Here is a 143,127-nt window from a genome sequence, read left to right on the forward strand (position 1 = left end):
GGAGGGATGGGGAGAAGGGCTGTGGGTGGGGAAGGATGGGAAGAAAGGCTGGGTGGGGGGATGGGGAGAAGGGCTGTGGGCCGGGGAAGGATAGGGGGAAAGGCTGGGTGGGGGGACGGGGAGAAGGGTTGTGGGTGCGGGAAGGGCTGTGGGGAGGGAAGAATGGGGGGGTGGGGAGAAGGGTTGTGGGTGCGGGAAGGGCTGTGGGGAGGGAAGAATGGGGGGGTGGGGAGAAGGGCTGGGGGGGGAGGGATGGGAAGAAAGGCTGGGTGGGGGGGAAGGATGGGGAGAAGGGCTGTGGGTGGGGGGAAGGATGGGGGAAAGGCTGGGTGGGGGGACAGGGAGAAGGGTTGTGGGTGCGGGAAGGGCTGTGGGGGGAAAGGGTGGGAGGGATGGGGAGAAGGGCTGTGGGCGGGGGAAGGATAGGGGGAAAGGCTGGGTGGGGGGACAGGGAGAAGGGTTGTGGGTGCGGGAAGGGCTGTGGGGGGAAAGGGTGGGAGGGATGGGGAGAAGGGCTGTGGGCGGGGGAAGGATGGGGGAAAGGCTGGGTGGGGGGACAGGGAGAAGGGTTGTGGGTGCGGGAAGGGCTGTGGGTGGGGGAAGGATGGGAAGAAAGGCTGGGTGGGGGGATGGGGAGAAGGGCTGTGGGCCGGGGAAGGATAGGGGGAAAGGCTGGGTGGGGGGACGGGGAGAAGGGTTGTGGGTGCGGGAAGGGCTGTGGGGAGGGAAGAATGGGGGGGTGGGGAGAAGGGTTGTGGGTGCGGGAAGGGCTGTGGGGAGGGAAGAATGGGGGGGTGGGGAGAAGGGCTGGGGGGGGAGGGATGGGAAGAAAGGCTGGGTGGGGGGGAAGGATGGGGAGAAGGGCTGTGGGTGGGGGGAAGGATGGGGGAAAGGCTGGGTGGGGGGACAGGGAGAAGGGTTGTGGGTGCGGGAAGGGCTGTGGGGGGAAAGGGTGGGAGGGATGGGGAGAAGGGCTGTGGGCGGGGGAAGGATAAGGGGAAAGGCTGGGTGGGGGGATGGGGAGAAGGGCTGTGGGCGGGGGAAGGATAGGGGGAAAGGCTGGGTGGGGGGACGGGGAGAAGGGCTGTGGGCGGGGGAAGGATAGGGGGAAAGGCTGGGTGGGGGGACGGGGAGAAGGGCTGTGGGCGGGGGAAGGATAGGGGGAAAGGCTGGGTGGGGGCACGGGGAGAAGGGCTGTGGGCGGGGGAAGGATAGGGGGAAAGGCTGGGTGGGGGGACGGGGAGAAGGGTTGTGGGTGCGGGAAGGGCTGTGGGGAGGGAAGAATGGGGGGTGAGGAGAAGGGTTGGGGGGGGGGGGAAGGGCGGTCGGTGGGCGGGAAGAGAGGGATATGTGTCCCCGCCCCCTCGCCTAGCCGCTCTGGCTCCAACGTCAGCTCCGGCCTCTCCACCCGAGAACGCCCGGGGCCCTGCGAACCAGTGAGGGGCCGCGGCCGGAAGGGCTGCGTGCGGCTCTCGCGCCCTGCCTGCCGGAAGAGGAAGTAGCAATTCCGCCTTCGTCTCCGGGTGGGGGTGGAGCTCGAGCTCGTCCTCGCTGGGCCAGTGGTCCCGTCCGCTCGACGGCACCGGTGAGTGCGGGGCGGGAATTTCCCAGCACGGGCACAGGGGAGACTCCCGCCAGGCGCCAAGAAAGTACCCCCCGTTCCGACGGGCTCCTCTGGCGCCCCCCCCCCCCCCGGGAGAGGGGCACAACCGCCCATCCCCGTTCCAACGGGCTCCTCTGGCGCCCCCCCCCCCCCGGGAGAGGGGCACAACCGCCCATCCCCGTTCCGACGGGCTCCTCTGGCGCCCCCCCCCCGGGAGAGGGGCATAACCTCCCACACCCCCCCGTTCCAACGGGCTCCTCTGGCGCCCCCCCCCCCCGGGAGAGGGGCACAACCGCCCATCCCCGTTCCGACGGGCTCCTCTGGCGCCCCCCCCCCGGGAGAGGGGCACAACCGCCCATCCCCGTTCCGACGGGCTCCTCTGGCGCCCCCCCCCCCGGGAGAGGGGCATAACCTCCCACACCCCCCCGTTCCAACGGGCTCCTCTGGCGCCCCCCCTCCCCTCGGGAGAGGGGCACAACCTCCCACACACCCCCCCCCGTTCCGACGGGCTCCTCTGGCGCCCCCCCCCCCCCGGGAGAGGGGCACAACCGCCCATCCCCGTTCCGACGGGCTCCTCTGGCGCCCCCCCCCCGGGAGAGGGGCATAACCTCCCACACCCCCCCGTTCCAACGGGCTCCTCTGGCGCCCCCCCCCCCCCCCGGGAGAGGGGCACAACCGCCCATCCCCGTTCCGACGGGCTCCTCTGGCGCCCCCCCCCCCCCCGGGAGAGGGGCATAACCTCCCACACCCCCCCGTTCCAACGGGCTCCTCTGGCGCCCCCCCTCCCCTCGGGAGAGGGGCATAACCTCCCACACACACCCCCCCGTTCCGACGGGCTCCTCTGGCGCCCCCCCCCCCCCCCCCGGAGAGGGGCATAACCTCCCACACACCCCCGTTCCGACGGGCTCCTCTGGCGCCCCCCCTCTCTCGAGAGAGGGGCATAACCGCCCCGCTCCCCCTGTTCCGACGGGTGGTCCTCACCGCCCACCCTAGGGTGAGGGGAATAACCTCCCCTTCCAGTTGGCTGCTTTGGTGGGCCTCACCCTCCTTTTTCAGAACATAGATGATTCTCCTTTCCTTTCCCATTACCCCTGCCTCAGGAGAACAGATTAGGGTAACCAGATGTCCAGATTTTATAGGGACAGTCCCGATATTCTGGGCTTTGTCTTATATACCTGTTCTTCCCCTACGTCCCCACCCCGATTTTTCTTACTAGCTGTCTGGTCATCCTATATCAGGTGCTAACAAGAGTAAACATCCCTTATGCTCCTAGGGACCTGCCCCTAAACCACTTGCCTTCTGCTTAAGTCTCTCTTCCTTCCACATACCATGTTTGTGCAGCAGTCACACCTGTCTCAGCAGTTACTGTCATTAGAAGAGAGTGTCATGCTCCAGCTCAGACAGGCCAAGTAAAGCCCAAGAGATCCGCTTTGTTCCTGTGCCCTTTCGTAGGACAAGGTTGTTAATAAATTGAAGACTCAAAATAGTGCACAACACTAAATAATAGTGACTGTTCCTGCCACCCACACCTTGGAAGGGGAATGATTTGTGCTTCTATGCTAGGTAGCACTTTCCTGCCTACTATGGGGAGACCCACACTAGCACTCCCCTGACTTTGCTGCCGTTACCTAAAAGGAAGGAAACCTTATACAGTACTTACCTTTCTGTAGGTTATATACTTTCTCCTACTCTTAACACCTCCACCTGTAACTCCCAGTTTTAAAGGCCCAAACTCTGTAACAGATTAATTGAAATGTATCTGTGCACCCACTGCCCTGTTACAAGGACCGCTATGCTGGTCTTCTGTATAAAGGCACTAAACTCTCAAACCCTTTCCCACAGCTCAATTAATAAATCTGATTAGGAAATAATCCAGATTATTGTTTCCCAGGACGGACAGCTGAGACCATTCTGCAGTTTAGTTGTTAAGGAGAGAGCCCACAGAAAGAGCATGCACCTTACTATACATGTGGCAAGACTCAAGTTTAGCCTGATCTCCAGTGATAAATTCCCCAGCCAAGGAAACGCAGTCAGTCTGTGTGGAATGAGAGGAGAAGCAGGATTGTGAATCATACTTGGTTATGGCAAGGCTTTGTCCTTCAAAATAGCTTTACTTGATTAAAGTTTTGGATTGAATTACAGTGAAAACCAGGTTTCAGAGAGGTAGCCGTGTTAGTCTGTATCAGCAAAAAGAACGAGGTGTACTTGTGGCACCTTAGAGACTAACAAATTTATTTGGGCATAAGCTTTTGTGGGCTAAAACCCACTTCATCAGATGCATGCAGTGGAAAATACAGTGGGAAGATGTATACAGAGAACATGAAAAAATGGGTGGTGGTATACCAACTGTAACTAGACTAATCAATTAAAGTGCGCTATTATCAGCAGGAGGAAAAAAAACTTTTGTAGTGATAATCAGGATGGCCCATTTCAAAGAGTTGACAAGAAGTTCTTTTGCTGATGTTTCGGCTGACAGCTGCCTGTCGCAGCAATGATTACTTACCTGCAACTCTGCTTCTCTGAAGATACCTGGATTTCTATGCTAGGGTTCTCAGCTCCCTGGCATGAGACAGGCTGGAGCTTCCTTAGGTCTCCAAAATTTTGAGCCCATGGGGCATAGGCAGCTAGTACTCATTCTGATAACAACTGCCAGTTTCCACTTCCTTTGTTAGAGTAAAGGTAAGCTGTTCCATCCAGTGCACAGACAAGAAATTGAACACAGATTTCTGAGGATAAAGACCTTGTGGGAATACTTTTACAGAATTAATATGGAAACATCTTTATCCTGTAACTTTACCATAATAATTAGGATTGGTAAAAGCATTATAATTCTTGCTGCTCCTCTCATGACAATGTACAGTGGCTTAACAATTTAAACTACAGAAGAAAGTTAAAGGAACTATAATTGCAATTTAAAATTTAGGAACTTCTTTTAAACTATGAACAGAAAAAAATTATGTTGAGATAAAATTGAATCTTTACAAATAATTATTTCCATAACCTCTCAAAAGGTGTTTTTTCTTTCTAGGAAAAAATGGTTTCTGAAAGCAGTTCTTTTGTGAAAGGTATGATGTTAGGAGGACTCTTCTGTGTGTTTGTTACACTCGTAGGACATATTAAAATGGGCCATGGGACTAAAACACATCACCATGAGCATCATCATATTCAAGCACCTAACAAGGAAGATGTCTCAAATTTGTCAGAAGGTGAGCGCATGGAGCTCAGCCATAGTATCCGTGTTTATTGTATCATCCTTGTAAAACCTAAAGATCTTGGAAATTGGGCTGCTGTGAAAGAAACATGGAGCAAACACTGTGACAAGGCAGAATTCTACAGTTCTGAAAGCGTTAAGGTGTTTGATTCTATTGTTCTCAACACAAATGACATGTGGGTGATGATGAGAAAAGCTTATAAATTAGCATATGAACGCTATAAAGATGAGTACAACTGGTTCTTTCTAGCACATCCAACTACATTTGCTGTTATAGAAAATCTCAAATATTTCTTGCTTAAAAAAGACGCATCGCAGCCTTTTTATATAGGTCATACTGTAAAATCAGGAGAGCTTGAGTATGTGGATGGTGATGGAGGAATTGTCTTAAGTATAGAGTCCCTAAAAAGACTCTGTCAAGTTTTTGAAGACTCTGATAAGTGTCCAGAACAGGGAGGCTTGATCTGGAAACTCTCTGAGGATAAACAACTAGCAGTCTGCCTGAAATATACTGGAGTATTAGCTGAAAATGCAGAAGATTCTGAAGGAAAAGATGTCTTTAACACCAAATCAGTTGGTTCTCTTATTAAAGAAGCAATGGCTAATCACCCTCAAAAAGTAGTAGAGGGATGCTGTTCTGACATGGCCATCACTTTCAGTGGACTGGCTTCTAACCACATGCATGTAATGATGTATGGTGTTTATAGGCTCAGAGCATATGGGCACAATTTCAAAGATGCTCTGGTTTTCTTACCTCCCGCAGGTTCAGAGAATGACTGATATCTGTTCAAAGAAGGCATATGTATTGTGTAGAACATGCAGTCAGCTGTTAATGCATAATGTGACTTGCATGTATACAAGCTGGTGCAATTTTTGTATTTGATGGTTTCTGTGTATTTTTTGCACATCAGGGTTTGGTCATTTTAGTTTTAAAAGGGGGAATCTTTTTTTCTAAAACTTTTATACAAAAACGTTTCTGGCGCTTGACTGTGTTGGAATGAAAAATGTTAACGGTAATGCTAAAATCTGTGATAAAGGAAATGAATTTATAGGGATGTTTGTATGGCTAAATATTTATAAGTGAAAACAAATGAATCTTAATCTATTGTAATTTAAATATATTTTTGCAAGATTTTTTGATTTTGAACTCTTCCATGCACTTCTTGAAAATCTTTATCTTTCTAAGATGTACAAATAAAAGTGAAAATACAGATTTAGTATTAAAGTACAACTTTAAGCAGTTTTCTTTACCCTAGTGCATAGAGCAATTTTTTTCAGTTTGTTGTAATCTAGAATAGAAATGTCAGTGGCCTGAATTTTCACACTTTCAGGAAAAGGTAGCAGCATTAATATGAAGAAACCTAATCAACTTCATAACCTGCTGAAGGCTGCTGTACCTACTGATTGACTAAGCAGCACTAACGTCTATGAGAAAAACATGCATTTCCTCTGTTTTACTTTGTACACTTGCTAGCACTCTGCACAGTTCAGGGACAAAAGCATATCCACTGTCTTCACTACCTTCTGCAAAAACACCAGTGAAGCTGAAAGTAAGAGGCAGCATACAGATGGGTGCAGGAGACAGGCATCGAGACAGAGGATATGATGAAGCATGTTTGATATTGCTGTTGGGGCCCATCTAAAAGGTCCTTCTAACCATCAGTGGGGGCTGGGAATCTTCATGTAAAACAAGTTTGTATGGTAACTCAGGACATGGTCTATTAAACAGAATTTTCTAGCAGTTAGCAATTTCAAAAAATCAAGATGGCAGCGTACCTTTAATGGATTCTGGCTCAAACCACTGAAGGTGACAATATTGAAATGCTGCATCTAAAACAAATATTGTTTGCTCTAAATCCTAGTCACAAACTTTTCCTGCTTTCCATGCCATAGTAGACATTACATACACTACTACATAGACATTATGTACACTGGTTTTATATATTTACATCCCATCCTCAAGATGACTAGTTAACGGTCTACATATATCACTACTTGCATGGAAATAGCACAAGGGTGGGTGTTTTTGTTTGTTTTTAGAGAAAATACCAACCCTATGATTGTGGAAGCTGCTGTACTAAAATTTCACCTTTACAACTGAAAGTAGTATTAGTTAGCCAATTGCAAGTGTCACAGAAAGGTAGATACTGACCCTCAGCTTCACTAAATGTGTAGTACAGACAGATAGGGAGCAGCTTTGTAATTGGGAATGACCAGTTAAAAATTAAGATGAAAGGGTTTTTTCATTCTTTACTATTTCTATAGTTAGAGTATCCCTTTAACTCATTCATTTTTTCAAAAGTTGTTACTGTGACATTAAAATCTGTTAAGCTGTGGCAAAGTACAGGAAACTTCAACCAAAGGTAGTTTTATCAAATGTGGATTTATGTTATCAGACGTCTTATAGAAGAACCAACCAAAACTTGTAGAAGTTAAACATTTGAAATACATATATTTAAAACAAACTGATGCAGCTGTTGGCAGATTTCATTCACTTCATCTAGTGAGCTGTCCTTTTTTTAAAATACCTGGCTTGCTCTTATACTGTACTTTGCACCCAGAGATCTGCTTTGTACGTTAAGGATTGGCTGGTTCATGTAATTGTATGCACAACAGAGATTCTCAAAATAGTTGGATGTGTTAATATGCTTAAGTACAAATAGTTAAAAATAAATTTTAATAATCCATTCAATTAAGTCAAAGAAAGTGCTTATATATTTTCTAAATTCCATATTCATAAAATAATCTTCAAGATGCTTTTGAACTGCACTTATGGTCAGCAAAGAGACTAAAAATAGGCATCTCCTGACTCAGATCTCCTGCTGTGTAATTCCCAGTTCACATGGTGACAAGTTTTCACTCCTGTTAGGAATCTAGTGTCATGTGTTAGGGGAAAGGGAGCTAAAACGTATTTAAATCCATACACAAAATTAACTAAATTCTAATTAGAGAAGTTATGGCTGATGTGAGAACCAGGGAGAGCACAGCTTGAATTTACAATCCTGGATATTAGAAAATGCTAGTTTAGAAATGGAGCAGGGCTGAGCTGGAAGTCAGTGAAGCAATAAATGTGGAATACTACACTCTCTTTAGAGAATAACTACATTTTAAATCATTACAGTCTCTATAAGTCACCAGCCTCAGTCCCCCAAAGTCACAGTATCCCAGTAACAGCAGTATGAATGCTTCAGCCCCACCCTTGAGTTTCAAGAGACATGGAAGGAGGAGCTATAGTTGTCATGTAATGTTGGTACTAGACTGTTTTCAGTTATAGATCCTCTTGTCTACCTCCACATTTCCAACATTTTCTTTGTGGAAAGGGCTATGATTTTTACTACACTCTTTCCCCAGCAGAAGGGAATGGGCAATTTTAGCAGGTTACTGAGTTTCCAACAGTCTTTTTGGCAGGGGGAGGGTCAATAGGCATTTTCTTCACACTTTCTTTGTTGATGCAGATAGGCTAAAACTGCAGCATTGGCTGAGGCCTGGCCTACACTCAAAGCTGCAGCAGTTCAACTAAAAAATGTAATTTTCATTAACTTGCTCTGCGACTGGACATTCTTAAATCAATGTAAACTTACCCATCTATAGTTACAGCAGGTTAAAATGATAAGTGTGTCCATATCAGGATCTGCCCTGATGTTACTATTCCTTTCCAAGAAATGACAAGGTAGACAGTGTTAGAGCTATTTTTTTATATGAAAGCAACTTTAAAACTATGCAGATCTTAGCTAGAAGTTGTTAGAGATAAGTTACTCCCTTCCCCTATTCTGTGAACTGGAACCCGTTCACTTCCATTTCTTGTTATCAGCTTTCCTTGTTACCCAAGGGAAGTTTAGTTGACAGTATTTCATCATTTAACATCAACAAGAAAGTTAAAGGGAAAGTAGAATCAATTTCCTGTGCAACCCCTCCCAGGACAGGCCTAGCTTACTGTATTGTGTCAGATGCTTCGTAAAATAAAGGAAAAAATTCTGAATTTACTTAAGTAGTACAAATAAAAGCATGTAATGTAATCCCACATCTGGTTAACGGTGAGTTCAGAGAAGTTTTATTACCAGGTTTAAAAACTGACATGTAACTTTTTTAGAATAAAGTGTGAGCACTGTATAGCTTTCTTTGTTCAACAATGATAGCGTAGTAGCTACCAAACTGGTTAAGTTAGTTTTCATTCCTTGGTTACTAGAATAAGTAGGTGGAGCATTAGAATTCTGTCACTTTCAAAACTGACACCTTTTAACTTAGTGTTAGGTGAAGAGGAGAAATCTTCAAGCTAGCACTACCTATTGTTAGATAAAACACATTTCATATCCCATAGTTGTAATAAAACTTTAGGATAAGGGAAGAGTATTTCTCTAAGTCAATGGTTCTTGAATTAGAGTATCCAAAAATGTTGAAACAAAACACACAGAATGAGACAGAAGCCATTTGATACAAAATTAAAAACTGCAAATACAAATAAAAAGATTTACAATATTAATAAATCTTTCCAACAATGAGTCAGGTAGAGTTATTACTCTGGTCATTCCAGATCTTTCCGCACGACAACATTCTTTCTGCAGGCACAATCACTTTAATGCTGAGGAGTCTATGCATGCAGTCCCCATTTATAAGTAGTAACAGCACATGTGCAGGTGATAGGGTGCACAAATGGAGGCCTAGTTGATATTTCTTTTAAAATGTGGCCCAGAAATACTAACTTCTGGTTACAGAACCTGTTAGCAATTACCACGGTGGCCATTTAAAGTTTCCCCACTGTTACTATAGATTTTCAATGCAGGGAAAAACTGATCTCAAATATGGTGTGGTAACTGATCATTTGAATAGCGTATCCTGGTCATGTCATCTGTCTCACAATCCAATGTTTATATTATAGTCCATAAAACTAATTGCATCTTAAAAAGTGGCCACTCAGCTGAGTAAAACATTCAGACCACTACTGTTGGACAATAAGTTAAATTAGAATTTGACACAAAGCATATGGAACATAGAAACATCCAGTTTGTGTGTTGAAAAGTCAGAAACTAACATCCTTCTTGACTTCCTGTTATCAAAAGCAAATGCATTAACACATTTTAGGAATTTTATATACAACAGCATTAAATATATCCTAAATCCAATTTAAATTACTGTGCTAGGAGAGAGCACAACATTTTAAACTGTTAGCTTTCTCTCTTCTTCGCAGGAAGTGTTCTACTCACTGTTCACATATGACCTTTTCATCAGATATATCTTCAAGCATTCTGACAACATGGATTTAGGATAAAAGCCTAAGAACTGTAATAGAGTCTAGAAAACTATTGCCGCTAACAGGACTTTAGCATTCACTTGATTTATTTAGCGTAGCCACTGAACAAAATAAATTTGTACATTCAGTCACATTAAAAACAAAAGGAATTACAAAGCAGTCCATTTACTCTAAGTGCATTCCTTTGGGGGGTCACACCATTTCTTTTGCTTCACTTATATGTCTTCATATGCCAGAGGCCATCATTTAAATAATGGATATTTTCAATGCCAATCCCTTTGTTGACTTTCTCACTGTGAAAGGAAAAATTAAATGTAAAAAGGTATAATGGTTCATTACCATATATTTCCAATTCAACCCAACTAACGTTTTGGGCTCATCTACATTAACGTAAGTTAACTAACATGACTACAAACTGTAAAATACATGGAAAGCTGTAGAAAAGCCTCTTTATGTAAGCTGACTGTGACTTTATACCTTAGTTTTTAATTTGAACTTTGTTATTTTGTAAAGATGCTGTTTAAAGTACATAATAAAAAAATAATCCCTGAAGTAGGAATCAAACTTTACTGCTCAGCTGCACCTCACATCACAACCAGAAATATCTGACAAAGCAGTATGAAACTAGAAAACAAACATCTACCAGAAAAAGACTGTCCAGTGCTAAGAAACACCAATAAAAACAGTCACACTGAAATGAAATTATAACATTTGTCATCGGGTGGACTTCCACTCACTCAACCAAATACATCATCTATCTGCCTGCTGATTCTCCTTTCTCACGCATGGAGCCCTGCAAATCCACAGGTATCCACTTTATATCTGAGGATAGCACTGTGGCTGCGGATACAAATTTTGTATCCAAGCAGGGCTCTGACGGTAAGAGCCAGGCAGGCAGCTGTGAGGAACCATGGCATGGATCCTTCACCTGCCCTGGGTGGAAGGTTGCTTGGGTCCCATGCACAGGGCAGGTGGAGGGTCTGCCACAGCTGGCCACCTGGCTCTTACCATGGCCAGGCTGCAGCTCCGAGCAGCCCCCTTCCGCCCCCCCCACCCACCCCCTCAGCCAAAGCTGGGAGAGCCGCACTGGCAGCTGTGAGGAGCCTGGGTCTCTACATCTGCCCTGGGTGGGGGGGCTGGGAGGCAGGGATACTGGGTAGGGGTGCAGGGCTCAGGTCCCCTGCCCAGGGCAGGTGGAGGGTCTGCCGCAGCTCCACACAGCTGCCCATCCAGCTCTTATTGTGGCCAAGCTGCGGTGCTAAGCCGACCCCCCAGCTGGAGCTGGGTCCAAGAGAGCTTTGCTGGCAGCTGTAGGGAGCTTGGGTCCCTCCACCTGCCCTGCGCTGAGGGGCAGGGACACTGAGCTGGGGGACTGCTCTGGTCCCCTGCCCAGTGCAGGTTGAGGGTTCGTCACGGCTCCCCCCGACCCAACTCCGGCCGGGGAAGGGAGCACTTGGATCCACAGCACAGCCACTGTAAAAGCCAGATGGGCAGCTGTGGGGAGCCGCAGTGGACCCTCCACCTGCCCGTAGTGCGGGGGGGAGGAGGAGAGCAGCCCCTGGCTGTGTCCCCGACCCCAGGCTCCACACCCAGATGAGGGTAGGTGGAGGGTCCGGGACTCCACCCGGGCTCCCCACGGCTCTCCCTGACCAGGCTCCCACAGGGAGGATGCCTCAGAGCCTCAGCCTGGCCCTCAGTGTAGAGCCCTGCAAACCTGCCGATATCCACAGATAATTTTTGCGGATAGTAGATTGGATGCGGATACACATTTGTGTATCCGCGCAGGGCTGTACTCATGCAAACTTCAATGGCATCATAATTTTTTCTCCTGCTGGTAGGCTGTGCAGTCTCCTCCAAAGCTAATGTTCTTATAGTCTCATCAATGAAGCAGCAAGAGGTACTAATGACCTATGATCAGCCCTCTCCCTCTGGATAGTAGTTCTCTACCGATGTAACACTCCATTTTTAATGGCCTATATTTACTTATTTATTTCTTAATTTAGGGCCCCTGCTCAACATGATCATGTACTGATCCAGGCCCTTTCATCTCAGAGTGCTAGGGACATCACACAGAACTGAACCTCAGCCATCTTCATGACAGTGCAATGTACTACCACCACCAGGCCACTGCTAGATGTGTTTTAGGCATATTTTAACTCCAAGCCACATTTGTGCTTCCCTTCCACTCATTTATGGTAATTAACAACACAGGCTGTTTCTATACATTGGAATCCTTCAATTCAAATCATTTCCTAATGCCTGCTAAGATGACAAAAGTCATTCAAGCAGCAGGAATCTCCCAGTTGTCATCCTACCAATTTGTAATTGCACCCTTTTGACAGAACCCTCAGTTATTCAACCAACCCTTCTATTACTCGAGAAAACTTCACTGTCTTCAAAGTTCCATTACAAAAATTATCACCAATCCCCTGGCATACATCCTGGTAAGGTGTCAGAGACTGAACACATTGCTGGAATCCAGAATTTGAGAGTTCTAATTCCAACTCTGCCACCAGCTCCGGTTGCAGGCAAGTCACTTAGTGGCTCAGTTTCCCCATCTATAAAATGAGAATACCTACTTCCTTCAGGAGAGTTGAGAATTGCAAAAAGTAACTGAAGTGCTCTGAAAACTGCAAAGTGCTTTAGAAGTGATATTCTTCTCATAGCCTTTTGTTTCTAAATTATGCTTTTTGTGTGTATCCCCTTAATACAAACACCATGTGGAATTTAATTGCAGGAAAAGAACTGCAATCATTCTAGGTTTAAGAACTGGAATAAATGTTATATACGTCTGGATATATTTATTTATTTAAAAACAACAACTGCCCCATTAATCTAATGACTAGCCCAATTGTAAGCAGCAATTTGACTTGTTACTTTATCAACCTTCTGTCATTATTTTCTGCAGCTTCAATCAAAGTGTTAGGTGAGCTCACGAAGTACATTAAAAAGCAGAAGATTATGAAACTATATATTGTAGTAACCTAGGCACTATATGGCTTCTCTCTATTCTCATTTTCCTTTGTCATTTGTTTTCTCCTCTCTATTCCCTTTTCTTTCTCCCCTTCTGTTTGCCTCTCTTTCAGAGTCAAGATATTCAGTGGTTAGACGGCAAGACTGGACATTTGGATACCTATGTTCTAGCCCACATCTACAATGACCTTGGGCAAGTTATTGCAGACCTGAGACAAGAGTACATGTATCCACACTTCCCTCTATGTCCTCATCTGTAAAATGTGGAGAGTGCTACAATAATAATATTTATCTACTTCTCAGGGAGAGTTTCTGCTTATTTGATGTTTCACATGTTTACACTGCCATATAAAGAGCCTCAAAGTGCAGAAATTTCAAAAGCCTCTCACTGATTTTAGGAACCTACATAACATTTTCAGAAGTCACTTAGGCATGGTCTACACCTCAAACTTAGGTTGACCTAGCTACGTCTCTCAGGGGTGTGAAAAATTTCAAACCCTGAGACACACAGTTAAGCCCACTTAATGCACAGTATAGATATCACTACATCGATGGAAGAATTCTTAGCTGCAGCGCTACAACTGTGCCACTGTAGCACTTAAGTGTGGACAGTGCCTTAGATACTTAGACCAACCCTCAGGCTTCTACACTGAAAAAAACTTACGTCATCATAGCTACATCTCTATGGAGTGTGAAAAATCCACACCCCAAAAGACATAGCTATGCCAACCTAACCCTCCAGTGTAGCCAGCACTTGGTCAACTAAAGAGTTCTTCCATTGACCTAGCTACCGCCTCTGACTGAGTTGGATTACCTACAGCAATGGGAGAACCCCTCCATGCTGTAGTGAGAGTGTCTACACTGAAGTGCTACAGCAGTGCAGCTGTAGCATTTTAAGTGTAGACACTGCCTAAGCCAGTTAGGTGCTTTTGGGGAAAAAAAAAACAAAACAAAAACTTACATTAATAATAGTTAGGAGATAAAGGTTTCCACCTCCTTCCTTTTGCAGCTAAAGAAACATCCCTTTCTGTTAATAGAATATCAGGGCTGGAAAGGACCTCAGGAGGTCATCTAGTCCAACCCCCTGCTCAAAGCAGGGCCAATCCCCATTTTTTGCCCAAGATCCCTAAATGGCCCCCTCAAGGATTGAACTCACAACCCTGGGTTTAGCAAGCCAAAGCTCAAACCACTGAGCTATCCCTCCCCCAAAACCATTCTCTACTGCCTCCTCTAGTAGTTTTTCATTTCGCTTCTCTCCCATGAATGGGCCTCTAAGTTCCAGAAGAAACTTAGCCAAGCTATCTAACCTCAGCAAGCACGAATTCTATGCATGGGAGATGGACTAGGGTTAGGACAAGAGAACAACATGAAGAAAAAGGGCAAGTGGCAGAAATAAAGACTGCCAGTAAGACTTCTAATCTCTACTGTCCTGGCAAACATGAAAAGTTCACTGCATCACTGTGATGGACTCAAGCCTCCTAAACCTCAAACTACAACTCTCTCCGGACACTGAGTCCCATCAGTTAGCAAGTATTTTATATAGAGATAATTTTTGTTTGCTGTTTTATGTTCATAAAGGCCTCAAACAAAAGTAACAAGCTGACACTGTCCATATTTCAGAACATGATCCCTCTTCCCTTTCTCTCATGCAAAAAAATAAAATAATGGTTTGTAGTTCTGCAGGGGGGAAAGGAGAAAAGACCTAAATAGATTTTTCTGTGCTTCTTAGAATGATTCAGCAGGAAACACGCCTGAATGAGTTCTGCACTTGGAAGGAACAGCAGTACAGCCACTCTGAGAAACTCTGACTTAGGTCACTGTCTTCTAAATGTAATTAAGAATTATCACAAGGGGTAGGTTATACTGTATAATCAGTTTTAAAAATGAGACTCACATGTCCTCAGCTGACATCTTCATGACTCCGACACACAGTGCATGTTGTTTTCCTTCTGCCATTATTGCCTACAACGTAGAGCTAAGGAATACGAGTTTGTTTGTTTTTTAAAAAAGCATATTGCAGAAAAAAATAAAAGCAGCAGAACATTAGGAAACACCTTTTCAGAAGTATCATAGTCACTAGGATAAGTGTTACCCTTTTACTACTCTCAAGAGCTTAGTTTTTAGAGATAATTGTAAGCACTAAAGCACTGTATTCTTGTACAATGGCTCACTGAACAAACACTGTGCAGAATATTAACAAACTAGTGCTCTAGATTTGTTAAGCAGAAAAAATATAGTGCGTTAAACTGCTGAGTCAATGTGGGAAGAAACACAGCCACAGTTTGTATGGCCTTTAAACAGCTGTGAAATAGAAAAAGCCATGCAAAGTCAGTACTGTATTGCTGTTAGTTTAACTGCTTCCTTTGTGCCTAATAGGGAAAGGTGATGGCCCTGCTCTACTTAAAAGAATGATACACTGATTAAAGTTGTACATCTGGGATGCTGTTTTCAACTACTCGGAAGCCAAAATCCTGAGGAACGTAACCAATGACACAACTGAAACAATAAAGTTGTGACACAAACTCTGAGCCAAAGCGTATTCTGAACTTCACAAATAAGTTCCCACCTCAGACCTGACAAACTCATTACACTGAACACATTTTGCAGGGTATTATCCATAAATAGTAACATGTAAGGTATCTACAGAAAGCTCGTAACTTGTGAATATTAATAATCATTGTGAGATGTACGTACAGGTAATATTTAAGGCATAATGTATCTATATTGAAAGTATGCTTTATGGACTTGAAGTAAAAAAGGTCTTGAAGTCACTAGGATGTCTCGGTAATGTCCCACTTGGGCAACGGTGGGGTTGTCATCCTGCCCTGTTTGGCCAGTGATGCAATTTTCAAGGCTCAATTGTTTAGCCTTGCGCATTACTGAGACTTTGAATAGGAAACCATCAGAGATAAAGAGACACAGTCAAAACCACTTAAAGGTGAAAAAAGAACATTATAACAGAAAGAGCTTCACCCTGGCTGTGACTAGAAACCAAAACCTGTTTTCAGTATAACTGTGTTGAGAAGGACACACTGCTTCCAATCCATTCACTGACTGGGGTGCTTTCACAAAAAATTTGGATTCTGATTATTGAGGAGCCATCACCCTGCTCTGCAACAGACTGAACTTGGAGGTGCAGGAATCTATTTTATTGAATAGGAAAGGTAACTATTGTAAGTATAAATAGAGATTTTCAATTTATATCGTAAGCACTTGTTTCCACACACTCTTTCTAGTTAAATCATTATTCTTTCTTAGGAAAATAAACCTGTTTTTGTTTCTAAGCGCTCACAGGTGCTGTGTACTTTACAGAGTAAAACGAGTAAACTAGGGAATGCTACACAGGATCTGAAAATTCTGTGAATAGCCAGTGTCAGGGGCTGGGTATCACAAGGGGATGTTTCAAAGGGATTCATGAGCTGGGGTGCACCTATTGTTAGCCTGCAGGCAAAGGAAGGGCTGACATAAGCCCAGAGAGGGCATGAGCAGGTGAAGGGCTCACAGTGTCAGGGAGTTGCCACCCAGCTACCAGACTCCCCCCTCGCTGGAGGCAGGGGGTAACAAAGTGACTCACAGTCCTGGGTACATCAAAAACCACCAGAGAAGTCAGATGTATGCTCTTTCATTACTAAGGGCACGTCTTCACTAGCAACGTTAAAGCACTGCCGCAGCAGCATTTTAACGTGACTTGTGTAGTCGCAGCATAGCACTGGGAGAAAAAAACCCACCTCCACGAGGGGAACGGCTCCCAGCGCTGACTACACGGACACTTTATAGCCCTGAAACTTGCAGCGTTCAGGAGTGTGTTTTTTCGCACCCGAGTGAGAAAGTTGCAGTGCTGTAAAGTGCCAGTGTAGACAAGCCCTAAGGCTAACAATGACACATGCTAACTAACAGTAGTAGCACAGTAGAAGCATTTTACATCACCCAGCTTGGATCTGCCGATTGTTCCAGTCTCAGTCAGTGGAGAGGCGAGACCAGAGATTGGAATGCTTGCCCCCTTCACACTCAATGGAGTCCATCACAGGCATAGAGTAAAATCTTGCCTCCGATCAATTGCAAGGGTCCCTTTGACATCAGTAGGACCAATATTTCATCAATATACAGTTGAGCAAAGCTCTCAACAGATTTATTTTTATTTACTTTTGTGTGGTGAATTACATCTCTCCTCTCCAGTCTCCTTTTATACTAGTTTGAATGATTTAATGATAGTTATGCAATAAAATAATTATGTTTAGATTAACGAAACACCATCCTGACCCTCAATGAGCCCTTAAATAAGAACTACAGACAAAACTGTAATCATTAGTGACTATGCACCAATACCAACATAAGTAAGAACTATGGAACAATCTTCACTCTGCAGAAGGATCTGAATGCCTCTGTCCCTTATCAGGCTATTAGAGTTAGGGCCCTGGAAAAGCTAGGATAATTCAGGACAGACTATGACTAACTTGTAAAATACAGTGATAGACAATTCACTCATCTTGTGGCACACATGAATATAACTGACCAAGAAGGATACAACAACTGTATCAACAGCAGCAGGGTAAAGTTTTGCTCCAGGAGAGGTCAGGCCAGGACACATTATATTCGCTCCACTGAGTACAAATTTAATGGCTCCTTTATCAACCTGCTGATGTGGTAAAATAAATGGATCTGGGGTGGCGGGGGGGGGAAAAATGAAGAATTATGATTTACCCCACTGTAGGAGGGATGACGACAGACATCAGTAATCCATGCCATTGGGTGGACTCAGTAATACACCCGCATGTTCTAAATCAGGTTAAAAAGGACAAAACAAGTTACAGGTATCACAAATTTAGTTTATTATGGTAGTAGATTTTTTGGGAGATTTATCATCACTCTGTCAGTTATCTGGAGGTCATGCTGTTTGGCAACACCCTCTCCAAAGGATATGAGCACTGTCTCCACAGTGTTCATCCACTACTGATCCAAAGAAGACGACTAAGATAGTTGAACCTAAAGCTCCCACGCATCTAGTAACAATTTCAGTAAGCGTTCTCACAATGACAATGTTATTGTTTTAAAGTATCCAAATCTCCAAATCTGTATGCCCCAAAACAAGTAAAGATGCAGCCCTTCGCCAGAAAGCTTTCAGTCTAGATGTGATGGGGCAGAAGTAGTGAGGATTACAGACACACAGAAAAGAGAAAGGGATCAGAACATACAAGTGTCAGGGGGAGAGAGAGAGAGAGAGAGAGAGAGAGAAGCTCTGCAAAACTACATTTACAATACTGATATTAGTTCTGGACGTCAGGTAATATTTTCAAAAACACCTATGGCACTCAGAAGCCCAAGTCCCATTAATTTTCAGTGGGATTTAGGAGCTTTTACAAACGTTATCCTTTGGTACCAGAATAATGTAAACAAACAGGAAGAATTCAGAGAAGAGAAACAAAACAAAACCCAGAGGGATAGATTTTATCAAATATATGTTTTAGAGCAGGAGGGGGTGGGGTTGAGGAGCAAAATACATATTACAAGGACATTTACATGATAACCACATACAATTATTTTAAAAAAAAATAGAACCAAAAGAAATATTGGGTGGAACCGGGGGATATAACATGAGGAAATAGGATAAAACAACAATTTAGACTGAATGTCAGGGAAAAGTCTCCCAGAGGAACTGGGGGAAGCTTCGCACATTTAAGAACAAGATTTCACAAAGTATCACAAAAAATGCTGTAGGGTACAATCCCACATTGGCAGCAAAAAGAACTAAGTGACTTAGCTTTCTTCCACCTGCAGCTTACTGATTGGATCTATTTTGTTTTATCTATGACAGAGATATGCAAGTGGTAAGTTTTGTTTGATACAGTAATTACAGAAACCTATTTGAATTCCACTCATCCCTTATTATGCCCAGCTCCCAAGAGACTTACATTTGTGAAGTAACCTTAGCGTTGGGTAAAATGTCCCTTCTCTTTGCCTGAAGAACAGTAACTCTCCATTTACTGTGAGGATTTCTATATGTTCATGACTGCAAGATAAAAGAGTTATTCTAAGAGCCAATTATTTTTTTGGGTTACTGCATCATACTACTCAGTTTCTCCTGCATCTCACCATTTGTTTGATGCAGAAATGGGGCATTCAAGCAGTAACATTTTAGTCACAAGTTTCCTTACTAAGCTCATATACCTAGTTCCTCAACATTTCCCCCTTAGCAGCAATACAAAAAAGAGGCACAGCCCTTCAGTCACTATGGGTCTGCTTTTTTTTTTTTTAATTTAACATTTGACAGTGAAGTTCAGTACAAGTGCACTGTCTATAAAAAAAAACTGAATTAGTCAAGTCAGACTTGGAAGGCCAGATATGGTGAAAAAATGCTCTTCAGGTTTCCACCTCCTCATAATACACTCTTCTCAACCCCACTTACTTAACCATAAGCAAATAAGATTTGAAGAAGATTTATATTTTATTTATTTTATTTTATTTTCTCTGTGTGTGTTGAAAAAGATATATTCTGAGGGATAAAAATTCCCAGTAACACCAGCCATGCACCAGGTGATGGTTCAGTTATTCGAATGAGTTCTTACATAGCTTTCCAAAAGCATAGTGAACATGGATTCTTTTGAACTAGTCATAATTTATAAGCTCCTACATGCACTCTCATCTATGATACCCAAGAGAAAAAATATTTCTCAAAAAAGACTTAATTTTGCTCAGACACAGAAAAGTATGTAATAAGTAAACATCAAGGCAATTTGGGAGCAGAGGTTACAAGAAGAGAAACTTACCATCTTACTATTTTGACAGGATCTTTCTTTGGCATAATTTGGTTTAGCCATGGTTCAATACCAGGAAACTGATCTATCAGTTGGTTCTTAATGCCTTTAATAACTGATGTCTTCAGCTGGATGCAGTTGGATACGTTCTCCTTTTCATCAAACCTGCCAAGTCACAAAACAGACTTCACTGTCTGCAATATGCCAGTATGATCACTATTTTAAGTTTTAAAAAGTACATGTAATTTAGCTATCAAATGTCTGGCAGTACTGAAGTTGTACATCTTTCACAAAAGGTTACAATTTAATGCCCACATGTACTGCTCACAAAAACATTTTGTAACTTTAATCTAGGCAATATGCAACTCATTTGTTAAAGGAAATACATAATCAGATAATTGTAATACAACACAATTTACAACTTTTCAGTGACAATTAAATGGCATTTAGATGCCGAATACTTGCTTTCGCAGCAAGTAAAGCTCAATATTCTCCCAGTTTGGGTCAGTCCCACTGAAGTCAACAATACTCTCCCCAGACAGAGGGGTCTTCCCTAAAGGCTGGATCCTGCTCCATCAAAATTAATGGGAGTGTTTTCATTAACTTCTAGTTTTAGGGCTTGATTCTGCTTCCACTGAACAACTTGCATAATCGGAGCCTAAATTTGTCCCATTTGGTTCCATTAATACAAGTTGTTATGTGTTTCTGGGTTTATCTTAGCTTTGAGTGTGTACACGACAAAAGCATGTTCTCTCATTCCTTTGGTAGATGTATGTTACCAAGCTGATTGTTATTTCAGTACATAAAAAAATATATTTTAATAATTCTAAAACCTATTTATACAGCCTATTTAATATATTTATTTAGAACCAGGATACATGTGAAGGGAACAATTAAAAAAATGAATTATGTAGGTTATCCCAGATATTACATGCTTTAACAATGCCACAGATCTACTTTATCACCAAACTATTTAGATATGAAGTTACAAACTGAATCTACCACTTGAATGTATTCTCTGAAATCCACTAGATAGCAGTACAAAAACCTAGGAAAGAGCACTTACACGTAGGGACAGGCCTAACATCCGAAAGAAAGGTTAAGGGAGAAGAGTGTTAAGAACTGCATTATATCAGTGTTTGAGACACCTCTTATTTGTATCAGTTACTGAACATTTATTTACACTTTCAGAGACCTCAAGAGGCATCTAGTGAAGTCCAGTCCCCTGCATTAATGACTGGCTTAAGGATTACCTCGACTTAAGTATTATCTTTAGGTATAATGTGAACCTATTAAAAATCTTGACAGGCTAATTGTTTAATAACATTCACTTTGTGATTAGAGACCACTAGAGAAGATCAGAAAGACAGCATTATAAAGAGAGCATCAAGCCTACAGCATTGAATGAAATGGTGAAATATCAGTGGGCATTTTTCCCCTGCGTTACTTAAAACGCACCCAACGAATAAAGACCAGCCAGGCCCAGGAGCTGAGCGATGGTAACACCGAGGTACCCACCCGGCATGCCTATATAGGGCTCCACCTCACAGCACGGGATCTCTACGACTGATGCCCTTCGTGTCACCGTTGGCTACCCCCAGGCTCTCTCAGCCCCACCGGGGCGCGCGGTGGCTGCGAGGGCGATGGGGCGGCCCTGGGGCGGGTGGGGGGAGAGGAAAATGCCCACCCCGCCCCCAGGGGGGTGAACCCAAGCCTGGCCGCAGGGAACGTTCACGTTCAGAGCCCCCGCCCCTCTGTGCTGCCGAGAGACGGTGCCAACGACCAGCAGCAGGGGGCGCCGCTACGCCCACGGAGGGGATCAGCGGGGCCCCGCCCGCCAGCACGGGACCCCAGCTCCGCCGAGGAGGGCGGGGCCCGGCTCCACGAGGGGCGCCCATTACATCCCGCTGCGGCGGCAGCGGGCCCCCCACTTACTTTTTGAACATCTTGGGGACGCTGGGTGCCGGCCAGATGAGGCGGGCGGGTCCCTGGGGGGCCGGGCGGACGGAGGAGCTGGCGGTGAAACTGGCATCCACAGGCTCCGAGTCCTAGATGCTTCACACGAGGCCCCAACTCTCCCGTCAGCCCCAGCCGGAAGCGGGCCCGCTTTACGGCATGTCGCACCTCACCATAACAACGGAAGCTCGACTGCCAGCCGCGGGCACTACAACTCCCGGCGGCCAACGCGCGGCACCGCCTCCTTGCGCATGCGTGCAAGGACTGGCGGCGGACGGTTTGCGTGGTTCTGCCCGCCCATTCCACCTTGCGGCTTTGACGGGGTGAAGTGTCCCGCCCCTCCCCCCCACAAGCCCTCCTTGCCTTCGCTCAAGCACAGAGCCCAGCTAGGGGGCCCAGACAGCAAATCTGAGAAACCAGAACAAGGGGTGGGTGGTAACATGAGCTTATATAAGAAAAAGACCTAAAAATTGGGACTGTCCCTATAAAATCAGGACATCTCATCACCCTAAGCCCAACCCACCCTACCCGAGCCACAGTGTCCGAACACAGCACCCTGCCCTCAGTTACACATGCCTCCCCCACATCCCCATCCTGGTCTTGTTTCTTGACCCTCCTCGTTAACCCATACGCAGGCCTGCAGCCCCATGCACCGCTGAACCCTTGCACGCCTGCTGCCCCCCCATGCAGCCTTTGTGAAATCATAGCCTATGGTTCTGCTCACCTTCACCCTGCCTGGCTGTGCAACATCCTTAAAAGTCTTGCTAAGGATTTACTAACTGAACTGCTTGAACTAAGGTTGAGGTGGTTAGGTCAGCAGTGCAGACCGATTGTGAGAGATGGAAGAGTGCCAAGAAAGCCCACAACCTATGGAGGTTGAAAAGTGTGTGGTTAATAACTCAAAGGCCCCAGTGCTGTCCTCTAGCAAGCTCACCTCGCAGAAGAAAGGATAGGTTGTGGGGGTAGCTGAAGAGGAAAGGAGGCTATGACACCTCTCTGTGCTCCACACTGTTGTGCAGGGGATATGCAGGGGCCAGGGCCACTAGTGAGCATTATTCCATGCCCCACTCAAAACTTTGAGAATACAGTAAATCATACTAATATGGAGAGGAAATTGGTAGTATCACTATACCATAACACAAAGAGCCCTAGCCCTCCATGCTTGTACTGAGATCCACAGTAGATTCAAAGACACCTGTGGCTTTGGAATGTCCCTGTGAAAGCTAATCACACCTCCCCATTCCCATGGGTTGATGCAGATGAAGCTGAATGAATTGTAACTCAGGCCTTGTCTACACTACAAAGTTTTGTCAGCAAAAGCGATGCCGCTTTAATTAAAAGCGCTGTTGCATGTCCACACTAGCTCCTTGTGTTGGCAGAGTGCATCCACAACTAGCAGCTCTTGCATCAAGGCTGAGAGTAGCTACCCTACCATGCAACTGGATGCAAAGGGTGCTTTGGGAAGGGTTTGAAATACCTTATGGGGCAGGTACAGCATCACATGATGCAGGTTTCTCAATCCCATTGTTCCAGAGATATCCTAGTAGATTGTCAGTTGCTTTTTCAACTTGGGGGGGGGGGGGGGAGAGAAAGGAGACAGAGAAATGACCGACCTATCCTGAGGAATGGGGACACCCCCACACATCAGCCTCGCCCTCCCCAGTTCTGCTTAGCACAGCAGTCTCTCCCAAAGCAGCCCACTCTGCCTATGGTTCTGTGATTCCCTCGAGTTCTCCCAGCCTAAGCAGCATCCCAAGCAGCTCTGTGAGCTCTCTGTGCTGAGGAATGTCAAAGCAGCACAGCTGTTGTCCCCCTCCCAGCCCTGCACTCCCCACAGCAAGCAGCTATGTTCATCGGGGATGGCAGAACAGGAGCATTCCAGATTAATACTTTACTCTTTGTTCCAGAAGCAGAGCAGCACACTAATCTGTCATACTTCCCAGTTCCCAGAGCTTTGAAACGGGAGGGGCGCATGCTTGCAGGGCAACAGAGACCAAAACAGTGAGCAGAGCAGTTACAGCAGGCATTGTGGGATAGTGGTAGATGCCAGTTACGTCAACAAAACAAACAGCAATGTCTACACTGATGCTTTGTCGCTTTAAGTTTGCCGCAAAAAGCTTTAAAATTATGCCTCTCATTGAGGTAGTGTTGTTTTGCCACCAAAAGTAGCTTTGTAGTGTGTACACTTCCTGTTTTGTCAGCAAAAGGCAGCTTTTGCAGACAAAACTTTGCAGTATAGACAAGGTCTCAGTTTTCTGACTCCACTGCCTGGGAACACCCTTCAAAATTAACTCAATAGGAACTAGTTTTCACTGAAAACAGATGAAATGACCTAACAGTTTCTCAGATAAACTGTTCTTGAGCAATGACATTCCCAAATACAATAACAAGTTTGAATTATTTTCAAAAAGTGAAAAACCTCTTCTCACTTCCATTCCTCTAAAACAGTCTGATTCACTTCAAATTGGGAAAATTTAAAACACAAATACTAATAAGACCACAGGTGAGAAATGTCATGCAGATTGGTTTTGAGAAAAATTTTATTGGAGAAGACCAACTCTGGTCTTATAAAAAGTAAATTACAACCATTAAGTTGGAGCTGCAACAAGGGCTGCAACATAATCACAGCTATAAGAGGAGACTTGGGAGGGTGGACTTGTAGTTGGTACCACCCAGGCATGAAGGAAATCTCAGTTCATTTCCTGGCTCTCCTGATTTAATAGGTGATCATAGCCAAATCACTTAGTCCCAGATCCTCAAAAGTTATTTAGGTTCTTAACTTCCATTAATCTGGGCCTTAATCTCTTTGGATGAAATCCTGGCTCCAGTGAAGTCAATGTGAGTTTTGTCACCAACTTCAGGTCCACTGAGGATTTCTCAATTCATCCCTTCAAGCAGGGATAATACTTCCATACCTCATGGCTGCTGCAAAGGTAAATTCATTACTTTTTGTGAGGTGCTCAGATAGTATAGTGATGGGGGACATAGAAGTATTGTGTTGTCATCACAGAAAAAAAACAAAAAAGAGAATGAGATTCCAGAAAAGTGTCAGCAATTGTAAGATACGGATTGTTAAATAGAGCCGGCATGGAGTTATGCTGTTTTAAATTACCAGGGTAGAAGATGGAATCCTATGGAAATACAGTACACTCCCTGCATACTGTAAAGGAAACACATATGTCATCTATTCTGGTGGGAAATATCTGAACAGGCTTCGCACAAACAATTAAAAGCTGGAAGTGGATATGAAGGGCAGAAGAATGAATACCACATGGGGAAAAGAGCTATGGGAGGGGTGAATTCATTAACACCAGCATAAATAAGAAAACTTGCAGCAATAATGGACATATGGTAACTAAGTGACTAAGTCCACATATGGACATATGTGGACTTAAGTAACTAAGTAATTAAGTAATGGACATATGGTAACTTAAGTAACTAAGTCCACAAGATTTTGAGAACTTTTGTACATATAATGGAACCAAACAAGACACCAAGAGATGAGTTATAATTACCATAGCCACTTGCATGAAATATGGGAATAGGAAACATCCTATTTAAAATTTGGATATTCCATGAGAAAATGAAAAAAAGACAGAACTAGTTTAAAATGTTTCATTAACCAAATCTGCAAATGAAGAGATTGTGTTTGCATGTGTGTAATGGGAATTCATTCAAGATTTGACAAAGGAGTGATCAGGAAGTGAAAATGTGCAAACAAAAATCAACAGCAATAGCAAGATTGAGAGAGAATGTTAAGAAAGTGACTCATTTTGATTCTGTAGGTTTATATACTTTAAATGCATTATGACAACAGATGTGGGACCAGTTATAACTGAAGGTTACTACTACAAGTCTCACGATGTAAACCAAAGGCCATATCCTTATGTCAAATACCAAACTACACTATTCTCCTTCTACAAACACTTATCAATGTGTATTTTGACAATGAATGCTATTTTGTGTGTGAATCTAGAGCATGTGTACCAGTGAGGTTTCCCTTTCTGTAAATTTACCACAATGGGTTAATTCATCTCCCAAACTGTAAAATCCTTCCTTATATTGTGAATCACTGATCCGGTTTATAAAAACAACAAAATACATACAGAATTTTAGCAGAGCAAATTCAAGGTCATGAAAGCCATAGCTGACAAAGTATTAGACCAGGGTGAGAAAAATTTTATTAAAGCTAATGTTACATTTATACAGATTGAGAAAAGTGTGTCTGTACATCCGGTTATAGTGCTTAGATTATCCACAAATACAAAGTTTGTTTAAAAACCTCATAAGAAACATATAATACATAATCTGCAATAACCCAAATTTAGATTAAATTTAATGACAGTTTAAATCAGGGATCGGCAACCTTTGGCATATGGCCCATCAGGGAAATCCGCTGACGGGCCAGGACAGTTTGTTTACCTGCAGCGTCCGCAGGTTTAGCCGTTTGCAGCTCCCACTGGCCATGGTTCGCCATTCCAGGCCAATGGGGGCTGCGGGAAGCGGCACAGGCCGAGGGACGTGCTGGCTACTGCTTCCCGCAGCCCCCATTGGCCTGGAGCGGTGAACCGCAGTCAGTGGGAGCTGCAAACAGCCGAACCTGTGGACGCTGCAGGTAAACAAATCGTCCCAGCCCGTCAGCGGATTTCCCTGACGGGCCGTGTGCCAAAGATTGCCGATCCTTGGTTTAGATATTAGAATCCAAATACTCGGGTACATCACTCATGAAAAGTTATAGAGAGTTGGTTGTAGAAAGCAAATATAGGAATGAGTGTAGATTGTCTCTCAGTATTTGAGCATTTAGGATGGGTTTGTCCCTTTTGTAGATATAATCCATCAGAGAAGTACCTCTGTTACTAAAGCAAGATAGTATGGAGCCTCCTGGTGCAAACAATCTGCATTTATCCATCACATCTCCTTACCCGAAAAGCCTGTCAGTACGGTTTTTATTTGCATGACAAAGCCAAGAGAGGCCAAAGTGAAAAGTTTTGTTGTACTTTCTACTTGCCAATAAGTGCAATAATTAAAGGATTTAAATTTGCCACTAAACTGCATAGTCCATGCAATCACATTAAAATGGGAAAGACCTATTTGATCTAGTCCTTGTCCCTGCCAATATGGGATTATTCCCAAGGTACATTTATATTGTTTTCTTCAGTTTAAATAACTTAAGTGCTAGGGTTTCCACTTCTTCCATTAACAGTCTGTTCTGAAGCCTCTTATCACCTGGACATTTTTCCTAATATTCAGCCTAAATTTTCCCTTTCTTAATTTCATCCCAATCACTCCTAGTTGTCAGAGGACATCACCCTCAGTAATTCCTCTCCCTCCTTAGTGTTCATAATCTTCAAATATTGTAGAAAATGAATGGTTACATCCCACCTTCTCAGTTGTCACTTACCCTCCTTAGGCCATGTCTACACTACCACTTATAACGCTCAGGGGTGTGAAAACATAGAGACATAATTTGACCAGCATAAGCGGTAGTGCACACAACGCAATGTCAGCGGGAGAAGCTCTAAGGTCTCTAGTGTAGACATAGCCTAAGTTGTATTTCACGGTGTTAGGGCCTGATTCTGGGAGGCTTAAACCTTTAATTTTCCCTCATAAATCAGTCCTTCTAGCTCCTGGTTACTTTTATTGATTCCCCTCTGAACTCCTTCCATTTTGTCTATATTTTTGAAGTGCTAAAGTATTGTTCTCAATGTGGCTGCACAAGTCTAACTGATTGGAATTTAGTAAACGATTATATAGATGATGCACAAGAAGGAATAGAATCCAACCCATTCCCTACAAGCTGTATGGCTAACAGGAATAAAAGCAACAATGTTATTTTTGTCCCTGAAGTCAACAGGATACAACCTGCAACTCACACAGTGAGCATCTGACTCAATAGAGGTTCTATTTTTACCTAGTCATTTTTCAGAGTAATACTGTGCCTTAAAATAGCATATAGTGATTATTTTTCAAATAAGACGCTCTCTGCAGCTCCAGTATTTGTTATACAACCCCCCCCCCCACACACACACACACACACACCACTTGAAAAGATTAAGGCTGTTTACTTTAGAGAGGAGACAAATTAGAGGGGACGGGCAAAGGCATACTAAATAATAATCTAGAGATGATAGGGTGAATCAAAGAGCTTAATTTTTCTCATAATAAAAGAACAGAGACATTCCGTGAACTCCAGAGTCAGCACTTAACACTGATAAAAAAAAATTAGACATACAATTATCCTGTGCAACTCATTGCCACAATATATCATTGAAGCCAAAAGGATAGATATTTATATAGATATAATGAGAACACCCAGAGGTAAAATAGTACAGATTCTAAAAAACCCTAAAGTTTGGAAAAGATATAAATCATCATGCTTCAGGGCATAAGCCAACCGCTACATGAGAGGTATTACGAAGAAACTTTCTCTGTGAGAAGGTTATTCCATAATTCTTCTAAAATATTTCATACACCTTCCTCTGAAGCATTTGGTAATAGCCACTATCAAAAACTGGATACTGGATTAAAAGGACCATGGGTCTGATCAAGTATAGCAATTCTTATGTTCCTCTGATGCTAGGGGTGAGATTTTGCTGTAAACTACACTAGACAAACTGAGACCTGAAGCTCTCATACAGGAAGTCTTCTATTTTACATTTTTAAATAATTTCTTAAAATTAGCAGGTAGTTTAAATATATTTTAAATTGATCACAAACCTATTGCACTGTAATAGGTCCACATTGATTATTTTTCCTTGTAACCTTTTAACATCTGACTACAGATTAATCACTTTGATACATGGATTGAAATGTTTTCTTTAGTACCACTATCAAAATGTTATTAACTATTGCTAGGGCCCTACCAAATTCCCAGCCATGAAAAATGCGTCACAGACCTTGAAATCTGGTCTCCTCCTGTCAAATCTGTTTTTTTGGTTTTTTTTGGTGGGCTTTTACGCTATACTATGCAGATTTCACAGGGGAGACCAGTGTTTCTCAAATTGGGGGTCCTGACCCAAAAGGGATTTATTGGAGAGGTCACAAGGTTATTTTAGGGGGGGTCATGGTATTACCACTCTTACTTCTGCACTGCCTTCAGATCTGGATGGCCAGAGAGCAGCGGCTGTGGTCCAGGTGCCCTGCTCTGAAGCCGGCGCCCCACCAGCAGCAGCAGAGAAGTGAGGGTGGCAATACCATACCATGACATCCTTACTTCTGCATTGCTGCTGGGGGTGGTGGCTCTGCCTTCAGAGCTGGGCTCCCAGCCAGCAGCCGCCGCTCTCCAGCTCTGAAGGCAGCTGCCACCAGCAGCAGAACAGAAGTAAGGATAGCAGTACACAACCCCCCCCCCCTCAACTCCTTTTTGGGTCAGGGCCCCTACAATTACAACACTGTGAAATTTCAGATTTAAATAGCCCAAATCATTAAATTTACAGTTTTAAAAATCCTATGACCACAAAATTGACCAAAATGAACCATGAATTTGGTAGGGCCCTAGCTATTGCACAACAGAGCTTTTATTATGCTTTCAGAAGCATTGCTTGTTTGTTACTTGTAGCCTTAACACTGCTTTCCTGGGTGTTATTCCACTCTTTCAAAAAAATAGTCCTTCAAAAAGAAACCGGAAGTAATTATTAACATTATTCAACACAGAATATTTTTAAACAAACAAAATCTTAAAATTAACCGGAACAAAATCTATCCTTCCCCACCCTCTAAATCCCAAACAAGGCCCCATCTTTTGCAGGGTGGAAAAAGGTCCGACTCTTGAAGACTGAACCTTGGTGCTGGTCAGGGAGACTGTCACCGGAGGAGATCCTGGTGCCACAGGTGAGGACAGGGAAAGAGACATCCCTGAAGATGGAGGGGGAACGGAACAACAGTGGCTTCGCATGAAGATCCCAGCTGCCGGAAAGGGGAATGGGTTCTGGTGAAGACAGTTATGTTTTATATCGCTGATTAGGACCAAATTATATTTTGTCTGCTGATGGTTGTGATAATGGATGTACAATCACCACCATGGTGATTAGCACAGTAAAAGCCATAGATTAGATAGTTAAAATAGATTAGAGAAAGTATCCATCAATCTTTTTCTAGTCTGACTAGACATAAGTGCTTTGGTTCTTTATATAGCTAACAGAAAAGGAAAAAGGACATATAGGCTCCAATCCTGCTCTTGTTGAAGCCAATGGCAGTTTTGCCATATACTTCAGTGAGAACAGGATTGAACCCAGAGTGTATGGAAACCGTGAGGTTCTTTTCCCAGGCAAAGTGAACTGGCCAACCTTGATACTGTACATTTAACTAGGGCCTAATGCTTAATGAAATTATAGCTGTGGTACACAGGGTAAAATGGTACCTGCATAAATAGCAACATTTATTCAAGCAGTAAAATAAATATACACAAGGAAAATGATTAATATACAAAATACAAAGAGATGAAAGAACTCCAACATTATATAAATACTCAAGTGTATAAGTAATTTTAAAAGCAATTATCTTTCATTTCATTTAAAAAAATAATCAGGTGCCTCATTTTATCTTTAGCACAAATAGTCTTGTTATTCCTTCACTGGACTATGAACAAGAGGGAAAATTTGTCACAATGACAAACTATTCCAAGAGGATTTTCTTGAGCTCTTTGGAAGACATATTAATTTTCTGTAATACAGCTACACCTTAGTAATCATAGGCTGGCTAGACACGGTAACCCTTTTTAGAGGACTACAGTTAAGAAACTACTATATTCACACAATATACAGATAGTATTAAGAATATAAGGCCAAATGCTGCCTTCAGTAACACTGGAGTAAACCTGGAGTAATTTCAACGTAGCCAAATAAGTCAGTGGTTTTACACCAGTATAACTGAGGGCATAATTTGGCCCCAGGGTTCATATAGAGGTTTTTTTCAATGGGAAGCTAGCATCTCCCTTCTTGAACTCTTTCGGTCTCACTGGGTCCCATGGCAGGACATCACTATCTATTTTCCAATTCCCCCAGGTTCTCTTCCACACACAACTGTCTTTGGAGGCATATCTGCAAACAAAGACTTCAAGGCTACTTGAATTTTTGCATGATCTGATTTTGTTTGCATAGAGCCTCTTTGAATAAACCTCAAAGCATTTAAACCGAAGTTTTGTAATACAACTGTCCATCATTCTTAATCTCACCAAGACTTACACAGAAGCCTGTTTCTTAGGTTGCATAATACCTTTATTAGTAGCAACATTTCTATGCAGAGGATCTCATGCAAGCTGCTTTGCATGCTCAACTTCCAGTGAAATCACCTTTCAGCATCAGGTTCTAAATATACAGCATTTAAAATCCTTGAATAATTTAAGGAGAAGTGAGCAAGTGGACAGTGAAAAACAAACTGATAAAGACTAGCTAAACTAACTAGGCTAAAAAATTAAGTGATAATAAAAGCAACACTGTTATATTTTATCTTTCTTATTACACTACAGACGCTCCTCGACCTAAGCAATCATTCCGTTTCGGAAAGCCTTGCATAACCCCAATTTTACATAAGACGGAAACATATATTGTGCCAGCATAAAAAAACCAAACAATTACAACAAAAAATATTGCATGTACCTTAATCCTATTGTTATCCTGGCACACTGAAGGCTGCATTTTGGTGGTGGATGACAATGGGCTTAATTTGTAAATGAGGAAAAAGGCATTATATTATCAGAGTCGTCAGAGGGGGTTTTGGAGGTGGAAGGCTGTGGAGATGTGGACGTTGCAGATCTCTCAACCTTCCTTACAAATTTATAGAGAGATGACTGGATAGTGGCCTTTTTCTTCTCTTCATACATCTGTCTATAACAGGCCAGCGTTTCATCAATGCCTCTGTTAACTTTCAAGAATCGTGAGGAATTGGGGTCCATCTTCTCAAATCTTGCCATTGCAGAGTCAATCTCACGAAATGCAAGTGCCATCTCCTTGGTATTGAAGTGTCGTGGTTCTTCTACTTCTTCAACTTCATCCTCAGCTTCAGTCTGCTCTTTTACTTTTGCTGCTTCTAATTCCATGAGATCCTCATTTGATAATTCAGCTCCATGGGATTCGATAAGCTCATCCACATCACCAACATCAACCTCCAGCTCAAGCTGCTCGGCAAGCTTCACAATTTCATCTGCCACCTCCTCATATGTTTCGTCTTTTTCAAAACCTTTAAAGCTGCGTACGAACTGTGGGCACGCTTTCTTCCATACGGCATTCAAACAAACTTGGGTAACCTCTGCCCAGGCCCTAGCAATGTTTATGATGGCTTGGTAAATGTTATACGATTTCCAAAAATCGCGTAAAGTCTTGCCAGTCTCTCTGCCAGTTGCTTCTACTGCCTGTGCAAATGTTCTTCGTAGATAATAGGCTTTAAAATTAGCAATGACCCCCTTATCCATGGGCTGTAGGAGTGACGTCGTGTTAGGAGGCAGAAACACGACTTTTACATTAGGGTGAAAGTCGTCTAAATTTGCGGGATGTCCAGGAGCATTATCAACGATAAGCATAATCTTGAATGGGATGTTGTTTTCTCTGCAGAATTTTTCCACTTCAGGGATAAACAAATTTATAAACCAATCTTTGAAAAGTGCCATTGTGATCCAAGCCTTTTGATTTGAACGGAAATGAACTGGAAGGGTAGCCTTGCTAATGCCTTTAAATGCACAGGGATTTTCTGAATGATAAACAAGCAACGGTTTCAATTTGCAATCTCCAGCTGCATTACCCCCAAGCAAAAGTGTTAGCCTATCCTTCGAAGCCTTAAACCCTGGCATCATCTTTTCCTCTTTTGAAATGTTTGCTCTGTCTGGCATTTTTTTCCAAAACAATCCAGTTTCGTCGACGTTAAAGATTTGCTGGGCTGTATAACCATATTCTTCTATAAGTTTTCGTAACACTTCGGGATACTTTTCAGCTGCTTTTGTATCCGCACTAGCAATCTCACTACTCACTTTTACATTGTGAAAATTTGCACGTTGTTTAAATCTATTAAACCACCCATGACTAGCCACAAACTTTGCGTTAGGATCACTGTATTTTCCCTTTACGTCTTCAAAAATACTTTTAGCCTTCGCTTGAATAATCATTAGACTAAGCGGCACACGTTTTTGAATCTGATCTTCCATCCACATTGTTAATAACTTTTCCATTTCATAGATAGCACCAGAACGTTGCTTCGTTATGACTGTTGATTTTAAAAGAGCAGACCCTTTCATATGCTCTTTTATGCGTGCACTATCATTCAAAATACTTTTCACTGTTGAGGTAGCCAAATCGAGTTCACGAGCAATTGATGACAGGCTTTGTCCGCCTTCATACTTTTTCACTATTTTCATTTTCTGCTCTAAATCAATCTTCTTTCGCTTACGAACTGGTCTTGCACTCTTGCTATCACTTGGTTGCTTTCCAGGCATGATTTGAATGAAATAATAGGGTGAATCAACAGAAATACAGTATCACTGAAATAACACAAGACTGAGAGGCTGTGAGAGCACAAAGCCTTCCCTTGTGGGAAATGCTACTGCTGTATTCCTCTGCACACCGCACTACAGACGCTCCCCAACTTACACAATTGTTCCGTTCTGGAACGCCTTGCGTAACTTGAATTTTGCATGAGTCAGAAACGTATACCCATTACGCAAAAAAAAACAAAAAAAAAACCTATTTCTAGCTTAAGGAACTTTTTCCATAAGTGCAGATTTGCGTAAATTGGGTCTTGCGTAACCCAGGGAGCGTCTGTACAGTACTTTGCATTTCCATACACTACGCAATATTTTCGCAACTCAAAAATTTTATTTATGCCTTATGGAACTTTTTGCATAAGGTCGAATTTGCGCAAGTCGGGTCTTGCATAACCCGGGGAGCATCTGTATTAGTAACCATGAAATTACACACTTATTCTATTATGCATCCACTCAAAAGCAAGTTCAAAACATCTTGAATCTAGAGAAAACACTCCTGAGTTATTTTTCCATCCATCATTGCAATTAGGTTTTAGGACTCAGGAGTTCTTTTTCTACTATTCAGACCAAACAAAGTTTTTCCAGCAAAACTCAGTAAAATTACTTCTGTCTCTGTGAACCATACTTTCTGTCAAGACAAGTTAGCATAAACTTTTTCTATCATAACATAGCTGCCAACAGTCTCTCTTTGAGGACCTCTTCTGCCCAAAAAAAGCAGGCGTGAGCTCCTGTGAGTTGTCTTTTGACACTGTCTGCAGCAACAGGGTCTGACAGCTTGTTTTGTTACTTTCACAAATATACCTCAGTCCTCAGTGACTCACAACAGTACACTCGGTGGATTATTTTTTCTTCTGATGAAAACACACCAGTACCACAAAAGGCTGTTAAGAAAGCGATCTAATTATCTCCATCCTGATGCCAATGGTTCTGACTCTTAAACTATAAAAAAGCCAAAAACTTATTTTGATTAAAGTTTGCTAAATTTTGATCTAATGCAAATTTTCACAAGAGTTATAATTTTCTCAAAAATAACCCACCTGATGTTTGCAGAATTAGCTGTGGGGGGAAAATCCTCCTTTTCCACTCTAAGCCAACCATTGACTAAAGTCTGAAATTGGAGAACAAGATCAAAGATACCATCATTTAAATAAGTCTAGCCCAACTTTCTAATTCAGTTCTTGTTTGCATATTACTCTTTGCCATTGTGTGAGTGAGTGGTACCTAGTGGTTAAAGAACCAGGATTTCTGAAATCTGGAATCTTTCTAGCACTACCACAGCTTTGGGCAAGTCGCTGCACTTCAGCTGTTTCAGTCCCCCCGTTTGTCAAACACGTACCTGCTTCTCCAAGGGCTGGTGACGCCTAGTTAATATTGGGAGAGCATCCTCACATGGAAGGCACTAGAAAAGTGCAAGAGTTCCAGAATACTTCCCCAGCTGTAAAGTAGGGAGCTTACAGTATGTCTGCATAGGCATAAGGCCAGGGTGACAATGCAGCTACGTTATCCTGACTGTGAGTTTTTGCAGTACACGCACTGCATGGGGGAGCAGCCAAGCATACCTGGGTGTCTGCCCCACAACCGTTCAGGGCCCGGGCCAGTCATTTCTGCGAAACCACAAGAGGGGCAGGCAGGAAGACAACACAATCTGCAGCCCGAGGGACACAAAGCAGCTGAAGGTGTGTGCAGGGGCCAGGTTCTGGGCCTGCACTGGGCAGGACAGAGGCCAGACTAGATGGTCCCTTCTAGCCTTAACGTCGGCGGTCTCAGCGCGCAGGAGGACACGCCCTACGCAGCCAGACACGTCCGCTGGAACGGCCTAGAGCCAGGGCACAGACGTCCGGCGGCCGAGAGGGGATTCCACCCAGCTGCCCCCGGATCACCGAGGGAGGCAGGGCCGTGAGACTACAGGCACCCCCCCCGCCCCCCCCCGCGCACACACAGCCCAGAGGAGGCAGGCCCGGAGCGGCCCGGCCGCAGGGCGGGGAGCGGCCGCCTCCCCCCAGGCCGGCTCTGTCCGCGCCCGCAGGGCGGGCAGCGGCTAAGGGGGAGGGAGCAGTCCCAGGGAGCAGCACCAGGGGGCCTGAGCGAGCGAGGGAGGAAGGGAGAAGCCGGGCCCCAGCCGCGAGCTGGACAAGCGGGAGTGGCCCAGGCACCACGCGGGCCTGTACGTACTTCTCTCGACAGGGCAGAGGTACGGGAGCCGACAAGGATCAAACCCACCCTATCCCAGGGCTGAGGTGGGCGGGCGTTACCCAGGCACGGGACCCTACAGGGAACCAGCCCAACCCCTCCCCCTGCTCCCGCCACGCGGAGTCGTGCTGTAGCCACGCCTCCTGGCGTTACGACGTATCTCACGCTCCGGAGCGCGAGGGGATAACGAACCGTCCCGTCACCCGGCGCGAGCAGCCGGCACCATGATCACTTCCGGTAGGTCAGAGGGTAGCGGAAGGGGTAGTAGAAGGTGGCAGGTTAAGACAGACGGCGAGTGGGGAGAAGTCCCTGCAGGGAGGCTGTTCCCCCGCCCCATACTTCGGTCTGGCGGTGGCGAGAGACCCTCTCCTCCGACCTCCACCGCTCTGGGGCCTTCGGCAGAGTTTCCGGGCGGGTGCCTCCCAGAATGCCTGGCGGCCGGATGTGCCGCCATCTTTAGGCTCCCTCTCTCCCTTGTATTGACAATAACAAGCCCCGATCCGTCCCGTCCCCCCCTCCCGGGAGAGAGAGAAGGAGGCAGAGAGGGGGGAGGAGGGAGAGCGGGGGGAGCTAAAGCGAGAGGAGAGGAAAAGGAGAGGGGGCTGAGGAGAAGAAGAGGAAGGAAGGAAACGGGAAAGGGAGGAGGTGGAGAAAGGAGTCTATAGACAAGAGGGAGCGAGAGAGACTCACCCATCCACCCTTTTATTTCCTCTTGAAGGAAGCGGGTAGGAGCAAAACAAGGAGAGAGACCCCAGTGGGAGCAGAAAAGGTAGAATACAGGTGTAGCGAGGAGGACTGGGAGAGGCCAGTGGGTGGAGAGAAGAAGGAAGAGAGACGCTGCTGAGAGGCGTAGAAGCAAGAGAGGCATGAGAAACCACTGAGAAGAAACAAAGGAGCAGTGAAAAGACGAAATAAGTGATTCTACCGAGAGAAGAAAGTGAAGGGGGGGGGGACTGAAGGACTCTGCTAGCAAAAAGGAGGAGTTGAGAGACTCCTCTGAGAGAAGACAAACCAGAGACTGACTCTAACTCTCTTTTTGTCTGTCACACCAAAAGAATTTGATGCCCCTCAGTCTGTTCACCTCTGTGTGTTCATGTTTCCCACAGGTTTCTCTTCCCCCAACCCCCCAGCAGCAGCTCAGGAGGTCAGACCTGCCACTGATGGTAATAGCAGCAGCAGCTCCTCCTCCTGCAAGAAGAGAAAGTTAAACAACAGCAGCAACAACTCTGAAAGAGAAGAGTTTGATTCCATTTCCTCCTGCTCCTCTTCTCCTTCCAAAAACAACTCATCATCATCTTCCTCCATCATCACCACCTCCTCAGGGGGCCCCTCATCCAACCATCATCTGCAGAAGAAGCTGCGCTTTGAGGACTCCTTGGATTTTATTGGACTCGATGTGAAGATGGCTGAAGAGTCTTCCTCATCCTCTTCTCCTGCTCCCTCTTTTCAGCAGCAGCACCAGCAACAGCTCAAAAATAAAAGCCTTTTAATTTCATCAGTGGCTGTGGGGCACCATGCAAATGGCTTGACCAAAGCTGCCTCCTCCACGGTCTCCAGTTTCGCCAACAGTAAACCTGGCTCTGCCAAGAAGTTAGTGATCAAGAACTTTAAAGGTAATAACAAGCCATAATTTGTCCTCACCTTTGATGAGTTGACACTCAACTCATGTGCTATTTCAACATGACAAGCTATCCAGTTAGCTTGTAAATAGGTTTTATTGGAAATACTCTTCTGTGATGAACGCCTGAATCTGTATGTAAAAGGGAAACATAATATGGTGTAGACTTGCCAAATCTAATATGCACTTGGAGGCAAACTCCATCATTTGGGATTACTTTTAAGGTACTTTTCATTGCCTCTTTTGAGAGGAAGGATTTGAGACCTCATACTCCTGATTTTTGCTTTTAAATCACCCTTATTCAGAATGATACCATTTGATATCCCTAATGTAGTAATTCCAACTCCAGAAACAACAAATAGTTTAGTCCAGCGTGTTTGACAGGTCTCTGCAGAAAATATCTTATTAAAAATAGCTAATTGTCCATCTCATTTTGTCCATCACAGTATGGTCTCTGCCTATTTTATTTCATTTTTAAATAACTTACATTTTTAGGTGATTACTAAGCTTTTATGATTTGAGATGCTCTTCCCTTCCCCAGGTCTCTTAATGCATTGGCATACTTTTTTTTTTTTTTTTTGGCCTTTTCCTCTCCTTGTTGCCCCACTTCTCTATCCACCCTCTCACCAGAAGGATGTGTGCTGCTCTTGTTGCTTGAGTTTTGGAGTGCCACGTGAGGCCAGGCAGCGTTGTGGCAGAGCTGAGTGCTGCAGAAGCAAAGAAGCAAAGCTTGGGCTGATGTGATGCTGCCTGAGAGCTATTTCAGCTGTATTATGGGCCACTATAGGAGCAGGCAGGGAATGTGCATAGCTTTCAAGGAGCTGCTTGTTGCTTTACCTGAAAACCATGGGCAAAATCCAAGCTTCATACAGCTTTCCTTGTTTCTTTCCTCTACACCACCTCATGTTAGTCTGACAACTTATTTCGCTACTCCTGTTCTCCTCCATCACATTGAACAAACGGTGGTTTATACAACATTTGCATCCCAAAAGATACTAAGGTGCTTCATATGCTTTAAAGATATACAAGAGGAGAGGGGCTTTTTATCTTATTCAGGACAGTAAGTTTTTAGTGAATCTATATCTAGTGTTAATTTATGGTGCTCAAATTAGATTATAACTTTGCTCTGTGGTATTCATGATAGCATTTATGAAAAGTTCTTCCATCCTACTGCGGAATGCACTAACCTCATCTAGTTTGACTCAGTTCTGGAATTTTAGGATGGTGATGCATGATAGCGAGAACTGAAGTCTAGTCTTCGTTTATGGCTTCTCTTACAGGTTATAGGTGAACGGAATATGGGCAGTAGCGTTTCACAACTTTTTTATTGTTTTTGTTTAATGTTGTAGCTTACACATTCTTGTGAGACTTGTTGCATATTATGAACTGTTGTTTTGTCTGACACTTCAAAAATGTACCAGCTCTGTGACTGCTATTTATTGAGTCAGTATTAAATGACAGATTGAAAATATTTTTTAATTCTGCCCTTATCTGTGTTATTAAGAACACCTTATTAAAATTAGAATACGTTTTTAAAACAGGAATTTTTCACTGTTTTATTTATGTATAAATTCACTCAGCTTTGACAGTGAAAGTGGGCTAATCGCATTTCTACTTAGTGCATAAGAACCTGAATGGGAAACTAACATAATGCTGGAATATTGCCGACACTGTGTGGAAATAGGTATTTTGTTTTAAATATACGTCTCTATTATGACTTCCTCTCCCCCCCCCCCCCAAAAAAAATCACAAATTTCTGTTGTCTTAATTTTGTTTAAAAACTGGGTTTGCAAAACCTAAACTGTGGGCCAAACGTGACCTGAAAGCATACATGTCTTTCTCCTTAAACTCCCTACCCTCCCTTCGCCATATCCCAATATTCCTCCTGGAACAATGATCACTTGACTTAAGTATTTTGTTTTTAGAATTCTAAGTTTGCTCTGTCCTGAAACCCCTTATACTTTCTGATGCCTTGAGATGTGGCTATGATCCTGGCTAAAAGAGAGTGAGAACCAATCATTTAGGCATCTCATCCATTTTTGTTAATTGTTCAGAAGGGTTCCTGTTGAACACTGTAAGAGACTCCATCTCGTAGGTGTTAAGGTCTCTACTTCTGCACTTCCAGCCCTTGCCAGAAGCTAGTGTTACTCACAGGATCCTGTTACTGAGCTAATTAATATTAAAAAAAAAAGTCATTAAAAAATCCCCAAATATTTCCATAAACTTGCTTTAGGCAATCATTTTGTGATTAGATTTATGATTTAAAAATTAAACTTACCACAGCACGGAGGATTTGACTTAGGAAATTTTTGTTAACCTCTTTTACATACTTTTTTATTGAAGGTAATGTACAGTGGGGAGGAGCTATGGAAAGAAGGCTGTACTAAATGATAGTGGAGTTGAATCTTTCCAAGTCTGACATACTTGAACATAAAGAACAGGGCTTGAAAAACATAACAAACACCTACTGCCCAGAACCTGCAGACCTAAGAAAACACGACTGCATTGGTTCAGATTGGAAGATTTTCTTTGCAAACAAAGGTCTATAATCTATAATGTTTATAATGTTTCCTGTGTAAATATAGCTTAAAACCTGCATAAATTGATGGGATGGGTCTCCTTCACCAGTTTTCCACTTGGTACAGTTATCTGTCTTGGAACATCTGTCACACATCTCTAAAAAGGGCTGGCTTCATTTTACCAACACATGATGATCAATCTGTATGTCACTTTCTAATTATTTTGTCCTGTGCTGCCAGCTTAATAAAAAATCAGTATTAATGAAAGTATAGACTGACGATATTTTTTTCACTTGAACTGTTAAGACATTAGGTATTGCAGAGTTTATAGACCGGTGTATCGTATCTGCTACAAGTGCTGTGATGTGCAGGCACAACAGGGTGACTTGAACACTGTGAGTCAAGTTGAAACTTAGAATTTCATTGCTATCTAACAGTGAAAGCAGAATCTGATGTATGCCTAAATAGACTTTCTTTATGTTTTAGTGGAAGCTAGAGTGTTTTTTCAAATTTGTCATCTTCACATTTATAAAACAACTAGAATTTTCTGCTCTCCTTAAACAGGATCTCAACCTTTGTTTATATCCTAGATAAACCTAAATTGCCTGAAAACTACACAGATGAAACCTGGCAAAAATTGAAAGAAGCTGTGGAAGCTATCCAAAACAGTACTTCAATTAAGTACAATTTAGAAGAGCTCTATCAGGTAAGTGGTCCCAATCTATATTTAAAGCCATTCAGTCTAAATAAAATCTGGATATGCTCTGTTCATTTTTCATTTCTCAAAATTATTTTTGTGATTTTAAAAAAAAAGGAAATGACACTTTGTAGCTACTTTCCTACTGAACAAACTATTTACTTAGAACAGTTTCTCAAAGTGACTTTAAAAATCCAGAATAAAGGATTTGCAAGAGCTAAAGTTGAACTGAGAACCTTTTTACCTGCCAAGAGCATAATCTAAGGTGTGGTTTCCCTTGCAACAGTTGACACGAATTAAATAAGGCAAGGAGCTGTATTCCCTTTACTACTGCTTTTGAGTTTGTGCTGTGTAGCTGCTCAAGGAGAAACATGAAATCCTAAAACGTTTGGTGTTTAGGTAAGAAAAGGACAACTTGGATTAAAATGTAATCTATTTGTGTCTGTCTAAACACAATCTCTGTTCATAATTTGGGATCATAAACAACCATTTTTTTAAAAAAATCATTTAACTTCTAAAGTAGGTGTAAAATGTGTCACCATATTTCCTCATGAAAATCATATTCGTTTAGTTGTCATTGCTTGTCATTAGAAATTATGTATATTTGACAGTGAAAACATTTAAACACCCCCCCCATCATTAGTAATGATTATTTTGCCCTGATTATTATTATTTTTAAAGAATGCTGTCAGGTCTAAATTGAGTATTAGACCTTTTTTATAAGCTCTTCAGTCTTTATATAATTACATTTCTGTTTCTGCATTCTTTATGTACAGTTACTTAACTAAATTTGTTTAGTCAAAATAACTGGGACTTCCTAAACTTGGGGGGGGGGGGGTTGTACCACCTAGTGCTGCACGCAGTTATAAAGAAGTACTTCTATTTTGTTCTATTTTTAAGCTTTTATCGTTTGATAGGTTTTCATGGTTTTTTTTCTCGAAAAGGTGAATTTTGAATGTGGTTTTGGCTCCAGCAAATATACGATGACATTCTGTTTTTAAGTCTTATTGAAGTTTGGGATGGGTTGAATTGCCTGAATATGGGCTGAATATTTTTTTTTCTTTTTTGCCGTCCTCGTGTCCCCCCCACTCAGCGCATGTTACATGCGCTTTAGATTCTTGTTTTGAACTTTTAAATCAAAACCAGCAAGGTTGAGAAACTTCATGTTTGGCATGTGCATGGTTCCACAATAAAGAGCGCCTTCTTTGCAGCATTTGGAGGAATTAATGGCAAATTAGATACCCTGAAATCAACAACTGCATGTGTATTTAAGCTCCGGACAAATAGGCTTATACTGTATTGAATAATGCAGAACTGCAAATAAATGTGTTTTTAAAAAATACAGTGAATCATGGGCTTATCTACCACTCAAAGGACAAACAAATCAATTAACTAGTAGAGATGGCCTTTATCTACAAAGTCATACTGAAAACCTTGCCACTACTTCAAAGTAGTAGTTTAAAATGAATTTGCCCTCTTAGAGGTTGATATCAAACCAGGTTTCACTGTGCTACTTATGCTCAAGGAGAGTGAGTTACAACTACTTTGAGAATCATGACTTTGAATATCCTGACATATGTGTTGAAAATTTCAGCCATAACGTTACAATTATTTAAATATATTTAAGTGAATAGGAACATTTCATACTTGACTGCCCTCTAAGTTGAATCTAAAAATAAATGTCTTAATTTAAAAATAGTAATAGCAATTGCTAGTATTTTAAATGCTAAATAAACTAGTGCTGCTTGTGAACAGCTGCTTGGTAAATGGATCTGATTCCAAATATGCTTTGGCAGACATCATTATCTAAGCAGAGAGAGGAATGGCCCAAAAAAAGCCTGTTGAAGTTCCTTCCCACACTCTTCAAAAGGATTTATTCATATTTTGTGTTTGAACAGAGTTAAGCTTCTTGGTTTTAGTTTGACACATCTGTGTGCCAGTAAAATCCCACTGAGTGAACATTTCTTTTGAGCCTTTAATTTTTTAGACCACGAACCATTAGCGCTGTGTTACTACTTCTACTTCTTAGGTTGAGGTTGGGGAAGAGCGCACATAGATAAGCAGCTAAATAATCATGGAGAACTGAAAGCTTTATACAAATGGTTTATTTGCCAGAATAATTTTCTTCAGTACATCAACACTAAAAAGTAGAGGCCTAGACTTCCGTGTTTAAATGGATGATTATAAATAAGAAAGGTCAGCTTTTTAAACATTTCTCAAAGTACCCATTGCTATGGCCTCAGAAAATCTTCCAATCTGAACCAATGCAGTGGTGTTTTCATGTGTGATTCCACCCCAACCCCTGCCTTCTCCTCTTCCTTATCCTCCCCCAAAACAAATGTAAATTTCACAATACCCAGATGTGTCTGGGGAGCCTTGGTCCCATGTCCTGAGTATGGCTAATACATCTGAGAGTGCAGAATCCCAAGGCAGGGCATCTTATTCTGAACAGCCCACTTCTGTGAACCGCAAGTAGGTAGTGTGATTATTTGCAGTGTTAGCAACAGCAAAACATCTTGTACGGTATCATTTTAAATATTGATCTAGTACAACAATGTTGCAGTAGCAATTGTACAGTATCAGTGGAGATACTTCCATTTAAAAGGACAGTGTTTTCAGCAGAAATTCCCAGTATCTGCCTGTTTTTTTAAAAAAAAACAAAGAAAAACAACTTGTCTGTTTTTTTTCTGAAATTTCATAGTTGGTGTGGAATTTTTTCTCCATTAAAGTGCATGTATTTTGTATTTGATTTCTTGTGTCAACAAAAGGTTTGAAAATCCTATTTGACACAAGCGTGTTGTGAATTTTCCACTACTTATTACTGTGTAGAACTCCAGATATCATGTGCTCATGCATGTATATGTGTGAAGTTTCATACATTAAAATAAATTCATCTGAGTTTTATTTAACTTATTACACATTGAAATAAATGCACATGGATGAAATCCATCCATTCATAATGGGCCTATAGAAGGTCCTCCAAAGTGCATAAGTCCTTGCAGCCATGCAAAGAGTTGGAAATGGAGTGGGTACTTATGCAACCCCTGTTTTCTAAGGTGGGAGGGGGACTCTGTAACACCTCAAAATAGACTGGCAAAGAGGGGTGCAGATCAGGAGCAGATGATTGGCCAGAAATGATTGCCTAGGGAGTATGGAGAGCCAGCCATTGTTAACCCTGCTTATTAACTAGAAGAACGGCCGCAGAGGGGTTGGGCATCTGGCTCAAAGGTTACATTCCATCTTTTCAGCCCCCAGTAGTCATCTTCCCCCCACCCCAAAGCCCATTTGGGTGGAAGAGGGGTTACATTTTGTGTCCTATGTTTACTTGAAAGTTTGATATGACTTCTCACATTTTAATGGTATGTAAGTTAGAAGCTGACCACATAGGCTATAGAGCAGTAGAGAAAGGGAGAAGACTCCAACCCATGTGCCATCAAACTGAACAAAGAAGTGTACTGTAGTTAATAACGCAGAACTGCAAATAAATGTGTTTTTAAAAAATATAGTGAATCATGGGCTTATCTACCACTCAAAGGACAAACAAATCAGTTAACTAGTAGAGATGGCCTTTATCTACAAAGTCATACTGAAAACCTTGCCACTACTTCAAAGTAGTAGTTTTTCTGTTAGATCAGTGGTTTTCGACTTGTGGTCCATGGAACCCTGGGGGTCCACAGTCTATGCCTAAGATTTCCAAAGGGGTCTGCACCTCTATTCAAAAATTTTTAGGGTCAGCAAATAAAAAATGGTTGAAAACCATTGTGTTAGATTAATACCATTTTTTTAAAAAACCAAACTCAAGACTGAGAATTTAAACTCTCAAATATCAGGAAATTCAGTTCTGGCTTTCCCGGCAGCCGGAACTCAACCATCTTGTGCTTATGTAGCATTTTGTGTTATATGTGGTGTTTATACATCTTGCTTTCATGACTAAAACTACCTTGAAAAAATGATGAATTCTAACTCGGTGAATTTGCGTCCCATATATATTCAAAGTTAACTGCTTGTTTTTGACAAAAGAAGTTTGTACTAATTTTTACTCCCTGTTCATCCTTTGGAGCGAATATAATTATGGGTGAGTGAGCAGCATTTATTTCACGGAATTGCTATCTTCGGACTGTAGAGTCTTTACTGCTGGTGTTTGTTGCAGAAGCTAGAAAGAACCCAACTTAACTGTCAGATCCCATGCTGAGTTAGCTGTTGGAATGCATTTTTACTTGTGAACTGAGCAAATACAGTCTGAAAATCATGGAGACATTACATGTGGAACTAAAGACTGGTTCTTCTACAGATACCCACATATTCTTACACAAACACCTTAGTTAACCTAACCTTTAAAGCTGTTCATGTGCATTCCATGTAAACACAATCAATACAAATTAGGAAAACACCAGGTAAGGGTCCATCCACATAAAAAGCAGTGTGACTTCACATTGCCATTATGCCTACAGACTTTATCTTCACAGCCTTTTACTCCCCCCCTCCCCACCCCTCGCCCCAAACATCCATCATGCATGCATCCTTTTTTTCTAAACCACAACCAAATGCTCTTAGTTAACTATGCCCTCAGGTAGTTTAAGATATTTTATTGAGAAAGTATGGAATACAGAGCACTACCAAAAAAATCTGAGGTTATAATTAGGCTTGTGTGACCTGGAGAGATGTTGCAGGATTTAGAGGGAACTTGAGGTGGGGAGTGTGAAAGGGCGACACTGGAAATCATGCTCTCTTGCAATAAGGCTTCCCTGTCTCTTCCAGTGGAACTGCAAATGGCTTGGTAAGTTTAGTAGCTCATAAAATAAAACCTTAAGTGTCTGTGTTTCAGAGTAATAAAACCCATAAATTGCTGGAAAATTGAACTACCTCTGTTTCTGCGTTTCTCACTTGGGCACTTAATGTATGTCTACACAGCAAGTAAGCACCTGCAGCCGGTGTTGGTCAGCTGACTTGCAGGCTCCGGCTGCAGGGCTGTAAAATTGCTGTGCAGACATTCAGGCTGAAACCCAAACCACAGGGCCTCTCAAGTGGGGAGGTTCCCAGGCTCTAGCATGAGCCTGAACATCTACACAGCCGTTTTTAGCCCGGCAGCCCAAGCCTGGTGAGCCTGAGTCAGCTGACTCAGACCAGCTGTAGCTGTGCTACTACAGGTCTCTTATGCCAGTGTAGACATATGCTAAGACTCCCACTGAAGTCTGTAAACCTGTGGGTTGTGAACTGTTTAAGGGCGGGCCCTCGTAGTGTCATTTTACTGCTGTAAAGTGCTTCGTACATCTACTGTGCTGTGAAAGCAGCAGTATGTAATGTAAAGTTCCAGAGAGGGTAGATCTGCTCAAGGATCAAAACCAAACATGTCATTTTTTTTGTTTTGTTATTTTTCTTTAAATGGAAGCCACATGGAGAAATTCATTTTTATCTTGCTATATCTGTGTCATTATTTACTTTAGGCTGTCGAAAATCTCTGCTCCTACAAGATTTCTGCAAACTTGTATAAACAATTGAGACAGATTTGTGAAGACCACATCAAAGCACAAATTCACCAATTCAGAGAATATCCTTTAACTGAAAGTCTTTTCATGCCAATCTCAGGAGTCATGTTTCTTGTGCGTCAGTTGATGGCTTTGGGGAGGTACCATTATCTTATAGTTTGGCATTGTGGCTGGCAGAAGTAGAAAGAACAAAGTATAAGATAAATGTAAAGCTATTTAAGATCTTCACAGAACAAAATGAATGAACTGTTTTAGTTGTAACACCTTGTAAGTATTAGCAATGGCATCAACTGTTGTAAAGCACAGGAAGATACCTGAAACTGCTTTATGTGCAGGTAAAGAGAATTAATTTCAACAACTTTAGTTTTGAATTGTATTAAGAGTCTAGAAATATCAAGTACTCATTTACTGGTTTGGAATCTTTAAAGCTTTCTTGCTGAAATGGAAAATGGATTATTGCTAGTACTTTACTAAGAGGCAGACATTCAATAATCCAATGATTTTACACCTACATATTTTGTGCCCACAGTAAAATGTGGGTGCAAATATTACGTTTAGACTTATCTATAAGATTTGGGGTCACATGTCTGGTATTAGACACCTTAATTCTGGCATTTGTGCTTGGAAATGATCTCCTGTGCAAACTTTTGTAAGTTTGAGTCCCTCTGAAAACGTGGCCTGAAACATTCTGTATGTTTACACTTCAGTCAATCATTGTGTCTGAGTAAAACAACATATAATTGTAGTTTTTCCATATGCTAGCAAAGTATTATTGTTAACGTAGATTAGTCTTCAGAGTCCAAACGTGTTTTTGTTTTTGATAATGGGACTTAGGCTCCTGAGTGATTTTTAGGTGCTTTTGATAATTTTACCCTGGTCTTGAACTACTGTTAATAACCATGACACTAATATAAACTAAAAATAGCATCTGAAAAAAAATTCTGATCCTTTCCAAAAGGTAGCTAGTGAATTTATGATGCACTCTGAAAGTATTGTGGAAAAGCAAACAAGTACTGTTGAGCTTTTTAGGTGGCTAATGTAAACTATGGGATTTTTGTCATAATTTTCTTAACTGCCTTTTCATGGATTCGCTGGACAGTGTTCTTTTTCTAAAGAAAATAGACAAATGTTGGCAAGATCATTGCAGACAAATGGTAAGGTTTTTTTTTTCCTTTTAAAAACAAACCTGTCTATTCCTGACTGTTTACTTATCTCTCTCTCATTTTTTTACAAATGTTATCTGATTTCTAAAGTAAAGGCTTCCGTTATAGGAGGAAATGACATCTAACTTGTTAGAAATGAAGCTTTGAAAGCACTTCCCTGAGATGTACTTCTGAACATATGGCTTTGGTCCTGAATAAACATTTGAAATGCACGTTGCGTGTGTATATGCTAGCCCTTCCCCTCGTGTTTGTAACTCAGAGACTAATTCTGATTTTACCCTTGGTTCATGTCTAAATGCTATTTTGCATTCTTTCCCACCCTAAATCAAATGCTAAATGTCATGTTGATCATACTTAAAACATCCCACTGCATGCTAGTAAATGCAGAATACTCCAGAAATTGTTGGTAATTTTGGCACATACACATATACAGGTATATGACATTTCAATTTCAACTGATATAAAAATGCTGGTGACTTTTTTCCCCTCCTCCCCAACAGATCATGATTAGGAGTATCTTTTTGTTCCTGGATCGAACTTACGTTCTTCAAAATTCAATGCTGCCATCTATTTGGTAAGGATGCAAAGAATAAAACTGATTTTTTTTTAAAAAAAATTTCTTACTATTTGAAATATAGGGATTGCAGCTAGCTACAATTTTTTTTGCTGTTCTAGAAGAGAGAAATGTTTTGAATTTAATTTCCATGAAATGTGAGCATTTTGCAGTGACTAATACCAAATTTTAACTGAACTGATACCATCTAACTCCAGTTTGCATAATACAAGAAAGCCTTTTCAGTAATTGAAAAGCCAGGATTTAGGGTCAAAGGGTCATTGGCCACACATCTGGTTATCAAAGGTAGTGAGGATATTTAGTACATGTGTAACATTCTAAAGATACAATGCTTTAAATATATTGGATAACGAATATGTACAACTCCTAATTTTATAAAGGGGTAAACTAAGGTTATGTCTACAGTACCAGCTTGGGCTGTGATTCCCAGGTCATCTACACGTACTCCCATTAGTTTGGTGAGAACTAGTGCAAGTATAAACATGCACTGCAATAGTGTGGCTTACCCATGCCGAGTCCATACCTACAGGGAGGTTGTATTCAATCATGCCACTGCCTTTGCTACCATGGCCACACTGCTATTTATAGTCTCAATAGCTGTCATCGAGCTAGCACAAGTAATTGTATGTGAGCTGGGAAATCACACCCCTTGCTCATAGGGAAGACATGATCAATGAGAGGTTACGGTCAGTTTTGGGGTGTCCAACTTGATACACCCCTTAAAGGTCTAACTTTTTCGGAAAGTACTGAGCATCCACTCTCAAATCAGACCCACTTAACGCATCAGGTTGGACACCCAAACCTGAGATCCCGCCTCCAAATCACCTTTCATCATTTAAAATCTTTGCCTAAGGACACCAGTGATAGAGCTGAGATTAGAACCCTGGCTTCCATTCCATGCTTAATTCTTTTGAGAAAACTGCTTTATCTTTGAAGATATGCTAGTCTTCCTATTAAATTGAGGAAACACTTTTAAGCCTCATCAATTTTTAATCTTTCTAAATCCAGCTAATCCAAGCTAAGAATGGTTAATGTCCTAAAACAAAGTAATGATCAAAAATAAATCTCATTTGTATCTGCAGATGTGAGAATGTGTACAAGAGTATTACTTTAGATAGTTGCCTATTGTTGTATATGTGTGCGTTTACACACCTCTGAAATGGCTTAGGAAACTCTGAGAGAGTAAATGTTTGAGCATCAGAATCAAGAACGTGTGCTGCTGTTTTTATTGTGATGGTTAAAAATAAAAAATTCAGAGATGGTTCTGCTTCAAATTATTTAAGAGGCTTTTTTATCTTTTTAGGGATATGGGTTTAGAGTTGTTTAGGACTCATATAATTAGCGATCAGAAAGTTCAGAACAAGACCATTGACGGCATTCTTCTCCTGATTGAGAGGGAAAGAAATGGTGAGGCTATTGATAGGAGTTTGCTCCGAAGCCTTCTAAGTATGCTTTCTGATTTGCAGGTGAGTACATTTTCTTCAGTTAGCAGAAAACTGAAAAATGTACCACACTTGTATTCCAGGACACACTATATGCTTTACTGAATTATTCTTCTTTATTCCTAGATTTATCAAGATTCTTTTGAACATAGATTCTTGGAAGAGACTAATCGTCTGTATGCAGCAGAGGGACAGAGACTTATGCAAGAACGAGAGGTATTTTATGTTTTAATCTTTTTCCTCTTGTTTGCAGCCACTGATGAAACATCTTAGCTAAGAGAGAGCAGAATAATGTGTTCCTGTAGTGCATTCTCCTCATGCATAGGGTAGCAGGAAATATTCCCAGCAATAGTGTGACTTGCTCGTTTACCTTTTTAAAAACTGTACTCGTGGCAAATGTACTCAAGCACCATCACTCTAGGGCCTGGTGTTCTTGGTCCCAAAATTAGTCTGTAGCTGTTGCTGTCAGACTTTGGTCCCAGCATCTCTTCAACATTTCTTCATTATGTAAACAGTAAAATAACTTTCTTTAATCTTTTCAGGTTCCAGAGTATCTTCATCATGTCAACAAGCGATTAGAAGAAGAAGCAGACAGAATTATCACATACTTGGATCAGAGTACACAGTAAGTGTGTGATCTGCCTTGCCTTGGTATCTTTAGCCATTCAGTTCTAATCCTGTTGAAGGCTTTTGCCACACAAAATAACTAATGTATTATTTGTTATTGACTAATGTGTTATTGACTAATGTATTATTTGTATTCAGATGTAATGTAAGTTGCCAAATGCTTCTCCTCTTCCCCAAAACTGCTTCAAGCCAATCAGTCATTGTCTTATTTTGCACAGCTAACTGGAGTGGTTCAGATTAGAGGCTGATTTGACTTTTGGGCAATTAATTTGATTTGTAGGCCATTTTAGGGGGAGAGCCTGTGTTCCTACTAGCTGTGGCAACTACCTGTATGAGCAAATACTCTGTTACCTTCTTAACGAAAGTAGAGAGAGGCCAGCAATAGTTACGGGGTATTCTCAGTGGGAAAACTCTAAACTAGTTAAGGCTATAAATACCATTCAAGGAAGAAAACTTCTTGAATGTCAGTTTCTTAGATAACGCAGTCATCACCCTGGAAACTTAAAATGAAGATGACCTTTCGGGGTGGACTCAGATGCAGAAGGTGGCTGGTGGGGATGCTGGAATTCCCCTAGAGAGAGATACTCTGAGGCCACTGCTGTGGTTACTGGGAGGAAGAGGAGACCTGCAACAGGATGCTCTTTGAGGACATGGGCAGCAGGTCTTACCTTGGAGTTGGGAGGGAGCAGGCCACTGAATGATAGAGGCCTCTTACTATAGTGCAGGGGTTCTCCCAACAAATATTTTGGTGGCCTCAGTGTGTGGCCACCAGCTCTTGCTGCTGGCCACTCTGACAAACCAGTCTCTCTGTCCCTGCCCACCATAGTCCTTCAGCAAGGGCCCACCCCTGGGAAGGTGTGTCAGGAACTCACTGGCCACCTGTGGAGTCCCGGACACCCCATGCCCCAGCCTGGCGGGAGTGGAGGAGTTTCCCAGTGACTGAACACAATAGTCGCCTCCAGCGCTGTGCACACCAGCCCCACGTGTCTCCAGAAGTGCTGCTTGGAGCCCCTGAGGAGGCCGCGTGGTACAGGATGCTGATCCCTGCTGGCGGTGCCAAAACAAACACCAAGGCAGCGCCTCTCGCTGCCCTTGGTAACAGTGATTCAGCAACAACAGCTGGGTGCTGCAGGGAGAGGCTGCTGCTCCCCCCTCCTCCTTCCCCCCGAATCTCCACCCATGCTTTGGAGGCTGTCGTGGCTGCAAAAAAATCTGCTGGTGGCTGCATTTGAGAAACGCTGCTCTAGTGGATGAGGAGGCAGCACCAGAGATGAACTCTGAGGGAGGGGATTTGGGACTGCTGTTACGCTGTTTCTCCAGTCCTGCTGTCCCCACTCTCCACCCCCTCAGCCATTAAAGTAAGAGTCTGCTAGGTCCTTCAGTGGATCCCTTCTTCCTTAGTCCATTATTAGCAAAGTCCCCATTCTAATTTAGGAGCTATTGGTTCAAATACCTGTTGTCTTTGCACCTTCCTGGTCACTGTCTCCTTGCTTTATGGTCTCTTGCAAGGCCTGAATGCCCTCTTGCATGAGGTTGAAGGAAGCATATTCCCTGAGGAGCTGCTTCCCTAACTTTCTGCCCTGATGAGATCCATCTTGTGCATCACCTTGAGGCACTCAGTTATCATAGTGATGAGTTTACTATAAATCCCTCCTCAGCAAGTAGTTACCTACTGGGGGAAACAGGTTAAATATATTTATATAGTGTTTTGTTAAACACACAGCCCCAAGTTACTGGGCAGGATCCTGCCAAGTGTAGATTTAAGTCAGGTTAGTCTGTTCTTCAAATGGGATTTAAAACTGTTAGTGATAGAAAAAGGAAAAGTAATTCTAAACATTTCTTCTATAGGAAGCCACTAATTGCTACTGTAGAAAAGCAACTGCTAGGTGAACATTTAACAGCCATTCTTCAGAAAGGTAATCTTTCTTCTTTATAGAAATGTTTCTAGTTACTGCTTCGGGGCTTTCATTCCTGTGCTGAAAAGAAAGTGACACATTCAGGTGCTGGGGGAGGACACAAGCCACATCATTCTTTAACACTCCTTGCTATTCAGTTCATGAAATAGCACTGAACATTTTGCAGGAGGGCAAGTCCCATTCTCCTTTTCAGAGGTAAGGAGCCACAATGGTGTCTTCAAATACATTGCAGAGCAGAAGGAAAACTAGAATTAAAATACAGATGTTGGGTTGGGGATTCAAGTAACATTTTTAAGATCACGAGTGGGGGGGTAGCCTTTGCGTTAGAGCCAGATGTAGCAAGGGGGACCATTCAGGATTAGCAAGCAAACATGCTACTCTACTCTAAAGTAGGCAAAAACAGTTAAGATACACTGCTTTAGCCATGTAATAATCTCTCCTCATGGTCATGAGACCATGTGTGCTCCAAGGGAGGTGGATAATGAATACATGAGTGCAACCTGCACAAATTGTTCATCTAATATGCTTTAGTAATTTTCAAGTCAAAAGAAAAATATTAGACACCTGATAGCTGAATGGTGTGTGGGTATTGGTGAGGGAGGGTGTTCTGGTAAGAAGCCCTTCACCCACCTATTCCCTCTTCCCAGCTACTAGAAGTGAGGGTATTCTTACTTATGTGATGTCCCTGGACTCTGCTGTGGTTTTTCAGACATCTGCTATCAAGAGGTTAATATGAAAAATGAAGATGCTACTTGGCTGCATGTAGAGACTTGCATTTTTTATAGTGTTATAAAACTTAATTTTCTGCAAAAATTGAGATTTAGGACTTCTGAGCTTCCAAGCAAAGCTTCCCCAGGGGCTAATGGAACGTAAACTTTTTTTATTACTGAATTTAAAGGAGCAATGAAGTATGAGTGAGCAAAGCTTATGGATGAGACAGTTATGTATAGTACAATAGTCCAAGATACAAGGACTTTCAGATACAGGGTTAATTCAGTTTGGCTAGACAACAAAAAACAGAATGGCAGTTGACAGCAAAAAGAAAAAAAAAAAAGAAAATTGACAAGCAAAACCATTGGAGAAGAAACTGATATATTGAACAATAATATGGCTGGGTTAACATGAGATTTGAAGTTCTTTACATTCAAGTAGCATGCATGGATCACTTTCAGTGATTATACCTTTTTTAGATGTTTAAACTTTCAAATCCACAGGTTTAAACCACCTTCTTGATGAAAACAGAATTCAAGACTTGTCTCTTCTATATCAGTTGTTCAGTCGGGTCAGAGGTGGAGTGCAAGTTCTCTTACAGCATTGGATTGAATACATAAAGGTACTGATATATATCAAGGATCTTGTACTGACCTTTTATAATCACTGAGGATTGTCCACAAAATATTTCTTTCATAAACAAGTATTACATCTTAGAAAGATGCAACATAGTTTTAACAGATGACTTGGAATCTTTTAAACAGCATGCTTATATTTAACCGAATGACCTGTGAAATTGCACTGGGAATGCAATTGTTTTAGAATAATTGAATATTGTCTTGAAGTGTCTATCATTCCAAAATCTGGATTTTTGTTTTTGGTTTATACAGAAAAGCATGTGTTGGTTGAGGAAAGACCCATTCCTGGTATCTTCCTGTCACTTTAGGATAACGTTGGCTGTAATTTATACCCTTATTTCCAGGTCAAGTTTACCTTGTCTACACTTACAGTGCTGTAGCGCTTAGTGATGACTCTACCTATGCCAACGGAAGACCTCCCGTCGGCATAGGTAGTCCACCTCCAAGAAGTGATAACTATGTCAATGGGAGAAGCCCTTCCACCGACATGGTGCTGTCTGCATCGGGGGGTAGGCTGTTAGAACTCTGTCACTCAGGTGTGGATTTTCCACACCCCGAACAACATAGTTATATTGGCATAGGCTTGGTCTACGCCACCACCTTAAGTGATACTGCTAATTATCTCTTTTCTAGTTAACCCTTTGGGTTTACACTCATTTGTTCAGAAAAGTCCACGTAGAAATTTGGAATTTAAAATGTTAATTCATATGGATTATGTGTACCAAAGGAAAAACACTTCTCTGTTTCTAACAATGAACCCTACATGATTGTATTTTGATTACTTTTGTCTGCACCAGCGTCATGGATATTGCCAGGCTAGGATCTTGTCTGAAAGAGCAGTTTGCTACCAACAGCACATGTGGGGTTTTGTTAGTTTGCTGTTGCCTTGTGTTGCAAATTGAAAAAAATCCAAAAGCACTAACTTTTAGCTACAAATGTAAAGTTTTTGCTTATTAAATGGAATACACTTTCATACATGTAGTATTTGTATTCCTGAGTGTGTGAGTGGAATATCGCCACAGTCTGTATTGCTCCATCCTACATTTAAATTCTCTGCTTTCATTGAGTGGCGGATTAGGCGGGGGGAAAGCTACTTAAAAAGCAAAGGACATACATACTAGATTACAACACTAAAGACCTTTATTATCCTTCATGTATTCATAGGAAAACTCCCATTGACTTCACTGTTCAGTGGGCAGATGATTCTGTAACTTTAATAATATTGTCACACAGGCATCCTAATTTTGGTAGGAGAGTGCTTTGTATTACTGTTGTGGTGAAATTGACTTCACTGGGAGTCTTGCCCATGTAAGTCTCTGCAGGAATGAGTCCTTACAGCATGTAATATTTTGGTTGTATATAGTTTTGACTATCATCTTTAAGTGTTTGTACCATAAAGTTGGCTTACCATTGTGTTTGCATCTCTTCTGAAATGCAAGTTCTGCTATATACTGACTTCAGCAATTTGATTTTTTTTTTTAATTGTTGTCTATCTTGGTATAGTGATTCAAAATATAGAATGCTATCTGTGTGTAGCAAGTACATTCTACCTTTTAATTATTGTTGTGTTAGCGAAGCAAACATTTTTCATTGTAAAATCTGAACTTTTACATCATCCAACTTTTGGTTTGAAGATTTCATTCAGATTTGGTATATAGAATTTTGATTGAAGGGTGAATTTTTGTTTTTCAGGCATTTGGTAGCACTATAGTAATTAACCCGGAAAAAGACAAAACTATGGTCCAAGAGCTGCTAGATTTTAAGGATAAAGTTGACCATATTATTGATGTCTGCTTTCTGAAGAATGAGAAATTTGTCAATGCTATGAAAGAAGCATTTGAAACCTTCATTAACAAGAGACCAAATAAACCAGCTGAACTGATAGGTATCATTTTCAGTCTCTCTTTCTACATATGTTTATGTTTTGTTTTTTGTTTTGGGTTTTTTGATTATGCAATTTGAACAGATGATTAGGAGAATGATGGGATTTTATTTATGAAAGGAGGCTTAACAGAAAGCATAACTAAACTAAATAGTGTATATTTCTGCAAATAGCTTAATAGGAGTCCAGAAGCATTAGATATTGTTATGATGAATGACCACCATTTCACTGGCTAGTTGTTTCGTGAGCTGTAGCTCACGAAAGCTCATGCTCAAATAAATTGGTTAGTCTCTAAGGTGCCACAAGTCCTCCTTTTCTTTTTGCAATACAGACTAGCACGGCTGTTACTCTGAAACCTGTTGGGCTGTATACATTCTTGGGCTGGTGGGACTACCCTTTTAGTGGAAATTTGCTTCAGAGTGCCCTATTTTTCAGTGATCTCTGTTTCCATAATTTTAGCAGATATTATCGCACCATTTGAAACTGGCTATTGAAATCAGCTAGCATGCACAATTTTTCTTCCCCAAGTTAAATTTCTAGAACGATTTTAACAATATATTTTACTCTGGAACCTAATGCCTTCTATTGCTGCTACTTTAGCTACATCAAGCTTGGTTCTTCAGTCAGGGACCTTTATGTGGATTATGGTTTATTATGTTTAAAAACCTTGCTTTTAAAGTAACAGATACAGGCCTGTGGAGCAGTCACGAGTGTGTGATTTTTCGTCATCTTCTATTTAAGCTGGTACTCTCACTCATATGAGAAGAGGTCCTTGAACTATTGCAATGTAATGATGTTCTAAAGGCATAAATGAAAATGCAGTATCAAAATGGTAGTGCTAAATTTGTTCATGGTAATGTCTAATTGTTTTGGCTTTCCAAAAGGACCATAGTTTTTGGTTTATTTTTTTAAACGTCTCTAGAATGAGCTAAATGTCAAAATTTAAATGTAGGTTCATTCTGATGCTCGGCAGAGTCAGGTTTTCAATTCCTTTTACTTGTTTTGCTTTTTAGCTAAGTATGTGGATTCAAAGCTTCGTGCAGGCAACAAAGAAGCTACTGATGAAGAACTTGAAAAAATGCTGGATAAAATTATGATTATATTTAGGTTCATTTATGGTAAGGGTTACAATTTTGTTTGTGTACAGTTTTTTATCTGTAACGTAATGTTTCCTTGCAAGTTGATTCTAATCTATCTTCCCTCCTTACCCCCCCCCCAAAAAAAAAAAAGTGTACAGTATCTCTGTGGATTTAGTTTGTCTTCCAATCATTTAACTGGAGAGACTGCCCTAAATGCTCACGTGGTGCCTGATTCAGAGCTAACTGAAGTTAACTGAAAAGCTCTCGTGGACTTTATATGGGGCCTATTGAGTAACCTTTCATTAAAATGTTGCAGTTTGCACAAACAAGTTTTATCTGATCACCAACAAATCATGTCCTTTACATGACAGGAAAAGATGTCTTTGAGGCCTTCTATAAGAAAGATCTAGCAAAGCGGCTATTAGTTGGGAAAAGTGCATCAGTAGATGCAGAAAAATCTATGCTTTCCAAACTGAAACATGGTGAGTATCTTGCCCTCCCTCCTGCTTTTCTCTGTTAGAAATAATAGTCTAAATTAATATCTGTGTTTTCCCCTATGAGAGATTTTTTTCGTCTTCCTTTTTTGAAGTAAGTGAAAGGGAAAATGTAGTGGGTGTGTAAATCTTTTTCTACAGTGTTATGTTCATCTTTAACAATGTTGTTCTGCTTTAAGAAAACAATTTCATATAAACAAATACATAAGTAGCAGGCAGAAGTCAGGAATTTAAAGTTCAAGCTGACCATCTAGTTTGTACCATCCCAGTCTTTGGGGGTAAATCTGAGGGATTCTGGCACAAAATACTTGTGCTATGATAGGATAATGTGCTTTTTCCTCTTGGGTCATGTTTTTTATTCAGTGTAAGGACTCGCAGCCCCGTGTAACTGCCAATCAGCTCTTACCAATGGACCTTCACTATTTCATAATACAAAATCTTGTGCCTGGTCAGACAGGATTTCTAAAGTTTAATCCAGGTCCAGACTTCAAGGAGATAAAGATCACCATGCAGGAGGTCAAAGTTTAAATCAGTGTGCAGGTACTAGGTCAATGGGCTGGCCCTAGGACAGTTCTTAAATTAGGAATAATTTTCTGAATTTGTATTTGTGTGCTAGATTTGAATGGCTCTCTGACATATGGTATAACCATTTTAAATATGTTGCTTCTTAGTTTTTGACTGTGTTTATTTTTTTTTTTTTTTAATTATAAAAACGTCTCTTCTAGAATGTGGTGCTGCTTTCACCAGCAAGCTTGAAGGAATGTTTAAAGACATGGAACTTTCAAAAGATATCATGATACAGTTTAAACAGGTATAGCAGTAAAGCCTGCCATGGTTTGTTCTTTAGTATTTTATTACTTTCCTTGTGGGTATGTCTGATGCACCCCCCGGGTACTCAGGGTTGTGAGGCACCTCACTACTACCTCCGCTTAGCTTGAAGGAATCTTGGCTGTGCCTGCTATGGATCAACTCCTTGAAACCACCAACCTCTGGCAGCACAGCACAGCCTCGCTCACTCCGTAGAGTAGCAATACACGAATCCTGGAGTCTTCAGAACATTCCCTGCAATGTCCAACCTCTTATCCACTGAACGCTCTCAGAATTACCGGGCCTTGCTGTTTCCAGAGGATTAGTACACACCAACTTGTAAGATTCAACTCAGGATCACCAATTTACTGACAACCGCAGCATTTAGATAGATTTATAGTGAAAACAATAAGTTTGTTATCAAAGAACAGAGATTGAAGTGCTAGTGAATAAGAATATTGGAAACAAATGGTTACATATAAAAGAAAATCATAACACGCTTTCTACTGACTAAACTTAACTAACAATTTACATCCTTGTCTTAAAAAAATCTTATTTCAGCCAAAGTTCTCTCCAGCATATTCAACAAAGCCTGGTTGAGACCTGTTTTTCATAAAGCAAGCTCAGACCATTTACTTCCTCAGTGAAGGATGTCAGGGTGTCGTCTTTGCCCCCCAAATACAATAGGGCAAACCCTTAGAGTGCACCTCAATATAAGGTTCTCCCCAGCTCTCCTGTCCTCATCCTATTCTGGTATTTTTTCTCTTCTTGTTAGTGTCTCTGAAGTTCCCACAATCTTTCCTTAATGTTCAGTTCTGACAGGTGATAGGAGATCCAATGTGAACTATACAGTATTTAATTTATATGTAAACAGCCAGCTAGATAAACATTTTTGCCAGAAAACCTGTTGTTCACATTTGCTGGTGACCAGTCCCTAGACACAGACCTTCAAGAACATAATTTTCAGTGGAGATACATAACTTCTTACACAATATCCATACATGCATTTTGCAATGATGTTGATAACTAGCATGACACTGGCTTTTATTTGAGATCTCTCATGACACCTCTGGTGAACTAGAATATACATACCAAACCCAAGAAATTCCTGTAACCCCTCTGCACCTCCTTGCCAGATGGCACTGAGGTTCTTGGGTCACAGTGTGTTATGGCCAAAATGTTTGTTGTAAATATTTCCTTATCATTTGAAGTAACTTTCTCTCCTTCAGAAGACACAGAGAATAACTTGCTCTTACAGGATGCACTTTTTTAACTTGTTTCTTTTTTGTACAAAAATCCTTGGGAGGGGATGATTTTTCAAAGAAAAAAAGCAATTAGAAGCACAACTCCTACTGAAAAGTCAATGGGTATTGAATACTCAAATCCTATTTGTGCCTTTTGAGAATCTTCCACCTTAGTTCACTAATTGATTTAACTAATAACGGAGCAAAAATCAGCAGAACAAGTACCTGGTGGGATTTAACAGGAAATATATTGAAATAAATATGCAGACTTGTTGAATGTCTAGCTTAACAGCATTACAAGCTGATGAGACTAGATCACTGATCTAGTGGAGAGAGTAGAGCACATGGTGTCAACACAACTCAGTTGTGTTCCGGGATCTGCCACTGATTTAGGTTGACTTTCATCAAGTTATTTAACCTCTTGGCTTCAGTTTCTCTGTCTTTTAAATAGTCTTGTACTTCACAATGGCAGTGTATGGGTTTCTTTACAAACAAACATCAAAAAGTGTTTTGAGAGCCTCTGAAAGGTGCTATCATACTCATTCTACTACTCATGTAGTTAACTTGCATTCTGTGCAGAGACTATATCATGAGGTCACTTGCATTCTGTGCATGCATGGCACTGACAATGCCTGTTTAACTTGCTTGTAAGAATAAGGGAACAGCACCACTTTTTCAATATGCTTTTGTTTCTCCTTGCAGTATATGCAAAATCAGAATGTACCTGGTAACATTGAACTAACAGTGAACATCCTGACTATGGGTTATTGGCCAACCTATGTGCCTATGGAAGTCCACTTACCACCAGAGGTAAGGATAACTATGTTGGACTTTGCATACAGAAGTAGAACACTTCTTTCTTAGGCTTGCCATTAGTTAACGTTTAATGTTTAACTGCCTTTTGAATAACGGGTTAAGGATTATAACCATTTTTAAAAATAGACTAACCTTTAGAACATAAATACATGGTTAACATCTCTTTAAAAAACAAAACCTTAACATTGTTTTTCCTATCTAAACTCGCTCCTCCCTTAAACTGTTTTGTTTTCATTTAATTTATTTGTTTAAATAAATGCAATTGGAAGTGAAGTGGAGTTTTTCTTTCTTTCCTGTTCTCTAGATGGTAAAACTGCAGGAGATCTTCAAGACCTTCTACCTGGGAAAACACAGTGGTAGGAAACTTCAGTGGCAATCAACACTAGGTCACTGTGTACTAAAAGCGGAATTTAAAGAGGCAAGTATGAGTCTCTGGGTTATTTTCTGCTGGTGTATTCCTGCAGTCTGGATTTTGTCAGTTTTGAGGTACTTTGTGATATGACCATGAATACCTCTAGGAAAGATTCTTGCAGTATGATTAATATTTAGCATTGGCAATAACCTTCTTGAATTTCTCTTAATATAATGACTGTGTGGTACCATCCAGATGGGGTAGCTCCTGCAAGGGCACCAAAGTATTTTGTGTTTAATGCATCAGAGACTCTGGTCTTGGATAAAGAAAAGGAGTACTTGTGGCATCTTACAGCATGAAGTGAGCTGAAGCTCATGAAAGCTTATGCTCAAATAAATTTGTTAGTCTCTAAGGTGCCACAAGTACTCCTTTTCCTTTTGCAAATACAGACTAACACGGCTGCTACTCTGAAAACTGGTCTTGGATAGTATAATTCTGTCGTGTGTCATAGATAAATGACACACATTTGGGTGTGGGAGGGAGCAGGGGATGGGGTGAGGTGGGCTCCCTGCAGCGACATCCCCCGTCGCTCAGCTGCTAGGCGGAGGTCTTGGATGGTATCATTCTGTCTTGTCATAGGTATGACACACATTTTACTTAATTTATTGGTCTGACAGTAGAGATAAGTACTGCACACCATGTTTGTGATGGTGGGGAGCAAATAGTAACTGAACATCTCATGTCTAAGATTGGTGCTGTATTTCACAGTTACCACATGGTGGCTAGTAATATGCCTTTTCAGATTCCTGAGCTGAATGAAATGGATAGCTTTCCTTCAAGCCAAGTTTTCATTTCAATTAATGTAAAATACATGAATGATTTTTGACTTTCTTTCCAAGAAGACTTAGTAACATCTGGTCTCTTCATTCTTGACAGGGCAAAAAAGAGCTTCAAGTCTCTTTGTTCCAGACGCTGGTGCTGCTTATGTTTAATGAAGGAGAGGAGTTCAGTTTAGAGGAGATAAAGCAAGCTACTGGGATAGGTCAGTATTAAATGCAGTTGATGGTGTCTGAATGCTGTTGTCTAAAATACTAAACAGCTTGTTTTTGCTTTAGAGGATGGAGAGTTAAGGAGAACACTCCAGTCATTAGCCTGTGGCAAAGCTAGAGTACTGACTAAAAGTCCCAAAGGCAAAGATGTGGAAGATGGTGATAAATTTACATGCAATGATGATTTCAGACACAAGCTCTTCAGGATAAAAATCAACCAAATCCAGATGAAAGAAACGGTATGGGTTGGGTTTTTTTCCCAGTTGCTGCCCTCTCTTCTGATTCTTAGTTCCATTATTTTTGCATGTCTTAAAAATACAGTAAGCTTTCTTTTGTCCAATGTTGAATTTGTATATTTGATTAACTACATGAAGTATGCAGGTGTACTTTGTGTGGCAAGTGAACCATAGGTCTTAAATCTGAATTAGCAAACTAATCCAGATTCCCTATTAATCAGATCTGATAATCTACCCAGATTTCTAGGAATCTGAAAGATTTTAAGTAGTACCTGTTGTTGTGTATGCCATTGACCTTTGTATTCTGAAGCTTTACTAAATAAAAACTTTGCAAACTGCCGTGGATTAATCTGGCTAGATTACATGGGAATAAGAGAATTCAGAATTCAGAGTCTTAATTGGCATTCTGTTCTCTATATTATGGCTAGGCATTAACGTATCATTGGGTTCCTGCTGATATCTGAAACAAACTATTTTAATCTCCTGTGTGAGTATGTTTCTCTTTGTAGACAATAGCCTTTCAAAAAGGACTTTGGAAGGAAATCAGGAGACAAATATCTGACACCAAAAATGCTGGGATTAATGTGTAGCTGTCTGCAGGTCAGACAACCAGAAAAGGATCATTTTGACTGTTTTCGTGTTGTTGTTTTTTTTAACTTTTGGGTTTTTTTTAAATTGCTCATCCAGGTAGAGGAACAGGCAAGCACTACAGAGAGAGTATTTCAGGACCGGCAGTACCAGATTGATGCCGCAATTGTGCGAATCATGAAGATGCGTAAGACTCTGAGCCACAATTTGCTTGTGTCAGAGGTGTACAACCAGCTTAAATTCCCAGTAAAGGTAGAGTTCTGATTCTTTCTTTTGTTTGAGAAGATCTTGTTCCTTGCTATACTTTCCCCTCATCGGTGGTGTAGAGATCGTTCAAATAAATAATACAGTCAGTAAAGCACTTTTATTTGATAGGCAAAGTATTCCCTTCTAGGAATTTTGTTTGATGTGCCAGTTATATTCATTTGTTCACTTGAATGAACAGACATAGTAAGACTTTTTTTAAGTAAAGCTAGAAGATAAAGCATATTATTCTAGAGCTGGGCAAACTACTGGTTGTGAATAATATTTAAAAACTTAGCTCCCTTTTTGTTTGTAAGTCATTCTCAGGCTGATTTTTTTGCAGGTATTTATAAGTAAGGCTGCAAGTTTGTCACAGCAAGTCACGGATTCCATGACTTTCCGTGACTTCTGCAGAAGCTGGTGTGCCTGGTTCAGGGCAGCTCAGGCAGCCCCTGCGCCAGGTACACTGGCTGCTGCTGGAGCAGTCTCAGGCCCCCACGCACACACATGCCCCCCCCAGCCATGAATTTTTGTTTACTGCCCATGCCCTGTCTGTGACTTTTACTAAAAAATATCAGTGACTACAGCACAGTATTGGTGCTGCTTCCAAGCTGCCTAGTTCAAACTTCTTTATAAAGAAGAGAATAACAAATACCTAATACAACTTTTCAGACAAATAGTTGTGGCTAAACTTTATGTAAACTGAGATTTACAAACACTTGTATCTGATGGCTGTCTCAAACAGTGAATGAGATACCAGTATCTATAGGGAGAGATCCATTCAAGTTCATGTTGAACTTGGAGCTTAGTTTGCAAATAAACATGTGAATCACTTGTTTCATTTTTCAGCCAGCTGTAACTTCTGGTGTTCTCCAGTGCGAGAAATGCAAAATAGAAAGTATTGCCACTTTCTTCTGTAGCTTTCTTGAAAAACACCAATTTTTGAATTTTCTCTGCAGATAAGTAAGCATTTGTATTGCATAAAATTGGCAGCCAGGCATTCATACGTATAGTAGCTGACATAAATGCTTTCTCCCTTGTTCATGGGGAGCACAACAGCAATCTAGGTCACTAACTTATATGCTTCCAAATGTACAAAGTACATCTGTTACTGGATGAAAGCCTCACACAAACAGGAGATAAGCATTTTTATATGTATAATTGTGTTACAAAATACCCTTTGTGACCTGATCCAGAAGATACACAAGTGTTACATTATGGGCAGTATGTCTGCCTGAATTCCAGTTTATGGGGCATTCATGTTTGACAGACCCCAAAATTGACAATCACACACTTTTTGCTTTCTATTTCTGTGAAAGACATTTTAGGTCTGTCATGCTCTTGTACTTAAACGATTTTCTCTGGCATTTCCGTAATTGATCCATAGGATATTTAGCTATTCAGATGGTAATTTGAAAAGTGTATTAATGTAATATTGTTAAAGTAGGAGGAACTGAGTGATCAGAAACTTCGTAGAGATGGCTGCAAAAAAAAAATAGTAGTACTGATGATCTGCATTATTTTACAGCCTGCTGACCTTAAGAAGAGAATAGAATCCTTAATTGACAGGGACTACATGGAAAGAGACAAAGAGAACCCAAACCAGTACAACTATATTGCATAAACATATGTTGGCCTTTGTTTTTCTGCCCATTTGGTGTCCTACTAAATTGCCGGTGGATAAACTAGCCTGTTGATCCCATTATTTGACTTTTTATACTACCGATGAATGAATGAAAGCAGTGTAATGGAAAAGTATAGTAGAGTGGACTTTTTTCAGTGGTTAACATGCCCATTTAAAGAGTACTATTTACATTTTAAGAAGAATGCTGTTGAACTCTTTGCATGTTATTAAGTATGATGTGCAGAAAACTGTAAGAAAGTACCTGGTCTTCGTGATTCCATTTGTCTCAGAGTCTGAAGAGGAGTCCCTTGGTATATGACAAATGTTCTTTTACACCTTTAAACTATGAAGCAGAAGCATAATTAACATACAGAAAATAGCCTTTAAAATGCTTAAACTGCATGCAAACTTTTATTTACTGTACAGAATATTGGACGTATTTATCAAGTAACATAATGACCAATGATTTGATTCACTCATATTTGGATTTCACCCTTTGGGGGTCTGGGGGGGAATAATTACCAAGTCAAGTTATACTTATTGATGTAGAAAACATTCTCTGTTGCAATTAGGAGGAAATGTAAAAGAAATGGTACCAATATAAAATGATTTGTAAGGTTACAGAATATGTACCATTCCTTAAATAACTGTGCCACAGTAAAACTTTAATTAACAAGCTTAGACTTGTATTTATATGGCTTACCCCAAAATGTAAAGTATTTACCCTATTCTTAACATAAAACAGCAGAAACAATTTTTACTAGTCTTGGGCAGGAGAGTCCAACTCTTTCAATAATACTCAGCAAAAGAGAATGTATTATAAAATGAGGCAAAAAGCAACACAGTTCTTGCACGCACACACCACAAAGCTACATGAACAAAAATTACAAATGGATTTTAATACTATTTTTCTTTGAAACAATCAAATGGCTTGAACTTCACCGTAGGTTTAAATGGGGTGAGAATCTTACAGATATGTCCTGCGTTGGATTGCTTTTAGGAGTTAACTCAAGCCAACCTAAAGCTTTAAGAACTCAGTCCTAGACAGTAGCAAGCTTTGCCTCCTAGAAACCTAAGCCTACCTCTCGTACAGAAAGATACTTATTTGCTTCAAGGCATCTAGATCCTGTTTTCCTAGTTGATAAGAGCATTATTTGGATCTTCGTGAAACCTGGGAGGAAAAAATAGCTTGAATACAGAGGTTCCCCAAACAGTGAGGTTATTGCTTGAAGTTTTTGCAACCGGAAACTTTTTTTGCTGTAGCAGAATATGCCAGGAATATAAAGTGGCAGCAGAAGAGTTAATTTTTCCAGTTTTCCTAGACATGTGACAGCTCCCCTACCCCTCCTCACCTGGTCAATCATCTGACTCAGTTTCAGCCATGCAGCATAGCAAGATGAAGAATCTAATTCACTTTCAGGCATCTACAGCCCTGAGAAATGCCAGAGAACCCTCGAAGGCAAGAAAATTTTACTTTAGTTAAAAATAATAATAATAGTCTTAACTTAACCCGCCTGATGACTAGCACTCATATATTCTTGATGATCGATTATTTCATCACCTTATACCTGTGAAATACATAAACCCTGTATATTTGTGTGTGTGCGTATGTTATATCTAGAACTTTCCCTTCCTGAATGTTGCTTTTCTTAAACAACTGTATGGTGTGAATTGCCTCCATTTTTTTCCCTCAAGCTCCTTACATAAAGTGCTCACTTGACAAAACACAGAAGCTGGGTTCCCCCCAAGTAAAGAGCACTCCTCATTTCATATCCTTCCTTCAATGCTGACTTCCTATAAAATTTGCACAGGTCTCCACATGAGCCGCAGTAAGAAACCTATCCGTTTTTTGCATAGTAGTTATCAGTCTAATCCAGTGGCAGACATTCAGGGTCACTACCTTTGAGAGGCGTAATATTTCCAGTAGGGGTGTTTCTTTGCGGACGCTGCTCCTGTAGAGAATCAGGCAAGCCTATAACTATTAGCTCAGAAACAAAGAGCCACCAGGGAGAAGACAACAATGAAATTGAGATCATGGCTTTTCTATCTTCATTATTTTTAAACTTCTTTCTGTATCAGTTGCATTATGTGTCTCTTCTCCATGTATAAGGTGGTTCTGTTTTCTCAAATACAAGATTTATTTAAAAAAAGATACTGTTTATGGAGGAAAAGCTTCAAAATATTCACTTTTAGGGGAAGGATGGAAACTAAAACATTTGACTGCCCATGCTCCAATCTGTTGCAACAGTTTAAATACAACCAACGCCACATATTTAAAAATGAGACTCTATTAGAATCTCTAATTAGATGGGTGTTGAATTTCAACTATAACCAAGCAGAAGGTTTTGTTTTGTTTTTGTTTTTTATCCCATTTATTTCAACCAGTAAATGCAGAGACTATTGTGTAGAAAACTCATGTCCTGAATTGTCGTCCTACTTCAAGATTTGACACTGAAACGGAGTTAACCTTTTCACTGGCAGTCCAGCTATTAAAGTAACCCAATGAAGGGCCTATGAGAACACTGGCTTGACCAGGAACTGAAGAAAAGCAGGGAAAAGCATGCCCTCATATCCCTTTATTTACCCCACTGGCCTATCCCCAACAAATTGTTCATTTCTTCTGCTAATGGTTTCTGCTTCTGGTTAGTGACAAAGCTGCAGCCAAGATTAGCATCCAGCCATACTTCTTGCTGGGATCACGTGCCTGCCTACTGAGCCATATATTAATTTTGTTTTAGTGGGCTTGGACCACAACTCATTTGGCTATAAAACAGCTTGTCTGTTCAGCCACATATTTTTAATCCTGACTCTTGCATGCAGTTTATAGCGGACTTGTTCATAAGAAATTGCAGTTTATTCTTAGAAGTATATATTTTAGGTTTTTTAATCTTTATACCCATAAATGGACTATTTTTTGGTCTTGGCTGGTTTAAAAAAAGTGACCATTTTGTTTAAATGCTGTAATTGCGAAAGTGTTGTAAACATTGTTTTGTTCTATAGTTCACACAAGGGTGCCAAAGTAAATAGAGTTAATAAGAGACCTAACAAATTTGTTAAGTTGCTTTAGCCGTGGTTTATATTTTGATCTAATGCTCATCTTTCAGTCACAGTATTTTTCGTTTCCCTAAACATATCATTTGCCCTAATGCTTACTTTTAAACAATGTTTTATTTGTGCATCTAAAAAAATGTTCAAATACCACTGTTTTTTAGTGATTTCATATAATAGGAAGAGTATTTTCTTTGAAAAGTTACAGTAAAGTTGTAAGAGTACAGCAGCATTCAAAAAATGTAATATACTTTTTCTATAACAATTCTTCAGAAGTATCTCTGGAGTGAAAAGAACTAACCCTGTTACTTTTAAGAAGCCTCTTCACTCGGCTACTAGAATATAAAATTGTGCTTGTTTAACTGCATCAAATGTTATAGTTATGCAGATTTGCAAATGGGGCATGTGTCACCATTGCGTCCTTTAATGCAAAAAGCAAAACCTTTTTAATGTTTCATAACAAGTCTAAAATGGGTACAGAGAGTCTTTGTTAAGTTGGTAAATAATGTAAATACGTGTCCTTTCAAAGAGTGAGTCTGTTATCTAGGTATTTTGTGTCATTTAATAAATATTAAACAGTTTTGTGTTGATAAACTCTTGTGTGTGTGTGTGTGTGTGTAGTGTCTTTTTAATCAGACTTGTATATATTGTGCTAAAGTGTCTTTGGCACTCTCCTTAATATCTTTGGGATGTATTTTGATAACAAGATTTTTGCTTTCTTCCTGGTTTCATCTGATGAAGTTACCTTTGTTGAGGTATCACACTTACTTAGGTTTTCCAAGTGGTTTCCATTCTTCAATTCACCTTGTTTGTTTTTATTTTTATATTTTTAAGATCTGACACACTGTTTTCTAAGAGAGAATTTTTAAACCATCTTTACCAGCCAAAGGGCCTGATCCAAGCCCCATTAAATTCAGTGACTTCACCGAGCTTTGAACCAGGCCCAGAATGCACGGGAGTACTAAAACCTGCACTAAAGTACTAAATAGGGCTTGCTGCCTGTTTCCGTAGTACAGAACCCAAATACAGAGTTCCCAGGCCAGTTACTCCTTGAGAAAGCAGGACCGGGTGCAGTTAGCCCTGAATCAGTGTTTCTCATAGCTACTGGTGCTGCTGTCAAGTCCGAGCTTGCTCAGAATCGTATTATATACCAATCTGAAATACGAAGAACACTTCTGAAAAAACACATCTGTACAATGCTGGGCCACCTTTTTGGTGGGTTGTGCCATCTGACACTTGGTGCTTTTGGGAAAACTTGTTACAAGCATAGGACTTGTCCATGCAGTATTCACTGACAGAGAGGCTTTCCTCTCACAAAGCAAGACCCACGGATGTCAGTGGGACTGCTCTCATGAGTAAGCCTTTGCCAGATCAGTTGCTTTTACAATGCTTTTACAACACAATGGCAGGCTTGAAGAGTTTGGTGGCCCGAAGCAAAGCAAGTCATTCATTCTCCATGCAATGTCCTCTGCTGAAGACTAGGGTGTACTGCAGGGAACAATGAGCTTTAATGATACCTCTGAGACCCTGTCTAAGAAATTAATTCTTGTTACACTGTGCATTCTCTATATGGATATAATCTGTATCTTCTTCTTCCTGTGCATCTAACATTTTTTTTAGCTTAAATAATTCCCTAAAGAGAAGTGAATGGAGGAGGGCAGGGGGATGAAGGCTAATTGGTCTCTTAATCTCTTCTTTCTGGAAAAATAGAAGATATGTAACAAATGAGGTTGCTGATAATGCCTCCTAAAATATGGTTTTATTGTATAAGGCCATTTGCAATAAGATCAGGGGTGCGTGTGTGTGTGTAAAAACCATCTGCAGGGCAAGGTATGCCAGTATATCAGTTTTTATTTCTAGGCAGAAAACACCACTAAGCTAGTGAACGTTGTACCTAGGTAATTAATCAAAATACATTTGCTGGGCTAGGTACTTAGAACTCTACTATACAAAGATGTCTTCCAGTCTGGCAATACTTAGAGTTCTAGAGTAGCACTGGGGGAGAGGAATAAGAATCAATGCACAGGAAGTGTGAGGATAATGGGCAGAGAAGGGAGGCAGATGCTGATCATTCCGGGGCAGAGGGAGTGGTATTCCTCCTGGCCTTTTTTTAAAGTTGCCCACTTATGAACAGCAAGTCTGGAATTCCTGTTGGAGGTACCTTGCTACCACACCTGCAGGATAAGGATTTAAGGTATACAGCATAGAAGGGAGGAAGGGACAATCTTTAGCCAAGACCTCACTGCTCCTTCTGAGCCATTTGCCTGCTTTGGGTTTCCAGCCACGTGAAGGACATCCATATAGTTTCTTAATGGTCAGAACTTTGCAAAGAGGGTTGCAAAAATATAAACAGGGTCCTTCCATCTAAAATGCAGTAAAGGTCCAATATGTCTCCACTAGCATTTGCAAAGGAAAGTACTGGATTTCCAAGTCACTATACCTCCTGTTCACAAGGCCATGTGAGTCATCAGATTTAAAGGACACACCTGAGCCTGTCTTGAAAAGAACTCCAGATTTTGCTTGTTTTAATAGAACTGTGTGTGTGTGTGTGTTGTTGCTGCACGATACTACAATGGGGGGGTGCTATGCAATAGACTGTGAATAAGACTATGAAGCCTTTCTCTCCTTTTGGAAAGGTAAATCTAAAGCTAGAAGTTCCATGCAGTGCCCCCACACACATCCACCTTCTTCCTCCCCTATGACCTCCTGAGGTCCCTTCCAACCCTGATATTCTATACTGTAAGACACCTGGTACCCAATATACTATTTTATCCTGAAACTATCTTAATGCAATAGAAACCTTTGGAATAAAATGACAGTTCTTCAGGATTTATGCAGCACTAAGTTGGTCCTGAATTGTACTAAAGTTCTAGACTGCAAAGCCAAGGTTGGTGGCTCCTGTGCTGTGGTGCTAAACTGTGTTTGAAACAAAGTCTAGTCCTTCCAGATCCAATCAGGCCCCAGATACCAAGGCTACGAGGCCAGCCTCTGCTCCTGTGACTACCAGCAATCAGGCTTCCAAGAAGCCCGGATCAGACTCCGTTCCTACAGTTCTCTCAGTCGAGCCCCCAAGGCGACAGATGCCTGAACCGAGGGCCATGTGGTTGGATCTGACTGCCACAGTTCCAGAAGAACAGGCAAGAGACAACTCAGCCACACACACACACCCCGCCCCAGTACTGTACCTTGTGCCTTCTAGTTATCGGAACCACTGCAGGATCAGGGTCAGTTCCAACTTCCGCTTCCAGATTCAGAAAGATGAAATTGATCAGTGTGCCAGACTCTGGGCTGTCAGCCCCTCCAGTTCCATCTGTCACAGCACCAAAGAAGAGGCACAGAGACAAAACGGCTACTGTTACCAATGCCGGCTTCCGTGAACAACGGTCGGATCTGTCCGATTCTGACAGGACTGACATGGAGACAAAGTGGACATCTGTTCCACCCCCGGCTTTGATAACAAAGGAGATGAAGTTGTGGAAAACATTAGATCTGAGGTTGTCCATGTCTTTGAGTCCTCGGTTCTAGCTACATCTTCTGTTCTGGAGAGTTCTAGCCCAGTAACAGCTCAGGTTCACCTTCCAGCTCCACTTGATTCATCAGTTCCGAGTGGAGGAGACGGTTTCCGAAAGGAGGCTTGTTTCCCCATTTCCATAATCTTCTTCCTCGTCCCCTGTTAGGAAGAAGAGGCCAAAGGTTGCTACTGATCTTCCTCCAGAACACACTGTCCTTCCTCCTCTGGACCTCTACGGTAGGGTGACCAGATGTCCCAGTTTTATAGGGACACTCACAATATTTGGGGCTTTTTCTTATTTAGGCTCCTATTAACACCCCCCCACACACACACACACGCACACACCCCTTCTGTCCCGATTTTTCATACTTGCTATCTTGTCACCCTACTCTACGGAGTCTCCAAGACCTGGATCTCATACTTCCATTCAGATCCACTGCTAACCCCGGTACATTCTATCTCAGATCCAGATCCAGACCCAGATCTTTTACCAGGAAGAAGAGAGAACAAGAATATGGAGACCAGTGGCTTGTTTTGTAACACCATATGGTCTGCCTCCTGCAGGCGTGTTCCCGCACCCTAGTTGCTGGGGAGATTGGCAATCCTGGGGTTCATGGCTGTACTGGGGGCCACCTCAAGGATTTTTCAATTACACTCCAACCAGATGGAGAGGTAACGCTTCGTTTATTAAAGATGTGACAGTCCACAAATCCATGGGTCCAGCTCCTCCAGATCCATCAGCTTTACTGATAGGCTATCTGAGGGAGACAGGGAAGGGGTAGCTCCTCCTTTTGAAAAAGAGCATTCCAAAATGGATTATGAGCCCAACTTAACGCCAGATGAACATGTAGGGGTGGCTTTGGTCTCCTCCCCTCCTGAGGATTCTGCGCAGTTCCACAATTTTGGTGGATCTTATGCTATCCAATTTAAATCTTCCTCCAGTGCCTGCAGAACAGACGTCTCACCCGGTGTTTGATATCCTCGATGCTACTTCAAGGAGTAGACTATCCCTACCACTTCTGGATGCTCTGCTTCATCTGGCTAAGTCCGTGTGGGCCATGCCTGCTTCTTGTCAACCTGTTTCTAAGAAATCTGACAAGCTGTTGTCTCAGACGCTCTCTGAGGTTTCTGAATTCCTGAGGAGTCAGCGATTTTATTCCTGATGCTTTCTGGTGTGGAAAAAGGATAATGGGGGGGGGGAGGGGCTAGCTAATAGTAGACTTTAAAGAATGTGAACAAATATGCTTGAAAGATTCAATTTCAAATGGTGACTCTGGCCTTCATAACCCTTTCGCTGTTCACCATTGACTGGTTTGGTCTCCAACTAAAGAAGGCCTATTTTCATATTTCACTTCATCACACACTTTGATTTGTGGTTGCTGGGTGTCATTTCCATTACAAGGTGCTTCCATTTGGCCTCTCCACAGTGCCCAGAGTTTGTACAAAATGCCTCTCTATGGCAACGGTTCACCCGAGGAATCGGGGTGTTTTCATTTATCCTTATTTGGATGACTGGCTACTGAAGACCACTGTGCACGAGGATCTGTACACAACATGGCTTCACAAAACCAATCTCTTTAGATCTTGGGCTTCCTCTCAACTGCTCAAAGTCAAAAGATCCCCTTTTATAGACTCCATACCAGACTCTGTGGAAGGCAGAGCTTTTCTCCCAGAAGACATGTTTTTCAAAAGGAGCCAGGTATTAAAGATCCAACAATGTCCCACTTAGTGAAATTCTTTTTGGGTTTTATGGGTGTCATGCTGCCTGGTATGAGACACAGCTAAAAGCACCAATGTCAGGTCAGACTGCCAGGAAACAGGGCACGGATCTCAAACTGGTGGTATACTCTATCATAAGATTTCACCAAGCCAATAACAAATGTTAGCTTCCAAAATACTATATTAGTATGGAGCCACAGACAGTCCCATTTAGGCCCTCTAGCCCCTAATATTCCACCCAGACAAGCCAGACTTCTGTGATAAATGATTTTTAAAACCAAGAATCCCTGTTCAAAAAATGGTCATACATGGCTGATGAATTCACCAATGCAAATAGGCATCAAGTATCAAGTCATTGCATATGTTATCTTGATGTCCATGATAAGCCAGTAGATGCATTCTAGATGTTCAGGTTATAAAAGACACATCAGCTGCATCTGTGACATCTTAGGAGACTTAAATGCTTGTAAATTGATCCCCAAACAGATGGCTGCTTGTGCATGATGGAGCTGCAAACTTCTCTGGAAGACATGACGGAGCACAAGCTTTGCTCAGAGAAAAGCGTAACCCTAATCTCTCCTGTAGACACTGCAGAGGCCATCTACTCCAGCTAGCACTAGTATGAACTGCAGAATCTTCAAAATATATTAAAAAGCTATAAATGTAATGGCTTTGTTATATTTTTTTTTTTCAGCAAGCGTTCAAAAGGACTGAACGTCTTGGAAACAAATAGAAGATACACTGGGACTGAAGTTCAGATTAGTCCAACCTGGGAAAACTGGCTGGCTTTCTCATGAGCGATTCTTGGCTGTTGTCTTAAAATTACTGCAACCATTATTACGGGCTTTGGAAAGTATCCAACAAGATAGGACAGATCTAAGTAGTGAGGCTGGTGGACTACTTTTGTTACTAAGTTCAGAGAAGACGATTGCCATTCTCTCCGATGAAGTGAGCTGTAGCTCACGAAAGCTTAATAAATTGGTTAGTCTCTAAGGTGCCACAAGTACTCCTTTTCTTTTTGCAAATACAGACTAACACGGCTGTTACTCTGAAACCTGTCATTCTCTCTCTTGTAAGTCTACTGTTGAAAACACTTGGGTCATCCATTAAATTAAATAATGTCATCCAGGCATCTGCTACAACAGTAGTAGATCTCTGTCCAGCAATAGAAGCTACCCTTGGATCAATCAGAGAGATCCACTGAAAACGTCCTGGAAGAAACAAAGACTTCAGTCCAGAAGTTGACTAATGAAGGTACTTATATTGACTCCATAACTGAAGAGGACAAGAAGTTCTTGCTAAGCCAGCTGAAAAAGTACATAAACTCGATTCTTACAAATTTACAATAGCGATTTCTGGATTCTACTCAACCTCCACATAATTTTTACAGGTGCCTGTCTTATAAAACACTGACAGTTGAGTGGAGTGAGGCGCTGCCATGTGATCAGGACAGAATAGAAAATTTTGAACACAGAGTAGAATATCCTACAACGAACCAATGAAGATTTAACTCCAACTTCTTCATCATCACTAGTGGTTCGACCTAATCTTTGCGCTATGTTTCCTGGGATGAAAGAAGTAGGAACTCATCTCTTGCTACTCCCAGTCACAACAGCTATAGCTGAGTGTTTTTTTCCTCATTGAATGAATTTTGTGTTCTGAAAAATGTTGCCTTCTGTCTGATCATGAGCATATCAAGAAGAACTGGAAGCAACGGGCACACAAGAAGATGCCAAAGAGTTGTGCAAAAATTACAACAAGAAACCAAGAAGGATATAGATGTCATGCTTCATAGTTGACTTGAGTAGCCAACTTTAACTTCTGTGATGATTTTAAAACAAGAGTTAAATCTAATAAAATGGTCGTAAAACATTTTTCAGTTTTTATTATGGTGCCATATACCTTACCTTCGCCCTCATGGTCTCAACCCTTGTCGCCCCTCCCCCCTTTTCAATTCCTGGGGAAAACATGGTTAGGGACTCAGCCTCTCTGTAAGGGGGTAGAGGGTGAGTTTCCTTCTGTGACTATTTACAAGTCTGGGGTGTGTGGGGAAAGACTGAATTTTGTATTTGAGGCAGCTTACTTTTAAAATCACAGCATTAAACCATATTCTATGCTGTTTAAAGGCACAGTAACAAAAATGTTTTCTAGGTTTATATTTATTTGACATTTATTTAAAAAAATTGTTAGAAGGGGATTTTTCAGAGCACACTGTCTGAATTTCTGGTCACAACAGTAAATCTGCATTCTATTCACCCTTGCGCTCTTTTTCCTGTGTATTCTGAAGGAAATGTGGTAACTTTCCAGCCACAGAAGTCCAGGTGCTACTTCACAGTTATCACAGTGGTAGCCCCCATGCCCATTCACAACTTCATTGTAACAGCCTGGCCAGAAAGCAGATCACCCTGCTCAAACACACCCCTCTAATACCTAATCTACAAGAGAATCTCTTGTCTGTGGTAGCAGTGAAGGGCCTAAGCCATGCCGTGGATTCCATCCACAAGAGAGCAGTGGCATAATCAGTCAGTGTGTTTCAATATGAAAACAAGAACATTTTTCATTTTCACTAATACATCCTACTGTTTACAGATGAATCCTGTATTTGGGGCTTTTATAATATGCTTTGAATTCCCCAGAGACTATAAATGCTGGAACCTTTATCACCCATCTGCACTGATCACTAATATGAAACATAGTTAAAATGTCAATGTTTAGTACGAAGAAAAGGAGTACTTGTGGCACCTTAGAGACTAACCAATTTATTTGAGTCATACAATCTGACTTTAGAAAGAAACTGGGTTAGGGAAAGGCTGGATTCCTAGGCCAGTGTAAGTTACTGTCCATCACTCCCACTACTCAAAAAAAAAAAAAAAAAAAAAATTAAAAAAAATCCCCTTAAGTAGCTTGACATTTACTACACAATGCATAAAAGTTTGATTGTCATCACTGTTAGCCCTAGCTGCCTGACTACTTAATATGACTGTAAAACAGATCTATACTGAAACTGATGCTGAAGAAGACAATGAATCTCAATGAGGCAGGGGTGCCATTTTATTTAAAGCCTGATCATAAATTGCTGTCACCTCAGGAAGAATCAGACAACTAATGCAATTAAGTTTAAAAGGATTAGCTACTGCTTGCTCAATTATATAGCTCCTCATATTGAAATGTTGTCTGTATCACCCCTCCCTGTCCTTCTGGTCAGCTCACAAAACATGTCCCCAGCTGTTTCAGAAAATCATACTTCAGAGCCTCTTCCCTTTTGCTGGAAGTTTTGCTTAGTCTGTTTTGTTTTTTTTCCCTGCAGCTTGACCTATTTTCCCTATAAGTTATAATAGAAGTTTCCTGTTTCTGATTAAAATGCATCAGGTGACTGCCAGAGTCTTGACTCAGCGCTTTCATTAAGGTGCTGAATTTAATTGTTTGGTTTACTGTCACCGCCTCTTTCAGACAACCTGCATTTCAGAAACAACTAGTGGCTACTGTAAGCATTACTTTGTTACAGTTTGAGCATATCCGATGAAGTGAGCTGTAGCTCACGAAAGCTTATGCTCAAATAAAGTTGTTAGTCTTTAAGGTGCCACAAGTCCTCCTTTTCTTTTTGCGAATACAGACTAACATGGCTGCTACTCTGAAACCTTTATTATAGTTGTTACTCACCGTGAGTAACAAGAAATTGCTTTAGAGACACGAGTACAGCAGTCCAAAGCTGTCAAGATCTACTCTTTTTTCTAATGTTAAAAGGCTAATGCTTTCATGTAATGTAGAATCCTCGTAATGGTAACGTCCTGGTGGATACAGTATGATCCTCATTAAGCAGCTGTCCAGGCTATAGCCAATCCTGGACATTCCTGGAGAGTTGGCAACCGTAAGAACAAGCCAAAGCAGAGACCTTGGCACATTGGGAGAACTTTTTATAGTTTTGATTGGACTTTCTCTACTCAGTGCTGATAGGCTGGTTCCTCCAACCTTCTCCCTCCCTCTCCATCAGTCTTTTCACCTCAGCCTCAGTCTTCCTACCCTCTTCTCCCCTACCTATCTCCCTTTCCTCCTTCCCTTTCCTTCACCTTGTTGCCTCCTAACTAGCCCCCCCTGGCTCCAAAAAATCATGGCCCTAACATGCCATTTGCTGCCATCATCGTCTTCAGTCTGCTGGTGTGTTCTACCCATCCCCCCACCCTGTGTCTGTCATGTCTATTTAGATTGTAAGCTCTTCAGGGCAGGGACCGTCTGCTACTCTCTGTTTGTACAGCTCCTAGCACAACATGGCACTATTCTTGATTGGCCCTTAGACACCAGGGTAATAAACATGATTAATACTCAGTATTCCTTAGCAGCTGGATCCTGCAAGGTCCTTGATTCCTATTCCCTTCAGCGGGACAGGAGAATGTTTTGCACCTTTTAGGATGGGGCACCCTATGTCTGACCCCAACCCATAAATGTTGCTGTCATGCTCTCTCAGTACAAATAGCTGTGTGGGTTTACAAAATGAACCTGGTAGTTTTTGCTACAGGGAGAAGACTTTATTTTGTCCCTTCCTAACTAGGCTAGTTCCAGAAGTAAGGTGAGAGCAAAGGGTTTGGGACCTGCCAGAAAGGCTGTTGTGCAGGCTGCATGCCTGCCACTCTGGGGCTGGAGAGAATATCTTGAAAACCCAGCCTCTGTTAGTAGGATCAAGGTAATTCAAGTTAGGAGAGCGAGAGAGAAAAAGAGAGAACTAAGGGGCTGACATAAGGTTGGAAGCTGGTTCAAATATGCAAATGTCTCATGCCAAACTAAACCCAACACTAAAGGGGGCTAAAGGGTGAGTAAGGGCTCTGAAGATTGCAGACCAAGTTCATCTCTGGATACACCTCCATTAACCTCAATGGAGCTTGCAATCATTTACACCAGAGTAGAATTTGTCCCTGTGTTTACACAGGCCAGGCCAACAGAGATCCTCAACGTCTCTGCATTTGGGGGCTGGGACCTAGAGAGGTTTCCCCAGGGGCTGCCTTATCATCATTATCACTGCAGCTAACAGAAATTTGCAACCACAGGCCCAGGGCAGCCACCCGCATCTCTTGTTTCATTGTGTGATAGTAAAATAATAATAAGTTAATCAAGACAGAGACTGTGGTTTTGTCATTTTTATTAAGAAAAATTAAATCCTGCTCCAGCTCCCACTTACATCAATGCAAATTTTGCCACTGACCTCAATGGGAGCGGGATTGGGCCCATCAGTTGTGTTAGTAAAATTAGCTTTCCCACAAGTCCCAGGGTTGAACTGTCTCATCTTCCTCTTGCTTAAAACAGTCAACCTGAGACACCACCAAGCAGCTTCAGCCAACCCCATAACCCACAATGCATGTGATAAGCTCCCAGTGAGATGGGTTGATCCTGTGAGTAGTTATACATTTTTTTAAAGGAAGGGATTGAACTAGTTAATATGCCCAATCCTGCAAGCACTTTGTGTGAGGAACTCCCATCAGTAAAACTCATTGATTTCAATGGAGTTCCATGCTTGAAGAGCTTGCAATATCAGGCTGATTGCTTGTGCAGCTCTTTGGAGAACTAAAGCATTATTAGTAATTACATAAATTATGCTTATTGATATTATAGATAATTAACTATATTACACCAGCCCCCTCAGGACCAAATGTAACATAGCTCCTGTGATCTTCTGTCTTGTCTACATCATTACACTGCCTCTTTGAATCCCTCCATTGGCTCACCACATCGGGTTCACCCCATCAAGTTACTCGCCTTCTTGGCATCACCTCACCTTCAAGAACTTTCGTGCCTCTGCTCCTCCCTCGTTGTCTGCTCAAGTTTCTTAGGCCCTGCTCATGGATAGGCTTACACACATTTGCAATTGCATTTGCAGGTTTTCCCAGGACAGCAACAACAAACTGGCATTTGCAGTAGAGTTAAGCAGGATCAGGGGTATAGACCATAGTGTGGTTACTCATGCTTTTACTACAGCCCTAGGCATGTATAACACTGACAGACCCTGGTTGTCAGCAGGCAGGACTGAACCTGGGACCTCTGGCGCTTAGTGCACGAGCATCTACTGCATGAGCTAAAAGCTTAAAGATAAGCATCTACACATTTGAAAACTTAAGGCTTCAGATTGTAAGATGTTAGGAGCACGGCTCTTCAAGGCCGTTTATAAAGGAAAGTATCCAGCAAAATGGGGCCCCAATCTGGACGGGGCCTTCTGGATGCTACTGTAAAATAAAATAAACAGCTTATCCGTACAATCTTGAAGTTACAGTGACATTACTTTAATGCATTTGTAGTCATTATAAATATAGTTCTAAATAATGAATTATATACATAATAAATTATCATTTTATATTGTAACCTCTGGGAAAGGGACTACCTTAATATTTGTGTCTTGTTCATTGTTGAGACAATGTTTTGGCAATTGCCATAATCACATTTATATTATATTTATATTTCTTATTATTTATTTGAAAAACAATATGTGATCATGTTATTAAAGACCATTATAATCCACACACCCAAGGTTGCATAGGTAACCTTAATACTGCCATTTGCTAACTTTTGCATGCTTGACTCTCCAGCCTTACTATGTCCTTTAAATGAATTTTTTTACATGTAATTTCTTAATTTTTTAAAAAAGCAAACAAAAAACCCCTCTGAAATTCCATCATGTGGCATCATAGTGACTCCCACATGGGACATAAGCAGACCTTTAGATCTACTGCACAGATCTCTGCCACTTGAGCTAACAGAGTAATGGATAGCAATATAGTAATAGGTTGTCATCTTCTACACTGACCAGCACTAGGGTTGGATGGGACACACACTTTGACAGTGGGTTTCACAGCTATTTGTTGACAGCAGAGGTATATTGAGATTCAGGAATGCTGGGTTCCATTTCAGGCTCTGGAAGGGAGTGTTCTGCCTGTTTTCACCAAGCCTGACACTGTCTGCCCATGCTCCTCAATCTGTCCTTGTCCCACTCCTGTCTCTCTCCCATCCCTGGCTCCTTGTCTACCCAGTCCCAGGCTCCATTTCTCAGGCTTCTTATCCCAGTCCCCTCACAAGGCTTCTCATTCAATCCAATCTCAGTCTAATCCCCATACTTGCCCCCTTCCCAATTCCCTGTCTCAGTCCCACCCCTTCCCCCAGCTGCTCGTCCCAGTCTCCTTGTCCAAACAGTGCTAGTCTCCCCTACACCTTGTCCAATCTCAGTGTTTACCCTCCCAGTCAACGAGCTCCTAGTCACCACTTGTTTCCTTCACCTGCTCCTAATACCAGTCTCCTTGCCCAGCCAGTCCCAGTCTCCCCACCCCACTAACTCTGTCACAGTTTCTCTCTCCCAAACCCTTCAGCCCCAGTGTCAGCAGGCTCCTTGTCCAAATCTACTCATTTCCCTCCTGCTAGGCCAGCTCTTCTCTCCTCTGCATTCCAGTCAGGCAGCATCCTCCTCCACACTGCCTGGGCACCAGCAAGGGTGTCATTGACAGCATAGGACAGACAGGGTCTCCTGCTCTCAATTCTGGTGCCTGGCCTCTTGTTCCAGGAGAAACAATTACAGGGGAAGACTGACTTTATCCTGGTATCCCTGCACCAGAGCATGCTCTGTCACTCTGTGGGGATAGCACTTGTGCAGCCTAGTCACATATAAGTGCTGTGAGAAGATGGCACATGCACAGTCTGGTCCTGACTCAGAACCGTGAAAAGTTCAAGGTGCTCAGTGAGGGCAGACTCTTGAGGAATTTAGTTCCTAAAAACAAAAAAGTCTCTACTAAATGAGTGAACTGCCATTTTTGAAAGGCTTATAGCCTGGCCAAATTTGAGTGTATTTTCACAAGACCAGCAAATGGCACCTCCCTGACACAAAGGCTTTACACCCTCCACCCCTCAAATTGTATTTCTTAGTTCCAAAGCATGGGAGCACTAAAAATTCTCAGTGTCATTCTGAGAAATGGCCGAACGGTTTTGGATGAAATTTAAAAAAAAAAAAAAAAACGGCCTGAGACAAACATGCTGCATGGAAAATTTAATCCCAAACAGTTAAAATTTGGCAACATTATAAGCAACTCAAAACAGGGTCTTAGAATGGGAAGTGTTAGGCAACCTTAGTAGGTGGTGCTACCAGCCCCATTAATTAGAACACATTATATTACATTACTCCTCTAGTGGGGAATGATTTTTGAGGGATGACAGTTGTTTCAGCCTGATGCACCCTTGCCCTATAGAGATAATATGCAGCCCCTTTTTCTTACTCTGAGATGGGACGAAAGAGGGAGCTAAACCCCAGCCGTATGTTGCATCCCTGGTTTGCCAGACCTGCCCGCCCGCGTCATTTATGAGGTGGACTATACCTGTGACCCGTAAAATTGGCGGCGGGGTGAGGCCGCCTCTGTGATTGGCTGCCCGCCGAGGGCACCTCCCCCTCATATGACCAGCCTTGCGTTCTCAGTGCGCCCGTCCGTCCGTCCCGCAGAGCCCTTGCGCTGGTGAACATGGCGACGCGCTGCCCCTGGCCGCGGCCCCTCAGCCTGTCCGGCTGCTGCCTCCTGCTCCTCGTGCTCGGCAGCCCCCGTGAGTGCCCGGCTTGGCGGCCTCCGCGCGGCGGTGCCTCTCTGCGAAGGGCCGCGGCGGCGCGCCCGGGAGGCGCCGGGCCTGGGAGAGGCGGGGGTTGGCTCCTCAGCCCGGGGGGGGGGGGCGAGTGGGGCCATGCCCTGGGGGCGGGGAGTGCCCAGGGGGCTGCGGTATTCGCCGTGGGGGGGTGCCGTGGGGGGAAGGGGGCGCGGTGGGGATGTGGCTCAGGGTTTTGGGGGGGTGAATTTTGTGGGGGGGGCCTGGAGAGGGGGATTTGGTGGTTCGGGGCTCTCTGGGGAAGGGGCATACTCTGTGCGGGGTGTCAGGTGGATTTGGGGGGGTAGAGGGAGTGTGTTATTTGGGGGCAAGGGTGCGCACTGGGCAATGGCTGCGTGGGGAGGAGCGGTGTGTGTTCCTCCTCCCCCCCCCCCCCCCCCCCGCGGCCAGGAGTTGCATTGCTGAGGTTGCACACAAGTGCACGAGGCCCAGGTGTTTACTTAATCCGGTGCGGGCAGCCCCAGGAGTAAAGGCCCTGGTGCAAGGGACAGTGGGTGGAGAGGGCTGTGTCTATACGATGCCCCTTTTAGCAACAGCTGCGCCGCTAAAAGGTGCGCAGGGTAGCCCTTCTTTGTCGGCAGGAGAGAGAGCTCTCCTGGCAACAAAAAATCCCCCCACCTCCCCAACGAAATGCAGTACCTCTGAGGGCAAGAGCGCTCCTGCCGACAAAGCGCACTTCACACCGGCGCTTTTTGTCAGTAAAACTTTTGTTGTTGTTTGGGGGGTGGGGGGCTGTTTTTCACACCCCTGAACCGCTAATATTTTACTGAGGGAAGTCCAGTGTAGACACAGCTCCATCGTGTCTGTGAAATGCTTCTTTAATACTCCCTAGTCTACCTAACCGCTTCTCTTTCTTTGTTTAATGTGGCATTTCAGTTTTGACTCCATAATATAAGGTCTGGTTTTTCCCATATCACAAACTTAGGCTAATTTTTTTGGTTTTTTTGCTACTGCTTTAGATTGAGGTGTGTACCTTGATGCAGGGAGCACAGTCATGGGCCTATCAGTTCCAGCTCTGTATCTTCCAGATGTGCTATCCTATGAAAAATGAAAATGACCATGAATTTGATCTCTTCTGGCTGGTTGCATTCAGAACTTGTTGTCAATGCTGTTTCTAGACACAGTGTATTGATATTTTTGCTGAATTGTGCTATCAGGTTAATCTTCATGACTATAATGAAGATATTGTGGTTGCTGGGTTTGTCCTTCCCACAGGGATAGGAGAATAGCATGGAAAGAGATGGGAGAAGTACCTGTCGCTTTGTCTTGTATTATATACCAAAATGTATTTGGATTGGCTTTCTGGACTAATTGCATTAATTTTGTTAACTACTTAAAGTAGTAGGTGTTCCAGAAGAGCACTCTAAAACTGTAACCATCCTTGGACAAGAGCCTCCTCCTGTAAAACATGTTCTTACTTGTAGCCAAACCTGTGTCTACAGTTTTGCAGGTCCAAATAAGTTGCCAAGCAGAAATCAAAACTGTACAGGCTTTGCTGGAGTAGTACTCAGTTTGTTAAAGTTAAGTGGCATCTTTCCCAACACCTTACTAGATGTGGATTGCTCAGTGGTTGAGCATTGGCTTGCTAAACCCAGGGTTGTGAGCTCAATCCTTGAGGGGACTACTTGGGGATTTGGGGATTGGTCCTGCTTTGAGCAGGGGGTTGGACTAGATGACCTCCTAAGGTCCTTTCCAACCCTGATATTCTATGATTTTATGATGAATGTGATTTTTCTTTTTTCTTGTAGTGCTTTTGGTGCACTATCCTTTCACATTGGGTGACTTAATCCAAAGTTTCAGAGTGGGAGCAGTGTTAGTCCGTATCAGTAAAAAGAATGAGGATTACTTGTGGCACCTTGGAGACTAACACCTTTATTTAGGCATAAGCTTCCATGGGCTAAAGCCCACTTCATCACATGCATGCAGTGTAAAATACAATAGGAAGATATAAATAAATTTGTTGTACTTGTGGCACCTTAGAGACTAACAAATTTATTTATATCTTCCTATTGTGTTTTACACTGCATGCATGTGATGAAGTGGGCTTTAGCCCATGGAAGGTTATGCCTAAATAAAGGTTAGTCTCCAAGGTGCCACAAGTACTCGTTCTTTTTAAACCAAAGTGAGAGTGATTCCTGGTCTCCACCAGAAGCTCAGCATGTGAAGCCTCTTTCTCAAAGTAGCTTTGCTCTTTTGGATCAGGGGCCTAATCTATACTACCAACTTTTGCTGGAACAGCTGTCAGTCACAGATCACACCTCATCACACCCCTTACTGACATAGCTATTCCAGCAAAAGCTTTGTAGTGTAAAGTTCCTCCACTTGCTACTGCTAGGGTTACCATATTTCAGGTTCCCAAAAAGAGGACACGGGGGGCGGAAGCTGGGGGATACTAACTTGAGGTGGGGGACAGTGTTACTCCCTGTCATGGTGGCAGAGCAGCTGAAGCTCTTTGGGGACTGCTCCCCCAGGACTGGATGGGTGGAATCCAGCAGTTGTGGCTTGCAGGGGAATGAACCAATCAGCATTCTTTCTGGGATGCAGCTTGTTCTGCTCTGTAATCCCACCCTCCTCCTCCTCTCCTTTTCTGCCCCCCCCCCCCCCCATGTTGTTTGAAAACCCCAGACAGAGAAAGCAGGCTTAAAAAAGAGGCTATGTCCGGAAGCCCCGGACATATGGTAACCCTAGTTTCTGCTGCATCCACCGCCACATCAGAACACACAACTTCTGGCAAAGCAAGTACTTTCAGATTTATTTCTGTAGGTTGTGGTGGGTGGTAAAGAGAACATTGGCTTGAGTATTAGGTACCCAACTTATGCTTTTGAGTAGGGACCACCCTACATTAGGTATTCTTCAGAATCACTAAATAACCTCTAAAAAGACTGATCTTTCCAATAAGTAGAGGATGTTGCTCTAAATTCTGCTTCCATTCTGCTCTTCCTTATTGGAATAGTCCAGCTGCAAGGCAAAAGGATAATTTTGCACTTCAGTTGCACCTTTATCGAAACATCTTAGCCTTTTATGAAGGTTCATAAGTGGCTTTCTTTATCTGTAAAATGGGAATGAGGCATAGAGGCAAAGAAACTTACCGGAGCAAGTCAGCAGCACGAAATAGAACTGAGTCCTTGCTGTGAGTCTCTGGCCCAATCCATGCTGTTTTTCAAGACAATATGAAGATAGTAATTACAGTGCTAGCATGTGTTGTGCTCTGTGGCTCAGAAAAATGTTCATGATAAATATTTTCTTTTTAACAAATCATGCTGTGGACTTGAATAACAAAGCCATGATGTACCCTATGATGGTGACAACATGAAGATTATGGAGTTGTGTATAACTGCCATTCTTATCTTTGTACCTCTTGGCCTAATTTCCATGTGACCAGTTTTTTACTAACATCTTGCGATAAGATTGTGTTGTCAAAACTTCTTGCTTTCTTATATAGAGCAGGAAATAGTGGTGACACTTTCATCTAGCAACACTAAGCATCCCTCTTGCTGAATGTGTGATGGTAGAAAACCACATCAAAGTGGAACTTTCTGTGACCGGGTACAAATGAGTTTCAGCAAACTGTATTGGTAGAGACTGGAAACTTGAACAAGTTCTGGTAATGGTTAAATGCAGAGGCACTTGGAGACTCTGTAATGGCTGCAGTCAGCTAAACTCAAAGCTATCTGGTAGCATATGGGGGGGCGCAGGCAGGAGCATAGTGAAGGGAGGCAATGTTATGGGTAGGCAAAAAAGAAACTTGTCTAGTAGTGGGAGCAGGCTTTTCCCTAAAGAAAAGGGGGAGTAAGTATATCTGCAGGCTGACTAGTACATATGAGGTCTAGCAAGGAAGCTTGGACACTTTCTTAAAAGATAAGACAAGAAAAGGAGTACTTGTGGCACCTTAGAGACTAACAAACTTATTTGAGCATAAGCTTTCGTGAGCTACAGCTCACTTTATCGGATGCATTATGAAGTGAGCTGTAGCTCACGAAAACTTATGCTCAAACAAGTTTGTTAGTCTCTAAGGTGCCACAAGTACTCCTTTTCTTTTTGCAAATACAGACTAACAGGACTGCTACTCTGAAACCTTAAAAGACAAGATTTTGCAAGTCGTTACAGCTCATTCACTGCTTAAGTGCTTTCCTCTAATGAAGATTGTTTTGGAAACCTTGTCCATTACAAAGTTTTTAAAGGTAGTTGTGGGGGAGAGAGGAAAGGTGGATGTATGCCAAAACAATAAATCCCTAAGTACTAACACTTTTTTCTTGGGGGAGGAGAAGGGAGGGAAGAAGGAAGAAAGGAAGAGTGTTTTAACTGGCTTTTCTGAACACTGAAGTGGGACTAACAAATAACAATGCATAGGCAGGCTGGCTTATTCATTGCAGTGCTTTTGGATAAACCAAACTGGAATTTTAATCACTCACTGTACTATAACCTTGGATCCAAATGCAGATCAGTGTTATCGCCCTAATGTGGTGTAATCTCTCTACCACTACAAATTCTTTCTACATAACCAGTAGAATTTACCATGTTCCGAAGTTCCTTTGATAAAGCTTCTCAAACCTGGTCTTTGGTACTACTCATACCATAGAACGTATATAAATCCGTTCTGGCTTGTCAGTAATGATAGGATATGATTAAGACAGGTTTTTCCTGGCATTTTGTTGACTACAGTCCTCTGCCACTGTTTTCAAAAGATTTTTATATTCAATCTGTAGTCCAATATCATTAAAGCCGACTTACCTGTCAGCAACTAGGGAGCTTGCAAGCTGAACCAGTTCCCAGTGTTAGTGGGTTTTTACACTGCATCTCAAAATGCCTTTGAGAATAACTGAAAGAAAAAAAAATCCTCAGTGTTTTGTACAAAGGAAACTTAAGGTGACCTATGCTATTAAAACAAGCCTTGTTTTACTCTTTTTACTTGGAATGCGTCACTTTTTATATTGGGCAAGACCTACATTTCTAACCTCTCTTCTGAAGAATGTAGCCAGCTAGTAGAAGCATAATATTGCAGATATCAAGAAAGTGAAAATAAGGGAAGTGCCACCTCAGTCAGATTTGTTAGACTTTTAAATACCTGTAGCACTGACCATTTATGAAGCGTCAGAAGGGGAAATTTGCTATCCAAGCTCTTCAGTTGAAGTCCAGAAACTCAAAATACAATTTTTAAAAAGAGCACAAACTCTCTTCCTTTGCAGGTCATCTTAGGTCATAATTGTTGATAAAATAGACCATGATGACTCCTTACAGCCATTACCTCACTAACTAGTTCAGGGAATTCTCTCTTGAAGTACTAAACATATCTTCAGGGTTAAAACCTTAATTAAATGAATTATTGATGTAACCTCTTAAGCTTTGACAAGCTGCTTAGCTCATGCACAAAGTTCAGTGTGCTCAAATTTTCTTAACTTGTTCTTGCTTTCTAGCTGCTTTAAGCAAACTACAAATTCTGCTGAGCTAAATTTGTCTCTATCAGACAACTGATGTGCAAAAGATTCCTTATTTATCAGGACTGGATAAAATTCCAGAACTCTTCTACAACTTTAACTTCAAAATCCAGCAGTTATATCCTGTTTCTAATTCTAGTATTAGAAAATAACGTAATTTTCTTCATGTCTCTAGCAAAAAGCCTGAAAGAACTTGCTTTGTTTAAAACATTTTGTGATGAATGAATTTGTGAAATATACAATAAAATGAAATATCAACCTCTTACAAGCAAACAATTACTGTATGTATTGTAGGTTTTTTCCAGTCACATGCAGTGGAAGTAGATGTGAAAGATCACTCCAATACTACATGCATATATGCAAAATGGATGATGAGCTTCTTGATAAAATATGAAACAAACAGTAGTGAATATGTAAGTACTGAATTTAGTGTTAACTTCTGCTATTGGATGTACTATCCATTTCACTTATCTGCTCAGTCTTGAGAAGCTTCAAAACAATTACCCTTGTAGCTAGTCCTGGTAAGTTTGAACAATAAGTCAAGCTTACCTCTTTTAAATATCTGATCTCAACTTTTTTAAAGGGGCAGTCAGAGTTTGTTTAACTTATGTAATATGTTAGTGTTGGCATATTACATTTTAAGTAACACGTTACTCCTCTTGGACAAGAGGTTAGTTTGACTTTCTTGCTCTTTCTTAGATGGTCCTCTGAGTTAACACTGGGTAATAAAACTTAAGATATTGTCGTTTGAAATAACTCATATCTAGTAATTTTAAACTCTCTGCTGAATCATGTTTAACTCTAAAACAAGGGCTTCAACCTACTTGTTTGGGGGTGATTAGGAAACTTTTGAATCTCACTGTATTCTAATCTTCCACTCTTTAAAAGCTTCTAGTTCTTATTGTTGCAAACATCGCTTTCCAAGCGTAAATTGAGTCTTCCTTGGTCTGTAGATTAAGTGACAGATACATTGGATCACACTTTTCCAGCAGAACAAAATTGATGTAATTTAAGTCTTCACTGCTACTATTCAGAGCATGTGGACAAGAGTGAAAATAAGATACAAGTTTCATTCTTCAGGAGCTTGGGAAAAGACCTGGAGCAGGCTGATCCAGAAGATAGGCAGGAGGAATGGTAGAGTAGCAAGACATTACAGCCATCACACTAGCCAGGAGACTCTGGTGAGGGAACAAAGAATGAATGAACATTTTGCATTCCAGCTAAGTGGGTAGTGCTCATAATTCATTACAACATCTGGGTATACATGAAGCCAGAAGCTATCTTTCTGGTCAGGAACAGCATGCCTTTTCCAACAGATTTAGAAGGAGGATTGGCTTTTCACATGGAAGTGGCTCCTGGACACTTAGGAGGAGACAGGACTGGCTTCATCTTAGTTTAGTTACAGTGACTGTATCTGGAACACTTCTAAAACCCCATGTGAGGGGAATAGGTGACAGTGAGAGTGTCAACTTGAAAAAAAAAAAGAATTTGGGGAAGACAAACCATATTGTAAAGGAAATGGAAGAAGAGAAAAGCAATAGCCACTGAATGTTTCAGGGAAGGAGGCCATGATCAATTAGAGTGGAGTAAAATCCAAAAGGGTAAAGTATAAAACATAGCCACTTTCTGTCTCATAAGTTTTAAAGGTTTTTCTCCAGCTAGTAGACTAAGTATCAGGCTAACCATTTATTCCCAAGCCCTTACTAAAACTGAATGACACTACTCAGTCATGCTTAGTACCCTACCAAATTCATGGTCCATTTTGGTCAATTCCACAGTCCTAGGATTTTAAAAATTTTAGGATTTTATGATTTCAGCTATTTAAATCTGAAATCTCAGTGTTGTAATTGTTGGGGCACTGACCCAAGAGTGTGTGGTGTTTGTGTTGGTGGGCAGGGAAATGTCACAAGGCTATTGCACGTGGGGTCCAGTATTGCTGTCCTTACTTCTGTGCTGCTGCTTGCACTGCCTTCAGAGCTGGGCAGCCGGAGAGTGGCGGCGGCGGCTGGTTGGGAGTTGAGCTCTGAAGGCAGAGCAGCGCCAGAAGCAGCGCAGACATAAGGATGGCAGGGTGTTGCTACCCTTCCTTCTGTGCTGCTGCCTGCGGAGCTGGGCCCTCGGTCAGCAGCCGCCGCTGCTCTCCAGCCACCCCGCTCTGAAGGCAGTGCAGAAGTGGAAATACCACCACCCCCCTAAACTCTTGTGATGCCCCCTGTAACTCCCTTGTGGATCAGGACCCCCAATTTGAGAAACATTTGTCCTCTCTTTAGTATCTGTATACTAAATTGGTAGAGTTTAGGGTAAAAGCACACGACCAGATTTCATGGTTCATGGCATGTTTTTCATGGCACTGAATTTGGTAGGGCCCTAGTCATGCTGCATGACTCTACTCAAGCCTGTAGCAGGTTCTCACTCAAAACCATAACTGTTAAGTGTGGTTCTGGCCATGCTACCCATACTGAATTACTTCAGCAAAACATCAGTTTTCCTCGGTGTGAGTGACCTTTCAAGTTACTGCTGTAATGTACTATCTAAATGCTAGCGGGGCATTGCAGGCAAGTTAAGACCTTTGGCTAGATCTTTCAACTCTGTTGTGTTTGATTCAGTCATGAGACAACACTTTTCTAATTCAGATGGTGGTAAACTCTAGAACAATGTGTAGAATGGAGTAACTTTCTTAACCCTTCTATGAGTTCAGTTCTCTGTTCCTATTTCTTTATTTACATTAGGAATTGTTTTACGGAAGCTTCCACTTGAAGATTATGAAACTTCCCAGAAAATACTCCAGCATGAGGAGAATGTCTGTCTGAATTAAACTACCTTTCTCTTCTAGAAAAATGCAACCTTAGACCTTACATCTCCCAACGTAACACATGACCGAAGCACCTGTGGCAATAAAACACATGCCCCACTACTAGCGGTAGAATTTGGAGCAGGTCACTCTTGGAGTATAAACTTTACTAAGACTAATGAAACTTATCAGGGAAACAGCATCTCATTTACCTACAACACCAGTGATCCAGTCTTTAAAGATGCTAAAACAAAAGGTAATATGTGGGATTTTATCTTGTGTGGCTGAAAAATGACTAAGATAAACTAGAATGATTATTGCAATATACCATCCCTCTAATTGTTTTTATAGTTCCTTTTTCTTACAAGTGTTGCAGACCAATAAGAGCATCCTATCTGTTTTTATGACTGTATTGTAGATTCTAGTAATCTACTAGACTCTCCCTCAACATGGATGGGGATGATTTAAGTGCTTGCTGATTTTTCACGTGCATTGCTCAGTCTCTAAGAACACTAGTACTATGATAAAATTGTTATATTTAGTCAAGGGTTGTGCATTGTGAGTGTGCATCTTGGACAGCTAGTAGCAAAGAACTAACTTTTGACCCATTTCCTGTACCTTAAGAATTTTAAAAGGAAGCATCCTGCTGGGAGGAGCAGTTTCTTTTCCGAGACTTGTTTAGTTAACTTTGTAAGCTAAAGGACCACTCTACAATACTTAAAATGAATATGTGAGGGGGGAAAAATGTGTACCAGAGGTGTTAAAGGTGGCTAAACTTACAGGAATCCCGTACCTTGTATTAATTATAAACTATTTTTCTTGTCTAAAATGCGTGAAGGTTAATCTGTATTCTTGCTTATAGGACTAATTACTGTTGTTGTAAAGGACACTCTGCCTCCAGTCCAACTGAATACTGTCTACAAATGCCATCACCTTGACTCTATTGAAGTGGCAAATGTGTCTCAGTTCTTCTGGGATGTCACTCTGCAGGCTTTCGTTCAGAATGGCACTGTTAGTAAAAATGGTAAGTCACTTAAAATTGTGTATGATGGTTCTGTATCCAAACTCTCATTTTAGGATTGCAGTGCAGAGTGACTTTAATGTTGTAAAGTAGTGAATGACAAACTCTTATAGTGAATTGATGCTTATCTTGCCTAAACTCTTGAGAACCAACATGAGTATAAGCTCCATTTGTCCTCGTTCATATCATGAATCAACTGCTGTTCTGAAACTAGATCAGTGAAGCATACTCACTTGGCATCTGTATAATAATTTTTAGGAACTGTGTTTTGACTAATTAGTATTTGCTGGCTGACTTGAGATTTTTAAATACTCTGATCCCTTAACTGATTGTACCACTACAACTGGATCATGAATCTCAAGGTACCTCTGTAAACAGAAGTCATACTGCCTCTTAGTTCAGGACTCAAACATTTTGAGCCTCAGATGTCCAGTACAACAGTGACTAGCAGGTAATCTTACTAAAGACCACACAAAACAAGTATATTGCACTTCAGAGGCTTGTTAGGCTTCTTTTCTTTAGAGCCAGTAGCCTTGCCAGAACTTCCTCTGCCAACTGTCTTCATCTGCTAGATCAGCAGGGTGACCTCTTTACCTGCTATGCTGCTCCTAACTTTGCCAGTGCCGAATGAAACTAGCTTCTCTTCCATTACTGTTAATGGAAGGACAGTTCTGTTTAAAACTGTTACTGCATGCTTTAATGCTAAAACATCAAAGATTTGACTACAAAAAACTCTGTAGGAGACTTAAAAGGCCAAAATACGCCCTCCACGTAAAACATGACAGCAGAGCCATCTGTAACAAACCACCTCTGACAACTGCTTAATGTTATGAAAAATGTATCTTCATGCTGATATAGTAGCTAGGAAGTCACACGCTGCTTTTTTCAGATTCTACATGTGAAGCTGATAGATCTACTGTTGCACCTACCACTGTTGCCAACTTAACTACTACACCTATCACTACTGCTTCATCACCTCTGCCAACTACAACTTCTAAACCAGTGGAGAAACCACTCACTGGAAACTATTCTCTTAAAGATGGCGATAAAACCTGTCTTCTGGCTACATTGGGGTTGCAACTGAATGTCTCCCAAGAGAAGGTGCTTTTTTTAATATCTTAAAAGCAAAGAGGAGGAGTGCTGCAATATTTTCTTGTTTCCATAAGTATGGATATGTGACTAGAGCCTCACAACTTAACCAATATTTGGCATTACCTTTAGTGTTATGAATGTCCCCTCTAATATACATATATCAAATCAATTGAGGGATACTATATTCAGAACGCTACCTTTTTAAAATGGGAACTTGCTGAGGAATATCTTGATATTGTAACCTGACCAGGGCATTTCAATAGCTTTTAAGGCTGGAACCTACAGATGCTCTGCTTGGTTGCAGAGGGAGCCCAAATTAAGGCATCTGATTGCTCAAGCTGTGCTATTATCTGATGCACAAAATAAAGGAAGGATCTGTCTTCAGCTTCATAAAAGAGCTGAATGGGGGAGAGTGTCAGAGGGCAAGATTTCTCTCCCCTGCCCCCCCCATCTTGTCAGGACTGCTAACCTTAAGTGTCACTTAAATAGCTGGGCTGAACATGATTCAGTCTACCCTGGCATGAAGACTCGCCTTGTTTATGATACACTCTTGTAGAGACTAGGATTAAATACTGAGGGGGAAATAGGAAGTTCCTTCCTTCTGACAGCAGCAGAATGCCTTTTTTGAACAGCTAGAAGCCTCTTGACTGACAAGTGTTTTGGTTTTTAATTTCAGCCTGTTTTGGTTAACATCAACCCAAAGACAACTTATGTCACTGGTAGCTGTGGCAACACATCTGCTACTCTGCGATTGAATGACAGCAACAGCAGGTTTATTGATTTCACCTTTGCTGTTGTAAGTAACGTATTACAGTTGAGCACTAACCTTCCAATTAAATCTTCATTTCTTATGTCAAAACACTTTGTACATAATGCCTGTATCTTAAAAGCTTGATTGTTTCCAACAGAATTGTATAGGTGGCTGGTATCTTACTCTACAGGTGAAGCAACTAAGTCTCTTAATTGACTTCCCAAGGTTACCTTGTGGCAAAATGAGGATTGTTCTCTAGGAGTCTGTTTTCCAGTAACATGCTCAGTACAGTAAATAGGCTCTCTATTAAACTGACTGCACTAGTGTGTCATCTTTGTCAGTAAATGCTTTAACACTTGTAGTTTTAAAAGTGCATACTGCAGAGGTAATCTTCTAAATATATATGTACTTGTGTGGGATAAACCCTTCAATTTTAACACCAATGGGATTTTTTTCTCTTAAACAGAAAAACACAAGTGCAAACACACAAAGATTCTATCTGAAAGAAGTGAACATCACCCTGATCAGTTCTATAAATGGCTCTGGTAAGATACTATTTGGCTTAAAGAAAGCACTTCAGTGACTGCATGCTAACTATATTTAGTAAATACTAGTCAACTAATTTTTAAACCAATATTAATTCATACTCCATAGTCAAATCTACAGTGACTAGCTATAGTAACAAATTGCTTTAGAGAGTGCCGTAACTTGCTACTTTCCTTATCCTATTTTGGCCTTGTTATGACTGTAGCACATATCCGTGCCTACCTCTGAAGTGCAGTAAAGTTCTTAAAAATCAGTTATTGGGGAAAGGAGATGACCATCTTTAGTATGAGAATCCTAAGTGAGCAGTTCTTTGCAAAGAGGTGCAACCTATAAGACTTAAGCATATTCTTCCAGATCAGCAGTTCTCAAGCTATGAAGTAGGAGGTACAGGAATTTGTCAAGAGAGCACAAACTGTGGGCCCTGCAGGGGGCCCCCCAAAACTCTGGCTGTCAGCCCGTGGCAGCTGGGGCTCATGCAGAAGGGCTGTGCACACCCAGGAGGCAGGATAGGGGATAAAGTAGACTGCAGGGGAGGGATGGACAGACAGATGGAGCCCCCTCACAGTGGTCCAGCAGTAGCAGCACAGAAGTAAGGGTGGCAATGGGGGACGAAGTCTGCTGTAAAAAGTGGATATTCAGAAATATCACTTTTCACTTTGCCACCCTTACTTCTGTGCTGGTGCAGAGCTGGATGCCCAGTATATGTATGTGGAGGTGGGGGGTCAGCCATAAAGGACTACAGACACACAGAAGGGGTGTGTGATGAAATAAGTTTGAGAGCCACTGTTCTAGACATTTGTCTTACACATCTAAGGTAACTATTCTCCTATATGGAAGGAAAACTTATCTTTCCAAGTTCTTCCAGATAACTGAGAATTCTCACTCTGTAGTATTTCAGAAACCAAAGTTTTTTAATTTTTAAAATTCTTAAATGTGTTCTTTAAAAGGGATCATGCTGGCCTACTACTATGTTGGCAATCTCTGTAATTAACAAGATGTCTAAGACAAAGTTTAGACATGTAAGCAGTTTTGTGTTTCAGTAATGAACTGCAAGGTCGTGTGTGAGTAGACTATAGACTTACATTTTCAGAAGATTTAACAGCTTTAATTATTCACCCCTCTTCTGTACTGACACAGACTTCCTGTAGTCAACAAACTTGTAACTCTCCTCTAAACTGCTACATAACCACATTTCAGAGGAAATAATGCCGAGAAATGGACTAGGTAGCCTTCTCTGAATAGGCTTATGATCTTGGTAGTACCTTTTGAACCTGGCACTCTTGATAAATAGACTTTTTAGGCCATAGAAAACTCATCAGCTAATGTCCATATTAGAGTATTTTTTCTTTTTTTAAGAACCTTTAAATGCTGGAAACAACAACCTCAGCATCTGGGACACCTTCCTAGGCAGTTCCTACATGTGCCAAAAAGAGCAGACTGTTTTGGTGACTGAAGAGCTTCAAATACATACTTTTGATCTAAGGATCCAGCCATTCAGAGTACAAGACAACAAGTATTCTAAAGGTAAGAACAAACCCAAATCAACCAGACTTGTAGGGTGCTCTAATAAGACTCATAACATAGGAGTGGATAAAAGCTTTATAGATACTAGCATAACTAATCCATTGGCCAGTACTTTATTTTTGCTTAAGCTAAAATGAGACTCTAAAATTTCTATTTGGGAAATGGCACCAGCCTTCTATCCTGGTTGATATGAACACCTTGCTTTTATCAGTGTTTTGCCTTGGAGAAACCTCCCTTCTTAAACTCACTCTGAACTGGCAACAGCCCCTTAGGCTTATACAAAAGGGGCTAAAGACATTGACTTTATGGCTGTGGGGGGAGGAGGAGATTGCCATAGAGAACCACTGTTGACTTACTGAAATCTGCAAATGCTGGGAGTGAAGGAGACTGCCCAGACTGCTGCAAGAAATAATGGGATGAAGCTTGGAAAAAGAGCATTTCTGCTGAATGTAACCCAAGCTTTTTCTCATCATACTGGAGGGGGGAAAGGATGATTCAGGTGATGGGGGTCCAAAAGAAGGAAAGTTCTTGCTGCAAAGGACAACCTTGCATTGGCCAGGGGTATGGAAAGACCTAATCTGTCTTGTCAGTAATTCTGAAGAGATGCAGTATAAACCGTTCTAGATCTCATTGTGGATGGCCAAATGCACTTCTGCATAATTCTGTAAATAGTACTTGAAAACTAGGTATATGTTACAGTAGTGCTTGCAGCCCACTTCTGGGTTTAGATCCATGTCTAGACTGATAAAATACCTAAGTTAGGATGGAAGGTGGAAGTGTGCCTTTAAAAGAAGAAAATTTAAAAAATCCAGTTTTAAAAGTATATACTGAAAAGACTTCTCATCATAGTAATATATATTGGTATTGGGAAAAGGTTCAGGAAAGGGCAACAAAAATGACTAGGGGTACGGAACAGCTTCCGTATGAGGAGGGATTAATAAGACTAAGGTGTGGGGAGGATATGACTGAGCTCTATAAAATCGTGAGTGTTATGGAGAAAGTAAATACCACAATACAAGAACTAGGGGGTCACCAAATGAAATAATAGGCATCAGGTTTAAAACAAAAGGAAGTATTTCTTCACACCGTGCAGTCAACCTGTGGAACTCTTTGCAAGAGGAAGTTGTGAAGGCCAAGACTATAATAGGGTTTAAAAAAAACTAGGTAAGTTCCTGGAGGTTAGGGCCATCAATGGCTATTGGGTAGGGATGGTGTCCCTCGCCTCAGTTTGCCAGAAGCTGGGAATGGGCAGCGGGATGGATCACATGATTACCTGTTCTGTTCATTTCCCTCTGGGGCAGCTGGCATTGACCACTATTGGAAGACAGGATATTGGGCTAGATGGACCTCTGGTCTGACCTAGGTTGGGTGTTCTTACGTTAACGTTGAATTCCTTAAGTACTACTAAATGAGTTCTGATTATAATTGGCACTCCCTGTTACAGCCACTTCCTCATCCATATGTTAGCTTATGACTGCTTCAGCAGGCTTTTCAAAACTGAAACCACGCTGCTTTTGTACTCCTTTAAAACATCTGTGTACACTTTAGCCTGATTTACACTAATCTGGCTTTTTCTAGCTTTGTATTTAAATCTCCAATAGAATTGTGATACTGCAATTACTCATTCATCTAATACAAGTTTGGGTTAGCTGACATAAAAATTTATCCTCTACAATTCCCTCTCTAATGCCTCTTAAACGTTTATCATTTTAGTAAATAAGCTACTGTCTCCACCAAAAATGCCCCAATCTGCTAATTATAAACTAGCACATAGGGAAACTTCCTATGATCTGTACCGTTTTCTCACTAAACTCTACAGGTATAATAAATACTTGCTTGTAACTTTGAGCCTTCATGTTAAGGAAAATATTTTTGTTTCCCAAGAGAGGTACAATAGCATGCTGTCTCTTTATTTATTCCTTGTCACAACCTTTCTCTCATCTACAGCCCAGGAGTGTTCGCTGGATGATGACACCATTCTAATACCAATTATTGTTGGTGCTGCTCTTGCGGGCTTGATTGTCATTATAGTGATCGCTTACATAATTGGCAGAAGAAAAACCTATGCTGGATATCAAACCTTGTAAATCTGAATGTGATCACTGTTCCAGTTTCACTTTAATGAAGCAAGTGCAAGCTTCCAAATGCAAACAAACCACTTCAAGTAAACATTTGCATTATCTAGTTAGGGCTGGAGACTGTGGGTGCTTTCTCTTTCGGTGTGTTGTCAGATAAAAGAATGGGACTGTAACTCTCCTTCCTGAACTAAGAAAAACATGGGTTTCATAATTGTACTCCAAGTAGCAAATAAGGCTTATTTGACTAATTATTAGGTAAAGATATTATCTGCAAACAATTACTTGGGATTCATGTCTGCATTTTACAAATACTAAGCTAAGCAGGGAACAGTCTGAAAAGGGAACAGTCTAAATTAGGGCACTAATATGATGCATTGGGCAACTTGTAAAATTGCATTAAACTTGTACTTGTCTCACCTGCATTCCTTAGTTACTGTCACAATTGCAGGGTAACCTGGCTGCCTTTAACTGTATATTAAACCTGGAATACTTGCCAGGGACTTCAGAGTGCCTAGTATCTCTTTTCTGGCTCATAGTACTAAATGCCATACTAATGGTTTTTTCAAGCAAGTTTATGCTAAAGTGACAGTAGTAACCCACTTAATTCCAGCAAGAGCTGCAATAGCTCCCTCTTACTTTGGTAGCTTCAGGAGCCATTCCTCTTGTTTGCATATCTAAATGAATGGGTTAACTTAAACTTCAATTGGTGTATGTGGGAGTTAAAACCCAATTTCTAAATGCTTTAGAAAACTGTTGTGTACAAGTGACCAGAAACCTAGTGCCTGTTACAACCTGGCATCCCCTAAGATACCAAAACAGACACAGTTCTACTAAAGTAGTACAGTATTCCTGCTGGCACCAGCCTTAAAAAGGGAATAAGAACCTTAAGTATTTCTAGAATTTAAAGGGCACTTAACTTTGTATCATACCTTGCACAGAAAGTCTGTCTTGCTCACTTCCTTTGAGTGTCTGTTAAAGAAGCTCTCAGTTTAATGATCCAAAATCAATTGTCACAACATCAGCTGTTTTTAAATCTCCATATTAAAATCATTCTTTGCTAATCAAAACTTGCATTGTAACTGTCCCATGATGGCATCTCATCTGCTGATTCATGTACTTTGTGCTTCGTGTGCTGTGCAGAGATGTAATATTGTGCATTTGTGTGTAGGAATTACTAATGCTGTGAAGAATGCAAAAGTAAAGCATAAGTCTCTGAGGCTGACCCACTGCACCTTTCTCCTTGCTGTTTGGAGTAGGTCCTGTACTTAAACAGAACTGTAATGCAATTGGACTGTTCCTTAAACTGAAGCTATGGAGAGACTAACCCTCACTGTATATTTTTAAGTTTCTCTGGTCTCCTAATCAGTGTGGTGTAATTCATGGTGCACTGCATAAAAAAGGTGACCTTTCCTAAAAGGAATGAGTTTTGTGTTATAATAAACGTGGATTGGTCATATTAATGAACATAGGACAACTGAGTTTAACAGGGAAAGCTGGTTCATTATTTTTCTTAAAATTTGGCTTGGAATTGTCATAGTAATGTTTGTTTATGGGTATACAGAGCTGCTTGTGGCATGTTTGGTTATGTTCTCTAAAAACAATCAGTAATACTAATTTGGTTCCCAGTAACATGGTTGGAGTTCATAGTAACTAATGTATATTTAGGACGCTGAATAAAAGAGCAAGAATGGTTGGATAACTCTTACTAATGCTTGTTGCAAGCAAAATTCAGGCCTTAGTCTAATATCAAAACATCTTTTTAAAAAAAAACCCAAAAACTAGAAATGTAAATGGGAGGAACTAGCTTCAAACTTAAATTCTTAATCTGAGAATATCTCCAAAAACATAAATTGCAATTAAAGATATTTTAATACAACAGTTCTCATAGAAAGTCTTTTTTGTAGAACTCCAGTGATTGTTGGTGTTTACATGTGCCAGTTATGTACTTTTTAATTGGCATTTATCGCAGCTATTTTCTTTGTCCATCTAATGTCTTTGATCTCCCAGGTTTCTATATGCAAACTCTATTCCTGAATTTCAGACTAAACTCTCTCCTTCTCTTTAAAGGTGTAGGAATATTACTTAAGGAAAACCACTGGATTTGTCCAAGAAATTGGCTCTGATAAAAATACTAGATCTGGTGTGCTGGTAACTGGCTCATGTAAACATCTAAGTTTCATGCACCTACTTAAACTGTTTAAACCACTAGTTCTTTGTATTGTATTTCTCCATAGGGACTTGCTTGTCAGTTTACTCTACATATTGCTTTAAACAATAAAGATTCTTCTATTTCTTAAAGAACCTTGGTAACTTTTTTAATTAAAACAATGATTTCTTGAACTGTAGTAATAACTTAAGAAAAATAGACTACTTGACTAAAATTATTCTTATTTTAGATCAGATTCTCCATCCTAATTGTTAAAATTGTAGGACCACTTTCCTTAATCTTCTCTCCTCTTGCTTAGTTCTCTCTGCATCTTTCTGTAACATGCTAGGAGGGACTATCTGCTTATAGGCTGTAGTCTTTTTTTAATAAAACCACTAGTCTAGAGATTAAATCACTTCTGTTAGAAGCTTGGCTATCCCACTTTAAACTTGTAGTGAACAGTAAAACATCTCCCAAACCAAATAGACTTAAAATCTAATTTCACAAGTCAAACTTAAACTGACTAAAGTATTAGTCTTGGTTATAACTAATGCAGCAAATAGTTCAGTGTCTCTTACAAATTCTTCTCTTTGGGAGTGGCTTCTCTTTATCAAGCCTAAATTTACCTGGGGATAACTTCATCCAGCAGATGTGGAGAAGCTGTCGGGACTTTTCTCTGAAAATTTTGCTTGCTTGGTAAGGCTCTTCCTGTATGCTAGGATCTATCTAAATCCTGCTCCTAGGAGGGGGGATAAGCTTTCCTGGAAAGCTTCAGGAAAAATGCTATCTGTTGCTGATTCTGCTAGTTCAGACTCCAGCCTCCAGTAAGATCAATGTACCATATATATTCGTTCATAAGCCAAATATTTTTGGTAAAGAGATCCATCAAGGAGTGGGGGTTGGCTTATAAATGGGTCTACACAAAAATTTGATTTTAAACTCTATGAAATCATTGAATTGAATATTTAATACATTGTCGTTTTTACCTGGAGCATCTGCAGGCATGGAACCCCTCAGCTCCCTGTGGCTGCAGTTTGCTGTTCCCATTGGCTGGGAACGTGAGCCACAGCCACAGGGAGCTGAGGGGTTCCATGCCTGCAGATGCTCCAGGTAAACAAAACATCCCAGCCCACCAGCTGCTTACCCTGATGGGCTGGGAGCCAAAGTTTGCCAACCCCTGAAATATAGGGTCGGCTTATGAAAGGGTCAGCTTATAAATGAACAGGCTAATGAATGAGTATATACAGTAATTTACAAAGTGCAATAAAAGTACCTAGCAGTTGCCTCACTGTTGGATACTCCAGGTGGTCTAGAAGTAGTGGCATGCAATGCTCATATTGCATAAATCTGTCCTTCAGAAATCCATAGAGCAGGCATAAAATTCATTCTGAATAGGGGAGACTTTTCTCTTAGTGTTTCTGTAGTTAATCAAAATACAATACTGGATGTAAATGTGCTTTCTCTATTGCTTGTGTTTCAGAATTGATTACCTGTGCAGCTTGTCCTAAGTATCCATAAAAGCTTTTTGACAAAACAAACAGCTATATGTCTAACTCATGGGGAAAATGCTGGGTATGCAGATGTACTCGGCACCATAGAACCAGTCTTGTCTCCTTACAGATTCAGTGCATTAGCTAAATATCACACCACACATGAATAATAATGCTGTAGCATATGTCTCCTGTTTCAAAAGTAAATACTAGAACACCTCTTCATTTGCCTACCCCAATACTGATATACTAGTCTGATTTTTGCAGAGGAACCACACATCTGGTGTACACAATTGTATTGGTGATAGTTTGACTAAGGAGGAGGATGAGTAAAATCACAGATGCTCTTTGACCCCAAGCCAACAGCCAGGAGTCAAATCAGTGAGTAAAATCTCACTGCCTTTCCTTTCAGGCTTCATTAGAATCAAAGCCCCTGCTAAAAACAAGGAGTACTTGTGGCACCTTAAAAACTAACAAATGTATTTGGGCATAAGCTTCTGTGAGCTTCATCAAGTGCATGCAGTGGAAAATACAGTAGGAAGATAGGTAGGGGGTGTGTGTATATTAGACAGAACATGAAAAAATGGGTGTTGCCATACCAACTCTAAGGAGACAAATCAATTAAGGTGGTTAATTGATTAGTCTTGTTAGTTGGTATGGCAATACTCATTTTTGTGAGATGATCTTCCTACTGTATCTTCCACTGCATGCATCTGATGAAGTGGGTCTTAGCCCACAAAAGCTTACGCTCAGATAAATTTGTTAGTCTCTAAGGTGCCATAAGTACTCCTCATTCTCTTTGCTGATACAGACTAACACAGCTATTCCTTCAAAAGCCCATACTGTGATGGAAGTCTAAACTGTTTTTGACTATCTACAATGTTACTGTATTGTAGAGTTACTTAAAAACTCAAACAGAGCTCAGTGAAGCTTTACACAACTTCAAAACTACCTAGAAAGTTAGGCTGAGTGTCTCTTGGACAAACCAAAGTCTAATCTTAAATGGAGCTTAAGCACCTAATTCCCTTAAGATCCTCTGAAAAATATCTTCCAGGTTGAGACCATGGTGGTCAAAACTGCAGATTACTAAACTTGCACCTTGTAATGATAAAACTTAGGTGACTGTAGTTGTAGTCCTTAACTTTTGTTGTTCCAAAGCATTTTACTCTTCATAAAATCTCTAATGAAGAGAAGTAGGTTGTTCACATTTTCGCCTGAACTCCACTCCAATGTAAAGTAACAGTTTTCAACATCCCTGCTTACTTTCTACTTAACTGGGAAAGGTCTGCCCTAATAAGACTTACAGGGGAAATTCTGACCAGCAGTAAAAAGTCCAAGATTGGAGGGGGGTTGGAATAATATATTATCTAATTTCATCATATACAAAATCAATTCCAGAAATTTCATGTTAGTCTTAAAATAGGGGTGGGGCAGCATTGCAGTCATTATTTATAAACAGGGTGTGATTGAAGGAGAGCTCTAATACTGGCTGGAAAGCAATGTACACTGTCATGGAGGGGTTGCAGTGTTTAATATTTCAATTTAACTGGCTTTCTTTTGAAACTTGCCCTCTTTCCATCTAGCTGAAGACTGCAGCCCAGATGTGGACAACTTCATTGTGCCCATAACAGTGGGAGCAGCTTTGGGAGGATTAGTTGCTCTAGTGCTTATGGCTTATTTTGTAAGCCACAAGAAACAGCGTAATGCTGGATATCAGCAATTTTAAATAGGGGAAAGTTCGGTTTTTTTTAAGCGGGTGGGGGGGAAATTGTCTCCTCTTAAATCTGAATGGCTTTCGCAAATGGTTTCTTGAAAATGACATTGGTTTAAGAAACAGTTTAATTTTTAATTAGGACTACAGCTGAACTTGACAACTCACCTTGAGTGATTTAGGCTAGTCCTTGATCAGACTAAAACTTGTTTCCATCTTCTGGACGTGGATGTGATGCTGCCAAAAACACTAATTCAGTAATTCTTTGATCTATATGTACACAGTGCCTGTATGTGAATAAAGTTTTGTTCCTAAGCGCTGTGAATGGCACTTAACCAGTACTAAGTTTGCTGTGAATGTCAAGTATTAATGTATATAATCATACATTGCAATTTATTTTTACTACTAGTGATAGTGCCTTATATACAGTTTGTCAAATATTAAAGCTGTTGTCTGAATGACCCTACTAGAAAGGTTAAAACTGACTTTTGCAACTTAAAGATGCTCTGTATGTGCAGTTCTCTGGATATAACTTTTTGAGTGTGCCAATATAACTTGCATGTTCTGTACTTTCTCTGGATCATCTATTTTGTACAGCTGGTCTACAGAACAAAAATACTTCTAAGGATACTATAGTAGTTTGAACTACTAATTAATGGTGCTCATGGCTGTTTCCAATGTCAAAAGCTGATATTCAAGAGAAAAGGGAAGATGGGTTGGACTGGAACCTAACTCTGTACAGCCTTAATGTGAACTCACATGGTCAGTCTGCATAGCTTCCAAATTCCTCCATGAGAATATTTCCCCTTTCTCTCTCTGCAACAACAGACTTGCCGTGATAAGTAGTAGAATCAGTTAGTGTACAACTGTCTATATTTCAACTTGCAAACTTGGTAGCCACCAAGTGTGGAAAGGCTAGGTTCCCCAACCATTCTTCTTTGATCTGAAAGGGACCTCCCTCTGACAGAATTAAGGAGATGCTAAAAGTAGCTCAAACTACTGTGCTCTCCCTGCCCTGCTAATGTAAACTTAAAAATTCTACTGGTGGCTACTTGGCACCTTTCATCAGTATTGAATTAGCTTATTTTAGTATTAATGACTTTAGTATTCCTATGCACTGTTTAATGTTCAAGTCAATCAAAACTGATTCAAAGTAGCAAGTGGCCAGTTGTCCTTCCTCCCTTGCATTGCAGAATTGCACAGTAGCAGCTTCTGAATGGGAGTGAACACTGCTACAGGGGCTAGACTTTGTATTTGTATTTTGATTGGATTAAAGGGGGGTAAAAAAAATAGTTATAAACCCAGACTTTGTCCTAATGGATAAGTGGCAACTGGTTACTAGGTTAATATATCTGAGCTAAATTTGGCACAGTAACTCTTCTAAAGCAGTAGTTCTCAATCTGTTTAGCATTGTGGGTCACGTATACACCTCTCTGTATTGTGGGCCACACATGCACAGTACTACCTGTATGGCCCTGAGGATGACACATGGGCCACAGTTGTGTGCTGATTGGGGTGCGAGGGGCCTGCAGGCCATGGGTTGAGAACCACTGCTCCAAACAAAAGCTAATTCAATTGGACTCGTATTACTGGGCAGCGTCTTAAAATAGTAAGTAGCTGCTACCTTTTTACAGAGTGCTACATCTGTACAAGACGTCTTCTATTCAAGCATAAAAGCAAGCAAAATCCATTCTTCAGGAATCTCACCAAGCTTTAACAAAGCCCTCCACTTCAAAATCACACCACCTGGATTGGGGTGAACTAGGTTAACATGTTTATAAAAGTTCTTTAACTCGTACTGCCTCTTGGGGGGTGGTCATTAGCTTGGGGCATTGGACATGTAATTACTTAGTGCTGCTCTAGAGATTTATGTTTTCAAAGCAAAGTCAAACCACTTTTTCCTTCCAATAGTCCGGTGGGGTAAGTATTTCTCCCTACTTTACACACAGGGAAAGTGAGGCAGAGTTGTTACATAACTTGCCTGACGCTTATAATTGGCGTCGGAGTCCCATGCTCTGAAAAAGGCCCTACTGACTCTGAATTTAGCATTTGTACCAGAGAGAAATTAAATAACATATACTTCAAAACTGTGTGCAAACCCGCTTTGTGGCATTATAGTGAATGTTTTTTTACAATGCTGTGTTGATTGTAATAAGAACTACGTAATTCTTCTCTGAAAGCAATACCTCCATGACCTCTTTGTACTGAATGGATCAAAAAATAAAGCTATATGCACCAATGGTGTGTGTTTCAGTGTTTTCAGCTGCCCTGATATATTTTTGGTTGTCTTTTACAGCCTTTTCTACAGTGCTGCTTTCCATATTATCTATTTATGCTTTCCTTCTTTCCCATCCATTTCTGAAAATGCACAGTGGTGTCTGAGTGGATGAGAAATCAGTTTTTGGTTTTTTTTGGGGGGGGGGGAGCGCGGCGGTGTGTAATACATTTTGTCATTCTGGTGCTTTAATCCAGGTAAATTCTCCTAAATCCATATGGTGGTGATCAGATAGTGTGTCCTCTCAAAGTTAATACTTGTCCTGGGTTATGGGTGACATCAGTGGAGAGCCACCGATGGGGAGAGAGCAGAACATTGAAAGTGAATGCTAATGTGAAGATCTGAAAAGAGGTCTTTACCCTATGAGAGCCATATATGTGGCCAAATGTGGTAGATTTTTTTCATAAACACTTCAAATGCACCCTCTGGCTAGAGGCAACCCAGTGACTATTAGCTAAATTGTCTAGAAGAGAAACAAAGAGCAATTAAATTATGCTAAGCTGTCTGAGGTGGTGAATAAGTGTTGAGACTGTAACTAACGTCCTGATCCAGAGAGATGTTAAACACGTGCGGCTCCTATTGAAGAAATAAGTTCTGGGTATTCTGTACCTATCAGGATCAGATCTAGAGAGACAGGACAGGTTTTAAAAAAAAAAAAAAAAAAAAAAAAGTGGATGGGGTTTAAAATGAAATTGCAAGTGTCTATTTGCTCCCTGCTTGATTGGTTTCTAATGCATGGTTTCCCTACTAATTTCTTCTCCCTCACTCTTTTTTCTTTTCTACAGCTGAAGAATGCTTTGCAGATTCTGACCTGAACTTTCTTATCCCCATCGTAGTGGGTGTGGCGCTTGGCTTCCTTATCATTCTTGTCTTTATCTCTTATGTCATTGGAAGAAGGAAAAGTCGTACTGGCTATCAATCTGTGTAATCTTTTCATGCTGCCTCTGCTGCTTTTTTCCCTTTATGGAAGTTACTAGTTTATGGTTTTCTTTTGACTAGATATATTAAAAAACAAAGGATAATGTATTTGTGCATATGATTGTGAGAACAAATTTAGACTCACCTGAAGCTACTGTAAGGCTTTGGATTAAAGTAAAACTGCTCCAGGAAACACTTAAGATGAGGACCAATAACTGTCCCCTGCGCAATGTGACTGTTTGGCTGAAAAGGCCTAAGATAGGAATGCATCTTACTTGCAGCATTTTTAATCTCAATTCTTTTGCATAATATCACAGCTGGCGAGCGAGTTTCTATTTTATATGCAGCTACTCAATTTATTTCAGATAATGCTGAAGTTAAAAAAACACTGGTAGAGAATTGAATGCTGTGCAGCGAAGGATTGTGTGTTCTATTGGACAGAAATGCAAAATCCTTCCTAGCATTCAATTAGAAGCAAACTTACCACTGCTGCATTGTTTCTGTTTTTCATGTAGCTGCTTGTTCTCTGGGGTTAGCTTAAAGCTGCTTTTCCTGTTGCATTCAAAGGTGTTTCTTGATCCTACAGTACATCACCCAGAAGTTCCTTCTCTTAGTAACTAGTGTACTTAATATCAGCATGGAAAGGATTATCTTTGTAAGAGGGGAGTGGGTGAGACCTAGTGTAACAACTTACCCAAGAAGAGAAGAACCTGACCTTCGTGAACAGACAAAGCTTTTAAGGAAGACTGCTACTAGTTGTAGGTATCCTATGCGGCTTTTATTCAAAGAGGACCGTGATAAGCATCTTCTGTTTGCTAACCAAAAGGTTCTTCTGCTTCCTGACTTTAATTGAGCCTATGTTTGGGAAAACTTTGAGTTCACTGGGTCTAAGTTTTCATTCTGTCTGTGTAATCTAGACCTCTCAGCTTGTATTTCAATTGAAGGAATTGGCCTAACTTTAAACCTGTCATTAACTCCACAGAGGTGTGCTCTTATTCTATTTTCCAAAGTAGTCAGTATGCAAAATGCTGATTGTAAAGGATAAGGTTATAGAAAACCACAGTAAAAGAAAGTGACCCCACCAAAGAATGGGATGGTATGATGGATCCAGTCAAACTCCCTCCCCTGTCATTAATATTGTCATACACTTTGAAGGCCTATGTTCCACATCTGGGCCTTAGCAGAATGGAAGCTAGTTATTTTGGATTAAATTCTGCCACTCTTGAATGGGTACATTGGGACAGGAGCATCTTCTGCTATGGATCCCTTTGATGCAGACCTGCAGAAGCTAATCCTACTATTATTGTGCTCTCTTTTATGCTAGGCCATGTGACTAGCTGAGGTGCTGGCATCATCTTTGCATGGCTGTTAGTAGCTGGCAGTAGGCAATGTGGGAATGTGTTCAGTACTGTTCTGCAGCATGCGTTTAGGATGTTCCTGAGCCACTGCGGGGGCGGACTGCTGTAGAGCACCTCCACCTCATTTACAGATGAGTGAGAGCATGATTTGGGCCTTCATTTTACAGATTGTTTGGGTCTTGGCGGTGGATGAGGATAACTGGGCTAATTAAGTCAAATCAGATGAGAAGTAGTCTTTAGTTTTTCAATTACTGGCTCACAGAATGTGTGTTCAGCCATGTGTGGGTGAGCCTAGTGTCATAAAGAGAAAACCCATGAAGTAAGCTGCGATGTTCAATCAATACGATATAGGAGGATATGGCACGGGAGGTGCCGAATGTAAATTAGAGCATGTAACAATTCACGCTCAGTGTGGCTTTCTTTAGAAGCATAGCTGCCTTTAAAAAACAAAACGTTTAGTAAAAGCACACATGGGCATGGTCTACAAGAGGTGTTCAAATAGACTTACATTTGAGTGACATTGGGCATGGAAGATTGTACAATACTGACTTTCATTTTAAAGAAACGCTGTTTAGACTTCTATCACAAAAATTGCTTTGGTCCTGTTCTGACTGCAGGATCAAACCTAAGCTGTAAGTGCATCTTCTAACGGGACAAAAATAGGGCCCTCTACAGATGTGATTCTTTCACGATGGGGACTTAATTTAAGCCCAGTGGGTTGGGTTTTTGTCTCCCATTTTTAACTCTTGCTTTCCATGAGTGGGGGAGTGCTAAATGGGCTGCTCTGGGCCTAACACACGTGGCCCTCAAAGCATGTCACCTCCACCATGCTATGAGGTGGGTTCTGTTCCTGCTGTGCTATTCTTCACACATTGCATCCTTTTAATCCAGCTGGGTGACTTTAATAATAAAGTGCAGCAAAAAAATAAAAATTAAGTGCTATTTTGGACTTCATGAGAAGTCAAAATTAAGCAAGCACTTTATAAAGTTGTTGTAGAATGAAGAGTGATATAAACATGGTTCTCTGAATTTGCAAAAGACTGTACAAAGTGCTGATGAAGACAGAGTATATATATTAAACAAAGTTAACTATGATGTTTGTCTAGTTTTGCTCAGTGTTAATACTCTTGATAGAGATGAATGCGAATTTGAACGCTTTACCTAAGGGGCTGGTGTGGCTTGAGTTTCAATGGCTGTGAAAACTCAATCACCTCTTGCTCTCCTTCACTCCGTGCTTCTTTCAGGTAAGGACTGAGGCAGAGGCCAGGCAGGTGGCATTTGTGCTGCCCTTGGTTGCATGTTCCACAATCTGTGGATAACCAAATTTAAAAGGAGGGAGAGTTATTAAAACTCTGAGCAGGAGGGATGGTAACAATATTTAAATGCTTTTCTCATAATGGTAAGCAGTAGATGTTGTAGACAGCATGCTGTTAGATTTTTAATATAAAGAAAAGGTCTTTAGCCTGTGGTTATGAATGAAAGAGACTTCTGTGTACGTGCTGTCTATGGCCCTGGCAAATTTAAACTTCTGAGCCCTTCAACTCCTATTGGAGTTAATCAGCAGGGCTCAGCACTTGGCAGGAGCGGGCCCTATACTTCTTCCGAGTCCCGTCTCTTTAGCTTAGCAACGAAACGTGCAGCAGTTATAAAAAGTGTTCACGCGTCAACACAATTGCCAATAAAATTCTGATTGCTGTATCTTTATTACTCATGAAAGCCTGGGATGTACAGCGAACACAGCTTGATCTTCAGATACTGGGGGAAGTTTCTAATACCCTTGCCTTGAAAAGTCTTGTTCTGACCTGTCAACTACCCTAAATTTCTGGGTGTTATTGACAGATGCCTCACTAAATGTAAGTGATTGATTGAAGTAATTCTGCATATTTAGAAGATGGCAGAGAGACCACCATTTTTCACCTGTAAGTACTAAAGCTAGATATCTATATGGATAAATATTTAGGCACCTAAGTTCCTTGATTTTTCAGAGGTGTTGAGCATCCATAAATCCAGTTGATGTCTTGGGAGTTGTGGATGCTCATATTTAGATGTCAGAATGTGGATTTAAATGTTTAAACGCCTAGGTTTGAAAACTTTGGTCAAAGTTACTATCACACAATGGTCTGTCTTCTGCCTGGAAAACTAATGAAATTACACCTGGGGTGATTTTGTCCCATTGTGATTAAATCCCACTCCCCTCCCCCAAGAGACTTATTGTGTTTAAAAAAAAAAAAATGTAGTGGTGAGGGCCCCGTTCTAAAGCTCAAAACTCAGTAACTGGAGTGAACAAGCCTGCTCCAGGTACTCTCTCTCAAGCCTGTAAAATCTGGACCTAAGGAAATGGGCTGAGTGATCCCGTTCACCTCACATACCATAGATTGTACTAATGTTTTTTAAAAATCACTTCTAAATGGGCCAGTGAAATGGAGACAGTGCAAACTCACTCTCCACAGTATGTTGTATGGCTGTAACAAGGGTGGCCTGCACTGTAGAGGTGGCCCTAGTGAAGGCTGTGTCCTGTTCCCAGGGTGGGTTCTCTAACCACACTGACATGTGGATGGCCATAGAGTCTTCATATTAAGACTAAGGGTTGAAAAAGGACAGATGGGTAAATTGTCACAGCACTAGACACTGGCAATAATCAAGCTCCAATTGCTGGTGTGAGAAGGAGATCATAATGAACCAAGAAATATTTCCTCAAATGCATAGAGCATACACAACCTGGTAGTAACTAAGTAAGAAGCCCACACACCCAGTCCTTAAGCTTCTGTGCAGGAGATGGAGGAGAGGAAGTACCCCCTGTTGCAGCGACTCTTCTGGCCAATCTAGGAACCCAATGACTTCCATGTAACCTGTAGGAACAGTTGTGCTGGCTTGCAAAATGATTCCCAGCTCGTCTCCAGGAGCAGCACTCGTGCATCCCAGGAAGAGCTCATTCAGCCCTCTTCAACTGTAGTGAAGGTTTCAAATCCATGTGAAATCTTCCTGTGAGGACATCTGGGGTAAGTGATGCAATCCTCTGTGTGGGGTGTAATGTTACAAAGGTTCTTTTAAGACACTCTGTCTCAAAAAGAAAGTGACCACGTGTTTCTCAAACTTGGAAACTCTCAGCTAAGAATTTCCCCAGCTTCTGCAAGAGCTCTAACAGACTTGGAATCAGTTTCTAGAGCATCACAGGCATCGAGGGAAACATTGCGCACTACTGCCTGTACAGTCCCATATTACCTGAGCCAAAATCTCTTTCTCATCATGTTGAAACAGAAGGGGGAGAGGAGCCAGATCTGTAGGTCACGCTGTAATACATCAGTACATATCCTCGGATGCTGAGGGGGAGAGAACCCCAATGGTAAATTCCTCCGTCATGTATGTTATAGATTTACCAGAAGAGAGAGAGCCCCGATTAGTAAAACGGTGAGAACTAAGGGACGAAGGCTGTTAGCCCACTTAAGGTTAAGGGGGTTGCAAACAGAAATCAGTGAATGAATTGGAAACCCACCCACCCGCCCACCATCGTTGTTACAGTAATTGTATAGGGCAGAACTTCCTTTAAAAATACCAGTAGTAGGGCACAGCACTCATGATAAGCCCTGCACTAACAAACCAAAGGTCATAGCCCCACACTCTTGATCAATCCTCAAGTGACGAAGCAACACTGACAGTCTTGTACTCCCAAGCAATCCCGCCTAAACAAGCTGCACAGCCTAGTGCTCTTGCAATGGTAAAGCAGTAGGTGCGAGCACAGCGAAAGAAACATTTCAATTTCGAGTTCCGTGAGGTTGATCTAAACAGCTGTGGGTGAAACAAAACTATTGTGAGAGTTCTGAATGCTGAAGTGATAGTGCCTGGTTAACCAATTGGCCAGTCACCAGAAAGGACAAAAATTTCACACGGTACATTAAGAATGAGATTGCACTGTTAATTTCACCGATAAAGATAATTGGCCACATGTTCTCCCACAACTCTCTGGCTTTTAAGGACATTATCACTGTGATCTTTTGGACACTGAGGGGTGAAGGATTTGAAAAGTTTGGGGGCAGTGAGCTGCACTCTGCATGGCCATACAGAGAGTCAGCTTCAATTCCCAGCTCTGGGCTGGCTGGAGGGAGACCCTTGTTTCTTGACCCTTGAGTCTCTTCCTGCCAGTGTGACATGCTGCGGGGGCTAGGAGAGAAAAACTCCTTTCAGTCTGGTGGACTCAAAGGGCGTGCGGAGAGAGGGGAAGGAGTGCATTAAGGGGTGGGAGGTATTTATCCTCCCAGCTCAGTGATGGAGGGAACCATCCTAAAGATTCATGAATGACGATTCTTCCATATTATGGTGTCCTCTTTCCAATTGCAGCCAGTATCTTACACGTATCAAGACATGGTTGAAGCTACCAGTGCAAATGCTGCTGTGCTGAGTTGAGCTGATGTCCCCAGGCACCGTGGCCCCCGCAGTGCCAGGGCTCCTGGGCTCAAGGGATTTTGAGATGGGCCATTTTACTTGATTTTTATTGGTTTTACACATGTAACCCCAAAGATTGTGGGAGTGCCCTACATTACTGTTTAATGTAGTTTCTACCTGGGAAATGTACTTTAAAATATAAGGTCAAAAGGAACATTCCTGAAGTGACCCTATGAAAATAGTATTAAAATGTCCTGTAAGTATTTAAAATCAATATTGAAATGTTTTACCAGGGCCCTCTACCTGTAGTTACAAGACTGGATCTACACTGCCAATAAGATTTGTTAGGCCTTTACATTTTAAAAATGTAGCTCCTCAGTCTATGTTACATGGCGGTTGTCTCCAGCTATATATATAAAAAAATCCAATAAAGAAATGTCTCAGTTACATCGGAAACAATTTGTGTTTCCCTAACAGAAGAGGTGCTATATTCTGACATTATGTTTAAAAGGAGGAGTGGAAAAAGCGCCTGATTGCCATAAAAAGAGTTAAATGAAGTGCCTGGGGAATGTTTGCGTGGGCTACATTCTGATGCTGAGTGTAAAGGTGATTCGGCCCAGGAAACGATCGTTAGTCACATCATTCACAATTCCTTCCCCATTCAGTCTGCACTGAATGGGGACAAAATCATTCTTCTTCACATCTGTGAAGTGCAGAGCCACCAGGGGGGAGGTGTAGTTGACCTGAAAAGGAGAGACAGTAGATAGGGACAACTGCTGAGAGGGTAGGAAAAACATCAAATACTCTGTGCCACAGGCCGTGGAATAGTGTTCAGAAAAATGGGCCTGATCCTGCAGTGGTGCCAATTGGCTTAGCCCTATGGACTCCACGAGGACCAGGGAAGCTGATTTGCACCAGGCTGAGGATCTGATCCAGTATGTTTGAAAAGGATGGGGACACATTTGAGTTCTCTAATACAATATTCCTCACGGATCAATTTGTTACTATTCAAGCCAGAAGCCGTGATAAGTAGGGAAGACTAACAAGGTTATAAACTACTTTCTGCCACTTTAAATTGTTGCTCCTTTGTCTGCAATAATAATAAAGAAAAATAGTCATGCTCCTTGTGATCAGTATGCCCAATGTACATGCTCCTGGGAAACCAAGGTCGGGGCATGCAGCTCACGTTTCACAAGGGAGCTGTTACTTGCCCTCACCTACATTCCATCTGTTTTCACAATGGGAATTTTGTTGACCCTACCTCTCTCTGTCTGAACTCTTATTTTGAATGCATTCTGCTCACCTAAACTGCCCTGCGCCCAATCCTGCAAATAGAATCATAGACGTGTAGGACTGGAAGGGACCTCACTAAGTCATCTAGTCCAGTCCCCTGCACTCAAGCCAGGATTAAGTAATAATTAGCCCATTCCTATCAGGTGTTTGTCTAATCTATTCTTAAAAGCCTCCAATGATGGAGATTCCACAACCTCCCTCAGCAATTTGTTCCAGTGCTTAACCACCCTAACAGGAAGCCTTTGCTAATGTTCAACCTAAACCTCCCTTGCTGCAATTTAAGCCCATTGCTTCTTGTCCTATCCTCAGAGGTTAAGGAGAACAATTTTTCACCTCCCTCCTTGTAACCACCTTTTATGTACTTGAAAACTGTTATCATGTCCCTCTCAGTCTTCGCTTCTCCAGACTAAACAAACCCAGTTTTTTCAATCTTCCCTCATAGGTCATGTTTCCTAGACCTTTAATCATTTTTGTTGCGCTGGACTTTCTCCAATTTGTTCACATCTTTCCTGAAATGTGGTGCCCAGAACGGGACAAAGTACTCCAGATGTAAATAGGCCCATTAAAAACTAGGGCTGACCTTTTCAAAAGTGGTTACTGATTTGGGGTAGCTCAATTTTTGTCTGCCCAACTTGAGCATGTTGGTCACCACTAAGGAACAGGCCCGTACACATTCCAAGTTGGGCACCCTAATGCCAAGCCATCCCAAATCAGTGGCCACTTTGGAAAATGTCAACCTATGGTACTACTGCTGTCAGCACATTGAATATGACTGAATATCATTGAATATCATGCCCATTTTACAGATGGGGAAAATGAGGCACACACGGTGATCACACAGCGAGTCAGTGTCAGAGCCAGAAATACAACACAGGAGTCCTAATTGCCAGCCCCCACCCCACTGACTACTAGTTCACAGTGCCTCCCTACTGGGTTGTGCTTTCCAAATAGGCGCATTTTACAAACAACCACTCCCGCCCCACTCTTTCTCCGAGGAGAGATTAAAGGGAAGCCAATAGAGTATTAGCCGCCAAGTTTCTACTTACGTGAGTGAGCTTGCCATAGTAGGGATAGTACATGAGATCAAATGTTCCATTGCCTGGATAGAAGTCCACTGATTTAAGAGCACTTTCATCGCCTTTCTGTGATTAAAAATAGGCAGGTGTGTAGTATGAGGGCAGTACAGTACAGCTCCCCTCAGATCAACAACACAATGGGGCTTTGGCGGGCACCTCTGGAGAGCCCCAGCACAAAAGGACTAGGTATTTTGTCACCTATTTATACAGAGCACGTTTACTAACAGAACCAGCTGCTGCTGGAATGATCAGAGAACAAGTGCGCCATAACGAGCAGGACAAAGGTCATGTTTGCCTCCTATAAATCAGTCTCTGTGCTTCACTGCCTCATCATTACTAGCGAAGGGCCTGGTCTAACTCCCACTGAAGCCAGTGGTAGTCTTACCCAGGCCCTGAGTGCTGGGTCATGGACAGAGAGGGGGCAGTCTCAGTCCCTCCCTGTCTACGGACCTGCTCCTAGGCAGGGCGCAGCTGAGCACCCTCTGTTAGTGGCATCACTGGAAGCTGGAAGGGCTCAGCATTCCCCACGAGGTGTTTGGCAGCTCACACAGGATCAGGCCCCAAATGGAGAGCTGCAGGATAATACTTGGCACTGTCCACCTTCACAGAACTTTACAAACCTGCAGCCCTCACAATGTTCTTAATGCTGGGGCTGGTGAAACATTTTGGGCCAAAGTCATCCCAGGCGTAACTCCATTGCAATTCATCACCAAGCGGGGGTGAGGGGGTAAGTCTCTTTCTGCAAATAACACTGGACATTCGTGAAAGAATTACCTGAATGGCACAGTTCACGCTCACAGGTGTCCCGTAGCCAGGTCGATAGCCTATGATCTACAAAAAGAAAAGTCATTCATGCTTCTATGAGATGCGAAGCCTGGCCTGTGATATCCAACCAATATCACCTGCCCACTCCAGAGGTTTCTCTCTCTCCATCTTAAGCTTATGTATCTGATCATATTGCATATGAATGCAAGTTATCTTGGAGGCATTTTCTGCCATCAGCACATTATGTCATTCACCCCAAAGGGGGTGCACATGCCTACTTGTCCTCCCTATGGGCCTGAGCCCCCAGAACTCAGGAATGGAGAAGACCAATAGACTCTCTGCCCCTTCAAGTTGAGGCTATACAATGAAATCTGCATGAAGGGCCTCCACCCCCAAAAGACATCACTTTAAAAATTTCTGAAAGTTTTCCAGTATGATGTTCACCCTTTAAAAAAAGGGCCAGGTCTACTAGGCAACCAATTTTTGCTGTTTCCTCAAATGGCTGCTTGACCCCTGCTTGATAGACAAATAGAAGCATACGTATTGACAATTACTACACTGATCACAATCAAAAGGCCAACCCTTAGTTCTTCAAAAGCTTTTCCAAGCAGCTGATGAATTATCTTGACATTTATTTTGCCAGCAACATACCCTTTGATTCTATTGTATTTGCAGATTTCCGATTATGACTGTTCTTTAAAAATGCACAGTTATAAAGAGAGCATCGTGTGGGTCATGACCTCAGAAAATAACTTAATACCCAGAAAGAAATCCCGGCAAAGAATTACTTTCCTGTAGCCTATTTCTTGACCAAATCAAGGTACAGGGGGCTTTGCAAATTTTCTTTGACAGAATGTACCCGCCTGGGAATGGAGCTGCTGTTTTCCACCTGATATGGGGAACTGATTTTAGAGCTGATTTTACTAGCTCAGAGAATTGGCCTAGTTTCAAACCCAGCGTAATAATTAATTTATAGTACTGCCCAAAGAGGGAATTAAAATTAATGGATTTTTTTGTACCCGGTTCATCTTCAGCAAGATGCATGGCTGGCCTTTAGAGTAGCCAAACATGGGATCCTCAATCCCAGAACAGTTCTGCAATTGTGATCGCTTGAACTGGCAGGCTTTCTTCTCCTCGCTTTCCACTCCGTCTTGAACAAAGTACTGGCCTGCTGGGCACTCAATGTTCTTTTCCTCTTGAATGTTGTCATCATAAGCTAAGGTGAACCAAGAGCTGCTGGTTAATGCTTTTCGCACTGTCACGATCTAGCCAAATATCAAGGCTGCAATTGTCAAAGGCACCAGAGGGAGCTGGAAAATCCCTTCCCAAAAGACAAGGTTTAATACTCAGTTCAGCAGAATATTTCCATGTATGGAAACCTCACAGACAGAAGTAGGAACATGGGTTTTTATGGCTTAGTTTGTGCTTCACCTTTTCTTCAGACTACATTCATATTTATTGCAATGGCAACTGAAAGCAAAGGGGCTGGACTTACTGCTCTGCAGTCTACTAAGGAGCAGAGTCAAGGTCTTCCTAACTGCAGGCTTGTGATGCTGGCAAGCCTTTCCCTGTCCTATTCTCCCATCCTTCTGGGGGTCCCACGTGGTTTGTTTTCTTGCAGTTTGTTTTGTCGATGGGGGGGGGAGGGCCATCTGCAGGGAGACGAGGCCTGCGCATTGTTAGCAGGATGCCATGGCAGGAGTGAAAAGCAACACTGAAAACTTGGAAGTGAAAGAAAAAGCCGGGAGTAAGAGGAGTGAACGGCCAGGTTCATTTCACTCCGAGGAAGCTGCCGAAGTGCATTGCAGGATGTTGCAGGAGAAATCATTAGAAAGGGGCATGTGTCCCGTCCCCCGTCCCCCCCGCATTTCCTGTGTGGCTCTGCCCAGACTTGGACATGCTCATTGTCATCTCCTAGAGCCTTTATGACATCAGCTCTTTTGCAAATGTCACTGAGCGATCGACACCAGTTTAGGTTACGTGATGTGTGGGTTGGGCACCACCTCATTCATGTTGCCCAGTGTCTGGAGGGCTTTTTACTGTTTATAAAAGGTAACATAAAAGCTACTAGAACAAAGTTATATAAAGACTGTGCTTTCCTTAAAGCTCCAACCAGTTTACCTTGTAGGAAGTCATGCATGCTGTTCACATAAGGCATCCATGTGCTGGGTTCGGAGACACTGAAGGCAATGTTAAATCCATGTAAGTATGGTCTAATCATTACTCCTGGTAAATAAAAAAGACCCTTGTTGTATTAACCAGTCATGGAGATTCTGTTGGCTCAAGTATGTATGTCCAAGGGGTTAATTTGGGTAATTCAGATCAATATTTATTACTTAACATTGCATTATTTCATTATTTACTTATAAGACTACGTTTTAGTCATGGGTATTTTTAGTGAAAGTTACGGACATGTCATGGGCAGTAAACAAAAATTCATGGTCCGTGACCAGTCCATGACTTTTACTATATGCCCCTGACTAAAAGGGGGTCAACGCCACAGGTCCTGGGGGGTCGCCATGGGTGCTCGGGGGCAGGGGAGATGTGGCCCAAGGGGGCACCATGGGTGCTTGGGGGGAGGTTGGAGGGGCTGGGGCAGGCTCCCTGTCCCTACCTGGCTCCTGGGAAGCAGCAACCGCAGCTCCTAGCTCCATGTGCTGCCTCCGCTCCACCCCAAGCCCCAGTTCTCCAGCTCCCATTGAATGGGAGCTGCGGGGGCGGTGTCTGTGGGCGGAGGCAGTGGGTGGAGCTAGGAGCTGAGGGAGGGGAGCTGCTGTCGCTCTTCCTGGGAGCCCCCCCAGGTAAGCACCGCCCTGTACCCCAAGCTCCAGTCCTGAGACCCCCACACATCCAAACTCCTGCTTCTGGGTGGGGTGGGGGGCCCCAGACTGCTCCAGCAGCAGGCGGTGTGCCTGGCCCAGGGGCTGCCTGAGCTGCTCAGCAGCCCCCTGGCCAGCCGCATTGGCCGCTGCAGAAGTCATGGAGGTCACAGAAAGTCACACAATCTGTGACAAACATGGAGCCTTATTTATTTAGCATTTATATTGTGGTAGCACCTAAGGGCCTGTGATGGGGCATCTGCCCAACACTGGCTCATAAGGGGTTAACAGAGCCCTATGTAGGCTGTGCAGGAGGCAGCCAATTAGAGAGGGCCCTAGAGAGGCTGCAAGGAGTAGCCAATCAGGGCAAGGCAGGTCCATATAAGAAGTTGCTCCCTGGTGCTTGAGGAGGGAAGACTGGCTGCCTTGCAGAAGAAAACTAGCAGACTGGACAGAGCAGTGCTGCTAGCAGCATCCAGAGGGAGCTAAAGACAGCTCCTGGTCAGCTGCAGGGATTCGCAGGCTGAGAGGCCTTGGGGCAAGGGTGAAGAGGGTGCTGGGAGCCGCGGGGAAGAGGTCCAGGGAAATGAACTAAGGAGTCGGAGGGGACACAGCAAGTGGAGGCCGTCTACTAGGTCCCTAGGCTGGGACTTGGCGTAGCGGGCAAGCCCAGGTCCCCCCCACCCCTCGCCACTGAGGAAGTGGCCAGACAATTGGCTCCAGTTGCCACTGAGGGAAGTGGCTGGACAGTGGACTGCAGTTCCCCCAGAAGGGGGAGAACAGATTGTGACATGGCTGGAGGGCTGTATCATGAAGAAGATGCTGCGGTCCTGGGAGCGATGTGGGCCCTGGAGCTATGTGAGCCCTGGAGCAGAAGTGATGGCAGTGAGACACCACCAGAACAGGGCGCACTGGCTAGAAGAGCTAATCCCTGGGACAGCCACCAGGAGGCGCTGCAGTGATGAGTGAATCTCATCGCAGGGCCACAACCAGGTTCTGTCCTGTTGTGCTAGGTGCGGTAGAAGTACATAAACAATTAGGGTGCTGCCTTGTGAGTTAGCAAATGAATTTAAGCTTCCACCTGATTTCATGGGGAGGGTTTAAGACGAAGAGGCTGATTTTCCTCTCATTAGTTTTACACCAGTGTAACTCCTTTGACTCAAGGGGGTGCCTTCTGATTTACCACAGCAAATGTGAGAGGAGAATCAGGCCTTTTAGGACATGCCTGTTCGTGGTCACCATTAGATCTTAGCAAGGCAAGGGGAAAGTGGGGACACCTGGTGTTTCAGATGGAAACAGACAAGCAGGGAAAATATATTTTAAAAAATGATTTAAACAGTGCTTACATTTCATCAAAAAAGATGAAAAAACAGCATATATATTCTGTATCATAATTGATTATAATAATCATAGTTACTGGTTGCTGACGGTGGGCTTGACATTGTGCAAACATACAATAAGTGTAAGTACACTTCCTGCCTCCAGAACTTACAATGTAAATTACTGATCATTTTACTGAGCTCCTAGAAATGGATGTGAATCCTCAGCTTCTACCAGGAGAGGCCAGAGTCTCATTGAAACACACTGGGCCAGATCTTCAGCTGGTGCAAATGCATGCAGCGCCACTGCCTTGCTTTACGCCAGCCAAGAATCTGGCCCACTGTGGAAAATTAACATTCTGCAAGTTCTCAGGGAAACAACCGCTGTCTCTTTGGCTGCATCCTTCCACGTTAACACATATTACTCCGGCAGGTTCTTCTCGATGCTCCTTACCTTTGAAAAGGCTGCTCCAGGCATGACAAGAAATGGGTAGTTTTAATCTGGTCTGCGGAATCTCATGTTAGATTTCTCCGTTGAGGAAATGGAACGGCAGCTACCTAACTAATGTACTTCCAGGAGCCGCAAAGACAGAACTTCTGTGTAGGTGACTACCGAGACCGTTCCTACAGTCGTAGGCCAGCATGGGGCTCAGAGGGAAGTCAGGGAATGGCTGAGCTGAAGGGCTTACCTGGCGGCGAGACTCTGTCCCTGTACGTAGGCGTGTAGGGGCTCAGAGCAAGCAGCAACCCGTACATACAAAAGGAGAACATCCCAGCCAGAAACGTGTACAAAATGAGGTAAAAGAATAAGATCAAGCCTGCAAGACACAGAGGACATGTCTCTGTTAGCGCAGTTGCTAGCCCTTCCACCCTCACAAAGAGCAGGCCCAATCACCCTTCTTCACGTCTGGTATTTGCTAACTCTGACGGGAGTCTTTCATTAGAGAAGTGACTTTCCCAACCCAAACACCCTCAAACTTTGGGAAAGTTTGGATCAGACTGTACTTCCCAGCCAGCCACTATCTGCAACTGGCCCACACAAACCATGGATCTGAATGCTTCCGGGTGCAGGGAAAGTTTGGATTATGAGCTATATCCATCTAATTCATGGCTTGGCCCATCACAGTCAGAGATGGGTCTAAACAGGATGTACATATCCACATTCCTAAACTGGATCAAACTGAACCCAGATCCCACCCACAGCAGCTTCAAACCCTCTCTGAATAGCAACGCTGATGTCATAGACAAGAAGAGGCAATGAATAGGCAGCCTCTAACACATTTTTGAATTCCTTAGGAAAACTCCACAGATAGGAAAATTGCCTCCCTACCCATCCCCACAAATCCCACCATCAGCTGGTCGACATCAGGAACCGAATGGCCAGGGAACAATGCAAATAACATTGACTTGAAATGCAGCTGCTCCGAAATACACTTTACACTTGGCTATTTCACAAGCCCAGTGTCCAGAGAACAGTTGTTGTTTTTTTCCAGGACCAGACTGACGGTTGGGGTTGTCTCGGGAGAATAAAGCCCATGAATAAAAACCAGTGGTTCAGAAAATAAAGTGAAACTATAACACAACCATTTCCCAGGGGAGCCGTGATTCTGCTTGCAGAACAAGCCGTGAGAACACAGATGTGCACTTTCACCTCTGCATTCTCTAGGTGTTTATGTTTGGTGGAATTGTTAGTGATGGGAACTAAGTGAAAAGGCAAATTCAACAGAGGACCGAACAGGAGCTCAGCAGTGGGGCTACAGTGCAGGGGGGCTACAGGGGAGCTCAGGGGGCTACAGGGAAGCTTGGTAGGGGGCCTACAGGGGAGCTGAGGTGGGGAGCTCAGTGAGGGGCCTACAGGGGAACCGAGGTGGGGGGTCTACAGGGGAGCTGAGGTTGGGGGAACTTCTGTGGAATTCAGGGCCCTCGTAGAGGAAGCTGTGCTTAAGCTCTGGGTTCTGGGACAGAGAGCAGGCTCCAGCCATGGGGAGACCGGAACAGAATTCCTGGTTTTCTTTCTGGGAGTGCTGCAGAGACAAAGAACTAACCCCCTGGAGAGGACATAGCTGTTCAGCAGCCACCGGTCAAGGTCCCTCTGCACCGGAGAGGAGTAAAATCACAGAAATCCTGGGTGGGTGGGCCAGGAAGCTGCAGGGGCTGGGGGTGGGAGCGAGGGACAGACCTCTGTGTGGTACCTACTGCATGGCTGCTGAGAGAGGGGCTGATGGGAGCTGTGTCATCAGCCAGGAGGGGGCCCAGTGAGTCACTAGGTACCTCAAGATATCCCCAACAAGCTCTCAGCACAGCCATGCTGGTAGGGAGCCATGGCACCTTCTCATGACCTCCTCTCCAAAGGGGGCAGTGCCAAGGAACGCCACAGGCCAGATTCTGCTCTTGGTTACACGGGGCGTATCCAGTCACTCCACCACCATCAATGGTGTACTCCTGTGAGCCTGATTGTCCTCCCAGTTACCTGGCTGCGCGACCCAGGTGACTGCACTGACATCAGTGGAGTGCGTCAGAGCTGAAGCCAAGCGGCTGCCGGCCCTCTCCCTCCCCTCTACCCGCAGGCTCTTCCACGGGAGGGGATGGTTTTAGGCCTATGCTCCCAATTTATCTTGCTGTCCTAACCCTGCCTGGCACGTCTGATCATGCAGCCACTGCAATTCCCACGCCGACTTGGCCCATTTGGATCATAGCGCTGCTAGGTTTTTATTATTATTATTATTTATTATTATTCAGTTTTGCTTTGGCAAACGCTGTGCAGAATAGTACCACAGAACTAGCCTGGGCTCTTGCAAATCCTCACCATAACGCACAACAGCCAGCAAAGCATCCAGTGCTGCCTGCTGTTCAGGAATGACGAATGCTTATTAAAAAAAAAACAGACTCTTTGAAGATCGGCTCATCCGCCTTCATCGTCATGTACGCACTGGGAAGCCGTGCTGGCCCTGGAATACTCCCTCCCTTTCAGCTGGTGTTCATGCAGGATATGAAAGCTTCGGCCGATTCCTCATTTAGCGTTCATCATGAGGCACCTTCATTTTAAAAGTGTGATGCCTTGTTAGGCGCTCAAATGCCCAGCTCTGGGAAAACCTATTCAGCCTGCTCGTGTGAGCAGGAGAATGGGGTGGGTGTAGGTGCGCACACTTGTGTTACCAAAGGTTGTACAGCACTGGGAGGCTGAGGACCAAATAAACGTATTGGTAGAGAAAAGAAATATGGGAATGTCAAGAATAGTTTAAGCATGGCTGGGTTCTAGAACCATTGTTTTTAAGATATTTGGATCATTTATTATATATTCAACCCCCCGAGTGCATTCATGATGGAAAGGGGAGGCAATCCAGCATTGTTAATTAAAGGTTTTGACCGGAGAAGCCAGCACCACTGTTTTGAAAATTTTCAAAAAGTGAGTGTTTGATGCTTCAAGATTCACTGGAGCTTTGAGTTAATTCCCACTGAGACGCAGTAAGAACTTGCAGCTTCCGTCAATGCATCTGTCCCGGCTGGGTATCTACACAGAACTGGCTAAATCCACCCATAAAGCCCTGTCCCAGCACACATAAAATCAGCTCTAGATGCTTTGAAGACCGTTTCTCCTGTGCTTCAGTTAATCCACAGTCTGGATGTGGAACACAGAAGAGATTTTTACTTGATTTTATATCTGCCACAGGAACAACAAAACCAGATTCCATGCATGGCCAGAACAACACATGTATTATGTGACAACACTGTAATGCCACCCAAATACCTTGAGAGAACCTGCTTCAATACGGAAATAAAACCCCCTCCAAACACACACCCCTAGCGATCACCTACCACCCCACACTAGAATCTATATGAGGTATCATTAAACAACTACCACCCACACTTGATGGGGACCACATCCTGAAAGAAATCTTTCCTGAACCCCCTCTTCTGGCCTTCAAATAACCCTCCCAGCCTCTCCAAGTTCATCATCGGAAGCAAGCTCCCCACAGACCAGGACACACCAACTCAAAGCGACACCAGACCCTGCCAGAACAACAGATGCAAAATCTGAAGACATATCTCCACTGTTACAATAATCAACAACCACCCCCTCCACACACACACCTTTCAAGAGCCATGCGTCCTACATGTGCCTCTCAGCCACAACGTGTGGTGTACCTCATCCAATGCACTAAATGCCGCAATAGCAAGTAGGTGGGACAATCACTCCACTCTTGTAGGAACTCATGCAGGAAAATGATAAAAGACAAAAACATCCTATCACCTGTGGTTGAACACTTTTCTCAGCACGATCGCTCTATCTGATCTCAAAGAAACCTGCACAACACCTTCAGAAGATGAGCCTGGGAGTTTAAATTCCTAACTTTGCTAGACACAAAAATCATTAACTGAACAAAGACACTGTATTTATAGCTTATTATAGCAATCTATAACCCACCAACCCCTGCCCTCAGCTTCTCTCCCGCCCTCCCCATGACTGGAGAGGTATTAACGGGCCCCTTCACCTTGATTGGTCCCTTAAAAGATGTGTTAACTACATATCCTAAACAATCTGTTCCACATTGTATTTAGCTGTGACACTTCCCAGAGCTCTCTGTAAACTTGAAAGCTCGTCTCTCTCACCAACAGAAGTGGGCCCATAAAAGATATTACCTCAACCACCTTGTCTCTCTAATATCCTGGGACCAACACGGTCACAGCAACACTATAATAACGATAATTGACTAACCACAGACTCTTTGGCACTCCGCTCACTGGCTGGGTAGCTTTTGCAGCTTCTGTAAATCACTCCCTGTTTTCTCTTGCTTCAGCTGACTTCCCACAACAGGTCTCTTGGCTTAGATGAAGCCACTCACTGTGGACTTTGCAGGAGATGCTGAAAACTTGGCAGGAGGAGCAAACAAGTTGCAAGGCTTGTCGGCTCATTACCGTTGCCAAATGCTCAGTGCCGCCAAAATGTCTGTCCTTTGCTTCTTGAATGCAGTGCCGGGCATCACATTGTCTGGGTTCATTTTACTACTTTGGAAATTGATAAAGAACATGATTGGCCGTATTCTGCTGGCGTAAAGTCAGAGTTACTTGCTCTGATTTACTCCAGTGCAAAAGTGCTCATAACTTGAGATTCAGGCCCAACCATTTTCATGCTCATGAATGAGTTGTTTAAGTATAGGAAAACAGCACCACAAACGTCCCTCGCAATCTGAGTGCTCTAAGGATTGAGCATGAGAATGCAGCTGCAGCAGCAATAATTATGGGACTGGATGAGTGGCAGGTGTTCTCAGCCTACCACCTTCCACTGCCTGTTTTTAACCAGTTGCACATGGTTTGCCCAGAGTATAATTTTTAAAGGCCATGGAAAAGGCTGTCAAAACAAAATCCTAGCTTTTGAGCCAGACCCTGCTTCCCTCACTCATGTGAGTGATGTCGCTGATTTATTTAGCTACAGCCTCCACTCATCCAAAGGGATGGGCAGAAAAGTGTTGATCAGGTCTTGACTTTGCACCTGGCTGGCTTTGCTGCTAGAATCTGAGCCCTGGTGTGTAATTCTGATTCACTCTGCTTGGGTTTGAGCCCAGGGCAGGAAGCGGCTTTGGGAGAGTAGAGACTTTGGGAGTCTCCTCTGGCTTTCATCAGCTAAACATCGGCATAATGCCACCAAAGCCAAAGGAGTTGCTCTTTTTTTATGCTCCTGTAAATGTGAGGTGAATCAGGTCCATCCAATCTAGAGATACCTGTCTGGTCTCTCAATGGCACTAATACACCTACCGAAGGACTCCACAGTCTGCATATTGATCTATTCTAATCCAGGGTCACCCTTCCCTGGGACATCTGGGCACCATTTTACACGCTAAGCCACAAAGATGCACAAGGAGCTGATCCAGTCGTTCGTGAGAATGACATGCTCATCAGAAAAGCCCTACATGTCCCCTTATTTCACCTAAATTGCGTACTCTGTCACTGTGAACAGAATGTGCAAATGGCCAGTTAGACCCGTCACTGGCCAGTGGTGCACTTACAAACCCAAGTGGTGTTCAACCATGATCAGGGTGCGTGCCATCTAAGTGTGCAGCCCTTCGCCTCCCTCCGGGGGGAGAATGGGCGGTGTTCTTAAGCCAGAATGAAGCTACATGGAAGTGCGGCAAACATCACACACACATCCCCACCCCCATCAGCGCTGATCTGGAGAGGCTAGCTCCAGAGAGAGTGGAGCTCTGGTCTAAATGCATGGTTGCCTAATTCAGTGCAATGGCTCTCCCAGTTACCAGGGGAATCCATGATGTGAATAATGAATTAAAAATTCATTCCTATCCACTCACCGACGCCACTGGGGATTTATTTCTTGTCTAATTCTTTGTGTTTTTAATGCTAGTATGGGAAATTGCTATTAAAACACAAAGGTCAAACTCTGCTGCCCAGGACCTGTTTAACTGACAGCAGCGATTGGCCTTAAAGCTGCACCAAACTGTGTTGATCTCAATTTGCCACATGAAAGGAAGGGAGTATGGGGCTGAAACAGAAGCTCAGGCCACAGAGCACGTGCAGGGCCAAATCCTGCTTCAGTTACACCAGTGTAACTCATCCGTACCTGATTCGGATCTCATTTACATTGCCTTTTAGATCAGTGTAACACTGTAACTCTATTAACTTCATCGGCGTTACACTTGACTTACACCAGTGTAAGCTCAGAAGGAGATGCATTGATGTCCCCGGGGATGCATGGGTATTGCAGGGCAGATCTTTGGTTCACTCCAAATAAAATCACTCAGCCTCAGACATCTCCTGCAGCACGTGCGCTCTGTTATGAGTCCTAGATTTACCTTAACCCCACTGTACGGTCACTAGGGCTGCAGATTTGTCACGGCATTTTTTAATCAAAAATCATGGAGCAGTCATGGGAAATTTACTAAAACTGCTGAGTTAGGGGGAATTGGTGTGTAAGTCCTGGGTATGAAAATTCAGCTATGCCTCTTTAACAATAATATACACAAATCCTTCTTCTGCTGCCTCCTCCTTCTTGCCCTGCCAGGGTGGCACCGACAATCTGTAGCAGCACCCTCTGCTCCGCCACTGCAAAAATCCCAGCCCACTGAGGAGGGCTTGCAGCGCCTCTCAATCACATTTTGCTGGCAGCCAGGCCAAACCTGAGTGCAACCCCGGGCAACCCCGGGCACTGCAACCCCGGGCACCAGGCCACAACATCCAGTGGAGAGTTGGGCCCAGTCCCACGGGATAGGAGCCGCCATTGTGGGGTGAATCGGTGCAGGGTGGGCCTGCTCTCCAACTCCCCTCCCACTGGAGGTCTCCCCTCTGCACCAGACCTGCAATTCACTTAGAACCTTCCTGCCACCCACGGGTGGGTCACGACCCACCATTTGGGAAACTCTGCTTTATTAAAACCCCAGACACACAGAAAAGTCACGGACCAGCAGAAAATCACAGTATCTGTGACATTTTTACCACCATGGCAAATGTGCAGCCGTAATGTCAGCATAATATGTCTACCACAGGAGTAAAAACAGGGGTAGCTTCCCCATGGCTGTATGTTCTATGGGCACATTCACGGCTAGCATTTTACAGTTCTTTACTGAGCCACCTGTTAGATATATGTGTATGGGTCCAGGATTTAGATTACATGTGTTCTGCTATGCCCTAGCAGGGAAATTCACAGTCAAGGAAAGAAAGAAAGAAAGAAAGAAATTCAGCCATTTAACATACCCCAGCTCTGAGCTGTTCTTCCCATACATTCTTTCTTCTCTGAATTCCACAGGAAAGTTTTCATTTCTTGAATTACATCTGCCAAAGTTTTCTTCCCCATCTTTTCCTTGCACTTTTCCTGCTCGTCTTCAGAGTGCTGTGCTCTCTCTTCATCCTTGTTTTCCTGGAATAGTTACAGAACGCAATCCCCCCCCACCCCATCCCCCACAAAATGAGTATCTCATTGGCCAAAAATAAACACAAGACTACTTAATATCTGGAGATGTTTCAAATTTCCATTTCCTATCCCCATCATCACGCCTGTGTCATGGAGAGGCATTTCTTTGGCTGTAGTGGTTTATAATCATTTAGATCCCAGTATTCAATTTCCCAGGGCAAATATGGCTCTGCGGTCACACTGGACACTAGTCTCTCATCCTGATTCTCCCCTTTGTTCACAGTGAGTCTTCATTTCTAACCCATGTGAACACGATGAAAAGACACACAATTCCTACATCTCTCATATGCACCTCGGAGGTGAGTAAATCCTTTCCTGGGTTTTGATACGCATCATGAGGTGATGCTGTTAAACAAAGTCTTCCAACTTCTTTTTCTTAGCATGCTAGTATGAAGGGACTGTTGGCCCCTTACTTAGTGGGGTTTTTTGGTTGGCCACCTCCCAGTAACAAAAGAAAGGAAAAGGGCCAATGAGAAATCAGGAGCCTGAGTTTGACGGTCCTCAGGGGGAATGGGGAGAGGCCAATGCGCCAGCTCAGCCTGATTGACAGGGCAGGCAGGTTAATGAGGGAGTCAGGAGGCCAGGGGGTCCAGTCCTCCATGTGGCAGCTGCCTGGGCCGGAGCGGGGTCGAGCAAGGGGAGAGCAGAGGCCTGAGCCGAGCTGGGGAGCTGGGCTGCACCGGCCAGGGCCAGAGGGGCCAGAGGAGCAGCCCAGGGAGCTGGAGGCAGAGCAGCAGCAGTGCTGATGCAGAGTGGTGGAGCTGGGGCTGGAGCAGTCCGGAGCCGGGTGCCGTGAGCAGCTGGGGAGAGCAAGGGGGACCCTGGGCAGCAGGCCCAGTGCAGGGAGATGCAACCAGGCAAGAGGCCCTGCAGGCCAGACTTGGTGGGGGGGATCATAACCCTGACAGGGGGGCTGATGCTGGGAAGAAGGGTCCTGCCTCCTAGAGCCTGAAGGTGTGTGGCCACCGCTAGAGCAAGTGTCCGACCCGCAGCATCCCTGCAGCACAGCCAGGGCTTGGGAAGGTGGCCTGGGCCGTGTGAGGAACAGACAGTGAACTGCTCCGGCATTCCGGAGACGGCTGTTTCCCCGTGCCCACAGAGCGGGGTGATGTGTTTTCCTTTAACCTGTCCCATTTTTTCCTGTTTTTTTTTAATTGGTTGCTCTTTTAATAAATTGTATTTGCCTTGAACTATATGCAATGATCAGTGGACACCCTAGCCCCTGTCCTAAGTGACCACAACAGAGGGGGCTCGAGCCCCCCTGAAATACTGGGCCCAGCCTTGTCGGGGTTATACAGGAGAGAGGAAGGGAAGGTCAGGCAGGTCTCTGGGTGAAAGGAGTGGGAGTGAGAACGCAGATTCTTTTGCTAGCCAATTACACTAGGGTAGTGTATAAGCCAGGAATGTTCCCCACAATAGTGGGACCATACCCCCACTTACACTGGATTGAAGAGCCCATTATTAAACATTTGTTCCTCAGGTAGATATTTACAGATTGTAATCAAATCACCCCATAATCTTCTCTTTGCTAAGCTAAATTGAGCTCTTTGAGTCTATCACTTTGGGCACATCTACATTGCAATAAAAACCCCACGGCACCAAGTCTCAGAGCCCAGGTCAGTTGACTCAAGCTCGCAGGGAATGAAATCAACATCCTCTGCTGGGGAGCCATGGGAGCCAGTGCCACCATTTTTACAGTATCTGTTTCTCTGTCCCGATCTGCACAATTTGTATATGCAGGTGAGGCAAAGGGAGTGAAAAGCAGTCACAGCTTGCCACTGTGGGCTGTCCAGATCTAGAGGAGTCCCCAGTGGACATGGACCCAGCATAACCAGCTCCTAGGCCTGTCACTGGGCAGCCAGCCCCAGTACAGTGGTGTATCAGGGCAGGGAGAGGAACTGGCCAAAGCATACTGCATGCTGCCAATCCCCAGCTGGCAGATGATGATTACCTGGGGATGATTACCTGTTGGTGGAGTTTAGAACAGTCCACAGGCTGATCTAAATTCCCCCAGAGCCAGGCTGATACAGATCCAACTAGAAAGCCAGGGGATCAGAACTGCAGCAGAGAATTAGAACAATAGAGTGTATTAATGGTCTAAGCACAGATGCCCTAATTCTGGGCTGTGTCCTGGCCCCTTTCACCACTGACAGCATATAAGGACTGGTTTCAGAGTAGCAGCCATGTTAGTCTGTATCCACAAAAAGAAAAGGAGGACTTGTGGCACCTTAGAGACTAACAAATGTATTTGAGCATAAGCTTTCGTGAGCTACAGCTCACTTCACGAAAGTTTATGCTCAAATAAATTTGTTAGTCTCTAAAGTGCCACAAGTCCTCCTTTTCTTTTTGCATATAAGGGCTGTAAACCAGCCAGATTTTCCCACCAGGAAACACCTCAAGGGTGTGGGGTAGCATAGGGCATGCCCCTGGGATAGCATAGGTGCAGGGGCATGCCAGGGCTATGTTGGGCTAGGGAGGAGGGTGTTCTGAATATTCTGGGAGGCCAGCAGGTCCTATAGGGATTGTTTCACCAGGGCATATATTAGGGCATCCCCTGGGCCTGCTTTCATGTATGCTGGGGGCCAGACTTCCCAACGGCATCCCCAGAACCTGGCGGTGCAATGGTGTCCAGAAGATATCCTGCTCTCTTCCAGCATGCTATGATAGAATCTGCTCTGCCGAAGCTCAGAATGCAGGTTCCCATCTCACCGCAGTGCTGCAGGCCTGTTTTTCCTCGGAAGTGACATAATGCATTCCCTCAGAGAACTAGATACATGCGTAGGTTAAATTGACAGCACCCCACACACCCCAGCAGAGAGAGACTTGCCCAGAGAGCTCTATCAGGACAACTCATCCATCCAAACCATGTTGCCCTGAGAGAGGCTGCCAGTCACTTACATAACCCCTTTGGTCTCTCTTAGGACAGTTTGTATTTTGATATATCATGTGTGTCTAGGTTACCTTATGTAAGAGAATCTCAGATGAGTCCATCCTGTTTAGACCAGTACTTTGCTGTGTGAACCCACAGAGATTCAGCATGGAATATGGCTTATGTGGATCAGTCCAGGTATTCCCATTTATGTATCCAACTCCTAGCTGCTGGGGCGTTCTGGCTCCCCACTCCCTGTTAATTGCTCCTGCCAGGGAGCAATTGTATAAGACAAACATCTGTGGTGCATTAGAACTGGGACATTCAGGGCTAGATTCTCATCTCAGTGACACCAGTGTACATCTGGACCTTAGTAGAGATGGAGTGATATCCTGGTCCTATCGACATTAAGAAGAGTTTTCCTATTCATTTCAATGGCCCTTACTCCAGATTGACTCTGGTGCAGCTCAGCTCAGAATCTGCCTTTCTGTGTCTCCTTAAAACCCCACTTTTGAAGCAGCGTTGGAAGAAGTGATGGTCAAACAGAAGTGGATCCAAGCCAGAGGTAGCACTCATTGTCCTAAATGAAATCACTTTGGTTCACTCAGGCTGAGAATCTCCTGTGCCCCAAACTCTGGGAGCACTTGACTTGTTTCCCTGGTCTGTTCTCTCTCCTCCCCATCCCGGCACATTGGCTCTCCACTGAAAAGGGCTAACCCCATCCCAGTTGCAGCAGGAAAAGCTTGACTTGTTTGCATTTTTCAGTCCTATTTGCTCATGTGGCTCGCCTCCCCCACTCCCCTTCCTGCAGGAGGTCACTATAGATCAATGGTAAGTGCTCGCTCTCTGCACTAGGGAACAGAAGCAAGAGCAATCCCTAAGGCAAAGTCACTATATTTATCACCCTCAGACGTGAAATGGGATCCCCCTTCTGCAACCCCCACTTCCTCATTTCTATAAAGGGCAGTTTGCAGTCCCCAAAAGACTCACCGGCTTCTGGTGGTAAATCTTACGCTGGCCTTCTGCACCTCCAGAGGTGGCATTCATTTCCATGACTTTGTGTAAAATGAAGAGAAATAGAACAATTAGTATGGTAAAAAGCCACGTCTGGGGTTAATGGTACAAGCTATCCATACAGTACGTGCCACCCCAGTACAGTGAGCACGCTCCCATCACTTATTCCAACTAACCAACAAGGGGAAGGTGCACAGAAAGCTGGCTCAGCCCTTAAATTAAATGTAAACGATGAGAGACCGCTGCTTATTCTTGTGAGCAGGCGCAAGCAGGGCCAGCTGGCACCTGTGGCTTTCATGACCTTGCAAAGAAGACTTGGATGTTAGAGAGGCGATCAAAAAATAACTCTCTTTTGCATGCAACAGGATCCTGGACAACACTTAAGGTTCTGTTCCACCTAAAGCCATTTGCACGTACAACACAGTCAACTGCACGGGAATCCCCAATAAGATAACCACTTAGGAAGCAAGTCGCCATCCCCTTGGTCTTTGGAGACTAGGAATCGCTTGATGAACAAATGGGAAGGCTGTGACTTAGTGGCTGAACAGATATGTCAATGTGTGCTTGTCAGTCATGGTGAACCCTGGGTGACTGCTTGCAAAGTCTCTTCAGGGGCTGGGGGAATCTATATTTATCACTTTGAATCAAGAAGGGCTGCAGCTAGAACTCTGCAGTGTCAGTTTCCCAGACATATATAACTCAAGAGTCAGTCCTGACCAGCTACAGAAAATCGGAAGAAACAGCCAAGAATGCCAGGCAGCCCCGCCAGGTTTCTAATTATGTCATGTTTCAGAGTAACAGCCATATTAGTCTGTATTCGCAAAAAGAAAAGGAGTACTTGTGGCACCTTAGAGACTAACCAATTTATTTGAGCATAAGCTTTCGTGAGCTACAGCTCACTTCATCGGATGCATACTGTGGAAAGTGTAGAAGATCTTTTTATACACACAAAGCATGAAAAAATACCTCCCCCCACCCCACTCTCCTGCTGGTAATAGCTTATCTAAAGTGATCACTCTCCTTACAATGTGTCTGATAATCAAGTTGGGCCATTTCCAGCACAAATCCAGGTTTTCTCACACACACACCCCCACACACAAACCCACTCTCCTGCTAGTAATAGCTTATCTAAAGTGACCACTCTCCTTACAATGTGTATGATAATCAAGGTGGGCCATTTCCAGCACAAATCCAGGGTTTAACAAGAACGTCTGAGGAGGGGGGGAGTAGGAAAAAACAAGGGGAAATGAGGTTACCTTGCATAATGACCTAGCCACTCCCAGTCTCTATTCAAGCCTAAGTTAATTGTATCCAATTTGCAAATGAATTCCAATTCAACAGTTTCTCCCTGGAGTCTGGATTTGAAGTTTTTTTGTTGTAATATCACAACTTTCATGTCTGTAATCGCGTGACCAGAGAGATTGAAGTGTTCTCCAACTGCTTTATGAATGTTATAATTCTTGACATCTGATTTGTGTCCATTTATTCTTTTACATAGAGACTGTCCAGTTTGACCAATGTACATGGCAGAGGGGCATTGCTGGCACATGATGGCATATATCACATTGGTGGATGTGCAGGTGAACGAGCCTCTGATAGTGTGGCTGATGTTATTAGGCCCTGTGATGGTGTCCCATGAATAGATATGTGGGCACAGTTGGCAACGAGCTTTGTTGCAAGGATAGGTTCCTGGGTTAGTGGTTCTGTTGTGTGGTATGTGGTTGCTGGTGAGTATTTGCTTCAGGTTGGGGGGCTGTCTATAGGCAAGGACTGGCCTGTCTCCCAAGATTTGTGAGAGTGTTGGGTCATCCTTCAGGATAGGTTGTAGATCCTTAATAATGCGTTGGAGGGGTTTTAGTTGGGGGCTGAAGGTGACGGCTAGTGGCGTTCTGTTATTTTCTTTGTTAGGCCTGTCCTGTAGTAGGTGACTTCTGGGAACTCTTCTGGCTCTATCAATCTGTTTCTTCACTTCTGCAGGTGGGTATTGTAGTTGTAAGAATGCTTGATAGAGATCTTGTAGGTGTTTGTCTCTGTCTGAGGGATTGGAGCAAATGCGGTTGTATCGCAGAGCTTGGCTGTAGACAATGGATCGTGTGGTGTGGTCAGGGTGAAAGCTGGAGGCATGTAGGTAGGAATAGCGGTCAGTAGGTTTCCAGTATAGGGTGGTGTTTATGTGACCATTGTTTATTAGCACTGTAGTGTCCAGGAAGTGGATCTCTTGTGTGGACTGGACCAGGCTGAGGTTGATGGTGGGATGGAAATTGTTGAAATCATGGTGGAATTCCTCAAGAGCTTCTTTTCCATGGGTACAGATGATGAAGATGTAATTAATGTAGCGCAAATAGAGTAGGGGCATTAGGGGATGAGAGCTGAGGAAGCGTTGTTCTAAGTCAGCCATAAATATGTTGGCATACTGTGGGGCCATGCGGGCACCCATAGCAGTGCCGCTGATCTGAAGGTATACATTGTCCCCAAATGTAAAATAGTTATGGGTAAGGACAAAGTCACAAAGTTCAGCCACCAGGTTAGCTGTGACATTATCGGGGATAGTGTTCTTGACGGCTTGTAGTCCATCTTTGTGTGGAATATTGGTGTAGAGGGCTTCTACATCCATAGTGGCCAAGATGGTGTTAACAGGAAGATCACCGATGGACTGTAGTTTCCTCAGGAAGTCAGTGGTGTCTCGAAGGTAGCTGGGAGTGCTGGTAGCGTAGGGCCTGAGGAGGGAGTCTACATAGCCAGACAATCCTGCTGTCAGGGTGCCAATGCCTGAGATGATGGGGCACCCAGGATTTCCAGGTTTATGGATCTTGGGTAGTAGATAGAATATCCCAGGTCGGGATTCCAGGGGTGTGTCTGTGCGGATTTGATCTTGTGCTTTTTCAGGGAGTTTCTTGAGCAAATGCTGTAGTTTGTTCTGGTAACTCTCAGTGGGATCAGAGGTTAATGGCTTGTAGAAAGTGGTGTTGGAGAGCTGCCGAGCAGCCTCTTGTTCCTATTCCGACCTATTCATGATGACAACAGCACCTCCTTTGTCAGCCTTTTTCACTATGATGTCAGAGTTGTTTCTGAGGCTGTGGATAGCATTGTGTTCCGCACGGCTGAGGTTATGGGGCAAGTGATGCTGCTTTTCCACAATTTCAGCCCGTGCACGTTGGCGGAAGTACTCTATGTAGAAGTCCAGACTGCTGTTTCGACCTTCAGGAGGAGTCCACCTAGAATCCTTCTTTTTGTAGTGTTGGTAGGGAGGTCTCTGTGGATTAGTATGTTGTTCAGAGGTGTGTTGGAAATATTCCTTGAGTCGGAGATGTCGAAAATAGGATTTTAGGTCACCACAGAACTGTATCATGTTCGTGGGGGTGGAGGGGCAGAAGGAGAGGCCCCGAGATAGGACAGCTGCTTCTGCTGGGCTGAGAGTATAGTTGGATAGGTTAACAATATTGCTGGGTGGGTTGAGGGAACCATTGCTGTGGCCCTTTGTGGCATGTAGTAGTTTAGAAAGTTTAGTGTCCTTTTTCTTTTGTAGAGAAGCAAAGTGTGTGTTGTAAATGGCTTGTCTAGTTTTAGTAAAGTCCAGCCACGAGGAAATTTGTGTGGAAGGTTGGTTTTTTATGAGAGTATCCATAAAATTTGAGCATTTGCTCAAGAAACTCCCTGAAAAAGCACAAGATCAAATCCGCACAGACACACCTACAAGATCTCTATCAAGCATTCTTACAACTACAATACCCACCTGCGGAAGTGAAGAAACAGATTGATAGAGCTAGAAGAGTTCCCAAAAGTCACCTACTACTAACCCAGGAACCTATCCTTGCAACAAAGCTCGTTGCCAACTGTGCCCACATATCTATTCAGGGGACACCATCACAGGCCCTAATCACATCAGCCACACTATCAGAGGCTCGTTCACCTGCACATCCACCAATGTGATATATGCCATCATGTGCCAGCAATGTCCCTCTGCCATGTACATTGGTCAAACTGGACAGTCTCTACGTAAAAGAATAAATGGACACAAATCAGATGTCAAGAATTATAACATTCATAAACCAGTTGGAGAACACTTCAATCTCTCTGGTCACGCGATTACAGACATGAAAGTTGCGATATTACAACAAAAAAACTTCAAATCCAGACTCCAGGGAGAAACTGTTGAATTGGAATTCATTTGCAAATTGGATACAATTAATTTAGGCTTAAATAGAGACTGGGAGTGGCTAGGTCATTATGCAAGGTAACCTCATTTCCCCTTGTTTTTTCCTACTCCCCCCCTCCTCAGACGTTCTTGTTAAACCCTGGATTTGTGCTGGAAATGGCCCACCTTGATTATCATACACATTGTAAGGAGAGTGGTCACTTTAGATAAGCTATTACCAGCAGGAGAGTGGGGTGGGGGGAGGTATTTTTTCATGCTTTGTGTGTATAAAAAGATCTTCTACACTTTCCACAGCATGCATCCGATGAAGTGAGCTGTAGCTCACGAAAGCTTATGCTCAAATAAATTGGTTAGTCGCTAAGGTGCCACAAGTCCTCCTTTTCTAATTATGTCATGTGATCCCACTACAGGCTCGATGGATGAGCATGTTACTTTCAGGGCTTCGTGAATTATGGGCATGACCAGGGCTGTCCTTAGGCATACACAGCAAGTGCAGCTGCCTAGGGCACCACAAAATTTGGGGAATCAAATTGCCCCAAATTTCATGGTGCCCTAGGCAGCTGCGTGCTGCATACATGGCAGCACCAGCCCCGGCAACCAGCCCTATCCCTCGGCTGGCCCCCCACACAGGCTGCGCCCACTGCAAGGGGCTGGGCCGTCCCTAGGGGGATGTGGGGCTCCGGACAACTCCCTCTGCCCGGCCTCTTACCCTTCCCCCCTACTTTGCCCCCGGCCTGCCCCCATTCCAGCTCTTCCCCCAGCGACCCCACACTCCCTGGCAGTGGCGGGAAGCGGAGCAGCCCGGCCCCAGCCCGCTCCACCCCGCCAGCTCCCAGCCGCAGCGCTCCGCTTCCCGCCGCTGGTGAGTGCAGGGAGGCTGGGGAAAGGACGCCCCCCGCGCTCACCGGCGGCGGGAAGTGGAGCGCCGCGGCTGGGAGCTGGCGGGGTGGAGTGGGCTGGGGCCGGGCTGCTCCGCTTCCGCCGCTGCCGGGTGGGGGGGGAGGAAGATTTCTTCCCCCAAGCTCCCTCCCCCAAGCGACACAGCGGGGGCCGGGGCGAGGGAAGCGGATCGGGCTGCTCCCAGCCCCCTCCCAATCCCCCGGGCCACTCTGGGCCTGTTGGGCCCCCAAAGTGCCCCCCCCCAGCTCCTGCCTCCCAGAACCTGGCGGGGGGATGCCTGGGGCCCCACACAGCCCCCCCATGGGGCGGCTGCCTAGGGCACCCAAATGGCTAGGGATGGCCCAGGGCATGACACACTGCTCCACCTGAAGGAGGCTGTTTGCAGCCATGGAAATCATCACTTCCAGTCGAATCAGCACTAACCAAGAATGGTGCACATTGGGCCAAATTCATTGGTGGTTTAAGCAGTGTTGTATATTACCCCTGGGGATACCTGGGATGGAAAATGGGGTGGGAGTGTGTGTCAGTGGTAAAGGATTGTGATTTGCACTATTTGGTGTTCTGGGTGTGTGAACTGGCACACCTGGGGATGGATTCTGCTCTTGGGTACACACTGATGTAAATGTGGAGTGACTCCATTGTCAGGTAGGTTTACACTGGTATAAGAGATCAAAATTTGCCCTAACGGGGCAGCTCTCAGAAGATTTTGCCCCAAAAGGCTTCCTGTGCACCAGGGTGCCCATTTTGCACCCAGTTGGTGTCTAATGCTCCCTGCAGTGTGCTGGCCCCACTCCGCAGGCTGGTGTAGATGAGGGGAGCCATGGCTCCACCCTTCCCCAATTAGCCACCTGCTTTCCCAGGGTTTGGGACAGTGATCAGCCCCCAGAGCAGCTGAGCCAGGGGCACTCCCAACCTGGCTCTGTGAATTCTCGATAGAGTGACCAGATGTCTCAATTTTATAGGGACAGTCCCGATATTTGCGTCTTTGTCTTATATAGGTGCCTATGACCCCACACTCCCTGTCCCGATTTTTCACACTTGTTATCTGATCACCCTAATTCTCGATGATCTCTATCCAGTTGACTCTTAGCAATAGTGGCGCATTTCTTCCTGTGCCGGCTGCATGTCTCTGCGGGAGAAAGCCCCAACTCATTTCATGTCAGGGGAACTATTTCTTACCCAGGGCTTTAGGTGAAGCCTTTGAGGCAAATCCACTGACTGATCCAGCCTGTCACTGCTCTCTAGAATGTTATCTATGTCGAGACTCTATGGGCCATGCAGTCCCACTCAAGCCAATGGGATCCCAGGACACTGGGGAAGGGGAAAACATTCTGACTTATTTCTAGCACTTTCTGTGGGCATAAGGAAACTACAAGGATTGCCCAAGGCCTTGGCAATGAGCATCCAGCGGTGAAGGAACATGGATTCCAGGTGCCACCTGGTAGCAGAGTACATGGGCTCACAACGCAGTGTTTGGAAGGGGACCTGGCTTTAGAACGCCTGAGTGGTTGGAGCTGTTTGGCTCTGGGGTTTTGGTTCGGTCCCTTAGATAAGGAGGGGCCATCTACAGAATTCGGATCCAGAGCGGGGGTTTTGAACACAAAGGAATTCAGGGGTGTGGGCATGTGGGGAACCAGTTCATCTCCATCTCTTATTAATGAGACACTTTCCCCTCTTCTGGATATATTCTTTGGCTTTTCATTACAGCTAGAACCTCCAGCGCTCTCCAGCCCAGCCGGACTCCTCACAGGCAGCAATGGGGCTTCTCTATGCTCCAGAGTCAGGCTTTGCATGGCTTGGTTTTCAGCCTTCCGGCGGGCGCAGCAAACAGCTATCAGTCTGCTCTGAACAGCCCATCCCTTGATCTGAGAACAAGGCGGTGGTACATATAAAAATTGCTGAAGGGGAAAATGATGTTGCCCAGCTGATAGCCTCTGAAGCTCGCTACCACAGGAAGCCTCTGGGCCATGTTCTGCCCTGGTGTAATCATCGACTTCAAGAGAGTTGCATTTGCTTACATGCAGCTGAATATGGCCTGCTCTGGCTGTGGCTGAATTTTCAACATGTCTGAGGGCCTGGCTCACAATCTCTTATGCCCATTCTACACTGGTTTGGCTCAGGCCTTCAGCTGGTGTCTAGGGCTGTGACTACACTGACTTCGGTGGTGCCACCTTGATTTACACCAGTTGAGGATCTGGCCCTTTGCCATCAGTAGAGTTGATCCAGACTTACACTGGTGTAAGTGGGAGAAGAAGCAAATCTTGTGTCTGAAAAATGTTATTATTGTTCTGGCCTGTATCTGTGCAAGCTCAGATAAGGGTCACTGTTTAGAGTGGAAGCTTTCTGGGGCTGGGACTGTCTGTTCTGTGTTTGTACAGCGCCTTGCACAGTGGGGTCATGGTCCATGATTGGGGTTTCTAGCTGCTACTACAGTATAGCTAACAATAAATAATAATAATTTGATCTCATTCTTGGGGCACCAACCAATCCCCTGCAGGCCATTATACTGGCCTGCATAAATGTCTCAGTGTGGTATGAAGGAGAGGAGGGACACTCTGAGGTCTCAGGTTCTGACCCTTATCAGAGGCCGGGAAGCAGGGTATTGTTTCAAAGTTCTGAGAAGCTGATGTGACAAAGCCTTTTGTTCTGATCTGCTTTTGTAATTGTCTCTGGGGAGGTGTTTTGCCAATGACATGTGCGCATGCATCTGGTTATTTTCCTTTATCATTCTGCATTAAATAATCTCGCTCTGCTGTGGGATGGACAGGAGGAAGATGAAGAAAATATTTTGACTGATCTCTGCGCAGAGACAAATACAGCCCCTCCCTGGTGATGCTGGGTGACTTTCATGCCAATTGCTCCTGTTCATTTTCCATTCCCAGGCTGCTGTTTCAGCAAAACCCAGCCAATACTCGCAGCTGAAACATTACATATTTTCAATGCATCTGAGAGAAGAGAGCTCAGCTCAGGGTTAAATAAACATCTCCTGGGTGCAGACAGACAGCTAGGAGGGAATGCAACATCCTCTTGGGGTTGCAGGAGACGAGTGGCTGTTCTGAGAAAGGAAGGCAGGGTCTTTCTGGTCCAAAACACTATGGCAATGGCAGGTCCAGGCCCTCCACTTGAACAAGTGCCTCGGGCTTCCCTTAAATACCTTCTGGGCATCCTTCTCCAGCGAGAAATAAAGTTATAGATAAGCACTGGCGATTGCTGAGTAGCCTGCAGCTCAAACTCCTGGGGGCTGGTTTCCAGCCACAGTGAGCACCCATTGAAGTTAATAGCACCTGGGGGTGCTCAGCACCTCTGGAAACGGGTCCCAAAAGTCAAGCACAAGGCTTTCCGGTTCAGTGTGTGTTCTCAGTGAATTCCGTGAACCTTGGGAAGGATCCTGCAAAATCCTCAATGCTTCTGAAATACTGAGTTCCCCGCTGCTGTGCACAAACCAAGCAGGGCTTCTGCTAGTCGCCAGGAGCCTAGAGTCTGAACTCCTATGGCCCTCAGGGAGGGATTTTCCCAAGAGATTATTGCTGAATCAGCCATCTGGTGGTGGCCGTAGCCCTATATGTCCTGTGCAGACACACAGGTCCCTTCTGCTTCCCTGGACATCTAGTCTGCCTGCTAAAGCACCATCCCCAATCTCCATCTCTGGCCCCAGCTTCCCTACAGAGAGTGAATTTCTCAACCGCCTCCTCCATTCTGTGCTTGGAAAGTTGCCCTTTGGCTCCCCCTCCTGGCTTTCCCAGTCTAAATGTGTGGGGGGGGGAGGGGGCAGGTAATGGAGCTGTGCTGGGGGAGGGGAGGAAGGGGGCAGTGTCAGATAAGTCAGCAGGGGCAGGGGCTGTGATGAGGGGCAGGATGGGGCCTCCCTCCCATGTGTTACTTTGCACTGGGACCCACAAACCCTGGGGCCAGCCCTGCTCTTACATTGGCTGTTTAGGAGAAGCACAAAAACTCACCATGTATGAGGCACAAGGGGCCCTTGTTTTACCCATTTCTGACCCTGCACTCCCTGTTGTCCCTGTGTCCATTCTGTTACATCCAGCCTGGCCCTTCGCTAGTATCAGTGTAGGTGGGGCTGAGCCATCCTCCCTGCGGTTACGGGTGGGTGACTGTGCTGAGACTTTGATCCAGTTCATCTGAGGGGAACAGTTCCCCTCACCAGAAGGTTGGCGTGTGTTAATGTTCATTGGCAGACTCTGACCTTTGCATCTGATAGCAGCATTTTGTAACTTTTCGAGCACCAGCTTTCTCTCTTCACTCAGGAGAAGCTGAGCATTAGGAACAGATCCACTTAATGTGTTTTCTGAAACAGCAATGGGATTAATTTCTTTACAGTGGTTGAAATACACTTTGTCTCCAAAATAAGTACATGCTTTGCACTTACATCCGCCTTTCATCCAAGAAGTCAAAGTGTTTTACAAGCAATTACAAGCCTCTTGGGGAGGCGTTATTATCCCTGTTTCACAGATGCCATCTGAGATACAGAGAGGTTAAAGGACTTGATGGCACAATGAGTCAGTGGTAAAATTCAGAATGAGAGACTTAAATTCTATCTAATTAGCTTATCCAGGAGACGGGAAAGAGGTGACTTGTTCACAGTTCCTAACGGAGAGAAGATTTTTGCTAGTATGGGGTTCTTTATAATCTAGCAGAGATAGAACAGGATCCGTTAGAAATAAGCTTTTTAATAGTGAATGTAATTAGCCATCAGCACAACTCAAATAGGGATGTGGTGCATGATTCATTACTTGCAGTTTTTAAATCAAGACTGGATCTCTTTCTAGCAATTAGGGGATAAAAGTCCCAAAAGTGACTAAGTGACTTAGGAGCCTAAATAATATTTGCAAGTCGCCTAGGAGCCTAAGTCTCATTGAAAGCCAATGGGACGTTGGTCAGGTCTACACGAAGAGTGTTTTCCCAGGGTAGGTAGACCATATACTGTACTGCCAAAGCGCTCCTTGTGTGGGTGCCGTTTATACTGGCAAACCTACTTTTGCCAGCATCTTCCCGGCGCCCTGAGCCAAAGTACAGGTTTGCCGATAGAACTGCATCAACATGAGGGGTCTCTGCCGGTGCGACTGTGTTGGTCAGGGATCACACCTCTTCAGACCCTGACCAACGTAGCTCTGCTGGCAGAAGTCTGTAGTGTGGACCGGGCCTTAGGCTCCTAAGTGCTTAAGTCACTTTTGAAAATGGGTCTTGGTCAGGTTTACACTACAAAATTTTGCTGGTGTAGCTATGTCGATTCAGAGTGTGAAAAAATCACCCCCAGCTGACACAGCTATGCCGGCAACACCTCCCTGGTAGACGTGGCTTGTATCAGGGAGGTAGTTGAACTATACTCCTTTTGCCAGAATCAGTTCCGTCTCCGCTTGGGTCTTTGCCAGTATACCTGAACTGGAATATAGCTCTATCAGTATAGCTGTACCTGCAAAGCCTCTGTAATGTAGACTAGCCCTTAGGCGCTGAAGTCACGAAGGGTATGTCTGCTTGGTAAAAAATGACCCGTGACAGCAAGTCTCAGAGCCTGGGTCAACTGAATAGGGCTCGTGGGGCTCACGCTTCTGGACTAGCAGTGTAGCCATTCGGGCTTGGTCTGGAGCACAGGCTCTGAGACCCACCCCCAGGTTTCAGAGCCCATGCTCCAGCCCGAGTGGGAATGTCTGCGCTGCTATTTTTAGCCTTGTAATGTAAGCCCAAATTAGTTGACCTGGGCTCTTGGACTCGCAGCCGTGGGTCTTTTTCTGCAATGTACCCTAAGGACTTTTGAAAACTTTAGCCCTAGTCTACCTCAACCAGAAGCTACAGGCTTGATGCAGCAATTACTGGGTGCAGTTCTGTGTCTAGTGTTATGCAGGAGGGCAGATTAGATCATCATCTTGATCCCTTCTGGCCTTAACGTATATGAATGGATCTTCCAACTCCCAGTCTTGTGCCTTAGCCATTCGACCATCCTCTCAGAGATTTAGCACAGGATAAGGCTGCACTTAGCCTCCAAAGCATCATTTCTTGTTTTATCCTTTTTCAGTCAGCTATAGCGAAACAGTGATTGTTTTGTAATGGGCCAACCACAGTTCCAAACCCCCGCGAAATGGGGGACCTGTTTAACGTCTTGGATGCACAAACGGCATGCTGTTAGGATGTAGCTAAAAGCTCAGCTGAATGAGCGTGAGCTGGTTTTTTTGGTGGCTGCTATTCTGTGCTCCGAATTCTGAGCAAATCAAGTACCTCATCCTCATGATAACGAAGAAAATTGGCAAGAAGCAAACCAAGCAGGGATATCTGCCTGAGTTTGCTACCAGCCTGAAACAATAGCTCTTGGACGCGTGAACAGCCCCATTCAAATCAATGGGTTGTTGACTCTGACGCTTGATGGTAATTTTAATGGCAATATCTATTTTACTGCTGACCAAAACATGCAAGAAAGGAGAGCGAGGATGATCAGCTAGTGACACTCAGAGCTGCAAGAAAGGAGATGGATGCTCATAATATGAAGATCTGCACAATCTAGCATGAGTGGCATCTCAGTTGGGTAGGGCTTGGTTTGTGGTTGGGGCTTGGCAGAGACCCACTGCTCTTTTCCCCCAGTTCTGCCCCTGCCCGTCTGCCTGTATGAATTAGGGATTTGAATGTGCTGATGCACACCGTTAACCAGTTTTCACATATGTGCATGGAGCTGTTAGCTATGTATGGATGGGATCTGTGCACCCAGTGTACCAGTGTCCGGAAAGGGCCATCTTTTAGAGTGTAAGGGCTGGTCAGTCTGCATGCCAAGTCCATCCCAGCCGACTCTGCTGAGACAGCCAACAAAGGGGTAATTGGGCGAATGGTTTGTGATCCAGGCATCTGCCCAGTAACACCTGAACTGAGTTTCTTAAAATAATTTTCAGAGGGTAACAACTTTCAGACATTATTGACCTGGGCTGGGCTCAAACCATTAACTTTAAGTCTGTGGTCCTGGCTGTACCGAGAACTGCATGCTTCTGAACCTAAGTGGATTCTCATTTGCTGCAATGAGACTCCATGGAGATACAGGTGGCAGGGATCTGTGTTCCATGCAGGATTGGGGCCTTTGCCTTAAAGATGAATGGCTCACCTCCCATTGCCAGTTCACACGCAGAGGACAAGCAAAGCTTTGTGCATCCAATCTCACTTGTGAAGCTCTAAAATGGTTTTCCTTGCCAAACTGCACTGTAAGTTCATCTCTAAAGCCTGTCGAGCTTTGTGCAAGCACAGACAGGGCTGTTTTCTTGGCTGGCGAGGGAGCTGGGAGACTGCATCTTAAACAGCAGAATTCCCAGGATTGGACATTGTGGGTACATCAGGGATTGTTTATAAAAGTAATAAAACCAAACAACTCAACAAAAGGCAATCAGAATGTGAGGAACGTGCCAAAACACCCCTAGCCACACTGCTGAGATCTTGGCTAAACTCCTGACATGTGCCTTTCTAACCCCCAAGCCTAAAAAATCTGATTTACATCACCCTCCCTCCTCCCTTGTGTCAATGTGGCAAGCAGTCTCATTGAAATTGACATATTTGCTAACCCCACTCAGTTCCTTTCCTCTCCCCCCCATGGTTCTCATGAGCTGCAGCACCGATAAAAACCTCTTTCTTGATCTGTGATTCTAGTCTGTGATGAGGATTGCTAGTGCGAGATGTAGCATGCTGGGTAAATCATGTCAGGCCTGGGATGATTTTGAAATCTTGTCTCGTTTGGTTTTGTGCCAGTTGTTACTTGGGGCGAACTTCATGTTTCATCTTTTAGGATTCCAGTTTCGCGTCTCTTTAAACTCTTCTGCGGGTTTATGGGTTTTTGCCTTACCCCAGGGCATGTAGGGCAAAGGAGGAGGAGAAGAGGCTGAGAATTTGGGAAGGGTTGTTTGGGGAGAGGAAAGACGCAGGAGACTTTGGAGGGAGGAAAGAGAGAAGGGAGGCATTTCAGGCAGGAAAGAAGCTGAAGATTTGGAGGAAGGAAAAAGAAAGAGGGGACGAGGGTGTGGTGAGAAGTGAGTAACAGCACAGCAGTATGGGGCAGGAGGGAGGAGAGATGGAGGGATTGGGCAGAAGAAAACAGGAGAAGGAGGAGGTTTGGGAGACAAGGAGGAGAGACTGTGAGAGAAAGAGGAGAGTGAAGGAATTGTGGTGAGATCAGAATGAGAGGGAAAGAAGTGATCTGGGAGAAAAGAAAGAGGGGGCTTTGGAGAGGGAGGGACTTCTGGGGCAGGAGAGAGGGGTATGGGTGGGATGGGAGGATGATAGAGGAGAGGCTGGGGGATGAATAGGGAGAGGGGCGAGTGCCAGAGCTGGAGGATGGGTAGGGCGGAAGAAGGGCAGTGAGAAGATTTGGGAAGAAAGGGAACATGAGCAGATTTTTGGGTTGAGGAAGAGGACAGAATGAGGGGAATAATGGAGGGGTTTATGGGGAAGGAGAGACTAAAAGCACCAGCCAAATCTGCTTCTAGCAAAGCCTAGAGGTGCACAGGAGGGGATCTGGCTATAGACTTCCAGGGAGCCTGGAGGAGGCCAAAGTAAGGGTGTGATTTAAAGCCCACTGGAGTCAGTGGGAGTCTTTCCCTGGGCCTCAGCAGGTTTCAGATTAGGTCCGAAGTGTGTGTGTTGGATGAGAAGAGACGGCTGGGAGTCTGATGGGGGTGGGGCCCCATGGTACTGGGAGAAGATCTTTATTCCTCCCCAAACTTTGCAGACAAAACTACTCCACTGGTTGCAGGCCTGACTGTGCCACTTTCAGTTGCTACCACTGAAGGTTATTTGATGTGAACTGGAGGATCTGATGAACTGACTTTTAATCAGGAAGGAATTTATGTAAGAATTGCCTATTCTTCTCTAGATGATAAACAATGCAAAGGGTCACTGCAGTGTGGGGAATGCACGGGAGAAAAATAGAATTGCAAAAAAGTGATGGTTGTTTGACTCTGTCTGTGTGACTCTGTTACTAATGTCAGGCAAATAATTGCAGAGTGCAGTGTAAAATTCTTCTGCAAATCCCAGCGGAGGTGGACCCTATTCAAGTAAAATACCATCTAACACATGTGCATCATCTAGCTTTTTGCAATTAGATTTCTTGACTCTGGGAAGGTTTTTAATGGATCTACAAGGTGAACTTGTGCCCTCAAGGACTGGGCGGGGAAGACACCAGCGAAAGGAGGACACTCAGGCCTAAGAGTAGTAAACTATGCTTTATTGAAGGAAGGAAGAACTTACGCTCCAGTCTGCGCGGGGAGCCCCTAGGACACGCGGAGGGGCTGCAGGGGACTCTGGCCGTTTGGGACAGCTGACCAGGCAGGACTCCACCAGGGAGGAGTCCTCTGCGGCGCTATATTCTCCGTGCTTATCTTGGGGTTACATGGGGTCAC

General features: G+C 43.1%; 5 protein-coding genes across 10 annotated transcripts; 3 read left to right on the forward strand and 2 right to left on the reverse strand.

Annotated features, from left to right (window-relative positions):
- Positions 1–1,413: 1,413 nt before the first annotated feature.
- Positions 1,414–13,337, forward strand: C1GALT1C1 (C1GALT1 specific chaperone 1). Its single transcript, XM_073361304.1, has 2 exons — positions 1,414–1,585; positions 4,632–13,337. The coding sequence occupies exon 2, from the start codon at positions 4,638–4,640 to the stop codon at positions 5,592–5,594; it is 957 nt and encodes a 318-aa protein (XP_073217405.1). The 5' UTR covers positions 1,414–1,585; positions 4,632–4,637; the 3' UTR covers positions 5,595–13,337.
- Positions 8,843–21,902, reverse strand: MCTS1 (MCTS1 re-initiation and release factor). Its single transcript, XM_073361305.1, has 6 exons — positions 21,723–21,902; positions 19,800–19,952; positions 18,945–19,042; positions 17,561–17,694; positions 14,930–14,997; positions 8,843–10,355 (listed from the first exon to the last, which is right to left on the reverse strand). Exons 1-6 carry the CDS (start codon positions 21,731–21,733, stop codon positions 10,274–10,276), a joined length of 546 nt encoding a protein of 181 aa, XP_073217406.1. The 5' UTR covers positions 21,734–21,902; the 3' UTR covers positions 8,843–10,273.
- Positions 21,903–35,166: 13,264 nt separating this feature from the next.
- Positions 35,167–66,676, forward strand: CUL4B (cullin 4B). 3 transcript variants are annotated; one of them, XM_073361302.1, is made up of 21 exons: positions 35,167–35,404; positions 36,510–37,016; positions 40,131–40,246; positions 45,682–45,785; positions 46,808–46,877; positions 47,387–47,460; positions 48,764–48,926; positions 49,029–49,118; positions 49,445–49,527; positions 51,378–51,445; positions 52,660–52,778; positions 54,487–54,679; positions 55,690–55,794; positions 56,127–56,237; positions 56,975–57,060; positions 59,003–59,110; positions 59,421–59,534; positions 60,405–60,510; positions 60,584–60,756; positions 61,441–61,593; positions 63,113–66,676. In XM_073361302.1, the coding sequence occupies exons 2-21, from the start codon at positions 36,806–36,808 to the stop codon at positions 63,206–63,208; spliced, it is 2,343 nt and encodes a 780-aa protein (XP_073217403.1). In that variant the 5' UTR covers positions 35,167–35,404; positions 36,510–36,805; the 3' UTR covers positions 63,209–66,676. The 3 variants fall into 3 exon arrangements, with proteins under 3 accessions (XP_073217403.1, XP_073217402.1, XP_073217404.1); XM_073361301.1 differs by lacking the exon at positions 35,167–35,404 and adding an exon at positions 35,431–35,640; XM_073361303.1 differs by lacking the exon at positions 35,167–35,404 and adding an exon at positions 39,365–39,562 and having other exon boundaries at positions 36,931–37,016.
- Positions 66,677–79,903: 13,227 nt separating this feature from the next.
- Positions 79,904–104,095, forward strand: LAMP2 (lysosomal associated membrane protein 2). 3 transcript variants are annotated; one of them, XM_073361306.1, is made up of 9 exons: positions 79,904–80,045; positions 85,832–85,950; positions 88,371–88,584; positions 89,191–89,352; positions 90,239–90,450; positions 91,118–91,237; positions 91,659–91,737; positions 93,095–93,262; positions 103,748–104,095. In XM_073361306.1, the coding sequence occupies exons 1-9, from the start codon at positions 79,967–79,969 to the stop codon at positions 103,888–103,890; spliced, it is 1,296 nt and encodes a 431-aa protein (XP_073217407.1). In that variant the 5' UTR covers positions 79,904–79,966; the 3' UTR covers positions 103,891–104,095. The 3 variants fall into 3 exon arrangements, with proteins under 3 accessions (XP_073217407.1, XP_073217408.1, XP_073217409.1); XM_073361307.1 differs by lacking the exon at positions 103,748–104,095 and adding an exon at positions 100,560–102,926; XM_073361308.1 differs by lacking the exon at positions 103,748–104,095 and adding an exon at positions 95,210–100,705 and having other exon boundaries at positions 79,905–80,045.
- A 2,143-nt stretch (positions 104,096–106,238) lies between these two features.
- ATP1B4 (ATPase Na+/K+ transporting family member beta 4) lies at positions 106,239–127,820 on the reverse strand. 2 transcript variants are annotated; one of them, XM_073361309.1, is made up of 9 exons: positions 127,773–127,820; positions 124,595–124,757; positions 117,580–117,708; positions 114,874–114,978; positions 113,772–113,968; positions 112,762–112,818; positions 111,958–112,053; positions 108,461–108,558; positions 106,239–106,547 (listed from the first exon to the last, which is right to left on the reverse strand). In XM_073361309.1, exons 1-9 carry the CDS (start codon positions 127,800–127,802, stop codon positions 106,463–106,465), a joined length of 960 nt encoding a protein of 319 aa, XP_073217410.1. In that variant the 5' UTR covers positions 127,803–127,820; the 3' UTR covers positions 106,239–106,462. The 2 variants fall into 2 exon arrangements, with proteins under 2 accessions (XP_073217410.1, XP_073217411.1); XM_073361310.1 differs by lacking the exons at positions 106,239–106,547; positions 108,461–108,558 and adding an exon at positions 108,749–110,361.
- Positions 127,821–143,127: the final 15,307 nt, after the last annotated feature.

This window comes from Lepidochelys kempii, chromosome 9, assembly GCF_965140265.1.
Source record: "Lepidochelys kempii isolate rLepKem1 chromosome 9, rLepKem1.hap2, whole genome shotgun sequence".
Taxonomy (NCBI): Eukaryota; Metazoa; Chordata; order Testudines; family Cheloniidae; genus Lepidochelys; species Lepidochelys kempii.

What these genes read in the sequence shown, in the direction of transcription:
- C1GALT1C1 (XM_073361304.1), top strand. Translation starts at nt 4,638, where the DNA reads ATGGTTTCTGAAAGCAGTTCTTTTGTGAAAGGTATGATGTTAGGAGGA.
- MCTS1 (XM_073361305.1), bottom strand. An exon ending in CCTGTCAAAATAGTAAGATG is followed by an intron (nt 19,043 to 19,799) that starts GTAAGTTTCTCT and finishes TTTATCTTGCAG; the next exon opens with TCATGAACATATAGAAATCC. An exon ending in GCTAAGGTTACTTCACAAAT is followed by an intron (nt 17,695 to 18,944) that starts GTAAGTCTCTTG and finishes CCGCCACCCCAG; the next exon opens with ATCCATTTATTTTACCACAT.
- CUL4B (XM_073361301.1), top strand. An exon ending in TATATTTAGGTTCATTTATG is followed by an intron (nt 55,795 to 56,126) that starts GTAAGGGTTACA and finishes TTTACATGACAG; the next exon opens with GAAAAGATGTCTTTGAGGCC. An exon ending in TCATGATACAGTTTAAACAG is followed by an intron (nt 57,061 to 59,002) that starts GTATAGCAGTAA and finishes TTCTCCTTGCAG; the next exon opens with TATATGCAAAATCAGAATGT.
- LAMP2 (XM_073361306.1), top strand. Translation starts at nt 79,967, where the DNA reads ATGGCGACGCGCTGCCCCTGGCCGCGGCCCCTCAGCCTGTCCGGCTGC. An exon ending in AAACAAACAGTAGTGAATAT is followed by an intron (nt 85,951 to 88,370) that starts GTAAGTACTGAA and finishes TTTCTCTTCTAG; the next exon opens with AAAAATGCAACCTTAGACCT. An exon ending in TTGATTTCACCTTTGCTGTT is followed by an intron (nt 91,238 to 91,658) that starts GTAAGTAACGTA and finishes TCTCTTAAACAG; the next exon opens with AAAAACACAAGTGCAAACAC.
- ATP1B4 (XM_073361309.1), bottom strand. Translation starts at nt 127,802, where the DNA reads ATGGACTCATCTGAGATTCTCTTACATAAG. An exon ending in TCTTGCTGAAGATGAACCGG is followed by an intron (nt 112,819 to 113,771) that starts GTACAAAAAAAT and finishes TTCTTTTTGTAG; the next exon opens with ATCATAGGCTATCGACCTGG. An exon ending in AGAAAGAGATTTTGGCTCAG is followed by an intron (nt 106,548 to 108,460) that starts GTAATATGGGAC and finishes GGTTATCCACAG; the next exon opens with ATTGTGGAACATGCAACCAA.